The sequence below is a fragment of the Phocoena sinus genome, chromosome 16 (assembly GCF_008692025.1).
Source record: "Phocoena sinus isolate mPhoSin1 chromosome 16, mPhoSin1.pri, whole genome shotgun sequence".
Classification (NCBI taxonomy): domain Eukaryota; kingdom Metazoa; phylum Chordata; class Mammalia; order Artiodactyla; family Phocoenidae; genus Phocoena; species Phocoena sinus.
In genome coordinates this window covers 38687349-38829443 of record NC_045778.1, presented here as the reverse complement: position 1 = coordinate 38829443, position 142095 = coordinate 38687349, and the positions used below count along the sequence as shown (strand labels likewise).

The 142095-nt window shown below is 50.0% G+C and overlaps 4 protein-coding genes across 7 annotated transcripts; 1 reads left to right on the top strand and 3 right to left on the bottom strand.

The window, feature by feature from the left end:
• The first annotated feature begins 16589 nt into the window (after window positions 1-16589).
• Window positions 16590-43998, top strand: OGDHL (oxoglutarate dehydrogenase like). 4 transcript variants are annotated; one of them, XM_032608245.1, is made up of 24 exons: window positions 16590-16676; window positions 20208-20412; window positions 22195-22365; window positions 26200-26302; window positions 26731-26846; window positions 26991-27145; window positions 27867-28013; window positions 29716-29806; window positions 32241-32420; window positions 32551-32679; window positions 33543-33722; window positions 33997-34149; window positions 34705-34807; window positions 35346-35474; window positions 36537-36687; window positions 37733-37860; window positions 38805-38983; window positions 40340-40411; window positions 40530-40655; window positions 40761-40833; window positions 42195-42358; window positions 42541-42695; window positions 43157-43266; window positions 43470-43907. In XM_032608245.1, the coding sequence occupies exons 2-24, from the start codon at window positions 20209-20211 to the stop codon at window positions 43505-43507; spliced, it is 3057 nt and encodes a 1018-aa protein (XP_032464136.1). In that variant the 5' UTR covers window positions 16590-16676; window position 20208; the 3' UTR covers window positions 43508-43907. The 4 variants fall into 4 exon arrangements, 2 of the variants coding, with proteins under 2 accessions (XP_032464136.1, XP_032464137.1); XM_032608246.1 differs by having other exon boundaries at window positions 16636-16676; window positions 43157-43998; XR_004346195.1 differs by lacking the exons at window positions 40761-40833; window positions 43157-43266; window positions 43470-43907 and adding an exon at window positions 17581-17588 and having other exon boundaries at window positions 16630-16676; window positions 42541-42698.
• A 13401-nt stretch (window positions 43999-57399) lies between these two features.
• Window positions 57400-66645, bottom strand: C16H10orf53 (chromosome 16 C10orf53 homolog). Its single transcript, XM_032607327.1, is given in 3 exon segments — window positions 57400-57464; window positions 58118-58237; window positions 66549-66645. Coding segments are annotated over 3 exon segments (282 nt in total).
• Window positions 66646-75530: 8885 nt separating this feature from the next.
• CHAT (choline O-acetyltransferase) lies at window positions 75531-125835 on the bottom strand. The gene is given in 15 exon segments (XM_032608521.1): window positions 75531-75800; window positions 77533-77670; window positions 82511-82560; window positions 82713-82867; window positions 85816-85938; window positions 88533-88661; window positions 89571-89671; window positions 93958-94127; window positions 111048-111225; window positions 113117-113297; window positions 117034-117087; window positions 119658-119776; window positions 120439-120630; window positions 123569-123671; window positions 125686-125835. Coding segments are annotated over 14 exon segments (1926 nt in total). The 5' UTR covers window positions 123635-123671; window positions 125686-125835.
• Window positions 125836-127845: 2010 nt separating this feature from the next.
• On the bottom strand, window positions 127846-129432 carry SLC18A3 (solute carrier family 18 member A3). Its single transcript, XM_032609294.1, has one exon. It carries the CDS (start codon window positions 129430-129432, stop codon window positions 127846-127848), a length of 1587 nt encoding a protein of 528 aa, XP_032465185.1.
• Between the last annotated feature and the right edge of the window lie 12663 nt (window positions 129433-142095).

Genomic DNA, 142095 nt, shown 5'->3' with positions numbered 1-142095 from the left:
CACCGCAATGAAGAGTAGCTCCCGCTTGCCACAACTAGAGAAAGCCTGCGTGCAGCTTTTAATTTTTTAAAAAAGCCCAAATCAATAAAATTGGAGATGAAAAAGAAGTTACAATGGACACCACAGAAATACAAAGGACCATAAAAGACTACTACAACCAACTATATGCCAATAAAATGGACAATCTAGAAGAAATGGACAAATTCTTAGAAAGGTACAACCTCCCAAAACTGAACTAGGAGAAATAGAAAATATGAACTGATCAATTACAGGTACTGAAATTGAATCTGTCATTAAAAACTCCCAACAAACAAAAGTCCAGGACCAGATGCCTTCACAGGCAAATTCTATCAAACATTTAGAGAAGAGTCAACACCTATCCTTCTGAAACTCTTCCAAAACATTGCAGAGGAAGGAACACTTCCACTCTATGACGCCACCATCACCCTGATATAAAAACCAGACAAAGGTACCACAGAAAAAGAAAATTACAGGCCAATATCACTGATAAACACAGATGCAAAAATCTTCAACAAAATACTAGCAAACCAAATCCAACAATACATTAGAAGGACGATACACCGTGATCAAGTGGGATTTATCCCAGGGATACAAGGATTTTTCAATATCCACCAATCAATCAGCGTGATACACCACATTGACAAATTGAAGAATAAAAACCATATGCTCATCTCAATAGATGCAGAAAAAGCTTTTGAAAAATCCAACCTCCATTTATGATAAAAACTCTCCAGGGGGCTTCCCTGGTGGCGCAGTGGTTGGGAGTCTGCCTGCTAATGCAGGGGACGTGGGTTCGAGCCCTGGTCTGGGAGGATACCACATGCCGCGGAGCGGCTAGCCCCATGAGCCACAATTACTGAGCCTGCACGTCTGGAGCCTGTGCTCCACGTCTGGAGCCTGTGCTCCACAACGAAAGACCGCGACAGTGAGAGGTCGGTGCACCGCGATGAAGAGTGGCCCCTGCTCGCCGCAACTGGAGAAAGCCCTCGCACAGAAACGAAGACCCAACACAGCCATAAATTAATTAATTTTTTTTAAAAAGGCAAAATTCCTAAAAAAAAAAAAACAACTCCCCAGAAAGTCAGCACAGAGGGAACACACCTCAACATAATAAAGGCCACATATGACAAACCCACAGCTAACATCATTCTCAACTGTGAAAAGCTGAAAGCATTTCCTCTAAGATCAGGAACAAGACAAGGATGTCCACTCTCGCCACTTTTATTCAACATAGTTTTGGAAGTTCTAGCCATACCAATCAGAGAAGAAAAAGAAACAAGAGGAATCCAAATTGGAAAAGAAGAAGTAAAACTGTCACTGTTTGCAGATGACATGATACTATAGAAAATACATAGAAAATCCTAAAGACACTACCAGAAAACTACTAGGCCTCATCAATGAATTCAGTAAAGGTACAGGATACAAAGTAATACACAGAAATCTGTTGCATTTCTATACATTAACAACAAAAGATCAGAAACAGAAATTAAGGAAACAATCCCACCTACCTTCACTTCAAAAAGAATAAAATAGGGCTTCCCTGGTGGCGCAGTAGTTGAGGGTCCACCTGCCAATGCAGGGGACATGGGTTTGTGCCCCGGTCCGGGAAGACCCCACATGCCGCGGAGCGGCTGGGCCCGTGGGCCGTGGCCACTCAGCCTGTGCGTCCAGAGCCTGTGCTCCGCAACGGGAGAGGCCACAACAGTGAGAGGCCCACGTACCACAAAAAAAAATAAAATAACTAAGAATAAACCTACGTAAGGAGACAAAAGACCTGTACTATGAAAACTATGAGACACTGATGAAAAAAATTTTAAAATGACAGATGGAAAGATACACCATGTTCTTGGAGTAGAAGAATTAATTTTGTCAAAATTACTATACTACCCAAGGCAATCCACAGACTCAGTGCAATCCCTATCAAATTATCAATGGCATTTTTCACAGAACTAGAACACAAAATATTATAATTTATATGGAAACACAAAAGACCCTGAATAGCCAAAGCAATCTTGAGAAAGAGAAACGGAGCTGGAGGAATCAGGCTCCCTGACTTCAGACTATACTACAAACAACTACAGTCATAAAAACACCCTGGTACTGGCACAAAAACAGACATACAGATCAATGGAACAGGATAGAAAGTCCAGAAATAAACCCGTGCACCTATGGTCAATTAATCTGTGACAAAGGAAGCAAGAATATACAGTGGAGAAAAGACAGTGTCTTCAATAAGTGGTGCTGAGAAAACGGGACAGCTACACATAAAAGAATGAAATTAGAATATTCTCTAACACCATAAAAAAAATACATACCCAAAATGGATTAAAGACCTAAATGTAAGACCAAATACTATAAAACTCCTAGAGGAAAACATAGGCAGAATACGCTGACATAAATCACAGCAATATCTTTTTGGATCTGTCTCCTAGAGTAATGGAAATAAAAACAAAAATAAATGAGACCTAATTAAGCTTAAAAGCTTTTGCACAGCAAAGGAAACCATTAACAAAATGGAAAAAGACAACCTACAGAATGGGAGAAAATATTTGTGAATGATGAGACTGACAAGGGATTAATCTCCAAAATATACAAACAGCTCTTCCAGCTCAATATCAAAAAAAAAAAAACCACCTAATCAAAAAATGGACAGAAGATCTAAATAGACATTTCTCCAGAGAAGACATACAGATGGCCCAAATGCACATGAAAAGATGCTCCACATCACAAATTATTAGAGAAATACAAATCAAAATCACAATGAGGTATCACCTCACACTGGTCTGAAAGGCCATCATTAAAAAGTCTACAACTAATAAATGCTGGAGAGGGTGTACAGAAAAAGGAACCCTCCTACACTGTTGGTGGGAATGTAAATTGGTGCAGCCACTATGAAAAACAGTGGAGGTCCCTTACAAAACTAAAAATAGAGCTACCCTATGATCCTGCAATCCCACTCCTGGGCATATACCCAGAGAAAACCATAATTCGAAAAGATACTTGCACCCCAACGTTCACTGCAGCACTCTTTACAATAGCCAAGACATGGAAGCAACCTAAGTGTCATCAACAGATGAATGTATAAAGAATACCTCTTTATCCAATATTCCATCATATATATGAATGAAATAATGCCATCTGCAGCAACATGGATGGACCTAGAGATTATCATACTAAGTGAAGTGAGCTAGACAGGGAAAGACAAATATCATATGACATCGCTTATATGTGGAATCTAAAAATATATATACAGATGAACTTACAGACAAAACAGAAATAGACCCACAAAGAAAACACACTTATGGTTACCAAAGGAGAATGGGGGAAGGGGGCAGGGGAGGGATAAATTAGGAGTTTGGGATTAACAGATACACACTACTACATATAAAATAGATAACCAACAAGGACCTCCTGTATAGCACAGAGAAGTATACTCAACACTTGGTAATAATCTATAAGGGAAAAGAATTTGAAAAAAAAAGATATATGTATATACATATAACTCAATCACTTTGCTGTACACCCAAAACTAGCACAACACTGTATATCAACTATACTTCAGTTAAAAAGAAAAAGTTAAGCCACAAAGTTGGTCCCCTTTAAACATCCTTTTTATTGACAGCCTTACCCAGGGTCTAATTTTTCTGAAGGAAAAAAGCTGAAGGATTCTAGATGGTACAGAGAGCAGTGCTTCTCAAATTGAACGTGCATATCACCTGGGGATTCTTTAAATACAGATTCTGATTCAGTAGATCTGGGTAGGGGCTACTAATAAGCTCCCAGGTGATGCCAATAAGCTCCCAGGTGATGCCAATGGGTTTGCAGACCCCCCCCCCCCCCACCCCGCACCCTGAAGAGCAAGGACCCAGGCAATGATGGAGCCCAATTCCTGGAAGATGTTGAACACTTGTGCTCCTGGGTCTCTGAGCTCAAAACATAAGGCCTGTTCCTAAGGTTTCCTTAAAGGTCAGCAGAGCCCCTCTTTCTAGCTGTGATTCACAGTGTGAATAATGACAAATACCTCCTTCCCTCTCCTGGGTCAACCACTGAGACTATGCTGCAAACTCTTTTTTTTTGGTGCAGTTTAAATAATGAGACAATGTCTCTCTCCAACCATGTCTCAATAGCTCAGTTCTTCCTTATGAGATCAATGTGAACACAACCTAGAATGGCACTGATTATTCCCTAGGGTCACTCGCCATCTAAGCCACACACTTCATATAATACAAGACACTATCCCAATCTTATTAACTAACCTCAGCCCATACTTCATCCTTGCTTCCTCTGGAAGTTATTTATACTGCTGTAGTTTCTAAGTCACTGTGCTTAGAGTTGCCCAAATCTTTTCCAGGAAAAAAAAACAAGGATTAATGAGCACTTGGAAGCCAGGTTTCTTAAATTCTGTTATAATGCAAAACACAAGTAAACCAAGTGGCACTGCATTCATAATTTGTAGATTTACTGGAGTTTAGGCGTCAGGGATTAAGCTGAACCTGGCAGGCCAGGATTGGGGTGACCTGTTCAACCCTGCGATATTTAAGGTGACCTGGGAAAGTTTGTTATATAATGGGAAATGCCTTAGAGATATTCTTTTTGTTTTTTTTTTTTACCCGTCAAAGGAACAGATTTTTGAAAAGCAAAACAACAAAGTGTTATATACAGCAGAATAAACCACAAAGATATATAACGTTGTGGATGAGATTAAGTGAAAAAATAAGTCCCAAAAGGTCTCATTCTGCATGATAGCCTTTTCATAAAACTAAAATACCCTTCAAAAATTAAAATAAAAAATATAAGGAATACACATAAATGCAGGAAAAAACTATAAAAAGAAAAACAAGGGAATTATGAAACATGGTTGAGCATAACAATTTTGGGAGTTGCAGAAACAGGGAGATAGGGTGAAGGAGGCAGAGACTATATGGTTAGAAATAAATTTTGTCAAGGTCTTAGCTTTTAGTTTGCTTTTCACAATGTTAAAAATAACTAAATTGGGACTTCTGTTGTGGTCCAGTGGTTAAGACTGCGCTTCCACTACCGGGGGCACAGGTTCAATCCCTGGTTGGGGAACTAAGATCCTGCATGACGTGTGGTATGGCCAAAAAGTAAAATAAAAATAACTAAATTAAATATCCAAACAAAGTGTTTGCCAAAATGAGACTGTGTTATGAACCAAGGATTGCGATTAATCCAGTTCTGTACACCTGAGGTCCAAATAAAATAACCATTTATGATCCACATTAGGGAAACACACACTCACACACACACACACACACACACACACACACACACACTAAACCTAAGTTCTTTGGGAGCACATTGTTTCTTTTTGGTTTTTTTCTTTCCAAGAAGAAGCCTAAATACTTCAGCATTTGGGAAGAATCCCTTAGTTAAAGATCTCACACATTTCACCCAGAAATTAGCTAAGAGTGCTGTATCTCCTTTTGCTATTATAAGCAGCTTATGAATAGCAAATAATGTGTCCTTTTGAAGATGGATTTTCAGCTAAAAACAAGATTAAATGGCAAGGTAGCATTGGAAACAATTAGTTGATCATAATGTACATTGAAAATTCATTCAGATCAATTGCATGGAGTAGATCAGTGTCTATCTGACATCTGGAAGCAGAACTTGGGTGATGTCATGGCCAAATTGTCATCATTCTTTTTTTCTAATCATTTTTGCACTGTATAAGGAGAGTCTCTTCTGTGTGTTCAGTAGCACAATTCCTGTTGGTTACTAGAGGTTTAAGAAAGTGAGAACAGGGCTTCCCTGGTGGCGCAGTGGTTGGGGGTCCGCCTGCTGATGCAGGGGACCCGGGTTCGTGCCCCGGTGCGGGAGGATCCCACATGCCGCAGGAGCGGCTGGGCCCGTGAGCCATGGCCGCTGGCGTCCGGAGCCTGTGCTCCACAGTGGGAGGGACCACAGCAGTGAGAGCCCCACGTACCGCAAAAAAAAAAAAAAAAAAAAAAAAAAAGTGAGAACATTTTAATATTCAGATCCTACATAGAATGAGATGTTACCATTTAAAAGCCTTAAGAAATCTGTAGGTGGGGATTAAGGAAGCAACAAAACAAAGATCCCTTAGAGATATTCTTAAGTGAGAAGACACTCTGCAAGTTGTGAAGACAATCTAACCACAACTGTGTTAGAAGTTTGAAAACTATATAAGGAAGAAAGATAGAAAGGAAAACTGTAAATGATAAACTAAACTAAGTGGTTGAGTTTGAGTGAAAGGATATGAATATTCTTCCTCTTATAATTTTTTGTGCTTTCAAACTTTTCTATAATGAGTATTTATTGACATCACAATTAAAAAAAAATCTCGACTCTAAAATGCAACTCAGCTAAGAGTGCCTGCCTTCTAATTTGTTAACCACTTCAGTGTTATTTCTTTCTGTTTTATTCTTTTGGTTTCTCTGTTTTGCCTTCTCTGCATATTCAGGGCTGAGAGCTCTATGAACCTGCTGAGAGGGACCCATACATTCTGAAACCACCATGAAGGCAGGGACTGCTTGGGTCTCTCCCCCCACTGAGCTCATAGTAGTTCTCCAAGGGTAATGAGAAAACACAATTCTCTTGGCCTCAAAGAATATTATGGCCCAGAGGAGCATGAGGCAGGGCTTCCTAAAAGGTGGTAACCGTCTCTCAGAGGCATGAGGGGACTTGGGGACACCTCCAGGGGCCTGGGATGCACACCTGACTCTTCATCACTATCCACTGCCCGCAGCCCAGCTGATCCCACTCCCCGCAGCCCAGCTGATCCCACTCCCATAATACCCTGCCACGGGTTGCTCTTCCCGAGGCCCCACTGGTACAACTGCAGTTCACAGGCCTTACTGGTTCTCTCCTTGATTGGGGGGCTTTCTTCTTGCCTCTGCCTTGTTTCCTACCAGTCCTCCACCACCTTCCAGAACGATTTTTTTCTAGAAAAACTCTGACCACGTCCCCTACCTGAACCCTGAAGAGGCTCCACACAACTCTGAGGACTCAAATATCAGATAGAACCTTAGAAGCTGTTCCATCGGGCCCGTCTGAGGTCTCCGTTCTGACTCCTGCTCTGGAGCACTAGATGCCCCACCGCGGAGAACCACCCACCACCACTTCCCCAGACCACCTCCTCAGACCTGCCCGACTCTTACTCGCCCTCCAAGCCTTTGCCCACAACACTCCCCTTCAGTCCAACATTCTTTCCTTCTTGTCCAGGAAGCCCTCCCTGATACATCCGTCCTCCACCCGAGTCCCCAGGAGGGCGAGCTTGACGGTCGGGCTGTTTTTCTCTCTGCCTGGGAGGGACCCGCATACGCAAGTGCTCACCTGGTGTGTGGGATTTCAAGCTGCCTGTCTCCATTTTACAGGAAACTGTGGCCCCTCTTGAGAGAGTCGCGGCTTTCCCTCGGCGCTGGCCGTGTCTCCCCACATAAGGGGCCTGGACTGGATTTCCCCGGATACTCCTTGATGAAGCTCACCAGGAGTGGGCGCACGCCCGCCCCCCAGGCGCCCATTTCAGCAAAGGATTGGCGCCTTCCTGCCCCCACCTCCAAAGAGCTCGGCGCCCTACAGTTCAGAACAAGTGTGGCGCGGGGCCCGGCTCTGGCAGGAGAGACGTGAGGCTGCTTAGCCGAGCGTCTGCAGCAAAGCTATGCCCGGGCTCAGAGCCTCCTTAGACGGGAGTTCTCGGCCCGGCGCGCTTGGTGTGGGCGGAGTGAGGAGGGGGAAGAGGCGGACACGGAAATGCCGAAAGGGTCTTTTATAGCCCAGACGTTGGGTCCTCCCCGAGGCGCACCGCGGGATGTCCCCGCCAGGGGGAGCCCGAGGCAGGCCCCACGCAGCGCCCCAACGGTCGTGCGGGACTCTGGCCCAGGTCCCCGCTGCTGGGTCCTTGTGCAGCTGTGTCCTGGATCGCGTCCCTCCACACGCGTGGGGAAGGCATGTCTGGCCCCAACCTGCCTTTGCAGCCTCCCCTCCCTTCTCTACCTTCTCCAGAACCCCCGCTCCAGAAAGCGACCATGCATCCCTTAAACAACCAGGCAAGGTCGCCGCCCCGGCGCTTTCTCTTGTGGCTTCTTCTTGCTCACCAAGTCCAGGGTCTGTAAAACGGTTACTCATGGTTCAGGGCCCCAGCCCAAAGGCCCTCTTACCTCCCCACCCCATCCCACGAGGGACTCCCCAAGCTCCCGCTTCCACCGACTGATATCGGCTGGCCCACCGAAAGCCAGCACGCAAGCGGCGTCCCTGAGGTCATCCGGAAAGACAGTGGTTTGCCTGCCAGAGGCCTACCAGGCGGAGTCTACACCCAGTATGGCAGGTGTGGTGGTGATGATGAGTGGGTGGGCTGGGAGCCCAGCTGTCGGCACAGGCTCCCCACGCCCTCTGGACCCCGCCCCCCAGGAGGGGACTGTCGCAGGACCTTGCCGAAAAGGACCCTGAGGAGCAGAAGCTCATCAGACCCGGAGAGCTGGGACAGAGGGACCTGAAGTGCTGCCTGTGAGGTGACCGGACAGGTGTGCCTGAGCCAGGCCCAGCGGCAGGTGTCAGAGCCTGGAGGGATAGCAATGCCTGGAATGGATGTTTATGTCCTTCCAATAGCCAGGCTGTGATCTCCCGGGGGCTTGCTCTGGGAGGAGGGGGGCTTCCGATGCTGCTGGGAGGAGCCTGCATGGGTTTGGGGACTGAACTTGCATCTGCATCCAGCTGCTCCAAACAAAAGCCCAAATCACCCCAGTCTTTGTGCCCGCGCCACCTGGCCTGGGTCGGAGTGTAAAGGGCCAGCTGGAGGAGGAACTGGTGGTAATGCAGAGGCTTGGCAGCAGCAGGTCCATCTTCCCAGGATGAAAACTCTGGCCTGTCCTCTGGGAGTTGGCAGCCAAGTCCCAATGCTGGGAGCAAGTAAGGTCTGGGGGAGGCAGCTGTGACTTGGGGAGCTTGTCGAAGTGCTTCTGGTGGAGCTGACCCCTCCAGACCTATGATCAGGCTACTGACACGTCACCGGCTTATCAGAGGAGGCCTGTTCTCCACTTTAGGGAACCCACAGGCAATTTTTTAAAAGCCATAGGTCTTGGAACCATTTGTTTTTCTTAAGGTGGTAAAAGTTCCCCTTTTGGTTTCTTTTGGGGGTGATGAAATGTTCCAAAATTGATTGTGGTGATGGTTTGCACAACTCTGGGAATTTACTAAAAACCATTGAATGGTACATTTTAAATGGGTGAGTTGTATGGTATGGGAATTATATCTCAATAAAGCACAGCCCAGGGATAGAGCCATACAAACTTGCCTGACTGAGTTTGGACAAAGGTATAGAATCAATTCAATAGAGGGAGGATAGCCTTTTCAACAAATAGTGCAGGAGCAATTGGGCATCTGTAGGCAAAAAAAAAAAAATGAAGCTCAACCTAAGTTTCACCCCTTAAACAAAAATTAACTCAAAATGGATGATGGGTTTAAATGTAAAATGTAAAACCCAAAAACTCTGAAAAAAATATAGAGGAGAAAATCTTCAGGATCTAGGGCTAGGCAAAAAGTTCTTAGACTGAAAACCAAAGCACAAGCCATAAATGAAAAATTAATAAATTGGACTTCATCAGAATTGAAAACTTTAGTTCAATGTAAGATCCTGTTTTGAGGATGAAAAGAAACTACAGACTGGGAGAAAATATTTGCATACCACATATGCTCAAGGACTAGTATCTAGAATATATAAAGAAAACTCAACAGTTAAAAAAAAAAACAATTCAATTAGAAAGGGGCTTTAAGACATGAACATTTCACTGAAGAAGCTACACAGATGGAAACAAGCACATGAAAAGATAGATGTTCATTAGCTGTCAGAGAAATGCAAAATAAAACCATAATGAGATATCACTAGAAACCTATCAGAAAGACTAAAATTTCAAAAAAAAAAGTGACAACACCAAATGTGGCTGTAAAAGGGTAACATAAGGGATTCTCCTGGTGATAGAAATGATCTATATATTGGCTGTATTGATAGAAGATGTTGATACCCTGGTTATGATATTGATTTGCAAGATGTTACCACTGGGGGAAACTGGGTGGAGTACACAGTATCTCTCTGTGTTATTTCTTACAACTGCAAATGAATATAGAATTATCTCAAAATAAGAAGTTTAAAGTGTTCCTTTTCCATATCACTGATTTTAATAAGTTTGCTATAAAACAACCATGTACAAGAAAAAAAAAACATGAACGTAGATTGTTAAGGTTAATATGAATGTATCTTGAGAATGAATGATCCTACACTGATTCTGAGCTATTGGAACTTGAATTAATGAAGCTTTCATCTATAGTTCACCACCCAACAAGCGCCAAAAGGAGAGAGTTTGGAGAAGGTGGGAAGTTGAACTTCCCTGGGGTAGAGGCTTGTCTGGAGAAGTCCTTGGGAGCTGGGGCCTCCTGGGTTGTGCCCTCTCTAGGAGTGGGTGTGAAGCATGTGAGAGAGCAGCCTGGGGCATGGAAAGAGCCAGGGTGAAGAGACAGGAGACCAGGCTGTAGCCGGATAGGGTAGGGAGGTCCCTGGAGGAAGAGAACCAGGCATGGCTTTCTTGACATAAGAGTAGCTGTTTTAGGCCCAAGCCATTTTGTGATCTAAGCCTGGCCACAAGCTTGCCCTTGCAAAAGAATAGGCCTCGGTATTTAATGATTTTAAAGGAACAAAGAATGCAAGAATAAGCAGCTATTACCAGACCAGGGAAATAACTTAACCATATTGGAGACAATAAATCAGTTGTAAAGGCTCCCAGTTATGTTTCAAAGGTAAAGATTAGCCTGAAGCACATCCTTGAGCTATTTTGCAGGATCCAAGGATCCAAACCCCATCAAGCACTCAACCAGCAGAATAACTAGACCCTAAGGAATGACGATGCTGGCTTTTGCTGACCCTCCTGATGTCAATCAACCAGAGCCCAGACTCTGTTAAACTTTGCCTCAATTCTATGCTGAATTCTCCTCTGCTCAATCCCCTTCATGAATATGTATGCCCCCCTAGCTTAAATCTTCCCCAGTTTTGCTATTCTGGGAGACATAGCTTTGGCAAATATCCCTGGAGTTCTCCTTACTCATTACAAGTAATAAAATCCTTCCTTCCCCTGCTCTTTGGGTTGGCTGTGTCTTTTGGCTCCACATCCACCAAGAGGCAAACCCAGTTTTTGGGTAACAAGACTTCTTCATCTGGCTGTGTTCTGTGACCCTGTGCAAATATCAGCACCTCAATCAGTGTTCAGCTTTTAGTTCCACTGAACGAGTGTTGGGACTGGAGCTGGAAATCGCAGAGTTCTACACTGATATTTCTTTATTGATACACAGAGTGTTACTCTGCCTCCATCTACATCTATAAGTGACCACTGCAAGTGGCAGTTTCCTCATCTCTCAGTTGTTGTAAAGAATATATGGGATGGGGCTTCCCTGGTGGCACAGTGGTTAAGAATTCACCTGCCAATGCAGGGCACACGGGTTTGAGCCCTGGTCCAGGAAGATCCCACATGCCACGGAGCAACTAAGCCCGTGAGCCACAGCTACTGAGCCCACATGCCACAACTACTGAAGCCCACGCGCCGCCTAGAGCCCATGCTCTGCAACAAGAAAAGCCACTGCAACAAGAGAAGCCACTGCAACGAGAAGCCCACGCACCACAACGAAGAGTAGCCCTCGCTCGCCGCAACTAGAGAAAGCCCGTGCTCAGCAACAAAGACCCAACGCAGCCAAAAAACAATAAATAAATTTAAAAAAAAAAGAATATATGGGATGACACCTGTTAAGTGCTTAGCACATAACCTGGCACTGTGGTGGGAGCAATAATCATGGTGGGAACAAAGCGAGCAGTGTGAAGTCTGGTCAGAGGCCACAGACAGAGAATGGCTTGTGTTGGAAAAAAAATCGTGCTAGAGGAAACACTCAAGATATATCATTATATACTTGCAGTCATTAAAACCAGGTTTATAAATATTTTAAAACATGGGCAATGCTTAAGTTGTCCTGTTAAGTAAATAACATATTATCTCAACTGTGTTTGTAAAAGATGTATTTTTAAAAGTGAAGATAAAATCTACCCCAAAGCTAAGGGTATTTGCCTCTGAGTGATGATCTGTCCTTTCGGTAATCTCTCTTCAAAATAATAATATAATGAGATGGGAGAGGAAAGAACAAAAGAAATATACTTGTCAACTGTAAGCAGACTTTAGCGAGGAGCTGTATGAGAGGGTAAAATGGGGCCATCCCTACCCCACCTGGGGACAGAAGGAGCCCTGACCCAGGAGAAGCTGGAATTGAGGGAAAACCCTGGAGTCCTGAGTGGTTCTCAAATTAAGGAATGGAGCCTCCAACAAAAGCACCGTATTCATTTCTAAGGCCACCGTAACAAAGTACCACAGACAGGGGGGCTTAAACAACAGAAATTAATTTTCTCACAGTTCTGGAGGCCAGAAGTCTAAGATCGAGGTGTCATCAGGGTTGGTTTTTTCTGAGGCCTCTCTCCTTGGCTTGCAGATGGCCACGTTCTCCCTCAGTTTTCACATGGTCTTACCTCTGTGTGTAAAGATGTCTGTGTCCAAATTTCTTTTCTTATAAGTACTTATAATACCCACCCTAACTACCTCATTTTAACTTAATAGCCAAGATCTTTAAAGATCTTATCTCCAAATATGATTATTACGATTCTGAGTATTGGGCGTTAGAACTTCAGCATATGAATTTGGTGGTGGGAGACACAATTCAGCCCATGACAAGTGTTAATTACCATATGGCTAAAACATCTATAAACAAAGTTAAAAGACAAGTGACAGACTGGGGGGAAATAAATATTTTCAGTATTTATGACATACCAAAGTGTTCTTATCCAGAATATATACAGAGTTTAGATGAATCAATAAGAAAGATGAAAACAACCCAATAGAAAAATGCGCAAAGAAAATGATTAGGCAGTTCACAGAAGAGGAATACAAAATAAACATTAAAAGGTTCTCAACTGCACTTACCAGTTTTATACAAACTAAACAGTTGTTTTTCATCTATCATAGTGCCACAAATTAAAAAGACTGATAATAACAAGTCTTGGCAAGGATGTAAGAAAGTGGGAACTCTCAAATGTTAATGGGGACACATATTGGAATGGTCTTACTGAAGACAGTAGCTATTAAAAATTAAAACATCCATTTCCCTTAACCCAGTGTTACACTTCTTCTAGGAATCAGTATTGCCAAAATAGTTGCACACGTGCTAAAGGATATACGTGGAAGGACTTTTTTTTTTTGCTGTAAATGTCTGTTCAATGCAAAAGAAGTTAAATATAATAATTACACACCCCTACAATGAATGCAATATACCCATTAAGAAATAGGTGATCCTACATGTACTGAAATTAAAATAAAGATCTTTAAGACAATTGAAAAAAGGAAGCAAATTGCAGAACTACAGTCTAGTGGATGCATTTTATGTTTTTATAAATGTGTATTTGTACAAGTAGACTTAAATAAATACATAGACAGTTTTGTAAAGATGTTCACCCAGCTGTGGCCAGTAATTTCTGGAGGGGGAGAAAAGTGAAGCTGAGGCAGGTGGAAGGGAGATTTTCACATTTTGCTCTGTATCCTTCTGTATTATTTAAATTCTAAAGTCTATACAACCAGAATAAATACAAACTTGCATGCATGTTCTGTCAGAGAGAGAAGAAAAGGAAGGTTTCTGCTTCTGAAGATCTTTGCAGAGCCCATAGCCATGCCTCAAGGCTTCTCAGTCTTCTGAGAATGGCAGACATCCTCATGGGAGTCTTAATTGCCCCAAATGTTTGCTTTAATCAATGTAATTAGCAGAGCATCAATTAGGCTAAAAGGCTCCTACAGCAGCTGTTTCCGTTCACTGCCCCGCCCAGCCCCTTCAGCGACTCAGCTTCCCTCCATGGTGTGAGTCTCTCTCCATGGCTCTGTGTTTCCTCTCCTGACTCTGAAGACCACTGTGGGCAAATGGGAGGTTCTGAAGCCTATTGATTTGCTAGGGTTTTGTTCCTGCCTGCTGTTCCATGTCATACTCTTCATCTTTCTTAAGTGGCTCATTGGTGGCTCCAACTTGTATACTTTTTCTGTTGTTCTTCCCAACCTGCATCTCCTGTTTTGCAGCTCACTGAGAATTTCCACAGTCACTAAAGCCAGAAATCTGTGAGTTATCGTTGCACTCACCACTCATGCCTGGTCAACCATTACACCCAATGGAGCTGACTCCTAAATGTCTCTTAAATCTGTCCCTCACTCTCTACCTCTACTGCCAGCCAGTGCATTATTGCCTCTCACCTAGATATATTTTTGCTCTCACCTTTTACTACTCCATCTTCCCTCCAGGTGCCACAGAAATCTTTCTAAAAAGCAAATCTGACCATGTCCCTCACAGCTTAAAATCTTGCTGGTATCCAATACCCTACTAAATAGAGTCCAAACCCCTTGACATGGTAGACAAAGCCCAGTGTCACCTGGCCTAGGCCACCAGTTCCCTGTGTGCATCCAGGCAGTTACCATTCCTCTGGCCCTTCATCCAACTCTGCTTTTGCATATGGTGCTTTCCTGCTGGAGGTCTTCTGTGCACGTGTGCTGATTTGTTCTTTCCCAGCATCCACTCCTATTTCTTGTGCTACCTGCCTCCCATAAACCATCTGCCGTTCTTCTCAATCCATGTGTGTTTCATATGGGTGGCTCCAGGTCCCCTCTTCCCCCCTTCAGGCCAAGCCAGATCATTTAGCATCTCTCTTCTTGGAATTTGAATCTTGAACATCATAAGAGCCTTGAAGAGTCAGTCCATTTCTGGCTCAGCCCTGCTCCCTGAGACTAATTCTCCAGTTTTCCTGTGATTCTGAGTTGTCCTTTAGACAACCTTCCCATCAATTCCTTTTTCTTAAGCCAGCCAGATAATTTTCTGGTGCTTTTAATCAAAGAACTCCCAATGAACCCAGCCCTTCTGCATCAGAGAAACTCTTACTTATCCTTCAGGGTCCAAGTTAAGTGTCCACTTACTCCTTCATTCAACAAATATTTACTGAAAACATGCTATGAGTTGGGCACTATGCTAAGTGCTGGGGATACAATAGAAAACAGATATGGTCCTTGGCCATATGGACTTTAAAATATCTCTAAATAAACAATTCTTTTGGGGGGGGGCTTTAGGTGCAGGATAAAGTTAATTATATTAGTCCATTCTGGCACCCTATCAGTATTGGTATGGACAATCATTTAATTACCCCATATCTGCATCCCTCAATCCCCTCCCCTAGACAACCATATTAATGTGTTTGATATGTATTTGAATGTGTTCAATATGTATTTGAATGAGTTCTTGTGAAATGTATGTTGTAGTTGTATGGGCCAGTGCTTTTAATTAACGCCAAGAGTATTACGTTACATATTTCTTTTAGTTTTCTGATTTTCTTCATGAAGCGTGGTAGCATGCACGAAATATTTGAAATGAGATAATGAGCCTTAGAAGCAAATGTTAGGATTTTGCCTTTTACTTTGAGTGAAGTCATTTCAGGGTTTTGAGCAGAGGGGCAACATGATTTGAATTGGTGTTCCACAAGGAAAACTCTAGTGTGTTGAGATTAAAATTCAGGGGTGCAAATGTGGAAGCAAGAAGGCCGGTTAGGGGCTGTTGCAGTAATCCATGGGAAAGTAGATGGCGGTTTGAACCTCGGATGTATATGTTCCTCTTCCAGGAACTCTTGTATATAAACAAGAGAAAAATGCAAGACAAGTGCAGCAGGAAGCCCCCCAAACTAACAAACAACATGAGATACAAATCATTGATAAGCAGAGAAACGTGGACTAAAACAATGATATGACATTGCATCTGTTATTCTGGCAAAAATTACATGACCAGACACTGCCAAGAGTTGGCTGGGATATGAAGATTTAAAAATTCTCTTGCACTGTTTATGGGAATGGAGAATCAAGAAGCAATGTAACACTGCTGAGTCAAGTTAAGTATACACAGACCCATGACCCAGCAATTCAGCACCCTGTTATATATTCCAGAAAATTTTCCACATAGGTTCTTAAGGGAATGTATAGGAAGGTGTTCATTGCAGCAACAAGGAGGTAAAGGCAGGTCTCCATAATTTGGACAATGAATGGGTAAAATGTGTATCAGGTTTTGTGATAAGCACTTAATATGCATTATCTCATCTTTTCTTCAAGATAGCCCCAAGACTGGGATTTTTAATAGTATCTGTAAATACTGTTTACTGTCTGTAAAACAGAAACTATCCTTCCATACACACAAACGGCCGCTTTTTTTTTTTTTTCTGGTTCGCTCTCCTTAGTGTTTGGACGAGGACCCCGGGGTTCAGGGGCTCAGCAGCGTGCCAGGTTTCCCAGACAGACGGGGTCATCTCTCCTTGCGGTCTGCAGGATCTTCACTCTTCCAGGCCCGGGAACCCTCATCCCTGGGCCTTCAGCACCGAGGACAGCGCCGACGGGGCAGGGCTGGGCGGGGCGTCCTCAGAGACGTCACGGCGCGCGGAGTCTCCCCGGCGCTCGCTCGCTGGCTGCTGGCGCCGCCACGTCACGTGACCCAGATAATTGGTACAGCTAGTCGCGCACCAACTGCTCGCCTCCCCTGACCTGCAGCCTCTGGACCTCACTGCCGCGCCGACCGCCACTGGCCCGGTGAGCGCGGCGGCCCCTCCCTTCCGGGTCCCTGCGCCTCCTCCTCTCCAGCTGTGTCGCGGGAGGCCCTTCTGCTCCAGTCTCCTGGGTCCCGGGGCGCCGCAGCCCGCAGCCCTAAGCCTGGCCCGGGAGGTGGGAGGGGGAGTGAGCGTGACCTTGGCTTCGCCTTTGTTTGGCCGAGGCGTCCCCAAGGACCCTCAGCCCTTCGCGCGCATCCGACCCTGCGAGTGCAGTTCTTGTGAAGTGTTTTGCGTAAGGGAGCGAGGCTTTTAATGGTGGGGTTTCAGGCATCAGCGTGGGTTCTCCAGCCCAAAGACTACAGACTGTCCACGCCTTTCGTGGCCTGGGGAGGGGCCTGCTGCTCTTCGCCTTCTCAAGGAGCCCTGGCTGCGGAGGGCAGCGCTGGGGATGGGGATGGTCTACCGTTACGTGCTTGGCGGGACAGGCAGGCAGCTTCGAAGTCTCAGGACCTCGTAGTGGGGGCAGGGGGCAGGGCCTTTACAGACGGTTTTAACCGGGTTTCCGCTCACAGATGGAGAGACTGAGGCCCTGAGGGAGGCAAGACTGACCTGAGGTGGCAGCCAGCCTGGGAAGTGCTTCTCCTTCCCTCAGGGAAATGTGCGGGAATGGGGTGACCCTGAGGTCCCAGCAGGGTGCTATGATGCCCCTCCACCATGGGACCTAACCCATCCCTGCACCCACTGCCCATATATCCTGTAGCATATTGGAACAGGCCCCTTTTACCTTTGTGCTTTTCCCACCTCTGGCCTTTAGCTCAGACCCTCCATCTCTTCCAAGGAAATAAGCACACCCCCTCCCTACCCTGCTTCCTACCTCGGAGTCTGCTTCCGTGGCCGCCTCTTGGGTTCAGTAAACTAGAGGTGGGGTTTATTCCTGAGAAAAGCCCACCCAGTTCCCAGAATGTGGGGCCATCATAGGCCTGCAGGAGTGTGAGTCCAGGCTCTGCTGCTGCCTAGCTTCAAGGTCTTGGGATCTCTACAGTGGGCGTATTGCAGAGCAGCCCAGATAGGGCCTTGCGTGCGGGAGGCTTAGTGGCCAGGGATGTCTGTCGTCGTTATGCTTCTGAGGGTGGCGGTGGGGATGGTACTGACTTTATCCGTAGAGGGGAGGGCACCAAGAGCTGCCCAGAGCAACCTGCCTGTTAGTCCAGGGTGGGCTGGGCTGATCAGGGGGTATGCACAGTGCCTGACCCTAACTCTTCCCTTTCACCTGTGTGGGCAGGACCTGGCAGGGCAGGCTTGGGCTTTGGCTCCAGATACTGAGGTTGACTCTGACCCCAGCCCTCTAGGGCTCCTGAGTCCTCAGGCCCTGTTGGGATTGGGGCAGGGGTGGCTGGCTGGCTGTCCTTCTGTCAGGCCGGGTGAAGGCCACAGCAGTGTCCAGCGGCTGCCCAGATTATTCAGTGTTTGTGAAACACAGTGTTCCTGCACTGAGCCAGGCTGGACACAGCCAGGCTTGTCACTACCCCCCGAGCCATCCCATTCCCCTGTGGGGGTGGGTGCCAGCAGAGAGAGCAGCTCTGGCTGCAGCCGTTGGAAGGAGCATTAGCATTAAGAGAAATCTGTGTTTACATCATGACTCTGCAGTGAGGAGGGCACAGGCTGCGGAACCACAGAGCCCTACCACTCACCAGCTTAGCCTCTCTGTGCCTCAGTTTCCCTATTTGTAAAATGGGGCTAATCCAAGTGCCCACCTCTTGAGATCGTTGAAGGGGTTAGATGAGCACAGTGCCTGCCCCCGAATCAGTGCTGACTAATTGTGCTCCTATTTTTATTCCCTCAATGGATGATCTTGGTGTCTGCTTTTCTTTGCCTTAGGATGGGGATGTTAAGAGTTTCCCCATTGGGTTGTTTAGATTCTTCTCACATTCCAGGCCAGTAGCTCCCGGGTCCTATGGCCATCTGGGCCGGGGCAGCAAGCCTGTATTTGCCCAGGTCTCAGGGACCATCAGAGGGAGAGCAGGGGTTGGGACCCCGGCCCTCTGACCCCAGAACTCAGGCCTTGAGTCCCCACCCAGCACCTGGAGAGGTGCCACTCCAGGAAGAGCCAGCCCCTAGCAGCCCTCAGTAGGGCCTGGTGTCACTGGCTGGCAGGACATGCAGCTGAGCATGTGGATAGGAAGCTTGGGGCACTTGAGGCTCAGGTTCCAGCTGAACCCACCTCCTTCCTCCCTGCAGTGCAGTATATTTTTGCTTTTTAATTTTCCTCTGTTCAGACTTGCTGCTGGTTGCCCTAAGGAGCCCACTGTCCCTCGCTCAAGAAGACCGCCTCCCTGCCCTTTGCCTCATGTAAGTTTGGAGGGAAAGAGGGAACACGTGGGCTAGGAGGGCTGTGCCATGCCCTGCCTTGGGGCCTGACCCCTTGTAGAATAGAAGGTCCAGCCAGCTGGTTCTGGTGACTTGTTTGAGCTGGGGCGGGGTGTGTGCCCTGTGAGCTGGGCACATCTGGCCCCAGGAGCATTGACTCAGGGCCAGGCCCAGGCCCAGGCCCAGGCAGAAAGGCACACTTTCTGGGACTGAGTTATGTGGGGGGAAGCAGGCCCTCCTGCCTGCGTGGCCCCCGGTGGGGTGGCCCTAGTGCTGCACCCTACTCACAGGCTGGGATTCTCTGGGCAGAAGGGTGTTAGCAAGTATTCAGGGGGAGCTGTCTGTGCCCAGGCAATGCTGGGGAAGAGGAGGGGGCTCTGCTTACAGTTGTGTTGGGGGGTGATGTAGAGGAACAGAGGTTCTAAGAGGAGCCTCTTATCCGAGAACCTCTGTCTTCTGGGGGGAAGAGGAAGCCCCTCCCCCCCCACCTCCCCATATGTACACGCGGATTCCTGAAAGCCCGTTGTTGGAGCATTTTCCCTGGGAAAGAGCAGATGAGATTGCGGGGGTGAGATGAGCTCCAGGTTCTTTTTCCTCTCCATCCTGAGTGGGCTTCCAGCCTGAATGTACCCCCTGAGCTGTTAGCTGTCCTGAGTGTAAGCTCTGGGCAGGGTATGGGAGCCAAAGAGGGCAGCTGCAACTGGGAGCTTGGCTGGGCAAGGCGCCTGCCTCTGGTCTGCCCTCCACTGTCCCCCAGTGCCCTTCCCTTCTCTGAGCCTCAGTCGTCCTCGATGTGAAGTGGGGCCATTGAGGCCCGTGTCATTGGCTTTCTGGCCTGGGAGGACATGCTGGGCCTATACTGCAGTCAGGGGAAGTCACTGGTCCCTTTTGGTCACAACGACTAGAGACCCAGTAGTGCCATGGGCCTCGAGATAGTACAGCTCAGCCAGACACCTTGCTTCTGGCCTTTTCCTGACCGGGCATGGAGCACCCAGTCCCTGGAGGACTCCGCTGCCTGAGTTCCGGGGTGTTCAGGAGGCCTGGCTGACTGTCCCTCTCACCTCTGTCTCGTTACTGCCTAGCCCAGGGCCACCTGCCCAGTAGGCCCAGCAAATGCCATATGAGTGGATGAGTGGCTGCCAGAGCCTCCTTCCTTCCATCCCAGTCCTGTGGTTTATGTCTCTCCCTTGTTGCCTGTGTCCAGAATGAGTCAGCTGAGGCTGCTGCCATCCTGGCTTGGGGCACAGGCCTCGAGGCTCCTGGCCGCACATGGCGTCCAAAGGTTCAGCTGGTACAGCAGGTCGTCTGGGCCACCGGCCACCTTCCCAAGCAGCAAAGTTGGAGGCGGCTCCAGTTACATGGAGGAGATGTACTTCGCCTGGTTGGAAAACCCCCAGAGTGTCCACAAGGTTGGCACCCCAACCCTGCCCTCTGTGCAGGAGAGAAGGTCCTAGGGCTGGGCTGTGGAGAGGGGAGTGGGGAGAAGCAGCTTGCCTGCTGTGTGACCCCGGGCAGGTTTCTTTGTCTCTCAGGTCCTCCATCATCTTTGTGAAAGAGCTTGGTCCTCATATTGGGTGAGGAAAGTCCATTGCTGTCCTGTTGCTGGACCAGCCAGTGGGTGGCGGTCTGTCTTGAGAAGCCCTGATAATGCCCTGCTCAGTCACACCTGGTCTGAAGCCTGTCCCTGCCCGCTTTGTCATGCAGTGCCGTCTCCAGATGGCCTCTTGTTATATAGTTAGGAACATAAGTGTTTACATATATAGTAAGCTGATAAAATAAGTACCCACTGATGGTAAAAAAAAAAAAAAAATCAAAATCAGATGCCAGGACAAAAGTGAAAAGCATAGCTGCTCTCTCTCCGTCACTCACATGCCTCAGAGGAAAGTAATATGTTCACGTGATCCAAAAACAAAAAGTATTAAGTTCTACAGTGAAAAGCCTTCCTCTCATTCCATCCCGTATCTGCTCAGCTCCGACCTGTCTGTTCTCCAGTCTATTCTTAATTTCTTCTGTATCCATTCAGATAAACTTATTGCAAACATAACTCTGGATTCTCCCCCTTTACACAAAAAGTAACATGTAACATCCACTCTTTTGCCCCAGGCTTTTTTCACTCAGCATACATCTCCAAGATTTTCCATGTCAGTACCTCAAGAGCCTCATTTTTCTTTTTCACAGCTGTATAGTATTCCACTGTTTGGATGGATGTTCTACATCCATCCCCAGGGACAGGCATCTGGCTCGTTTCCAGTCTCTGGCTGTCATGACCGGTGCTGTACTACATCATCTTGTACCTTCATCATCCTGCACGTGTGCAGCTAACTGTGGCATAAATTCCGCAAAGTGGAATTGTTGGGTTAGAGGGCATCTGTGTACATAATTTTGATGGGTGTTGCCAAATTGCTTTCCACACGGCTTGTACCACCTTATTCTCCCACCAGTACTGTATGAGAGGGCGTAGAGGAAAACACTTTTGTATGTGTTCTGCTAGAACGTGGAGGTGCTGGTGCATGTGCCCATCTGCTTTTTGTTTCTGCACGAATAGTAGCAAAGCATACATCCTCTTCTGCTCTGTTCACTTTACAACATATCTTGGCAATATTCCACATCCATAATAATAAATGCGTCTTTTTTAAAAAAGACTACATAATTTTCCAGAATCTAAATTTACCATCATTTATTTAACCAGTTTCCTATTGATCACTGCTTAGATTGTTTTTACGTTGTCATTTTTATAAACTCTCCTGCAGGGAACATCCTTGTACATGTAGGCACACCTGTCCAAGTACATCTGTAGAATAAATTGCTGGCAGTGGAATTGCTGGTTCAAAAGATACATGCATTGGAAATGTTGAGGGCCTGCCTGCCCTTACCCTCCACAGAGCTGCCTCCAACCCACAGTGTGTGAGGGCATGTTTCGCCTATGGATAGAAGCCCGTTTCATACATAAAGCCCCTTGATCACAGCTTATAACCTCCCCCACCCACTACCAAGCTGGGTCCTGGAGAGATCCAGAATTTGGGTGGGAGCCCTGGGCTGATTGAGAAGGGTATTGTCTGTAGGGTCCTGGGAGGGCCCTGAGAGCTATGGTGGTGAAGGAAGACTGATGTCCCCTAGGGCCCCAGCCTGGGCCACCCCGCGCTACTCCCAGGCCCTAACCTGACTGTTTTCTTTCTTCTGCCCCTGCCCAGTCCTGGGACAGCTTCTTCCGGAAAGCCAGTGAGGAAGCCTCTTATGACCCGGCTCAGCCCCGGCCCCTTTCTGTTGTCCCTGAGAGCAGGCCGGCAGTGTTGAGCCGGACCAAGACCAGTAAGCTGGTGGAGGACCACCTGGCTGTGCAGTCTCTGATCCGGGCCTACCAGGTGAGCGGCTGGGAGGGTACAGGCTCCTGGGGTGTGGCCAGGTGCTGACGGCAAGAAGACTGGCTCAGCTCCAGCGTCACTTCAGGGAGCTTGGTGGCTCTGGCCCCTCCTCCTGCTCTTTGTCATGTTACCATTCACATCACTTACCACCCCCTGTATTTTCTGTGCAAAGTGGTTTGTTTGTGGTTTTTCTCATCTGTCGCCCACACCACTCTGCCCTAGAACCTGGAGAAGTACTTAGTGAGTGATCAGTTTCAGTGAGTGTTGAATGAAAGGTGAGTAGATTGCCCCTTGTTAATGTCTGTTTTCTGTTGACTGAGCATTCCAAGAGGACAGGGGCTGATGTCCAGCAGGTGCTTAATTAGTATTTGTGGAATGAATGAATAGTTCATTAAGCAGCTCTCCCCCATCAGCTGCTCTGTCCTGGAGACTTAGGCTCCCCTCTGCTGGGTTCCCAGGCTGGGCCCTCGCTATGTCAAAGAGTCCTGATGATGTTTCCTATTCTTGGTCTTGACCGAACAGGACTAACCGGAGGGCTGTACTGGGTGTTCACTCCACAAAAATGTAATCATTTGGGATCTGTCTGGGAATCAGTGGCAGGGGGTATCTCATAAGAGAAACTTGTCTTGAAGACATGCGGAAGGAAGGGTAGGGGCATCCTGCGGTTCTTGGTAGAGACTCCGTGGGAGGGTGCAGCAAGCCGCTGCAGGAACTCGGGGGAGAGGGAGGCCTTAGCAAATGGAAATGGCACCTTGCCTCTGAATGATGCACTCTGTATGGGATGGCAGCTGCCTGCCCAGGTGTGCTGGGGCGGAAGAGGAAAGGTGCACGGGACTGGGCTCCCTCACTGTCCTCAGGACCCATGGATCGTGGGCCACCTGTGAGGAAACAGCAGTGATTGTAATTATGTTATTCTTGGCTGGCTGAAAGAGGCAGAAAGTGATCTGACTGTTGACTTTGAAAAAGGACAAGGAACATAAAACTCTGTATGAAATACGGGGTAGCATTCAGAGTGTGGCCTGAAGGCCTTATCTTCTAAGTACAGTCCCAGCTCTGCAGCAGCTCTTTGTTCTTTCACTGGCCAAGACCAAAGCACTAGGGTCCTTCCAGCAGGATGGTCTCTGGATTCAGGAATGTTACTCCATACTTGCATGATAAAAATCTGCCTGGTAGTGAGCACCTACTGGGTGGGCTGTAGCCCCTCACAGGTCACTGAGCTCTGAGCTCTGGTTTGACTCATCTGCACATAGTACTGAAAAAAAAACCCAGGCTGCTTCTTAATGCATGTTTTCAAGCACATAATAGGTAGAAGAATTATGTAGTGAACCCCCATCAATACAGGGCCAGTCTTGATTCATCTTACCCACCTCCGGCTCCACCCATAGCCACTGATTATTTTGAAGCAAATCCCAGACTTCATATCATTTCATTCATTGAACATTTCAGCATGTATTTCCAGAGGTAAAGCCTCCTTTTAAAATATTCAAATATGGACTTCCCTGGTGGTGCAGTGGTTGAGAGTCCGCCTGCCGATGCAGAGGACACGGGTTCGTGCCCCGGTCCGGGAAGATCCCACGTGCCGTGGAGTGGCTGGGCCCATGAGCCGTGGCCGCTGAGCCTGCGCATCCGGAGCCTGTGCTCCACAACAGGAGAGGCCACAACAGTGAGAGGCCTGCGTACCGCAAAAAAAAAAAAAAAAAAAAAATTCAAATATACCGTGATAGTATTATCACACCTAAAAGTAGTAATAATCCTTAATGTCACCAAATACCCAGTTGGTATTCATTTTGCCTGTTTGTCCTAGGATTTCTTTTTACTGCTTGTTTGAATCAGGATCCAAATAAAGCCACAGGCTGTGATATGTTGACATGGCTTTTCAAGCCTCTTGTACTCTACTCTGTGGGTTCCTCTCCATTTCTTTTTGTGTTTCTTGCTCTGTGTGTGTGTGTGTGTGTGTGTGTGTGTATAAGAAACCAGGTTGCTTGTCCTATAGCGTTTTCTCGAGTGTGGATTTTGCTGATTGCATCCTCATGGTGTCACTTCATCTGTCCCTTTGTCCCATGTAATTTTTGTAAATTGGTAGTTAGATCTAGATGCTTGATCCAACATAGATTTGATTTTTTCTGTTGTTGCAAAATCAGCTTCCTGGTGGTGATGGGCACTTCATCAGTTAGCAGCTAAAGATAATTATTTCCTGGACACATTAAGTCATTGGGAGTGGTAAAAGTGGTGGTATTCTAATTCTTTCTTTCTTTGTTTATTACCTGAAATACTTCTCTCGTGAGAACCTTCCCTTTGTCAGCTCTGTTTATCCTGAGGTACAAATTGTATAGGGAGGGCAGGATCAGTGCTTGACTTTTCCTTTTGTTGATGGATTTTCAAAATTATGACATGGTTTCCTAGCATCCTCCAAAGATGGCCAATAAAGGTTTTTCTTCTTTTTCATAGTATGATATGAATGCATGAATTTAAACATATTTAATGAGTTTCAGTCTGCTATAGATATTATCCTTTTTGTTGCTCAAAATGTGTCCTTATTCCCAGCCCCAGTAGTGTTTGAGCACCCCTCTGCTATCTGGTAGGACAAGATGCTTTGAGCTCATCTCGCATATTTCTGTCCAGCCAGTTCTCCAGGGAGTGAGGGAGTATTTACTGCTATTGGTTTGGTCATGACTTCTGGGTTCTTTTGATGGTTAGAGCCAGGAAATATGTATTTTTTTAAAGATACCATACTTTATGGGTTTATACTGATGCTTCTATATACATCAAATGTAGGACTTAGTGTTTGTCCTTGACCTCATCAGTCTTATGTCACCATCTCCTTTTAAAGATACCAAAAATAGAGGTTCTCAAAGACAGCAATACAATGACTTACTTGATTTTCCCACAATCCACACGTGACAGTCTGAGAATACAGTTCTAGTACTACGACTGCTCATTGGTACTGTAAATGAATTTATGATCTTTTTATTCCTGCAGTTCTGTTTGTCTTTGGGGAATATTCTGTTAGTCAGTTGGAATAGTTCCTCTCTTTGTAGTTATGCCACCAAATGGATGCATTAATTCATTTGTTTTGTCTTACTTTCAATTTTTAAAACTTAATTTTGTTTTATAGTGATATAAAATATTTATAAGATTCCAAAGTCAAATCGTCAATGCAAGATATATTCTTAAAAGTCTAGCTTCTAGCCCTGCTGCTCTGCCCTATTTTGTCCTTTCCCTATAGGTAATAATTTTCCTTATTTTATAGTTTTCTTATTTTACTGTATATTCTTCTAATGCATATATTTATTTGTAGACATGCAAATATATACAAATATATGCAAATGCATGTGTTTACTTTTCTCTTCCCTTTCTTAGATACTGGGTAGTTTACCACACACACTTTTCTGTAATTCGCTTTTTTGCTTAATAATATTTTGTGGAGACAACCTCATAGTAGCAGTTAGGACTTTTCCTCATTCCTCTTAGCAGCTCTGTAGTATCCCCTGTGTGGATTTCCCATATCCATTTGCCAGTCTCCTGTTGATGGACATTTGGGAAGTTTTTAGAATTTTGCAATTGCTAATAGTACCGTAGTAACTACTTTTGTGTACGCATTCTTTCCTGTTTTTGAAAGCTTCATGTTGTACTTTGAAACAGAATTGAGCTCCTGCCACCTTAGTGGCTATGGTGGGGTCTCCTAGGCAACTATTCAGTGGCTGGGTGCTGGAGATATGTGGAAACTTGAAATTCTGAATGGGGACTTGAGGGGCCAGGGCCCAGAATCTCAGTCTTGGTGAGGGTCTGTCCAGCTGCGTTCCAGCTCCTCCCCGACCTTTTCCCCTTTTTCAGATCCGTGGCCACCATGTGGCCCAACTGGACCCCCTGGGCATTCTGGATGCAGACCTGGACTCCTTTGTGCCCTCAGACTTAATCACCACCATTGATAAATTGGGTGAGTCGGAACCCTTTCCTGTTGCCCTGGCGACACCAGAGCCAGCTGGTGCCTGTGCCCAGTGAGGGGCTCTGAGCCTACAGTGCTTCTGGTCTTGGGTTTCAGCAAGCAGCCTGGGAGGCTTTCTTCTGACCCTTGCGCAGCTATGCATGGTGTCCCTGCAAGGGAGGTCTCCCCGTCTTCCCTAGCTGGTGTGCCACGCTCAGCAAGCTTGAGACACCTGTCCAGGCCCACCCTTATGGCGGCAAGCTAGGCTCTGACTCATGCCCTGTGCCCTGCAGACAGAGGGCCTTTGAGCTTTAGGCTAGACATGGCGGGAGGGTCCTGGGGGCACTATTGGGAGGTCTGGGGATACAGCTGGGCCCCACCTGGGCCTGACCTCCCTCTCTCCTCTCTGCTGCCCGGGCTCTGCCATGTGTGCCTCCTAGCCTTCTATGACCTGAGGGAGGCTGACCTGGATAAGGAGTTCCAGCTGCCCACAACTACCTTTATTGGAGGCTCTGAAAACACCCTTTCTCTGCGGGAGATCATTCGGCGCCTGGAGGTGAGCACAGGCAGGTGTGTCGGGCATAGCTGATGCAGCTCTGGCGTGCGATAGAGGGAGGGAGGGCGCTGCCTTTTCTGTTCCAGATCCCAAGGCGGTCGGTCTTCTTCTTGGCTCCTCGTGGAGTGCTCCCCTTTCCCCCAGAACACATACTGCCAGCACATTGGTCTGGAGTTCATGTTCATCAATGACGTGGAGCAGTGTCAGTGGATCCGGCAGAAGTTCGAGACCCCTGGCGTGATGCAGTTCTCCAGTGAGGAGAAGCGGACCCTGCTGGCCCGGCTGGTGCGCTCTATGAGGTCAGGCTCCCAGCACCACCCCGGGCAGCCTGAGTGGCTGGGGGGCCTGCTCCAGGGCTGTATGAAATGTCCCAGGCCCTGGCTAAGCAACTAGGAGGGTGCCTGGTAAGGGAAGGCAGGGCTGGATGGTGCTCCAGGAGAACATGACACCGAATGAGGGTGGAAGTGGCAGAAAGATGTCCCTGTGTGGAGTGAGTGTAGCAGCACCTTCCTGCAGGCGGGGCACTGCCTGGCTCTGCCCCTGAATTCAGCTTCTCTGAAGCTGGGTTTGTCCAGGGCTGCGGGGGCCTGGAGGAGCCCCTGGCCCAGCTGCTAGGAGTAAAGTGGCTCCCTGAGCAGTGACGTGTGGGCTGGAATTTGAGTTGAGCCGTGAGGCATCTTTGGGGCATGATGAGAGAGCCCCAGGGCACGTGTGTGCTGGAGAGCAGTGGTCTGGGAGCAGGGGAATGGCTAGTTGGAGCAGTGTGACTGGAAGGGGAAGAGAGGGTGGTAACTGGGAATGGATGGAGCCAGAGGTCTGTTGAAGTTGGGAGGACCCTCAGCCTCCCCACCGACCTATGCTGCTTGCTGGTAGGAGCACCATGGTGTCTGTGCCAGGTCCTGGACTGCGCAGAGGGAGGTGGCTTTGCAGCTTCCTGTGTCCTGGCATCCTGCTCCAAGCCCTCATGGACAGCCCCCAGGAGCCCAGCCTGTCCACTCTTCCCCATCTCTCCCCAAGCAGGTTTGAAGATTTCCTGGCCCGGAAGTGGTCCTCGGAGAAGCGGTTTGGCCTGGAGGGCTGTGAGGTCATGATTCCTGCCCTCAAGACCATCATCGACAAATCCAGCGAGATGGGGATCGAGAATGTCATCCTGGGGATGCCACACAGGTGTGCCCTTCTCCTCCAGGCCCAGCAAGCTGAGGTGTATAGGAGGCTTTGAAAATCAGAGCAGGGGTGTTGGTGGGACCTGGGGATAGAGGCAAAGTGGTCTAGAAAGTTATCAGAGTCCCTGGGCCCTGGGCTGCTCATCACAGAAAGCACGTGGCCAAAGCCACATGGAACCAGGCTCTCTTAAACTGTTTCTCTCTCACCATGTTGCTGTTGCCCCCAGGAGTATTGAGGTTACAGAAGAGGGGTATATCATGCTACTTGAGGTTCCTGTGGACAAGGGGATGTGGAGGGGCACATCCCAGGGAAGTGAGGGCAGAGCCTGGGCAGGTGGCCTCAGGTTCGCATCCCCTGGTGGGAGGTCTCTGGAGGTGAGCCGAGGGTCTCTTTCCCCGGCTGCAAGCTGGCCACACATTTCCTGTGACTTTGATAAAGACTTGGAAGGCTGGTCTGGCCACTGGGCAGTTACCTCTGAGCTGGAGCCTGTGGGCTAACGAGGAATGTGGCCAAGGTGGCCAGGGGTCCTGCTAAATGGGCTGGAAGAAGACTGCTGAGCAGTCTGGGGGGCAAAGCCCCTGCATTTCCTGTGCCTGTTTCCAGCTGCTCACAGGTGGGCCAGCCCCGGACTGCATCAGCACCAGGGGCATCAGGATGCATTGTGAGGAGCGTCCCCACCCTGTGGGCTGGCCTCCCGGGAGCCCGAGCTTTGCCACACAGGCTCTGCGCTCTGGGGGTCCCAGAAATGCTTGGTGTCTGGTCAGAGGGTCGTGCAGAGCTGGCCCCGTGGTCTGAGGAGGCAGGGGCATACGTGGCTTCAGTAGAACTGTGGGAGAGGATGGTGCTGGGCCGTTAGGCAGCTCTGGGGCTGGGTGGTGGTGCTGGCCAGGCTCCTGGCCTGAGGAGGGCTCCAGAGTCAAGGGCTGCCCTCGGCCAGGCCTCCGTATTTGAGGAGGGGCCTTTGAGGCCAGAGGCCTTGCCCAGAGGGGCTGAGGGTTGTTCATACGGCTCCTGTGATCCCACAGCCCTGCCACCACCGCAGAGCAGGAGAGGGGCCCGCTGGAAGAGCGCTGCCCTTCTGTCACTGGGCCGTGCAGGGCTGGAGGTCAGGGTGTGAGCAGGCCTGGGGCCTGCGTCCGCTGGTAGTCTATGGGGAGCGGGTTCGGAGCCACGTCCTGTGCCCCCATCAGGCTGGGGCCCACCCCTGAATAGATTGCCCCCGATGGGAAGTTCAGGCTGGCCTGGAGAATCCCTGGGCCGGGCTGAGGGACCCCTCAGTCCTCCCTCAGCTCCTCTGGACAGGTCCTCTGGTGACTCCTGATCTTAGGGGCAGTCCAGTCCCCTCTTCCCTCTCCTTATCACTTCCATATCACTGGGCTGGGGTGGGGAGCCATGTGTGAGCAGCTGTGATTCGTTAGCAGCTTGGGGTCAAGGTGCTGGGTTGGGCTCAACTTTTGGTTGGGGAGAGGGGTGAGTAGACACCCTGCCATGAGCCTGGGTGGCTCCCTGCTCGCGAGGGCCTCCTGAATCTGAGTTGTAGGGGGGGATGCCTGCCTGCCCAGGGGGGCCGGCCAGCTGGACCCGCTCACACACCTTGTAGATTGAGGCGGGATGAGAGGGTGGGGCCTTCCAGCCCCCATGCTAATTCTGATAGGTCCCAGGTGGGCAGGGAGCATGGTAAGAGCCCTGCCCCCTCTGGCTCCAGGGGCAGACTGAACGTGCTGGCCAACGTCATCCGCAAGGACCTGGAGCAGATCTTCTGCCAGTTTGACCCCAAGCTGGAGGCGGCGGATGAGGTGGGTGCCAGGCCCAGGCCCCAGAGCCTCTGGAGAGCTGGGTATTTGGGACGTGGACTGGAGAGGGCCTGGGCCAGGAGCTTGCAGGCTCAGACAGACCCTGAGATGGATGGACATGCAGAAGAGTGGGAGAGAGGCTGGGGGTGTCTGTGTGAGGCTCCTAAGGTGTTCTGGAGCCAAGTACTATGATCTCCAACAGCTGGGAGAGCCCTCGGGTAATCTGGGCTAACCTCCCTCTTTCCAGCTAGGGGGACTGAGGCCCAGAGAGGTGTGCAGGGAAGTGCCTGTAGTTATTCAGTTCAGCTCATGTGGCCATACCTCTGTGTCCAGCGTCCTGTCTACCTTCCCTGAAGGGCTGCCTCACTCACTTGTTTGACCAGCACAGCACTGGGAGGTCAGGACGGTTTCCTGTGCCCACTGATGAGCAGAGAGAATATTTTTCTGCCCTCACCCCCGTCCTGGCACGTATACGTGTCATGCATGCCTCATACCCCACGCCTCTGCCCATGCTGAGCCCTCAGCCAGATGGCCTTCCTCTCTTCTGCTCTCTGCCTCTTTCCCAGCCCTGCCCGTCTCCCCTTCTAGTGACTTTCCTGGTCCTCCAGGCAGAATCCTGTCTCTCCCTCCTCTGTGCCTCCTTTCCCAGCAGATCCGTCTCTACGCTGGCCTTTTCCATCACGCGCACGCACGCGCGCGCTTGTGTGTGTGTATGTGTCTGTTTTCCCTTCCAGGCTGGTAGCAGGGTGATGGCAGGGACCTCATTCCCGAAGCCCCAGCACTCAGCACAGGTGCATGGTTTGTTAAAATGAACCACATTAAATGACTGCTCTCACGTTAGGCCAGAGTAGGAATAGAATGCACATCTGCTGGCTCCCAGTCCAGAATCTTCCCGCCATCATGTTCATTTTGCTCAAGCACCTTCATCTCTCTGAGCCTCAGTTTGCTCTTCTGTAAAATGGGGATAAAAGTTCCTGCCCCCAGAATGGTTGTGAGGAATCAGAGACGACATGTGAGTAAACTGTAAAACCTGGCCAAAGGACACTTTAAACAAATTTACTTTTTTTTAATAGAAAAAGTAATGTGAGCATCGTTTGAAGAAAAGATTACACAATGAGTGTGTTTCCCTTCTGAGACCCCTTTCCTGCTCCCCATGGGCTCTGCTGTGGTCAGTTTTTGTGTTAAAGTGTGTACTTCCAGAAATGTTCCACGCAGTGCGAACACATATGTGTCCAGTACAGCTTTATTTGTAAAAAGCCAGGGGAGCAGCTCGTGATGCCGCTGGCCACCTTGCTGTTTTCACTTAACGGGCTGTCACTGTTTCAGAGCTGCACACAGAGCTCCCCAAGCTTCGAGTGCCCCTCTGGTTTCTGCTATCTCCTGTTGATGAGCATTAGGTGGTGGAATGAGTGTCTTTGCGCACATGTGTGCACTTTTAGATGGTATCCGAGAAATGCGGTGGCTGGAGCTGAGGAGGTAGGAATGAATTGCCCTCCAAAGAGCTTGCAGACAGCAGCGAGCCCACACGCTGTGTGCGAAGGTCCCAGGCCCCCGGCTTCCCTTACTCTGTCCAACCTTTGCATCTTTGCCAATGTTCTAGGTCCAAAAGTCACTGCATTTGAACATATTTCTGTTTCGAATTTGAGCGTCTTTTCATGTGTTTAAGTCATGGGTGCCTTTTTCTGTAAATTCCTTTTCCTGGCTTTTGCTCATTTTTCTGTGGGTTTCTTGGGCTTTATCTCACCAATTTGTAAAAATGCCTTATGTATTGAAGGAGTTAGCTCTTTGCCTGTGTTTGTCTGATAAGTATTTTCCCAGCTTGATTTTTTTCCCCTAATACTGTGCATGGATCTTCTTCCCACATGGCAAATATATTAGATTTTAGCTGTCTTATCCTTTATGGCTTCTGAAGTTTGTACATTGTTTAGAAAGACTTTCCCTACTCCAAGATCATAAAGTATGTCATGTTTTCCCCTGATACTATGGCTTCGTCTGTACATTTTTGGTTACTTTGGTGTAAGGAGTCAGGTACGGGTCCTGCTCCAATGTGTGCCCAGAGGCCTAGCCCGTGGTCTCAATGCCAATTAAGAGCCGCCCTTCATTTCTGTGCCTTCACTGCTGCTGGCTGGCCGCTTCCTACGGGTGCCTTACCCCTTCCCCACTCTGCCATCGTTAATGCGGAGAGGATGGTTGTTGATAATGTGGAGGGGCTCCAATAAGGGAGCCAAGGCCCAGGGAACCTGCCTACCTTTCTTAGGCCAGCCTGGAGGGCAAGAAGGGCGTTGTGCTGGGTTTGGGGGAAGGATGCAGGTGTGAGTCAGGGACAAAACAGCCTTCCCAGGGAGCAGAATCCAGGGAACGTCCCAGCGCCACTGTAAGCTTGCATGTCTGGGATAGGGTTGGGGGGAGGTTCATCACAGGCCACCTCAACCTTCAGGGCTCCGGAGATGTCAAATATCACCTCGGCATGTACCATGAGAGGATCAACCGAGTCACAAACAGGAACATCACTCTGTCGCTCGTGGCCAACCCCTCCCACCTGGAAGCTGTGGACCCCGTGGTGCAGGGGAAGACGAAGGCAGAGCAGTTCTACCGCGGGGATGCTCAGGGCAAGAAGGTGAGCTTGCCTGGGCCCTGAGGTCCTGTGTTCTGAGGGGTAGGCTCTGAATCTCTGAAGTCCAGGAGCAGGGCTGGGCTTCACGGGCTGCGGCATGGGGGCCCCTCCTGGCTTATATCCTGCCCTGCAGGTCATGTCCATCCTGGTCCATGGGGATGCCGCCTTCGCTGGCCAGGGTGTGGTCTATGAGACCTTCCACCTGAGTGACCTGCCCTCTTACACCACCAACGGTACCGTGCACGTCGTCGTCAACAACCAGGTGAGGGCCTGGGCTGTGTGCTGGGCCCTGTCAGTGTCGTCCATCCCTGAATCCAGGCAGCACTTTGAGGGGACGAGTGAGGCGTTTCTGGGTTTAACCCCCCTGCTCTGCTACTTACCAGAGTGTGATTTCAGGCAAGATGCCTGATCTCTCAGCCTCGGTTTCCTGGTCTGTGGAACTGGGAGGTGTATACATCTGTCTGTCTCTGTCTCTGTGTCTGTCCTTCCCTCTGCAGCCCCCTCCCCCCGTATTATATATGTGAGAAAGCAGTAAGGCCAGAGGAAGATGGGTATAACCAGCACCTAGCAAGCACCGAGGCTGAGCGTGTAGCTAGATGCTGCCTTGAGCTGCATGTGACCCAGGCAGTCTTAGAGCACAACTCTCAGCCTTTGCTTTTAAAAAAGGTAGCTGTGGTTAATAACAGCTCTTCTTCTGAGCCTGTAAAGCCCTGGGTTAACTACCTTATTCGCACATTAAGTCATTTAACCTGAGGTAGGAATTTAATGAGCCCTTTTAATCGATGAGGAAACAGGCTTTGGGAATTAAGTACCTGGCCCAAGGTTGTACAGTTAGTAACTGGTGAGACTGGGTTTTACCCCAACTTGCGCTCCCCACTCCCACTGTATAAAAATGATTGCAGGAGAAAGAGCAGACATGATTCCCCTGGTGTTACCGCCGTCCCCGTGGGACCCGCGCCTACGTCTGATTTTGAGGTCATCCACTGTTAGCCCATCATGTCCCCTGCACCTCCTGAGCACACCCGATGGACCTCGAGGCAAAGGCGCCTCTCCCCTGGCCCCCTGGCCCTCTGGTCTCCCAGGCGGCTGCTGCTGTCCAGCTCTCAGTGCCTCCTGCTTCTGCAGATTGGCTTCACCACGGACCCCCGGATGGCCCGCTCCTCACCATACCCCACTGACGTGGCCCGTGTAGTCAACGCGCCCATCTTCCACGTGAATGCAGACGACCCAGAGGCCGTGATGTATGTGTGCAGTGTGGCGGCCGAGTGGAGGAACACCTTCAATAAAGACGTCGTGGTGGACCTGGTGGGTCTGGGGAACTGAGGTGGAGGTGCTCGGACTGTCCCTGCCGTGGCAAGTGCGCCGGGTCTGCAACATCTTTGCTAGTTGGGGCTGAGCGGCAGGTTTAGAACCGCTGAGCACCATCTCTGCGGAGGCCTGGGGGTGGGGCATTTGGTGATGGGTTGTAGTGGGGGCTGGTGAGGCCTCACGGGATGTGGCCTGCCAGGTGTGTCCCAGTTGTGCAGTGACTGCGCCAGCCACACCGCCTGGGCGCGGGACCCACCTTCTGTCCCTGCAGGTCTGTTACCGCCGGCGTGGCCACAACGAGATGGACGAGCCCATGTTCACGCAGCCGCTCATGTACAAGCAGATCCACAGGCAGGTGCCTGTGCTGAAGAAGTATGCAGACAAGCTCATCGCCGAGGGCACAGTGACCCTGCAGGAATTCGAGGTGGGCCCGATCAGTGCCTGGGATCGGCCTGAGGCGGTTGCTGATGTCATCAGCCCAGTGCTGGGCACTGGCGGTTTATAGAAGTAGCCAATATGGTCCTTGTCCCCAGTAGCCCCCAGTTATCAAGGGGGACAGAAGACCAAAGACGTTTACAGCCTGGTGGGGTACAGTGAACGCTGCGATGCGTGGAAGCCCATCCTCAGGCCAGAGTCCAAGAAGGCTTCCTGTAGGAGGTAGCCCTGAGCCGGGTTTGACCCCGTAGTTATATGTGGATGTGCTTGCCCTCCCGCCTGCAGGGAGCTCTCAGAGCAAGGACTGTGAGTCTTCCCTGCGTTCCCCCAAGTCCCTTGCTGAGTGGGATCACCTGAACTCTTTCCAGGATTCCCCCTGCACTCTGGGACTTTTATCTCTGGCCTTAAGGTCCCTGTGGGCCAGTGGGCAGACAGTTCCTCTAGAACGTGGTGAGAGGGACCAGGGTTTATGAGTCTGGGTTGACTCAGCCTCCGGCTGCCCAGGGCATCGCTGCCTCAATCCAGGCCTTCACCCTGATTTCAGGAAGAAATCGCCAAATATGACCGGATCTGTGAGGAGGCGTTTGGCAGGTCCAAGGATAAAAAGATCCTGCATATAAAGCACTGGCTGGACTCCCCCTGGCCTGGTGAGTGAGCATTGTATGGCTGAGAGTGATTTGCCTGGGCGCTGGCCGCTGGCACTGGGACCAGGACTGGAGTGATCCTGAATGAGGGCAGTCTCTGCCCAGCCCAGAGGCTGTGGGCTTCGTCCCTGAGACCCCTGAGGCTGTGTGGGACTGATTCCTGCAGGTGGGGTAGGCGGGAGTAGAGGGAGATAGTGTCGCCCTCGGGACATATGTGATGAGCTGCTTCCTGGAAAAGGCTGGGTCAGGGAGGGTGGACCGCAAAGTGGAGTGGGCCCTGGGGGAGGGGTGCTCAGCGGGCCTCTCTGGGGCGGAGCTAGATGGCTGTGACCCTGGGTCCAAGGGAGGGGCCTCGCAGGCGCCGGAGGGGAGGATGTTAGGTGGGTGCTGTCAGCTGTCCCAGGTCCCCAGGATGGGCTCAGGGTTTGAGTGCCATTGGGGTTAAGGGAGTGGTGGGCCCCTGAGTCCTGGGGAGACAGCCTGGCCAGGGGAGCTGAGGCCCCACTGCCACACACAAGTCACAGAGCCTCTGCCCTCTCAGGCTTCTTCACTGTGGACGGGGAGCCCAAGAGCATGACATGCCCAGCCACGGGTATTCCAGAGGACATGCTGACCCACATTGGTGAAGTGGCCAGCTCTGTGCCCCTGGAGGACTTTAAGATCCACACGGGTGAGGTTGCTGTGCAGGCTGCAGCATGGGCCACTGTCCCAGACATCGTGCCCCAAGGGAGATGGCATCAGGAGTCAGGGAGGCCCAGCCCTCATCTTGACTTGGTCTTAGGTAGATCAGCGGAGCTCTCAGTGCCTCCTTTGTGCCCCATGAGGTGCCTGTGTTAACAGCTCCTCTCAGGGTGAGCAGATGTGGATGCCACGCTCCCAGCTGGGTGCTGGTGACCAGGCTTCTGTGGGACACCTTGTATTTTCCCAATGCCTTTGCCGAGGGCATCCCTGCATCAGGCAGAAGGAGAGCAGGGAAAGAAGGGCTTCCCATGGAGGGGGCGGTTGGGCCTAGAATGTTGGGCGGCAAGAGTGCTGGGCTGGGTGGGTGACAGAGGGCGACCCTAGGCTAGTAGGTCGTCACTGGCTGCGCCTCTTGGCCACGATGGTGTCCATCGTGGCCTCTGCTCAGGCAGCCTGGAGGGCCCCCGCGATGGTAGTGGGGTCCCTGTGCACCCTCCGAGCAGCCTGTGGGCGTTCCAAGAGGATTCCTCCACATGCACGTGGAGGCCCAGGTGTCTTGGGGCACCAGCTCTGTGCAGCCACACAGGGTCTGTGTGGGTGTAGGGCTGATGGGAGCCCAGCCTGGGCCGGGTGCCTGGGCTCAGATCCGAGCACCTTCATAGCTATGTGATCGTGAGTAAATGAATTCCTTCTTCTGAGCGTGTCTTCTCACCTAGGGGTGGGGGGGTTTGGTACCTCTCCCGTGGGCTTATGAGAAACGTCCCTGAATCAACGAATGCGGCGTACGCATGTGGCGGATGATCGCCTAACGGTGCCTGCTCCTTCCTGCAGGGAGGGAGGCTGGTGGGGATGTGGGCTCAGGCTGGCCCTGTGTGTTGGCTGGAGTGGTGATGCTGGAGGAGGGGCCTCCTGCATCCTGCCGGGGCCCTGCTCGGTGGGAGGGGTGTACACTGAGTATATACACACCCGGCCCAGGTCCCAGGGACTATGGCTGTCCCAGATGGGGTGGCCAAGCCCCTGTGGCCTTCAGGCTGGCCCTCCCCTCCCGCAGGCCTCTCTCGTATACTGCGGGGCCGTGCGGACATGACCAGGAAGAGGACAGTGGACTGGGCGCTGGCAGAGTACATGGCCTTTGGCTCCCTGCTCAAGGAAGGCATCCATGTGCGGCTCAGTGGGCAGGACGTGGAGAGGGGCACATTCAGGTGAGGGTGGGGGGCTCTGGGCCCTAGGCCCTATGGGCATTAGCCTTGTGCCTGGGGGGAGCTGAGAGCTCAGCTGCACTGGGGATCTCTCACAGTCGGCCCAGGGCCTCTGGAGTGGAGTGGCCCTTCCTTCTGTTCCTAGACCTTGTCTGGGAAGCCAAGGAGGTGTTCCCAGGTAACTGTATCAACATGCTAGCCCCCACCCTTGGGCCAAGCTGTCTGAGGGCTGCTAGGCTGCCTGCCTCTCTGTCCCCACGGGGCCAGCGTGCAGAGCTGACTGCTTGGCCAGAGCTGTTGGTTGATGTCAACCCTTGTGGTTATCTATGGTCCTCAAGATCCTTTGTTTCTCTTCTGTGAACTACTGTCAAGCCAGCTCCCTGCCATCATCTTGCTTGTTCGCAGTTCGGTTTTGGGTCCAGATGAGGGACTTTACACTTGCCGGTTGTCCTCATTACATTTACTCTGTTTGGGACCCCGGATGTTTGGGATCTCAACTCCGTCTCTGCCATGTTAGTGAGTCCTGGAGGTGTGGCTTCCAGTATTCGACAGGCCATCTTTCCCACGTCCCACTCCCTCATCACTGCTGGTCTTGCTCCAACCAGGGTACAGAGGGCCACTCCACTGCACCCTGAGTTGCATGTCAGTCCTCATAAGGCTTGGGGTTTGGCCAGGGGGGCCCCCCTCATGCACAGGAATTCCTGCCTCCTGTAAACCTGGACAGAGCAGGTGAGGTGGTAAAGGGGCTAGCAGGATGGGCAGGGAGATGGTGCCCCTGGGGTCTCAGGCTCCACCCAGCATCTGGGAGGTCGGCAAGGCAGGTCTCATCGGATCCCTCCTTAGGTGAGAAGCTGAGCCTCTCACGCCTGTGCTCCAAGACCCCCAGGGCATGTGTGAGGGCACCAGTGGGAGGGGAGGCTGCCCAGAGGAAGGACCAGATCGCTCTGGTCTTCCACGGCCTTCTTGATGTCACCATCCTGTGGGACTTTGCCTGGTGTCCTGCTCAGTCCGCCCTCCTCCCCTCCCTTCCTGGTCTGTGTCTCTGCAGTCACCGGCACCACGTTCTCCATGACCAGGAAGTTGACCGGAGGACGTGTGTCCCCATGAACCACCTCTGGCCTCACCAGGCCCCCTACACTGTGTGCAACAGCTCCCTCTCGGAGTACGGAGTTCTGGGTGGGTCAGAACTCTGCCTGCAGGTCAGGCGGGCCCTGAGATGCTTGGGGACCAGAGAGGGTCTTGCACCTCAGGGTGTCTGTTTTTGTTGTTTTGACCGTGGTCTGGGGCTGGGTGGGGCCGAAGAGGCTCAGAGGCCCCTGGGTGGACCTGAGTCCTCGGACAGCCCTGAGGGACAGTGGTTGGGCTGCCTCCACCTGAGGCCACATCAGAGATGAGGTCCTGTCCCATCTGGCCCCTCAGAGAGCCCAGATGGGGGGTGGGGGTGCACTCTGGCCTGGGTAGGAGCTCTGGATACCAGAGCTTGTCCCTGGGCAACAGTGGGCCCAGACAGAAAGCCCCATCGAGTCCACTGACTGCTGCCTCCACTGACCGGCCCTGAGCCTGGCCTGGCCACCTCCACGTTCCTGACCTCTGTCTTGCCCTCTGTGCCACCACACCCAGCAGCCCCGTCTCGAGGCCCCCTCCCTAGACTCTGGGCTACCCAGACTGCCCCCCTGCACTCTCCCTTGGCTTGACCTTTAGCTGGCCTGCTTCCTCCCAGAAACGGGAACCCACCGAGACTGGCCACCGCTTCTGGGGAGCTGCCTCTGGGGCTGTTCCTGCCCGTTCCCCTCGGCAGCCCCGCCATATTTGGGGGACCCCTTGGCAAATGGGCCCTGCTGCCTCCCCAGGGTGTCTTTGGAGTTGACTCCTGGCCTACATAAGGCGGAAGCTGGCTGTACGTGAGGTCATGGCTGAGAGTGGCATCTCTGGGTTGTGTTGCCGGCGGCCAGGAAGGGAGATCCTGGTCTTTGGGCACCAAGGAGTCCCCGGGCGCTTCTGTCCTGCTGGGAGGGACGGGCGGGGCAGGCAGCGCGTGGGAGGAAGGGCTGGGTCTGGCCGGAGCCACCACCACTTGGGGACCGTGTGTGACAGGCTCTGCCTCGGCGTCTCCCGTTTAGGCTTCGAGCTGGGCTACGCCATGGCCAGCCCCAACGCCCTGGTCCTCTGGGAGGCGCAGTTTGGTGACTTCCACAACACGGCCCAGTGCATCATCGACCAGTTCATCAGCACGGGCCAGGCCAAGTGGGTTCGGCACAATGGCGTCGTTCTGCTGCTGCCCCACGGCATGGAGGGCATGGTGAGGGCCGTGGGGGCGGGCCCCGGCCGGCCTGGGAGAGGACGGCTAGACCTTGGCCACTTGCAGAGTTGAGGGGGGGTATGTGCCTCCCAGTCCCCCGGAAGCACACGGGTCTGCAGGGTGGGGCCTGCGTAGCTCTGCGTCACTGCTGCTGAAGTGGGTGATGCTGCTGTCCCAGCAGTAAACGGAACGGACATGCCTGAGCGCCTGCTTTGTGCCGGGACCTGTTCCCACTTTCCAGATGAGGAAACTGGGGCACAGAGAGGTGGAGTAGCTTGCCTAAGGTCACACAGCTAGTAGCTGGAATTTGAACCTGTGTTGTCGGGGGAACCGCATGTGGGGGAGAAGGAGGATGTGCAGGCCCTTGGGGAGGGGAGGAGCACAGCATCAGGAGATGCCAGCCTGGTGGGTGTGTGGCCTGACCAGGTGGAGCATGGGCAGGGCTGTGCTGGCTGCAGTGGATGGCCCTGAGGACCCACTGAGTTTGGACTGGTCACGTGGTCAGGGATTGATCAGTACTGCTCAGAGTCAGGTCTCCCTGTGCCGTGCACTTTACACGCCACGTATAATCCTATGGCATCCTCACAGCTGGACCAGGCAGTCAGTTCTGTTCCCGTTTCACGTGTGAGGAGAGAAGGCCTGTGACTGCCCACGGTCTCCCAGCTGTAAAGGTGGCTGGCATCTCACTGGGTGGAGCGTGAGTCAGGCTGGTTGCGGAGGGTTGGGCCGGCCTGGCTAGTCCCTGTGGCCATGGGTCCTTGGGGCGTCCCCACTAAGGGAGGAGCAGGTCACCCCTGTCCCACGGAGAGCCAGCTTGGAGGACAGTGTGGAGGGTCTTGCTGCTCTTATGGAGCAGAGCAGCCCCGTGGGCCAGGGTAGGAGTAGGAGTCAGAGCTGGGTTTGAATCTGTCCCTTTCTGGCTGAGTGACCTTGAGGTTTCTTAATCTCTTTGTCCTTCGCCTTCCTCATCTCCATCACAGGGCTGCTTTCACAAGACGAGAGAATAATCTGTGTGGGGTCCGTAGAGCTATGTCTGGCGCACCACAGGCACATAGTAAACAGTCACTGCTGTAGGTCAGAACGTTCTAGAGAAAGAGCATCTTGGCCTTTTTGCTTTTTCCTTCTGCCCCACATGTTCACACTTGGTGGCTGTGGCCGGACCCTCATCGGAGGCTACCTCCCTACTCTTGTCCCACATTCCTGGTGCTTTCCTGTGGTTGAGACTCCGGAGTGAGGGCATCTCCTCCATGAAGCCCTTTAGACTCTCCCCCAAGCCCAGGGTCCCCATCCTGTGTGACAGATCCCCAGTCCCCCCCGAACGCTGGCCAGCCTGGGCTATCTGGCATTTGCTTCCAGGGCCCGGAGCACTCCTCAGCCAGGCCCGAGAGGTTCCTGCAGATGAGCAATGATGACTCGGACGCCTACCCCGTGAGTGTTGCCCGCCCTCCCCCAGGACAGGAGTGCACACTGCTGCTGCCGTGCCCAGCAAGGCCAGGGTGTGGATGCCACAGGCAGGCCACCTCCCAGCCGCACCCTGCTCCTCCAGGCGTTCACCCAGGACTTCGAGGTGAGACAGCTCTATGACTGCAACTGGATAGTGGTCAACTGCTCCACGCCGGCCAGCTACTTCCACGTGCTGCGCCGCCAGATCCTGCTGCCCTTCCGCAAGCCGGTGAGCCACCCGCCCTGGTCATCACCGTGACCGTACCGGGGCCGAGTGCAGGGCACCCTGGCCAAGCAGGGGCGGCTGGCAGCCGGGCACGTGTTTCCCTTCCAGCTGATCATCTTCACACCCAAATCTCTGCTGAGGCACCCAGAAGCCAAGTCCAGCTTTGACCAAATGGTTTCTGGTATGTGCCTGGGCGTGTGGGGGAGGCGGCTGATGGGGGGCCTGGTGGCCCACATGTGGCCTCTGCTCCCGGGACTCTTCCGTTCTTGCCTCTGTCTGTGGCTCTGTTGGCCCTGAAGCAGCTTCTGGCATGATCCCCGCCAGCAGCTGGGTTGGGAGGTTGGTGCAGCGGCCGGGTGGCTGAACCCACTTGGGTCACTTATGCAGAGCGCCAGGGCCAGAGGAGTGCCCTGGGGCCCCGCAGTCTCCCAGCAGGGCCGGCCTGGCTGCGCCGGAAGAGCTTAGAGGCAGGAGGCCTGGTAGAGGTCTGCTGGTTCGTGGGACACTGAGTATCAGTTCACTCATCCGTTGTTTTCTCTCATGAGCCAGACAGACATTGCTGGCCCTGGGGAGCCAGCGGCCCCTCCAAGAGCTCTCAGCCTCATTTAGCTGGGATTCGGAGGTCAGATAAAGCACCCGAAGGACCAGGTTTTGGAAGTGAGACGTGACCCAGTGGAGGATCAGGGAGGAGCAGGTGTGGGGCCTTGAGGCTTGGCAGAGCAGAGCTGTCTGGGAAAGCGGTCCTGGGTTGTAGGCGGAGGGGCAGGGGCTGGCCAGGAGGACCTCAGTGGCGTGGACAGGTGCTTGTTCTTCGCGTGTGTGTGTGGGCATCCCCTCAGATGTGGCGGGTGGCTGAGCCAGCAGTGCAGAGCTCTGGCGTTGGGCTGGACCGCCTGGGCTGGGTGCCTAGTACTGGTGGGCCCTGGCAGCCAGTGGCCCTCTCTGCCGCAGTGTCCTCATCTGGGTTGCAGGGACCCTACAGTACCTTCCTCAGAGGTTTTTGTAGTATTTTTAGTCTGGTGCCTGGCACGTGGCGTGAGCTCAGGAAGGAAAAATGGATGGGACTTGGGGATGGAGGCTGGGCTCTGGGGCTGAGAGGGAGGACTGTGCAGGGTTCGCCTTCCAGCTTGGTGACAGGGTGGATTGAGTGTGCCTGGGAGGTAGGCGTGGCTGGATGGGGAGCAGGTTTGGGACAGTGGCGCTGTCAGATGGGGATGTGACATCACCTCTGTCCCCTTCAGGGGCTCTCCCCATCATCCCCAGCGCCCCCCCGCCCCATCACCTTATTGTTGATGCTCCCAAGGCTCTGCCCTTGGCTCCAGCCACTGTCTCCACCCTTGTCCCTGTGACGTCTCAGAGTGTCCTCTGTCCCCTGCTCCATTGTTTGGCTCAAGAGGTTCCTATTGCAGCCACAGGTCTAAATCTGGGGCTTGTCTTAGTGGCCAGGGAGAGCCTGGAGGTGCCAGGGATGTGGACCTGATTCCCAAGCTGCTCTGGCCCCTCTGGGAGCAGACGCCCCTGCCATGCCCTGTTGGTCCCCAGGGACCAGCTTCCAGCGGGTGGTTCCTGAGGATGGGGCTGCGGCGCAGGCTCCCGGGCAGGTGCGGCGGCTCATCTTCTGCACGGGAAAGGTGTACTATGACCTGGTGAAGGAGCGGAGCAGCCAGGGCCTGGACGAGCAAGTGGCCATCACACGCCTGGAGCAGGTGCGCCCGAGCCCCTCAACTGCTCAGAGTGACGAGCAAGGTCATATCGCCAGCCCCCTGGCCCTGGGCAGCGTGCCAGGGCCGGGGCCAGTGAGGGAAGCGGTGGCTGCTCTCCTGGGGGCCTGGCATGCGCATTTCCCCCTTCCCCTAGCTATTCCCTTCTTTCTCCCTGTCTGTCCCAGATCTCTCCATTCCCCTTCGACCTGATCAAGCGAGAGGCAGAGAAGTACCCAGGTGCAGAGCTGGTGTGGTGCCAGGAGGAGCATAAGAACATGGGCTACTACGACTACATCAGCCCGCGCTTCATGACCATCCTGGGCCGAGCGCGGCCCATATGGTACAAGGCTGGGTGCAAGGGGTTGCCCGCCATTTACCCCTCCCGTCTTCCAGGCCTGAGGCTCTGGGGGCTTGAGGCCCCATCCTGGCTCTGCCCACCCCATTTGCTGTGTGACCCAGCACTGGCCACTGCCCTTCTCTGGGCTGCATTGGAAACTGAGGAGTTGGGCCCCATAGTCCCTGCTGGCTCTGTGACTGTCAGTGACAGATCAGCTTCCCCATCAGGGATCCTCTTTAATACGGCCTTATGGAGGGGAAACCTTTGTCTTTGTTCTGCAGCCAGAACTGAACTAGAGAACCTCCTGCGTGTCTCAAATCTCCTACCTTTGATCTTAGGCCAGTGACTTGGCCCTTTGGAACCTCAGGCTCTTCGTTTCTGCAGCTGGATTAGACCCGGTGCTGTCCTGGGGTAGCAGCAGGGCTGGGCTCAGCCCTCCGCTTAGCTTGACTCTCCTCCCCCAGGTATGTTGGCCGAGACCCAGCAGCTGCACCAGCCACAGGAAACAGGAACACTCACCTGGTGTCTCTGAAGAAGTTTCTGGATACTGCCTTCAATCTCCAGGCCTTTGAGGGCAAGACATTTTAGAGCCTGCCTGGGTCTTGCTGTGGGGTTGTTGAGGCCACCGGGGACATTAGGGACTGGCTGGCTCTTCTGCCCAGGAGAGGGACTGTCAGGGTCCCCAAGATAAAACATACCCATGCAGTGATTGAGGCCAAAGAGTAGGTACCGCTGGCTTCGGTATTATGCCACCTTGGGCCTTTGTGTTTATTTCAGAATCTCTTAGGGCTGAGAAAGCCAGAGGGGTCTGTTAGATGGGCTGTAGTTGTAGAGTGTTTCCCCAGCTGCCCGGGTCTCTCTGGAGTGTTCGTGTGGCTTCTCCGTCTGTGTCGTTCCTGTCTCTGCAGACAGCCAGCCACCCAGGAACCCGTGTCTCTGGTCTCTGTCTCCCAGCCTGGTAGACTTGACTGCTGCTCACCCTGTCCTTGTTCGTCTGTGGATTCAAGAACTGTTCTCTTTTGTGCTCTTAGAAATAGAGATCTTAGCAATAACAACCAGGTGGAGCAAAACCATGCCAGGTGATTTATATGTGCTCTGTTTTATGGGGTGTGTCATAATAAAATATGTCAGCTTCTGTGTGAAATACAGCCAAGGCTCACATGTACCAAAGTAGAAAAGCAAATAACAGAGAAATTAGAAAATGCTTAAGGGAGACTTCCTGTTGTCACTTCATGTTGTAAAGTTGGGGGAAGAGGCAGATGGTTTAGAGACAGTGAGGGATGGGGAGAAAGAAAAACGAAACATGTAGGGGATAACTATCTACCTCCTGTGGCCAGATTTTCCTTTGAGCACCAGGCGATGTTTGCAGATCTGTCGGCATGGCCAGTCTTAAGCCTTTCGTTGGTTTGCTTCCCTGCAAAGATGCCGGGGAAGCAGCAGCACAAGAGGGATGGTTTGCTTTCTGCAAATCATTTATCCCCTGCTCCCCTTCTCAGAGCACTTCCTCTGTGCTAGGCGCTGGGACCCAGGGTGAAAGAAACGTGTGTCTTGGAGCCCAGCACGGGAGATGGGTAAACAGTTTTCAGTTGGCCCTCCGTATCCGTGGGGGTTCCACATCCACAGATGCAAAAATACTTGGGGAAGAATATTCCAGAAAGTTCCAAAAAGCAAACTCTGTTACGTGGCATTTACGTTGTATTTACAACTATTTCCTGGCATTTAGACTGTATTCGGTATCATAAGTAATCTAGAGATGAGTTAAAAGTACGTGGGAGGATGTGTGTAGGTTACGTGCAAACGCTATACCATTTTATACGAGGGACTTGAGCATCCGTGGAGTTTGGTATCTTCGGGGAGTTCCTGGAACCAATCCCCCATGGATACTGAGGGACTGCTGTCATTCACTGAATTGTGGGTTATGTTGGAGGTAAGTGCAGAGGGCTGTGGAAGTCAGGGAAGTCTCCCTGGAGATGATGGTGTTTGAAGAAAAGAGTCCTACAGGACAGCTGGGAGAGATGAGCCTCTTATAGAGCAGACGTGGAAATACTGATTGATCATGGGGTTAGAGTGGGGCACCCTAAAGAAAAACATCAACGTGAGGTTGGAGGATAGGGTGTGAAAATTCCATCTGCTCAAGTACAGCCTATTGGGGTGCATGCTGAATCACACTGCAGGAGCGTTCTCAGTGACATAAAGTAAAAGTAATTATAGCTGCCACTTATAGGATGTGTGTCCTGGGCCCTCTGCTGGGTGTTTTGCATATATTACTAAATATTCTTTAACCTTCACCATGGCTTTGCATGCTGGGAATATATACCCATTTTATAGATGAGGAAATCAAAGTTCACATGAATTTGCAAATAATTTCATGTGAACCTTGAAGTTGAGGGCCACTCGCCAAGTCGACCTGGCTTCTGTCTGTGAGGCTACACTGCTTCCCTTGGGAAATAACCTCTTCCCATAGCGTGTATTCCTGTGGAAATCTAGCGGTCTGGGGTCTCTCCCTGCAGCTGGGCTGTGGCAGTGAGTGGGGATGCATCCCGTGAGGTGCCTGGGCTCGTAAGGAGCCCTCATGCTCTGGAGTTGGATGGTTGGTGCATCCTGCCCTACGACACACTGCCCCTTCCTCACTCTCTGTGTAGGGAGGCTGCAGACAGGCTGGTGGGGACCAATTGCTGGGGTTGCCAAACTGAAGAAAACCAAACACATGAAACGAGGGCTCCAAACTCTACAAAGATGATAACTAACACTGGGAAGTAAAATGGAGCTCATGGAACAAAGGCTTTATATGAGCTGTAATAACTTCAGAGGGCAAGGGAGATCTTGCTTCTTTGAAACAGTAATAGACTATTTAAAAAATCAGATGTTTAGAAAATACCAAATACTGCCAAAACAAAGACATCAATAGATGGGCTGAATGAGTTCTTTCATTGTAAGCCACAGAAATGACCCCTGGAATTTGTACGTAGGAAGCCTGGGAGACAGCTCATGGGGTGGAGGGATGTGACCCGAATAGATCTGGGGATCTGGGCAATAGAAACTAATGGAGAGCCTGGTCCGTGCTGTTCTGAAGTTGAATTCTTAGATTTCTAATCGTGTTCAATCATTTTTGTCACTATCCTTAAGAGTTAAATTCTAGGAAAGAATGTCTGATTGGCATTTCTCGGGCCACCCATATCTTTCTTGGAGTATTTTGACTGACAGCCTATCCAAGACTCTGTGCAATGAATGGAAGAGGAACTTGAAAATAAACTTGGGGTGTGGTTTCCAGGAGGTGAGAATATGGATGTTGGGCAGAACAAACTATAGATGCCCGCTCTGCTTACTCGGCCACGAAGTAGGTGTGAGAACAATAACAGCTGATATTTATCAAGTGCTTACTATGTGCCAGTCGCTGTTCTTGGTCTCTTCCACCTAATTACACCTCTAAATTCTCACTGCGCCCCATGAGACATGTATTACTTTCGTGCTACCCGTTAAGATGTTGAGGCTCAGAGAGGTTGAGTAATTTTCCTAAGGTCACATAGGTGGGATTCACATCCAGTTGGTTGGGGTCTAGTGTCCTTATCCTGAGCCACTGAGCCGCAGTTACCTCTGGACTCGGGTGCTTCTTCATAAGGTCGATTGAGAGTTAAGTGAGGCAGTATGGACAGAGCACCAGACACAGTGGTCAGTCCATGATGGTGGTTCAGTGTCTAACCACGTTGGTCAGTGTGGGTCCAGCTGGGGTTCGTTGGGTTTTCTCCATATGTGGGGAGTGAGAGAAGGCGATGTGAGCTGTTTTTCCTTTGGATAACTAAGGAAACTTTCATAATAAGGCGGAATTCTCAAAAATTGGAGGCCAGAGTTGAATGGTGTTACAAATGATCTGTCTCCCATTCTGTTTGTCACCTCTCTTTCCAGCTGAAGTGCAAAGTGAAAATACTCTGCAGTCATTTCCTTCTCAGAATTGCTGGACCCAAAAGAAAGGTCAAAGAAAACAGATGCTGCTTTACTGCAGAGGATCGTAAAAACCAAACTTCATCTTTTTCCTCATGGGAAAAGTAATATATGTCCTTTGCATAATAAAGAAGCATTCCAGATAATAATAAAGCATAATAATCCCTGATGTATTGACGGCTTCACAGTGCGCCAGGATCTGGGCTCTGCTCTGTAGGTTCTTTCATTTTTATCCTCATAATAGTCACATGAGGAAAATGTTATTACCACCCCCATTTTATAGAGGAGAAAACTGAGAATTGTGAGGCTGAGTAATTTCTCAGCCACACAGATCCCAAGAGGGGGATTAGCATTTATACCCCGGTTCTGAATCTCCACCCTGAACTGTGCACATTGTGTTGGCGACAAAGAAAACAGCCATCTTTTTTTTCTTTTTTTTTTCCTGTGTCCCCATTCCATAAGTTGACACACATACTTCACTTTGGCCAACCTTCAAAGCATTTTCTCAAACATACGTGTGCCCAGGGTTGTCGTGTTCAGTAAAGGGATTGGGGGTGGGGGCATTTTTGGCTGGGACCTTACAGCCTGTAGAAATAAATATATGCTTGGACCACCAAGGGTGCCATCCAGGCTGCATCTCTGCACGCCAGGGCGGGCATCACTCATGCTGCGAGCAAATCAAGCTGCCTGGAAAACACAATCACCATGACAAACTGAACAAGTTGGGAGATGGAGTGATTTTCCCAAACATATCACTGTACGATGGTTTTTCTCAGGAAAGACTCCACAACGTATACTCCTGTTTCTTTGCCAGAAGCCCTAACATGTTCTGACACCTTCACATCTGATGAAGTGAGTCCCAGTGTTCCCGACCACCTGTGCTGCCTCTCTCCCTTCCCCACCAGCACACAGCTCGGCCACGCTGTTTTCTGAGCTTCATCTGGGTCACAAAGGCAGACTGGGCTTGAGTCCTGACTGCCCAGCAGCCTTGTGGCCAGGGGCAAGTTGCTTCACTCTCTGGAACCGTTTTTGAGGCTCCAGATAGCAGGCTTGGTAGCCGGCAGTCTGTTGAGAACTCATTAACATACATGAAGGGCGAGGCATAGTTTCCTAGCTCAGAACAGCTGACCCAGGGGCGCCCTGCAGCCCGCAGCCCATCTTTCGCCTGGAATTGAGACAAGGAAGAGAAGTTTGCTGCCTGAGGAGAAAACAGGAAAGTGTTTGCTTCTGCCAGGAGGGTGAGGTGTGCGGTGATGGCGAGGGCCGTGCAGACGAACATGAGGGAGACTGAAATCCCTTCCTGGGAGTATGTGATAGAAGCCCTCTCCCCTCTCCCAAGGGAAGCTTCCATAAGTCCAACTTTGTGCGTGGCTGCCTCTAGGCAGGTGGGTTTATTTGGGGGCGCCCTGAGAGGAAGATGAGGTGAGTGCCAGCAGTCAGCTCCTGCAGGGGTGAGGGTGGTGATTCAGGTCCCAGACTGGAGCGGGGGTCCCCGGAGCTGCAGAGTTGCCTCAGGTCCCAAAGGCCCTCCAGCTGCTCTGAGCTGTGGCTGGTTTAATCTTGGTGAGCACCCCTGTTGTGTTTGGTGGCTGATCTACTGAAAAACATTTTGGTTCCAGGTGACAGGAAACCTCACTCACACTGGCCTAAGAAAAGCCAATCACGCTCGCCTGGGTGGTGTGCTCTGATTAGCCGGACACGAGTTTTCAGCTGCAGCAGAGCAGAGTTTGGCTTCCCAGTGGAACCAAGAGTAGGGGAGAGGTGGAGCCCTAACGACAGGGCTGTTCCTGGAAGAAGGTGGAAGGGAAGCAGCAGAAGTGAACAGCCACCGCCCACCACAGTGGCCAAAGGAGAGAGCCAAGTCTTCTGTGCTCCACGGACCCAGAGGTTTTCCAGCTACCAAGAACCCAGGGAGACAGTTTTCTCTAGCAAGTCAACTGATCCCCAGAGGGAGATGCTAAGAAATTGTCAGCAACAGTTTGTACTAAGCACGTTTCTCCAAGGCATTTAAGCAATTTCCAACACGCTTTGTTAAGCGAGAATGCCACACTGCCCCTTCAGTAAGGGTTGATTGCTGGTATCTGAGCCTTCCGTTGTCGACCAACGTGTCGTTGAGAGCTCACTGGGTGACGCTTGCTGTGCGCCAGGCTCTGGGGTAAGAGGCACAGAGACATGAAAGATGACATGGCTGCTGCTTTGAGGAGCTCTATGACCCTCTCAGGAGACAGACACACGTGGATACAAGGTGCCAGGCATTTGTTCAGAGCCAGTGGAGGATGAGGGCTGCAGGAGACTAGAGAAGGGAGCCCACCAGGCTGTCGGGAGAGACAGGGATGAGGAAAGGTGAGGAGCCTTTTGAGTCAGGCAGCATTTACCAGGTGAAGTAGGGCATGACAGGAGTGCAAAGGCTTATAGACCGGGAGGACCTGGTCTGGTCACTTAGGGCTGTGGAGCGGACAGTGGGCAAGTGAAGAGGTGAGTGAGGCCTATATCATAAAGGACTCTGATGCCCGGCTGAAGAGTTTAGGTTTTATCCTGAAGCCATGTAGGGATGTTTCAGTCTGGGTTCAAGCTGTGAGCCACAGAGCTGACTCTGGCTGAGACAGATTCAAAAGAAAATGTGAGAGGGGAAGCCAGGGAGCTCAAAGGATTGCCAGGAAGTCTGGGAACTAAAAACAGGGACAAGGGGACTTCCCTGGTGGCGCAGTGGTTAAGAATCCACCTGCCAATGCAGGGGAGACGGGTTCAAGCCCTTGTCCGGGAAGATCCCACATGCCACGGAGCAACTAAGCCTGTGTGCCACAACTACTGAGCCTGCACTCTAGAGCCAGTGAGCCACAACTACTGAGCCTGCGTGCTGCAACTACTGAAGCCCGCACACCTAGAGCCTGTGCTCTGCAACGAGAGAAGCGACCGCAATGAGAAGCCCGCGCACCACAACGAAGAGTAGCCCCTGCTCACCGCAACTAGAGAAAGCCCGTGCACAGCAACGAAGACCCAACACAGCCAAAAATGAATTAAAAAATAAATTTATAAAGAAAAAAGAAAAAACAGGGACAAGGGGAGCCAGAGGAGCACCTCAAGTCACACAACGAAACAGGCCTGGGAGGACCCCGTGGCTGTGGCTGCTGAAATAGCAGCCTGTACCACATGCCTCATTGGATGCTGGATGCTGTGGTTGGCGTGACTGCCTGGATGACTCCAGAAACTGGGCTAGCTGCCGCAGCTGGAGCCACAGAACACCTTATCCGTTCTCTCTTCATCCTTGTGCCAAGAGCTCTAGAGTCAAGGTCTGGGGAGGGTGCATCCAACTGCCCAAGTGTGAATTCCTTGCCCATGTCAACACTCGGCTTCCACCAGGGCCCATATGCGGAGAGACCCCCAAGCACACCATGATGATGGACAGCCAAAAAAAATCCCACAAAATATGCACAGGGAAGAAACAGGGTCTGATTTATACTTTAGAAAGATTATTTCAGCAGCAATGTAGAGAGGTTTTCAGGAGGAGATAATGGAGACAGAATAACAAGATAAGAATCTAGTGAAATAGTCTAGGCGAGAGATGTTGAAATCCCAAACTAGGGCAGAAGCACTGGCATTGTTGAGGAAAGGACAGATTAGCGGTGTTTCAGGAGCAGAAACAAGCAAAGATGTTAAAAGGGTAACTGGCTGTCTCCAAGTTTCCAAATTAAGTAGGTTATTGATCATAACTTTAATTATTGAGAGGAATACAGTTGGAGAGATAGAGTTGGGGAGCAGATGTGTTAGGTTTACTGCAGGTTGTCTATGGACATCCTGTTGGAGATGTTCAGGAGATGTGGGACAACTATTTGTTTTTGTTTTTGTTTTAGCTACTCAGCTTCTATTTATTCTGGAAACAGATCCTCTATTTTCTTTTTGGGAAACTAACCTCTCTCCCACACAGTCCTTTTGGTTCCAATAGGATTGAGTCCCCCTCCTCTCAGTTCCAGAAGTGAGCATGACCAACCCAAGTCACAGTGATCGATTCAGAATTGGACACAGGACTCAACCTGAGCCAATGAGAGTCAAGCCCTGGGGCTTTTGCTGGCACATTTGGGAAGGTAAAGTTTTCTTCCTGCTAGGGCTGCTACGCTAGTGAAAGGTCAGCCTGAAGCAGCTTGGGTCCGCTTGCATGAGAATGAAGCCAATTCCAAGAGATGGAGACAGAGTCTGCTGTCACTGATTGAGCACTTGTATCCAACAAAGCTTGAAGCTGTACATGTAGTTTTCAGTTAGACGAACCAATGTACTTCCGATTTTCTTAAGCCAACTGTATTTGGCTTAAGACATTTGAAGGTAAAATTTCCTGACTAGACCACTGGGATTTGGCATCTGGCACTTAGCAAAGAAATCAGGACTGGGAAAGGTGTTGGGCAATTATAGCCGAAGCTGTGGATGTGACCTTAGAGAGTGAAGGGAGAAGAGGACCATGGACAGAATCATGGGGTGAGCCAATATGTGGGCGCTGGTACAGAAATACATTTAGAAACACTTGTAAATACCTTCGCAGTTATAAACCAACAAACAAGTAATACTAGGACCCTTGTTATAAAGTGCTAATGCTTGTAGCAAATTGAGAAAAGTTTTAAGACAGTTAAAAACACCACGCTAGTTTTGTTTTTTATTTCTACAAAAAACTACTGAGACATGATTAGATGTTTTGGAAGCATTTTTCAAAACCAGGGAAAATAGATGTTTCTCTAAGGACAGTTCCCAGGAAGGCATACACTAGTCAAATGCCACTGGGCTGCCTGGCATTAGTGCCAGCCCCCTCCTCACTTCAGAAAGTACAGTAATCAACAAGAAGTTTGGGATATTTTCCCCTTGTGAATTGTGGTCTTTAGTTCATTTAACCCATTTCCCCAGTGATGCTGAATTCCTAATGAATATTTAAACGACTGGAACATTTTAAAGACAGGAATCAGTCAAGCCTTGGAGCCAGATCACCGGCTGCTCTGAGCCTCCTTTGGTGTTATTTAGGCTCTTACTTAATTTTGGTGAACTTTGAAATTCGTGGCACAAGCCTGGTTTATTTTATATGACACTTTAACTAGATTATTGTTGTCATCCATGGTTGTTGAAGTAGACTCAAAGGAGGTCGGTGTGGGGAAAATTACAAAAATAGCTCGAGTCTCATTTCAGCAATGGGAGGGGGTGGAGCTGGAATGCTCAGGCTTAGGATGAGGGTTTAGCCCATAGAGGAGGGTTCAGCTTCCGGACTCAGCCACCTCTCAGCTGTGTGAGAGAGCCTGGTTGAGTCCCTCACCTCCTCTGAGACTCAGTCTTCCCCACCCAGTAAGAGAAAATACTGTGAAGGGCTGTATAAGAGTCTTTTGAGGATGAGATGAGATCCAGGTACATCAGGAGGTCAGAACAGTGTATGGCAGTTAGCAAGGGCTCAATAATTGATACATGTCAGTAAAGGAGCTCAGTTTTTGCCTTTTCTTATTTTTTATCGTATACTAATAAAACAGCAAGTACTCATTTTTAAAAAATCAAATAACATAGAAGTATATAAAGTAAAAAGGAAAGTTCCCCTCCTATCTATTTGCCTTGATCGCAGGTGACCCTGGGCAAGATTCCTGACATATTTTTACTTGTGCAAATGTGTACACACACTAGACACAGACCGCACAATTGTTCACATGCATATGATGTGGACATCTTTACAAAACCAGCACCTATAGATAGATATAGATAGTATCTCATTCTTTTTAAAGTTGTTCAAATAGTTCGGAGAGAGGAGGTAACTGACTTTTGTTGGTAACGGTTTTATATGTGTATAATTCACATGTCATACAATTCACTCATTTTAAAGTGTACAATTCAATTGTTTTTGGTATATTCACGGACTTGTATAGCCATCACCACAGTCAATTACAGGACATTTTCATCATGTCAAAAAGAAGCCCCATAGTCTATCAGCCCTTCAATTCTCCACCCACTTAGCCCCCCGAGTCCGATGCAACCATTAACCTGCTTTCTATCTCTATTTGCTTATTTGGACATTTCATACAAATTGAATCATATAATATGTGGTATTTTACAATTGGCTTACTTCACTTAGCATAAATGTTTTGAAGTTTCTTCCAAGTGGTAGCATGTACCAGTACTTCATTCCTTTTTATGACCAAACAATATTCCATTGTATGGATACATCACATTTTGTTTATCCACTTATCAGTTGATGGACATTTGGGTTGTTTCCAACTTTTGGCTGTTATGAGTAAATGTTATGAATATTCATGTGCAACTTTTTTGTCAACATATGTTTTCATTGCTCTTGGGAGAGGAATTGCTGGGTAACTCTGTGTTTTAATGTTTTAGGAACTGTTTTCCAGAGTAGCTGCACCACTTTACTTTCCCACCAACAGTGTATGAGTGTTCTGACTTCTCTATATCCTTACCAAAACTTGTTGACTTTTTGATAATAGCCACCCTAATGCGTGTGAATGATACTTCACTGTAGTTTTGATTTCCATTTCCCTGATGACTAATGGTGTTGAGTGTCTTTTCATATGCTTGTGTCAGCCATTTGTATATCTTTGAAGAGATGTCTATTCAGATCCTTTCTCCATTTTAAAATTGGGTTACTTGGTTTCTTTTATTATTGAATTGTAAGAATTCTGTATGTGTTCTAGATACGTGTTTTTGGTGTCATATCTAAGAAACCATTGCCTTATCCAGGGTCATGTGGATTTACCCTTGTGTTTTCTTCTAAGAGTTTTATAGTTTTGGCTCTTACATATGTGTCTTTCATCTATTTTGAGTTATTTTTGTATACAGTGTGAAGTCAGGATCAAACTTCATTCTTTTGCTTGTGCTGTCCTGTTGTCCCAGCACCATCTCTTGAGGTAACTAATTTTTGGATCTTCCTCCATTAGTTTTAGTTCAGAGAGTCTTTCAGTTGATTCTTATTTCTTGTGTTGTCAACAGCCCTCTGCTCTGCTGTGATCTGGTTTCTCTGTCAGTCTAAACCCGACTGCTTTATTTTTAAAATGTTATTTATGTGATTTTTATTCAATGTTATTATATAATAAAATATATACAAATTTAAATTTAAATACAAATTTAAAAGGTAAAAAGGGTGTCTAGTGAAGCAGTCTCCCTCTCACTGCTGTCCCTCTGCTACCCCAAGCGTGTTTCTTGGTATTTTATGCAGATTCAATGTATATACATATATTCTTTCTCTTTTTTTTCACAAATTGTAATGGTATGTACTTTTCTGAGCCATATTTTTCATGCTTCTTTGGACTTAAGTAACATATCTTGGTGACTGTTTCATAACAGTGCTCCAAAAATATCTCTCGGTCTTTTTACAGGATGCACAGGTTTCCACTGCTTGAATGAACTGTGTTTTATTTAACCGATCCCTTGTTAGTGGATATGAGGCAGCTTCCAATCTTTTCTTATTACGAGACATGCTGTAAAGAATTTTTGTACATGTAGAAATTTGTATTTGCAGATGTATATCTTCAGGATAAGAGGAATCTATTGAATCAAAAGATATATGGTTTGGGCTTCCCTGGTGGTGCAGTGGTTGAGAGTCCGCTTGCCGATGCAGAGGACACGGGTTCGCGCCCCGGTCCGGGAGGATCCCACATGCCACGGAGTGGCTGGGCCCGTGAGCCATGGCCGCTGAGCCTGCGCGTCCGGGGCCTGTGCTCTGCAACGGGAGAGGCCGCGACAGTGAGAGGCCCGTGTACCGCAAAAAAAAAAAAAAAAAAAGATATATGGTTTAAATTTTTGACAAATATTGCCAGATACCTCTGCAGACATTTTATCAATTTACACTGCTGCCAGCAACGCATGAGTGTCTATTTCCCACATCCTTGCCAACATGGAATGCTATCTCATTTTTTTGATTTAATATCTCATTTTTGATTTGCATTGATCTTATTATGAGTGAGGTTAAACATCTTTTCCTTGTTAAGGACCATTTATATTTCCTTTTTTTTTTTTTTTTTTTTTTGGGGTACGCGGGCCTCTCACTGTTGCGGCCTCTCCCGTTACGGAGCACAGGCTCCGGACGCGCAGGCTCAGCGGCCATGGCTCACGGGCCCAGCCGCTCCGCAGCATGTGGGATCTTCCCGGACCGGGGCGCGAACCCGTGTCCCCTGCATCGGCAGGAGGACTCTCAACCACTGCGCCACCAGGGAAGCCCCAGGGAGATATCTTTTTAAGAAGATGTAAGACAGAGGGAAGCAGAGGAGAAGGATGAGGGCATGTTTCTGTAGACCAAAAAATGATTACATTTCCAAAGACAAAGCTCTTCTTAATCAATGACAGAGAAGAGCTAGGTTATATAGACAGATGACCTCTATGCCGAATTCTTGATTTTATTTTAAATGTTTATTTGAAAAATACCCCCCTCCCGGACAAACACACACACACACACACACACACACTCTCTCTCTCTCTCTCTCTCTCTCTCTCTCTCTCTCTCTCTCTCTCTCTCTCTCTCTCTCGCTCTCTCTCTCTCTCTCTCTCACACTCATATGCAAAGTAAAAATCAATTCCACCAATGAGAACATTTACGAAAAGGAAGAAATGATAGTCCTGCAGGCCTCCTCCCTCCACTCACCCCACCCACCTCTCCAAACCTACAGCCCAGAGGTAACCCTGGGGCTTTTTCCAGGAGTGCTGATTCATATATCATTTCATTCTGATCTAACTTGGAACACAGCACCCTGGGCACAGGATCTCCCAGAAGCTTTCTGCACTTGGTTTTTTTCTTAGAACCGTGTGCAACCTCCCCTTACCAGCCCTCCTGCTCTGGCCGTGGGGGAAAGGAGAGCAGGTTGGGTGTATGGGGGCGCTGTTCTGAGACAAAATACAGGCCAGGGTGGAGGGCGTGTCAGAGGAGGGCAAGGTGGCTGCAGGGTGGACCCTTTGTACCGGTTAACATTGGGGTCCTGGAGCCTGAGGAGCTGAAGTTACCGCACCAAATGTAGATGGGAAAGCCTGCAATTTTATATCCCAGCAGAAAAGCTTTTGTCAATGAAAGTAGGAGGCACCATTCAAGCAGGAAGAAATTTCCCTGGTTCAAGATAGAATGCTTGGACAGTCAGCAAATGTTTTGGTCACATGGGAAGAGGTTCAACATAAAAGGTTACGTTTAAAAAAAGATACGTAATTGGATACATACGGCATGATCCCAAATTGGTGAAATCCATTTCTATGTATGTCTAGCTCTTAATGAACATTCAGATACAAATGAAAGAAACCCCAACTGAAATAAACCAAAATGTTATCAAATTTATACTTTATCTTTACCTGTACTTTTTCATTTTACTGTAATGAAAATGTACTTCTTTTGTAGTGAAATGTTTGTATGAAAGCAAATAATAACTTGAACTGATCTTTGAGAAAAAGGAACTAAATCCAGGGTTACTAAAAACGTGTGAAAACCAGCACCAGACACCGGGAAGAAGATTTGTTTTTAGCCTCAGGTTCTCAGCAAAGATGATTAAATATTTCCAGCATCCTAAGTGATTCATAATCTCTGAATGAAATCTGATAAAGTGGAACTTGGGCTGAAAATGAAAATTCTATCCCCTATTTCATCACGTGTGGGAAAGAACTTGGCCAAGTGGTTTCATGGAGCACCAGATGCCTTTGCAGTTCTGGGGTGCAGGGGGGTTTGAGGTTCCCTGGAGCAAAGGGAAGGATGGCTCCCCAGGTGCAGTGAGGCTGCAGGGAGCAGGGTGGCCCTGCATCCCTGCGGGCTGTGCACCCAGAGCCAGCCGCTGCCTGTCACAGGCCCTGCAAGCCCTTCTCTTTCAACACGGCGCCTGGAGTCTTCTGTAAAGGAATCCACCTTTCTTCTGTGATGCCTTCTTACCATGCTTACTCACGGTTAGCATCATTAGATCAATATCTGCATTTCTCCCCTCTCCTTTACTCTACAGCTAAGAATGCATGCTACAGTTTGGTGCAAAGATCCTGAAAAGAAAATGAACGTCATTTTGACGTGGCTGAGGTTGACACTGACCACAGCTAAAACTCTTTTTAAACTCCGCTGGCTGTGTTTTCCTCCAAGTGAGACAGGGAGCCACTTTCCCCTTCTGTCCCGGCCTCTTTCGGGCCCTCTTCAGACCAGCCTGTTGGATTGGCTAATGCAAAAGAAGGCAGATCATTTTCTTGTGATCTGGAAAATAAATAAAGATTTATTTGAAAGAAAATAAATGAAGATTTGTCGTTAGGTAATTATATATTACAATGTTAAATAAATATTATTCTATTGGGAGCAAGAAGTAAACCTGTAGGAATAGGCAGGTTTCCAAATACTGACATTAACTTCTGGTTCAGATTTTCAAAGCCCACTATTCTCCCTCCCACCATCCCCCTCCTGCCTTATCCTTAATTCTACCTCTTCCTAGCTCTTCACTGCTATACAGTGGAATCTCTGATGCTTCTGGCAACTTTGCGTTATTAGCAAGGGATGGCGCTGTGTTATTAGATTGCATTTTATTTCCTTCAAGCTCAATGTGTACCTGATATTGCAGGGCTCTCCCTATGGGTTGAGACTGAGAGATGCTGCAAATGGTGTGGTTTTATTACTTTTGCGGGCCCCGTTTCCTTGCAGCCAGGTGAGAAACCTGGCTGTGCCGGCTGAAGGACAGGGTGTGTTGCCTTGCCTGAGCCCAGCACCCACGGCCCGGAATGGCCGCTTTTGCTTGTACTGCAGAATGGCGGGAGGCACCTGCTCTTCTGCTGACTTCAGATGCCTGTTCCAATGAAGAGATCAGTAGGCATTTAGTACAGCTCTCCTGGCCTCTTTGCACCGTGGGTCTAGTTTACCATCGCCTCCTAGGGAAATAGGTATAATTTTCTTTTAGCCAGCTTTATATACAATGTCATGTCATATAAGACAAACATACGGCTTCCACTAGGAGAGCATTTCCAAAGGTCCCAGCCTTTGTAGAGTATTAGTGGATTGGGAAAGCTTTTACCTTGAGCATACACTGAGGCATGCATGATGCCAGCCTGCTGAGCCAGAAGCTCTCTGAGGCAAAGAAATCCATAGAACGTAGCTGATGATGCCGTACACTGCCGCATATCAACTCTGATTGTCTTAGCTAGCCTAGGTAGAATGATCAAACAGAACAAAAACCATTTTCAAGGTAAATAATAATAAAACACACATTATGAAAATGAAAAACTACTAAACAACCTATTCTCCCTAAATTTGCACAGTCCCATTTGACATCTAGAGCTAAAACTTCATTTTCTTTCCATCCCTCTTCTGTTTCCAGTGTTCTGGGAAGAAGCCCAGAGCATCAAGCACTTTACTGTGTATGGTTTAGGATGCGCTCATTCATGTGCCACAGAGCATGGGGCTTTGAGTAAGAATTTAAAACTCAGAAAGAAACCCAATTTGAATATGGGCAGGACACTTCGACCACTTCAACTAGAAATGGAAATGCCCCAGAGAAGGCAAAATGCTGGTGGGAAGGGCTTACCAAACTCCAAGTCTTTGATGTTGCAGTGGAAGACAACTTCTCCATTCACCACGAGTTCCACCACATTCCAGTCTTCTATCTTCTCTAGGATGGCCTGGTGTCCATCTTTAGCCAACACAGCTGGAAAAGATGGGGAAGGATGTGGGTGCCACGGGGACAGATGAACCTGATATGCAGGTGTCTTCATGGATGGCAGCGACTGGTCTGCTCTCCAGTTGTTCATGGCTGTAACTCAACATCCCTGGTGGGTGCCCACCTGGTACTGGCCCCGATGTGTCCTCCCCTTTGCTGGGAAGCACAGCCAGAGACCTGAAAAATTTTGGTTTTGGTTGTGATTTGCCCCAGAGCCATATGATCAGCGAAAATATGAGCTTCCTCTAGGAATAGTTTTGAGCCTTTCTTATAGAGGTGATGCTCAGTGTTGGAGGGGATATACAGAATTAGGTAAAGTCTTACCCTGATGATGGAAATACAAACTGGTCACCTTTCTGGAGGGCAGTTTGGAAGTCCATACCAAAAGCCTCAAATGCCTCACAAAAATTAGAATTAGAAAATGATTCTAATCTCTGGCCCAGGAAATTGCACTTATAAGAAAGCTCCCTAAGGAAAAAATCAGAAATACAGACTTTTGCAACAAGGCAGACTTTTGCGACAAGATATCCTTTCTGTACTATTATAATAGCAAAATACTGTGAATAACTTACATGCCCAATAATAAGAAGATGGTCAAGTAAATGGTGGCAAATGCATATGATGAGATTTTATTTGGACATTTCAAAAATGTTTATAAATTTTTAATAGCAAGAAAAATATTTGTAATATAAGCAAAAAATCAGGGTGCATGTATAATATATATTAAAATGTGTATTCAGGGACTTCCCTGGTGGCCCAGTGGTTAAGAATCCACCTGCCAATGCAGGGGACACGGGTTTGATCCCTGGTGTGGGAAGATCCCACGTGCTGCGGAGCAACTAAGCTCGTGTGATACAACTACCAAAGCCAGTGCGCTCTAGAGCCCACGTGCCACAACTACTGAGCTTGTGCTCCTAGAGCCCGTGCTCTGCCACAAGAGAAGTCACTTTAATGAGAAGCAGGTGCACCTCAATGAAGAGTAGCCCTTGCTCACTGCAGCTAGAGAAAGCCCGCGCACAGCCATGAAGACCCAGCGCAGCCTAAATCAGTCAATCAATAAAAATATGTATTCAGTGCAATTAATGTGTATATATTAGGAAAAAAGAAAATATCCAGTGATTATGTCTCTGTGGTGAGATTATGAGAAACTTAAAAAAATTCTTTTAGCATATTCTAGATTTTCTATAAAAATCAGGGAAAAAATTTTTTTTAAAGCTAACAGGCTAAATTTTTATTTTCTCCTTTGGAATCTGCATTTTGGTTATTACTTACATTCAACAGCTCCTTTCCTAGAGATCAGCTATGGGAAAATTGTTAGATTTATTCTCTATTGTGGAAATGCAAGGGTATATGGGTTTAGGAGAAATGATGTGCCTGGAACAGCCTGGAGCTCTGTTTTCTCCAACACATTTCTCCCCACGTTTCCTGATATGTTCACCCTATAACCTCAGTGTTAGGGTTGGTTCACTAAATCACCACCTTTGGCAGTCTTCATTCGTTGGTGAGAATTGTGGTTAGAATGGAAAGAGAAATTAGATGGTGGGCATGTTTTTTAAGTCTTAGCATTTCAATCAGTCCTATGTGGAGAAAAGCAAACAGCTATGCCAGTTAATTGCATTTAATTACAGAGACAATTGCTGTTTCAAAATGTTGCCATGTCTACTTCTTCTCTTTCAATCAGTTCAAGAACATCCAGCCCCAACTGTGAACATTTTAATTGCGTGATTTTAATTTCACTTCTGGAAAGGAACTTCAAAAAGCAGCTCAGCGAGGATCTCCATTAACAAGATAGTGCTCCTTGGGTACCCAGTGGTGGCCCTAATTGTCCCTGTGACTGACTGCTAACACCTCTCTCTACGGAACACCGGCATCTTTTTCTTTGGCATATTTATGTTATTGTATCCTATTTAAGTGTCTTGTGAGGAAGGCACTCAGTTTGGACCAGTGACTTGTTTAAATGAAGCAGTCCACCCGGTTTGGAATGGCCAGTGAATCGTCCAGGGAGGCATGAAGGCAGTTTGTGGGCAGAGATTTCTGGGGATCAGATACTTCCCCAGCAGCACCCCCTCTGGAGAGGGGAGTTATAGCCAGAGAGGGAAAAGCTGCAAGCTGGTAGGTAGGAGGCAATTTGGCCTCCATGACCTTGACTTTGCATTGTCTGAAGACGCTCCTGGGACATGTACTTCAATTTGATTGGGAGAAATCAGGAACAAAACAGCTTCTCCATGCCCATCTTACACCCCACCTCTGGGAGCAAGGTGCTACCTCTATTCTGATAACACATAATGCCAGCTTCTCTAAATCCTGGGGGTTCTGGAGAGAAGGGGTGCAGGTTCCACCTGGGGCCGGTCCCTGTGACCAGGAGTGTAAGGGAGGAGGGGCTCTGTAGAAGGAGACCCGGGAAGGTGTGTACCCCACAGCCTGCTATGGCCCTTTCCCTGCAGAGCACATCTCACCAAGCCTCATGTAACATCTGCATTTGGGGTTTGTTTTATGAGAACAGCACTCTTTCGTGGCAAGGTTTACCTAAGAAATAGGGTTTAATCCACCGAATAACCCACCCTATGGAGGTGGCGGCAGTGACAAAAATGGGAATATGCCTCAACATCTGAGCAAATGAAGTCCCACAGGAAGAAATCCTCCTCAACAGAGCATGTCAGTCCTCATTTTGCCTTACAAAGCCCCGTGTCTCCTTCACTGACCACAGTCCATCCTCCCCCTCCGCCCCCCACCCCCACCCCGGGCTTGGTGTTAATATAGCTTGTTGAATAAACAAGCTCCTAATGGCGCTGGGCACCTCCAACAACTCTTTTGGACCCTGAGTGACGTAAATCTGAGTCTTATTAAAGTGATAAGCCACCTCTGAGACTACTTCAGCTACTCATCCTCAGGATGCCTGTCCCCTTCTCACCACTCCAGGATGTGTTGAGTCCAGATGCAGGGCGGCCAGTGAAGGCTTAAGGGATCAAACCCGGAGAAGCACCAGAATTCCTGCAGCTCATCCAAATGCCACCTCTCTATGTGGAGGACACATTTTTTTCCTATGAGCTGCTATGGGTTGTCTATTCAAAGAAAGGTCAGATAAATATACTCCATGCAACAAAGTCTTTGCAAAGGCAGTGGCTAAACTCCAGCATAAATCAACCAGAATCTGTAAGGCCACCCGCAGAAAACCTGACTCTTTGAAGTGACATCTCATTCTTCAAGGGGGATCTGGGTGAACTGGAGGGTTATGGAAAAGCCTCCCTCTTCTCAGTACTGGTGGAATTGTGTGTCACCTGCAAATGATTTACATGTTCCTGGTTAGGAAGTCAAGGCAAACAGACAGGCATCTCCCCCTCCTCTGCTCGGCACAGATGCAAAGCCAATGACTATTAACGTGTGTAGCTAATGCATAGCTAGGGACAGGAGGATGGTACACAGAGCAACTCAGCTGAGTAAGGATGGATTCTATTCTTATGAGTCTTTTCCTTTTTAGCAGGTCATTTGGCAGACTTAAGTACAGCAGGCAAGGCACAACCATGGCGAGGGAAATTAACACTTCTTGTTAAGCGTTAGTTAGTTTAATTTCATCAGTATTGAGGCCATAGTCAGGACATTTTTGCTAAGCTATTATAATTCATGGGTAATAAAGAAAGAAATAAACTTTTCAGATTGCTTAAGGCATGGTAAATTCAGGAGAGATCAGGCATATTTCCAAAGCCAGCAGGGTTTCGGGAAATGATAAAAGGGCTATGATTTTTAAAGAAATGCACAGAACTCAGAGGCAGATTTTACAAATGAGAGCCTGCAAATGCACCACTCTGTGCTTGGTGTGATGTTAGTTGGGTCTAAAATGATGGGGGGAGTGTTGAACAGAGAAAGGGGAGCAGATGCTCCCTGCTTTGCTTCTGTTAACACCCCAGCATTTGTCACCAGCCCTCAGTAAATGTTGGCTGCCAGTATTATATGAACTACCATTCAGGGATATACAAAGCTAACTTTAAAAATCAACCACCTGCTGATACCTTGCAATACTCAAGTCTCCTTCAATCATAAAAATTCTCCCCTTGATCCTCTTAAAATACGCCTTCCCCTCCCCTACTGTGGGAAGAGCTGCCTGGGCTCTTTATTTCCTCATGTCTACCACTCCTTTACCTCCTGCAGTTGGAGCCTCTGCCCACCTTCTCCTGAACTTGCATCGTCAGAGGCGAAGACCCATTAGCACATTCAGTGGCTCACCCAGGTCTCCCCCACCCTTCCAGCAGATTCATGCGCTGACCTATCTCCTTTCTTGCTTCTTAAAACACTTGTGCTGGTAAAAACATATTTTAAACTCTAAAACTTTATCAGATTATAAATGTAATGCAGACTGATGAGTTCTTAAAAACCTTAAAAATTACAGAAAAGTAAAGGACACAGATTTAAAAATCGCCTATAATTCTTCCCCTCCCCCTCCTTTTGTCCTTTTCAGTGGAAGTGAGATCATAGTGTGCATAAAATTCCGGAATATGCTTTATTCCTTTAAAACAATGGCTGTGGCAATCCAGCCCCATCAGTACACACAGATCTGCCGTGTTGCGTTTCATGTGACAGATGTACTGCAATATATCCAGTCATTCCTTTCTCCGGTCGTTTCCAATTTTTCAAGATGACCAAGGAATGCAGAAAATCTTCATGGGCATGTTTCCATGTACATGTGCGAGTTTTTATATATTTATGAAACTGAGAAATGGAGTAGCTGGATTCTACAGTATACAGTTAAATTTTAAGACACTGCCAGGTTGTCCCCCAAAGTTACTGTGCCAACTTCCCCTCCCATCACAGGTCTTTGGGAGCACTCTATGTCCTTCATCAACCATGGATTTATCTTTTTCTAGCGATAACTCCTGCTAACAGTTTGGTGCCTATTAGCTATTTTCTTCTTGAAATCCTCATCTCACTTGTCTTCTGTACCTCCAGGTTCTCTCCTACCGTTGCAGCCCTCAGAGGGACCACTGCCCGTGTCCTGTGGTCTGCCTGGTTCTGACTTTCCTTGCTTCTTCCAGTCTCACCTTCTGTGGTTCCAGCGTTCGCTCCACGCAGGTTCATTTTAACTAGTATTTATCAGTCCTTCAGATATGCCAGGCACGGTTCCAGACTCTGGGACAGAGCAGAGAACAGAACAGACAAGAATCCCGGAGCCCCTGAAGCATTCATCCCGGTAGGAGAGAAGGATAACAAGAGAAATAGGTGAAATATATGTTATGTTGGGTACTAATGAGCGCTAGGAAGAAATAAAAGAGGAGGGAAGGGAGATAAGGAAGAGGGAGGCTGAGGGAAGTGTCGACATTGTCAATGGAGATGCTCAAGGAAGACCTGTCTGTGAAGGTGACTTTTGAGAAAGACCTGAAGGCTGAGAGAGTAAAGAGAAAAGACCAGGGACTTCCCTGGTGGCGCATTGGTTAAGAATCTGCCTGCCAATGCAGGGGACATGGGTTCGAGCCCTGGTCCGAGAGGTTAAGTAGCAACAGGGGGAGATGAGGTCAGGGAAGTCATCAGGAGCCTGGCAGGCCACTGTAGGAGCAACCAGAACGTTCTCGGAGGCAAGGGCCATGCTCTGACTCAGGTTTAATGGCATCACCCGGCTTTGAGAACATACTGCATGGGACAAGGTGGTCGCAGGGGGCTCACTGAGGAAGCCAGGGCGGTGATCCAGGCAAGAGATGACTGACGGTGGCTTGGGCAAAGAGGCCGAGGGTGGTGGCAGGGAGGTTAAGGCGTGGTTGAATTCTGTCGGGATACTTTGAAGATAGAGCCAACAGAATGTGCTGCTAGACTAGATGGGGAGTGTGAGGGAAAGAGAGTAGAGAAAGATGCCTGCAAGGTTTTTGGCTTGAGTAAGTGAAAGAATGGCACTGCTATGAACCGAGATGGAAAAAATGCAGGAGGGACTGGTGAGTATTAGGAGTCTGGTTTAGATATTTTGGACATATTGGTCTGAGCTGCCTATTAAGCTTCCCAATGACAGTGAGAGGTCCTGACTGCAGATATATGATTTGCAAATCTTTTCTCCCATTCTATAGATTGTCTTTTCACTTTTTTAGTAGTGTCCTTCGATGCACAAAAGTTTTTAACTGTAATGAATTTCAATTGTTCTGTTTTTTGTTTTGTTGCCTATGCTTTTGGTGTTCAAGACATACTGGCCAAATCTAAGGTCATTCAGAATTGCCCCTATGTTTCCTTCTAAGAGTTTTTTAGTTTCTAAATTTAGACCTCTGATCAATTTCGAGTTAATTTTTATATATGGTATAAGGGTCTAACTTCATTCAAAAGATATTCATGTACATATCCACTTTCCCCAGTACAAATTGTTAAAGAGAATGTTCTTTACGCATTGAGTAGTCCTGACTCTCACGACAAAAGTCAATTGACTGTAAAGGTGATGGTTTACTTCTAGACTCTCGATTCTATTCCATTGGTCTATATACTTATCCTTATGACAGTACCACACTATTTTGATTACTATAACTTTGAGTAAGTTATGAAATCAGCAAGTGTGATACCTCCAACTTTGTTCTTTCTTGAGATTGTTTGGGCTAGTCTCAGTCCCTTGAAATTACCTATGAATTTTAGGATGAGTTTTTCCATTTCTGCAAAAACACCACCATTGAGATTTTGATAGGAATTGCATTGAATCTGTATACTGCTTTGGGAAGTATTGTCATCTTAACAATATTAACTCTTTCAATCCATGCACATGGTATATTTTTCCATTTACTTAGGTTTTCTTTGATTTCTTTTAGCAATTTTTGTAGTTTTCAGTGTATAAGATTTGCACCTCCTTGGTTAGATCTGTTCATATGTGTTTTGTTCTTTTAGATGCTATTGTAAATGGAATTGTTAATTTCCTTTTGAGATGGTTCATTGTTAGTTACAGAATTACAATTGATTTTTGTGTGTTGATATTTTTAAATTAATTAGTTACTTTTTGGCCGCATTGGGTCTTGTTGCTGTGCGTGGGCTTTAGTTGTGGCGAGCGGGGGCTACTCTTTGTTGTGGAGCACGGGCTGTAGGCACGCAGGCTCAGTAGTTGTCGTGCACGGCTTAGTTGCTCCGCAGCATGTGGGATCTTCCCAGACCAGGGCTTGAACCCGTGTCCCCTGCATTGGCAGACGGATTCTTAACCACTGCGCCACCAGGGAAGTCCTGTGTGTTGATTTTGTATAGTTAAACTGTGCTGATTTTTTTTATTAGTTCAAACAGTGTTTTTGTAAACTCTAGGGTTTTCTAGCCAGACACTGACTGGATCTGGAGCACAGCCCCCTGAACCTCGCCTCCCATCTCCATCCTCTTAGGGAGTACTGTTACTTTTACTTTAATCCACCACCTCTCTAAGGCTGTCCTGGTCAAAGCTACTATCATCTCTCCCCTGGACCACCACAACCGTCCCTTGTCTCCCTGCTTCCATTCTTGGCCCCCTCTAATCTGTTCTACTCACAGCAGCCACAGTTTCTTTCCCCTGCCTAATACTACACAGCCCTGCAGGATCTGGCCCCTGTCCACCTCTCTTGCCTCATCTTCCCATCAGTTCAACAAATACACAGGTCATTTGTTCATGCTTCCAGCCTTTGCAGATATTAGTCCCCCTACCTGGAATGCTCTTTCTTCCTTTACCTGGTTAGCTTCTCCTCATTCTTTAAAGCTCAACTCAGATGTAATTCAGGCAAGTAAACCTTTCCAGATCTCTGTCCTCTCCCCTCAGTTATGGCCAGTGGCAGGTCCCACTATGATTACGCACCTGTGTCAGAGCCTTGGCACAGCTGTCAGTTAGCAGTTAACAATGACACAGTCACTTCAAGGACACGTATCATGTCCACCAGTGTGTCCCCTGTACCTGGAAGAGTGTCCAACACATATTACTTGCTCAGTGAAGGTTTGTTGCATGAATGGATGATCAAGGGACAGACTCTCTGCCATTTTTCAGCCACGTACCTTGGAAAAGTCACTTAATGTTCCTGCTTCTCAGTTTCCCAATGTGTAAAGCAGGGTATGTAATATTTTCTATCCAGGTAATTTGCATTTACTACCCAGCACCCAGTGGGCTCACAGTGTATGTTTCTTCCTGCTCTAATACTGAGGCAGCAGAAGCCAGAGGAAGATGCTAAAACATCCTGCAGCTGTGGGGCTTAGGGCCGACTTTCCAGAGGAAGTGGCACTCGGTCTAGGTCTGAGGAATGAAGGAAGTCTAGGCAGAGGGCACAGCCTGCACAGGTGCTCAGAGGCTGGGGTGTACCTGGGCGCACTCAGCTGGGTGGCCCTTTGGCGCTCAGCTGCCTACCTACCAGGCCCTCCAAGCGGTAGGTGCGGTGCTTCACTGACAGGCCGACTGAGCTGTACGGCCCCTAGGGCATGATGACCAACGCGTTCCTGGGCATGGCCGGGCCTCCTGCCGGGGTTACGGGGCAATACACGCTGCTAGGCAACTGCTTTTCAGGCCCTTGGGAATGGGCGTGGTCGTGCATGGATGGGCAGGGCCATGAAGGGTGGGCGTGGAGCTCGAAGATCCCCTGCACCCCAAGTCCTCTGCCAAGTGCCTGGTGTAGGGACTGGGGGTGAGGAGTCTCCCTTCTTGAATGCCTGCACCAACTACTGTGTGCCCTCTGCTGGGGTGCAAAAAGGCCACTTGCTCTCGTCACCGGCGCAGCCCGGTAAACACGGAATTTCAACTTGGCACGGCAAGTGTTAATGATAAACAACAACAATAGCCATCGTTTACAGCTAGTTACAGAAAGTATGTGTCAGGCGACAAGCTAAGCACCTTCCATGTTATCTCGTTTAATCATTTTACCGTTTCTATGAAATAGGCTGTAATTTGTATTTACAAAACTGAGCGTCAGAGGTGCCAAGTAACCTTCCCAGGCAAGTCAGGCGTGTAGCATGGATTGGAAACCTTTGTAAGGTTTGCATAGATGTCTTTTTATTGATCTTGCCTGGGGTTTGTTGGGGCTCTTAAAACTTTGAATTTAAATCCTTCACCTGTTTTCGGAAAATTCTGAGCCATTATCTCTTCACATATTGCTAATGTCCCATTTTCTCACTTTTCAGGGACTCCAGTTAAATGTATGTAAGACCTTCTCAATGTGTTCTCACTGTATTCCTGCTGTATTCTTCGCACAGTCTCTTTTCTCCTGTGTTTTTCTCTCTTTCTTTCCTCCGTGCTTCTTTTGGGATTGTGTGTATGTGTGTATTCATGGATTGATTGATTGATTGATTCATTCATTCATTCATTTTTACCTGTAATCCATTTTACTAATTTTTCTGCAGTTGTGTCTTAAATACTATCAAAACCATTAATCTGGTTATTTCAGTTATTTATTTTTCAATTCAAGAATTTTAGTTTGGTCCCTTTTCAAATTTGCTGTGCCACTTTTCGTAGAGTTCAGTTTCTTGCCAAGTTTTTCAGTTTGGTTTTATCTTCTTGATCATAGTAAAAATACTTGTTTTATAGTCTGTGTTTGGGGATTCCATTCTCTAGAGACCCCATGTGTCTGTTTCTGTTGTTATTTCTGCTAGTTTCTGTCATTTTGTCTTGTCTCCTAGAGTGCTTGGTTTCCTTTAATTGTGTACTGGACATTGTACTAGAAAAATTATTTGTAGAAATAAGTTGAGGCCAAGAAAGATGTTATTTCCCTCTATAGATGACTTTATTTTTCACTTCTTGCCAGGTCCTGGTGGCACCAGCAACCCAGGATCATCTTAATACAATTTCAGGACTTGAGATTTTCTGAGCCATCCAGATGGCCTGAAACGGGGCTGCAGTCCATGTGGAGGTTGGTTTATTTATATTTTTTCCTCATTTCTGTGGTGCAGTCTTTTTGGATCCTAGCCCAATGAGGATTGTAGATTACCAGGCTTCCCCCCCTTGGTGATGTTAGACTCCAATTTTTGTTAAGCCTAACTCTGCAAACTCCAAATTGCATCTCATCTTCTAGGTTGCCTATTCAATATCACTAGATAGTTCCAGAGAAAAAGTATCTCTAGTGCTATGCTTACTCTCATCCTCTTCCTGATCTTAATCCAGTTAGCTCTTTTCTTGATTTTCAAGAAGATTTAAAAAAACATATGTGACAGATTTTTAAAGATGTCTTACGTAGGAAGCATAGTCTGAATTAAACTACTCTACCGTTATCAGAAACAGAAGTTCACCCATTGAGAATTTCGCCGGAGTTGCATTCAATCTAGAAATCGATTTGGGGAAAACTGAATCTTTCTGACGCCTTCCTATTATATTGAAATACCTCTCCTTTATTTAGATCTTCTTCAATGTCTTTAAGTATAGTTTATTATTATCTGTGCATGGCTCTGCATGTCTTTTGTTAAATTTATTGCAAGTTTCTATTGTAAGTTGTGTATTTCACACTGTGATTTTATTGCTGTGTAAAATGAAGATGACTTTTATATATTGATTTTATATAAGCTACCTTGACCGTTTCTTATGATTTCTATTAATTGTAGATTCTTTTGAGTTTTCTATGTAGACAATCATATTGTCTACAATGATAATTTTATTTACTTGAGTAAGCCTTTCTTTTTTCCTTCTTATTGGACAGGCTAGAACCTCTAGTGGAATGAAGAATAGAAATGATAATACTGCCTATCATCTCCTTACCCTGATTTTATTTTAGTTTTATTTTTTAAATATTTATTTATTTATTTTTGGCTGCGTTGGGTCTTAGCTGCGGCACGCGGGCTTCTCTCTAGTTGTGGCGCGCGGGCTCTAGAGTGCATGGGCTTAGTTGCCCTACACATGTGGGATCTCAGTTCCCCGACCAGGGATTGAATCCGGGTCCCCTGCATTGGAAGGCAGATTCTTAACCACTGGACCGCCAGGGAAGTCCCCTTACCCTGATTTTAAAGGATAGAAAACATTTCCAACATTTACCTGTTTAGGATGATGTATATTGTATGTTTTTGTAGATTTTTGTCAAGCTAAGTTCTTTTCTAATTCCATTTTACTATGAGTTTTTTAAAATTATGAATGACTGTTGAATTTTTTGAATGTATTTTAGTGATTTTAATGATTAGAATGATCCTATTATTTTTATTCTTTAGGCTGTTGATGAGTAAATGACATTTAGATATCTTCTAATATTAAAATCCTTTGCATTCTTAGATAAACCTGAATTGATCATGGGTGTATTATTTCTTTTATATTCTGTTAGAATTTGTTTGCTAGTATTTCATTTAGGATTTTTGGATATATATGCATGAGTTAAATGGGCCTGTAGTTTTTTTTTTTTTTTTTTCGGTACATGGACCTCTCACTGCTGTGGCCTCTCCCGTTGCGGAGCACAGGCTCCGGACGCGCAGCCTCAGTGGCCATGGCTCACGGGCCCAGCCGCTCCGCGGCATGTGGGATCTTCCCGGACCGGGGCACGAACCCGTGTCCCCTGCATCGGCAGGCGGACTCTCAACCGCTGCGCCACCAGGGAAGCCCGGGCCTGTAGTTTTTCTTTGTACGTCCTAGTCTGGTTTGGATATTAAAGTCACACTGGCTTCAGAGAATAAATAAGGGAGTATAGAAGAAGAGGGAATATCCCTTTATTTATTTTGTATACAACTGAAATGAGTACTTCTTAGAATGTTTGGTAGAACATGTCTATAAAATTTAATGTTCTTGACACCCCCCTTTCTTCCCCCGAGTGGGAAGACTTTAAATTATCACTTTGGTTTAAGATTTATAAGACTATCCAGAAATTTTATTTCTTCTTACATCAGTTTTAGTCAATTATATTTTTCTAAGAATTTTTCTGTTTTTAACCTGTTTTTAAATTTATTGCCATAAAGTGGTTGATGTGTTTTTGTTATCCTTTTATCATCTACTTTATTGTAGTTATGTCAGCTTTTTATTCATATTATTATTTATTTCTGACCTTCTCTTTTTATTTTATTGGTTTTACCAGAGACTTGTCTATTTTGTTAGTCTTTTCAAAGAATCAACTTTTTCTTTATTTAGCTTCTCTATTGTTTTTTGCTTTCTCTTTCACTGAGAGTTGTTTTTATCTTTATTACTTTCTTTGAGTTTACTGTTCCTTCTGCTTTCTTTGAGTCTATTGTTTGGTCCTCTTTACTTACTTTTAAAGTTACACTTAGCTCATCAATCTTGAGTCTTTCCTCTTTTCTGATGTAAGTATAAATTTCCCTCAAAGCATCGCTTTTGCTGTATCCCAGAGGTTTTGATATGAAGTATCTTTATTATCATCCTGCTCTAAGTATTTTAAAATTTCCATTATTATCTCTTTTTTGACCATGAGTTTTAGAATGGTATGTTTTCTGGATTTTGTAATATTCTTAGCCATTTTCTCTTTGAATAGTACTTTCCCCCCACTGTATCTAATCTCTCCTTTGTGAACTTCTATATGTATCTCTCCTGTACTTTTATTTTTTTATAATGTTAAACACATCTATTTCATGGCTTCTCTTTGAGTCATCTCTTTTCTCCAGCCTTTGTGATATTATTCACCTGTTTCTTTTATCCGCTGCTTTCCGTCCTGTGAGCCATCTCTTGTGCTGTTTGTATTTTTTGACTGTGAGCTCATTTTTAATGGAGTGTTTTCCCCCTGGGGGTTTGGTGTGTCCAGGGTTGTGGAGAGTGGTTTTATACTTGATTCTGCTGAGGCCCTTCGGATCTTACTAACCCAGGCAATTTAAATAAATTATTGGCTTGGAATTCCTGCTTTACAGATAAGGTGTATACATTCAGATTCTACATCCACATGTGGCATAAGCTTATAATTAGATTTCTCATGGATGTCTTTTTTCCACCATCTGCAGCCCTGAGTGAATGGCCTGGTTCCTTAATGCTCCCCTGGGCTGATGGGGAGAGTGTTTCTAGTCCTTTTTAGAAAAGTGTTGGGACACCCCTCTGAGGTTCCTGTTTTGTGAGGGGTGTTTAGCTGTATCTCCCACCTTGGCTGGGCTGAGGTTACGTCCTGTCAACTTGCAGGGGTGGAAAAGCCCACTGTCAACCACTGGAGTCTGTGTCTGGTCCGACATACCTTTAGCTCCCACTCACTGCTCTGTTTTGAACAGCCTTTTTTTTCTGGAATGTGGGGATTTATTTTCTTTCTTTTGAACTTGACTCTATGTTTAAAATTTCCTTCCTCTTTGTGTGTATGTTTTTATAGGCAGAAGGGGCCCTTCTGTACCAGCTCCGCCTGCCATTTTGCAGGCTCCTTAAATATAAGAAATGGAGACCAAGGACAGAATCCTGGGGTCCAACGATATAAAAGGAACAGAAATAGAAAGTGAAATCCCACAAGGAGGTGGAAGAAGCAGTAAGAAAAGAACAAGGAGAGAGCTGGTCCTTAGGGAATGAGGGAGAACAGGGCTTTGAGAAAGGTGAGGCCAGCTTTTCCCCCAGATGCCATACTATTCATCCTGCAGACTCAAGAGGCCTCTTTGGGAAGAAAACTCAGAGAAACATAAAGCAGGGAGACTGCCTGAATTTATAAAGGGAAACCAAGGTACTGGTTCTCTCTCTACCCCCAAGAAGAACTGCTTAGGAGTAATTTGGAAACTCGTGGTTGCCCTTGTGAACCTAGGAAGGACCCCTCCTTACATTTTTACCTGAATGTACCAATGGCTACCTCTCAGGACCTTCAGAGACAACAAGGAGGGGGTGGCATTATTTTGCATTTTGGGGGTTGGCTTGCCTGTTGGTACTCTTCTCTGTCGCCTATATCTTGTTATTTTGGGGCCACGTGTGATATATGTGATCAATTAAGAGCAAACCCAGATTACTTTCCTCCTGTTCCTTCCTATCCCCCCCATTGCTCCCGGAATATTCTTAGCCATTGTCTTTTTGGATAATGCTTTTCTGCATCCCAGTCACACAAATTCATACACTTTAAGGTTCGATTTGGGCTTCTATCTGAAGGAAACTCAGGTCTGGTTCTGTGGATCCTTGGGGCTGTGGAGGGGATGTTGCAGCTGGGAATATACCTGTGCAGGGTGCAGGAACCTGTGTGCACATGTACCTGTGAGCCTGCAGTAAGGATGTTAAGTTTTTACATCACTTCTAAGTTTTTGAACAGTGACCATCTTCTGTCATCTTGCTACAACCCTGGAAATGGGTAGTGCTGATATCAACATCCCCATTTTACAGGTGAGGGAACTGAGGGCTAGAGAGGTGAAAGTGACATCCCCAAAGTCACTCTGTCTCTAACAGCAAGCTAGAGATAGACCTGGGGCTCCAGTTTAGGCATCCCGCCTCTGAGCCTGATGCTTTCCCCTCCACTTCATTCTGCTTATGCATGTTCGTGCAGGCTTGAGTGGAAACACTCAACTCTACACCCAGGTTTCTGCCAACCTGATCACAAACATCCCATGAAGCCTCTCTGACCCTCACCCCCACCCCGTGGTGGCATGCCACACACTAGGAGAGACTAAGTTCCTTCCCCCCTTTTCTCTCCCAACCCCTGTCTTTTAGACGTCTGCCACTGCTGCTGTCAGACCTCAGAGGCGAATGAATTGTTGACCCAGCTCACAGAATTTACTACAGAATTTTTATAGCATTTCTGGGTAGAAACAATAGCCAACACCATCTTTCTTGGCATTACATTTTATTGAATACAGACTTACAGTCTTTAAATAATTTGAATATAGTGCTTTAGTTCTTTAGTCATACATATATTTCTTTAGAGCACAAAACTGTAACCTAAAATTGAAAGGCTATAAATACACATGTACATATCGCCATAAATCTAGAACTATTTTATAAAAATAGAACTCAAATATCAACTTTATATATTTTGGAAACTTAGCAATATTGTAAGGTGGCCACATACATTTTTCTTATGCATCACTGTCCCCCAAATGTCTGTCTCCAAGTTTCATTTTCCATCCCTTTGGGGACGCTTGGAACAGTCTCCTTTACCAGGGTCCCCACAGAGATGCCCATGGCCATGGCTCAGCATTGCCTTGACATAAAGGCTCAGCGCCCCCACCAGTTCTTGGAGGGGGAAGACCAGCTTCCAGCCCCTTCCTCAGAGGGAGGAGGTGTTCCCTCCAGCCAAATGTCTGCCATCCACACATGGTTGATATCTGAATATACAGAGACAGGTTCCTTTCCCTATGCTCAGAGAATGTCAGATGTGAGTTTGTTTTCTGTCAAATCAGTGTAGAAAGGTTGAAACAAACATCACTTGAACAATGCCTGCTGGGGTAACATCATCCTGACAGCAGGCACCAGTGCCCACCTGCTTGTGGAAAGCCCTTTACGCACGTGATATACAATCCTGACAACCTCACAAGGCCGGGACACTCTTTTCCCCATTTGATGATGGAGGCAATTGAGTCTCTGGGCTTTTAAGTTTCTTGGCCAAGGTCAGTGGGGCTGCCTGATCCCCAAACCAGAGTTCTCTGCCTACCCAGAAATCCATGGAGAGAAACCAGAAGAGAACTCGGATCTTCACTGTGGTCATTTGATGAGAACAGATAAGTGGCTTTGGGTCAACCTACAGCAGGTGGACAGCAGTTCCCCAAACATTCCCAGAACTCTTGGGCTGCACCTTTCCAGGGGGAGCAGGAAGGTGGACGTGTGAGGGAAGGAGCATGGACCTATAGACCAATAATTTTGAAGGGCAGTGCCAGAATCTCCCAGATCATCCAATAGAAATCTGCAATCTAAAACCAGGGGTTTAAGGAATTCACTACATTGGGCTGTTTGTGTTACAAAGTTAAAATGCCCATCCCATCTCAGCCCTGCCAGCTTCTATACAGGCCAAAGTGCAGAGAGGTGGCGCAGTGGTCTGAAGAAGGGACACATGCAGGGTCCCTGGGCCAGTGTGGAGGGCTCAGAGTGATACAGAGCAGGATGGGCAGGGGCAGGGAGGCTTTTCCAGAAAACCCCGCAGGGAGCATGGCAGAACTCAGTGTGATGGGAGCCCAGTTCTGCACCTCCTCTGGACAGAGGCAGGCTGCCTCAGCTTTTTGCAGTTTTGATTTTTCTGGTTGCTTTCCCATAAAAATATGCCCCAGCAGAAAGTGCCTCTCACATCTCCTCCACGATCACAGCCTCCCCAGACAATCTCACCTCGGCTCTGTGGACTGTCTGCCCCTCTGTCAGGGCTGGCTCTTCATGCGGCCATTCCCTTCTCCCAACCCCGCTCTCTGCCAGCTGTGCCCTCAGCCCCCAGGCCAGTGGAGAGCCCTGCTCTGGGCTCCTCCACACGAGTTTTTAGGCAGAATCCCTAGATAACATCCTCCACATAAAGGAGCCCAGCTGTCCAAGGGTGCCCTGCTTAGGCTGCTGAGATCTGAAATTAACGTCACAGTGGTTTTCTTAAAAGCCTCTCAAGAATGAACAGAACAAAACAAATAAACAACAGCAGCAGAAAACCCCCTAAGCATCCCTCTCTCCTCTAAGAGACAGATCACCTATCAGGGCATGTTTCTTGTGAAGGCGGGTGGGAATGCAACCAGAAAAAATGCAAGTGGCAGGATCCCTGGGGAAGTGGTCCCTGCCACGTCCCCGGGGAAAGCAGGGAGCAGCAGCTACTCCAGGGCAATGGTGGACCATTTCTTTTCCCTTTTTGACTAGCCGGACCAGATTTTCTGAACTCACTGGAAGGCTGCTTCTGGGAGGCAAAAGGAGAAATGTGTCTGCAGGCCCAGATCATTATATTTTAAATTAACTTGTGCTCTGTGTATGTGTGTGTGTGTGTGTGTGTGTGTGTGTGTGTGTGTGTATGTCGGGGGGGTGGGTTAGTGCTTACAGGCCTGTGTGTCTCGGGGCAGGTCACTCTGAATGCCGTGATCAGACTGCTTTGAATCTGAAAACAAAGCCCCCTACTCCTCCCAAAAAGACACAAGGTCATGACCTGGAGTTAGCCTCTTCCTTTGTGGTTCATTTGGGTACATTGCACATAATAAGGTGACTCTTTCGTTGGGCAGAAACATCACCTGAACACGCTAGGTCCTGCTGGGAGGCAAACCAATATTAAGCTTCCACGGCCATGGAGGGAAGTCAGTGGTGCCTTCCCCATCTCGCCCAGGCCACCTCCGGGCCAGGCTGGCTTTATATCCCAGTGCGCAGGCCTGAGGGCACCTTGATCAATAATGACGATTCCCATGCATCCTGAGGGACGCTTTCCTCCTAACACTCCAGCTTTGTGTGATGCCTCAGTGTGGTCTGTGTGTTGGGTCCAGAGTTACAGGGGAGCTACAGAAAGCTGGGGTAAGGGTTGGGACAGGGGTTCGGCAGGGTGTGGCAGCTGCAGAATGCTGGGTTTGAGGAGGTGAAACCTAGTGGCAGCAGTTAAGGTTGGTGCCCCTGGCTGGGCCTTGTTACTTTTTCCTTTGTCACCAGTGGCTTGCCCGTGGCACAAGGTGGCTGACTGCAGAGGCCTCTCATTTCAATGAGGCTTTCTTCCACAGCTTTTGCAAACTTGGTTGAAGAGGTCTCTTTGCAGCCATGGAAGCTGGAGATGCAGAAAAGGATGCTCTCTGGCTGGGGGTTGTAGCAGGCGCCGTAGCCATTAGGTACCACAGGACCATAGCAGCAAAACATCTCCATGGTGGTGGGCACCTGGAGGAGAGGACAGGTCAGAAGCGGCTTGTTCTGAAAGTCTGTTAGAAAGCATGGCGTTCCAACAACCCAGGGGCCTCGATGGGATATTTGCTTCTCTTTGACTATTTTCCACCTGGGTGTTTGACTGAATTAACCCCATCAACTGATTGCTTCATCATGGATGGCCACAGCCAGAGTCGTCAAAACAAACCCATCTAACTGCATGAAATCAGAAGAAGAAGGGCCATAACGCCCTCCCTGGTGTGAAATCTGCTCTACTTGTGAAGTCAGAAGTTCCCAGAGTGACCTGGTGCTGGGTCTCAGCCGAGTCTCTCCTTCACCTGGGGGCTGTTTGAATCACCAAGGCAATCAGAGCAATTTACTAAATGGTACCCTGGTGGCACCCAACAGTTAGATGGCTTCCCAGAGGGAGTAATTTATGAACTGGAGGAAATCTGGCTCGTCTTCTCTGTCGATTTTTCCCACATCCTTAATTACTGTCAGTATTGCCTGGCTGGTCTGATTTTCTCCCCACAGCCTGGCCACGCACAATTACCCAGCACTGGGCGTTTCAAAGATGGCCATCAACTGGAGTTTTAGTTATGTACCTGATATGTTTTGAATTCAGAGGGCAGAGATTTTGTAATTTGGATCACAAACCAAGAAAGTGTTTCTGAAGGCGTTCAAGCCATAAATGTTCATTCCAGTTGGAAAAAAGAGTCACCACGCCCTAAATTAATTTTATTAGCTGGCTTTAGAGGGAAAATAGAGCACATTCTTGAGCAGGTGCAGGGTGGGGTTTGCTTTAAACCCACAGGCTCTGTGTGCTCCAGCCTTCAGAAATGACACTGGCCATTTGAATGGGGCAGAACAAACCATTAGTCTTGCTAATAGAGTCACCTCATTGTCAGATAAATTTGCCGTGTAACAGCCGAAGGCCATAAAGCCGTTCTGAAGCACTTTTTGCCCATGGATGGTTTGCTGAAGAATTTATGTTGCTGTGTTCTGCCCTCGTTTATTCACGTCTGCAAGCTCACTGCCATAATGCCAAAATGAAATTACTGAGTGTGCTTTTATCCTCAAACACAACGTTATCAGCCCTTTTTATTGCCCGCATCCAGCTTTTCGCAGATGAGGTGGAGTTTTAGTAAATTGACATTCGCGGGGGCGGGGGTGGGGGGAATAGGTAATTTCTTCCCTAAATGGCTGCCTTTCTCTAATGGATTGCATTCTGTTTTTGTGTCAGTGATCCTCCAACAGAACAAGCCTGTAGCACTGGTTAGGAGATGCTGGGCCAGCAGTGGCCCCTTAGAATAATGGCTGTGACCTGTTCGGAGGACCCTGTCTGTGCCAGCCGCTGGGCTGGGCTTTCCACTGATATTGTCACATCTGGTTGAGCCAGGACCTTGCTGTGGGCCTGTCGGGCTTCAGAGCCTGTAGTCACCATGGTGGAACACCACGTCTCAGGCAACGTTGGAAGGAGTAAGCCTAATGGTTAGGACACCAGAATGGGTGTTCTCCCATCCTGCCCACCTCTGCTAAGGTGGCATTCATGATTATGCCCAGAGTACAGGTGGGGAGACCTGTACTCTGAGCATTCAGGTCCTTCCGTTGAAGGCCACGCAGCTCACTGGGAGCAGAGCCAGGACTTGCCTGACTCTAAGCAGTGGGCTGTAGACACCGAGCTCTTTAGAGAGCCCACTGCTTCTACTAAGTGGCTTCTTGGGTGATGGCCGTGCTAGGGCTGTACCTGGCTGGTGGAGAGGACAAACCGGTTGCTCATCAGGTATGTTTCATCCGTGAACATCTCGGGCAGTTCCTTGCACACTTCCCGAGCCAGCTCCTGCAGCCCCAGCAGGTGGTTGTCAATGGCCATCCCTGTTATGGCCTGGGTAGTTGGGGACAAAGAACAGGACATGAGACACGGGCTCCCCCTCCTCCCCTCCCCTCTAGTCCGCAGTGCTAAAGGGGACCCTAACTGCTCTCGCCTACCCAGTGCTTGCTGCAGACCACGTGTGTGGGTGACCGCCCAGGACTGACCACTGTACTACATGGCCTCTGCTCCTTGGGCCCTTGTGCATTTCTACGTCCACAGGATGAGCCGGAACAGGTTGGGTTCTAACACGAGGATGCCTCAGTTAAAAGTCAGTGAGTCTGAGTCCTCCCAACAGCATGGTCCCTGCTGGCGTACACTGTGTATAACTACTCCATGCTCTAAGTGGAAAGAGTGGGGTCGGCTGGGCCATCCCCGGGCAGGAGCACGGGTGCTGGGCCCCATCCAAGCATGGGGAGGGGTGCCCCGGGCTATCACTGGACAGACTGTCACCACAACCAACACTTCATACTCCAGCAGGAGCCCAAGGAATGAGGGGTAGAGAGCACTGAGGTCTGTTCCTGAGTCTTGGCTGCTGTTTTGTGGGCCCAGAATCAATTCAACTAAACTGGATTCGTAATCTAAGAATAATTTTGAGACAGGAACTAGACAGCTTAGCAGAGGCTCAGCTCACATTTTCAAGGGTTTTTGGATGAAGAAAGGGTTTTCCTTTTTGTCACAGGTATTTGAACTCTTATCAAAGGATAAGAGAGGGACTTTCATGGCGGTCCAGTGGTTAAGACTTTGCCTTCCAATGCAGGGGGTGCGGGTTCAATCCCTGGTCGGGGAGCTAAGATCCCACATGCCTCGTGGCCAAAAAACCAAAACATAAAACAGAAGCAATATTGTAACTAATTCAATAAAGACTAAAAATAGTCCATATCAAAAAAATCTTTTAAAAAAAGGGCGGGTGAGAGAATAGCAGTGGAAGCAGTGGTAAGAGAATTTCTGTGTAGGAGGAGCCCAGGGGTGGTGGTGGTGTGGTTGGAAGTGTGGCAGTGAGGCCAGGGCACTCATTCTTCATATTCCCCACTGGAGGCTGCATGTGTAGCACGCACATGGGTTTTGCTTGGATTACATGCTTATTTGGGGGCAATTCGGGGGGCTGATGGAGACATAGGGGCCACATCTGGTCTCTCGTATTAACCTCTGGATCAACAACAGGGTAATTGTGAGTAACTCTTGGGGTTTCACGGTTACGTAGGATGGCCACTTGAGCTGTTAACACCCCACCTAGGAGGAAACCTCCCATCACAATGAACTTTGTTCAGGTTTACAAGTCACGTTTTGGAATTTGACAGCTGTTTTCTTTCAGTTGACAATGAATGCATAAAGATGACTCAGAGGCCCCAGTCTCTCCAAATGCCCCTAATTATGGGCTGAAAAAGACATGTTATACAACCACCGCTCATTTTAGATGTGCCCCTTAGGACAGAGGGGAAGAACTGTGAGACAGACCAGCTATGAAGTAGATGCACTTTTAATTTCTCTGGTTGCCTCTGTTTAATGACTGATTTGTGTAGATCTATCAAAGCAGCTATTCTGTGCAGCAGCCAATCCACCCATGTTTTCACCATCTCTGAAGTCACTGTAGCAATTGGGGTTGATTTAACAGGTTGTTTGGATCAGAGCCATGAGTAGTAATGAGTAAAATGACTCGGCATTCAGTCTTTCGTTTCATTCAAGGGATCTTAATTGAGTACCTACTATGTGCCCTGAGCAGCTGCTAGAGAACAAAGCAGTCACAGATTCAGCCTCACGGAGGCTGAGTGTGATGGGAGACAGATGTTAACCAACCATACAAACTAAGCTGTGATCATAAACCGAGTAAATGCTAGGAAGGAAAAGCATAAGTGCTGTGAGAGTATGTGATAGCGAGTCTGGATCACATTTGCTCCTTTCCCTGGAATTTCCTTTCTCCACTACCACTACCAAATATACTTGGCCAGATATCTGGAGGTCTCCTGGCTTCCCTCCTCTGTCCCTTACCTGCACGGCCAACCAGGTACAGATTTACCTACAAAGCATCTTTATAGCTCTCCTCTTCCCATCCCTTCTCTCTTTTACTTTGTCGTTTTCACCAACTTAAAATAGTTAAAACAACAGAAGCCTATGGCAATGCTTTGGAAGATATGTTTCTAAATTTTTCATAAAAATTTAAATTATTATCAAAGTTGTATATTTATAGTTAAAAAAAAAAAAAACCCCAAGTAGCCAAAGGCTTATGTCACTTTGCCAGCACTGAGTCTCACTCCACAGAAGCAATCACTTGGAACCCTTTTAGCGACTGACTTTCTTAGTTCTAAACAACACGCTTAGACTGCCGTTACTGCATTTTTCAGTTTTCTTATTATAGAAGATGAAACTTTGGTTCTTTTATATCCCCACTCCCCAAATACACTTCCACTCTCCTATGCTCCCAAATAGAGTTACATTTGAACTCCTTGTTGCTTGATCAATATTCAGTGTTTACGTGGTTATAATTATACAGGTACTCACAGCTGAGTCCTGTAGTGTATTAGAATCAGATTTCCTTTCTCATCCAGTTTTTTGTTTTCCCTAGAAATGACAATTTGTAAATAATCAAACTATGATTTTCCCACTTGCTTACCTTTCTATGTATCTGTAACTAATTGATTCCTAAACCCTTAGCTCGAAGTGTAAAACTTCCCTTAATACACTAAAATGTATCAGATAATTTATCAATTTAATTTCTCCTTTCACTTCTTGCTTCTCTGTGGACCCTCTGTTCTCTGGATCTGATGAACAGCTGTCAACATGGGATCTCCCTTTACTCTCATCCTCTTTCTCTACCTCTTTCTTGTGTTGAATCTTCTGATGTTTGAGCTTATGACTTTCCTTTTCGTGCTTTATTCTCTTACATTAGTGGTCTATATCCTCCAATAGTTTTACAAGAAAGAGGGCTTAATAAGTAAAAATTTTAAGACCTTATCTGTATAAAATGTCTTTATTCTAGCTTCAAATTTGATAGTTTAGCTGGGTATAGAATATGCATTAAAAATCATTTTCCCTCAGAATTTGAAGGTATTGTTTCAGTATCTTCCACCTTCCAGTGATGTTAAGCCCAATTATGTTTTTATTCCTGATCTTTGTATTTGATTTTTTTCCTCTCAGACTTTTTTTTTTCATACCAAGGAAATTGGACAACACTAAGGTCAAAGGAAGAATTGAGGGGCTAACTGCTTCTCATATAGATCATCAGCGAATCCTCTTCTTTTCAGTCCCACATGCACTCCTACTTTTGGTGGAGCCTCCAACACCTGAGCCGTTCTGAGGTTCTGCAGTGCACTTCACTGGGCTCCTGGGTCTCCCTCACTGTTTGCTTGGGTTTCAGCTTTCTCTGGTCTGCTAAGTCAGATGCCATCTGTTCTGCTTTCCAGCTCTGAAACTTTGTTGTCATCTCCTTTCCCATTCTCTTTGCTCTAGTGTATTTATGGCTTTAAAAAACCCCTTTGCTGATGTTTCTGAGGGTTTTAGAGGGAGTGACAGTAAACCCTTGTGTTCAGTTCACCATGTTTGATCAGAAGTTTGTGTCTTCCTCTTCAACACCCCCTGCCTCTGATCTACATCAGTCCTTTTACCAGCTCTCCCTAAACATTATATAGGTCCCTAATTCTGTCTCTTGGCAGACCACCCCACGCTCCAACCAGTCCTTCTACCTGGTCACCAGGGTAAGCTTTGTGACAGGGAAATCCAGCATCACGAGCTTTCCTGCTTTTCTGTCCTTTGCAAGCTGCACATATGGAACTACCTGCTTTCCCTCCCAATATGTCTTGTTCTCTCAAGACTCTTTGCCATTGCACATGCTGTTCCCTTCTGGGGCCATCCTTCCCTTCTATACCCACCTGACAAGCACTTCTTCATGCTTCAAGTCTCATATTAAGCACCACTTCCTCTGAAAAGTCTTCCCGGCTTTCCCAAGCAGAAGAAGGACCTTGCTACTCCATGTTCTCCGCTACTTCCTGAGCACGTGAGACCTCTTCTCCCAACTACACGGTACACTCCCCAAGCATAGGGCTTCATTTTTTATTTCCTAGTACCCAGGGCCTTGCCTGGCATAAAGTGGGAAAACAAAGGCTACCCACTTGAACACATGACAGCGAGCTTGATTTTCCCCAAACAGAACAAACACTTAACCATTCCGATGAATCAGGGACCTAGCAACTGAATTACAGAAAAGCCTACATTGGCTTGTTCTAAAACCCAGATATGTGTTGTGCTTGCTTTCAAGTATATAGAGTGAAATCAGTCAACCTTTCAGAGATTATATGATCAGAAGATTTGCAATTAATACATCGATCACCAGCCCAAGTAGTAGCTTATTCTCTGTTTGTATGCAAATGATGGCTTTGCAGGCTAGAAAATATATTATTTCCCTAAACTAGGGAAACATTTCCCTTACAATTTCGATTTCACCGTTAAATTTCAGCAAATATTTTTTTAATTCACAGGCAGTATAAATAAATACATGGAGAATAAGAAGACAAAACCAGTCCTGAGTGGGAATAAATACCGTCTCACCTGAGATTGTGCCAAGTGTGCAAACCACCACACGCCTGACTCTCTTGTATAATTTGTAAAGCGCTATACATGCTGGTGTTATTATTACTGTTGTTGTTTCAAAGACCATTCATTGTATTCTTGTAAAATCTGTGTAAAAACCAGGAGTGGTGTGTTACCCAGGTTCTGAAAATAAGGAAGAGGAGGCTCTGAGAGGTGAGGTGCCCTCACCAAGTCGCTGCACAGGTGGTGGCCCGGCTGTCACCCAGAGCCCATGCCGAGGCCCCAGCACTGGGCACAGCCCACAGTCCTGAGCTGAGGCGAGGTCACTCACCATGACTGTGTACTCGGTCTGGGCTCGGATGGCATCCTTCAGAGCAGTAGCTTCTCTGAATCCTGTAAATGGACCAGAGACACAGCGCATGGGGCTTTAAGAGGGTGCTCAGTGGCAGACAAGCTAAAGGAGCTGGTTGTCTCGGGGCTGAGAGGACAGGCGGTCCACAGCTGCCTCACTGGTCCCCCTGAGACTCCTCGGCCAGCAGGACTTACCGGCACGGTGGCCATGGGGTCAGTGACGGTTTTCACAAAACGCAGCACCTCCAGAGTGGCTGATCGAATGTTGTCCACCCGCCCCTCGCGGAACCGACGGATGGACGCGCTCTCGTAGGTGGGCACGAGTCTCCTGTGGAGCCTGCACGGATGAAGGAGGAATGGCAGATGGCGCCGCCTTCCTCGGGGAGGCATAAATGCTGAAATGGCCTTGGCTGCCCTTACTTTTACAATCCTGCCTTCGCTCTGCACAGTATTTCATTTTAACGCTAATAGGATTCTGGAGGAGATTCCCCAAAGATGAATGTCGGGGAGCCTCGGATACGAAGAGCTGAGCACACTTCCTGCGTGGGTGATATTGTGTGGATATAAAATAAGGAAGACGTGACTGGTAGTTTTTTTTAAAGTCCCAGTCTGGTGGGAAACCTAGGGTTTTCTGCGAGATCCAATTAGTGTTTGATTAATAGCACAGCATGGACTAATTCATCATTCGCACTCTTGAGGGAATCCTGTTTTATTTAGAAACAATTCAAGCATGATCTATGGATGGAGGCAGGAAAGGGGCCTTAGTGGCCGTGGGTGTCAGCTGCTGCAGAGGCTCACCGTCCAGGGGCAGCAGGGCTTTCCAAACAGACCCACGGGCACAAGGGCTGTGCCTCTCCTCCCTCACGTCTGTGACCAGAAAGCAGTGGCCGCTGTCCCCACCAGCCAGAGCAAGTCTCTTCCCTCGCACACCAGGCTGGCACACGCCCTTCTCACCAGTCAGGAAAGTTGTTGGTGTTGGGGTCAGGGAGGGGAAAGACACAGAACTCAGAGAGGGGCAGTGACACCCTGAAGTCACACAGCAAGCTGGGGCCCTGTATCTTGGCCTTCTCAGGGCATGTCTCTCCCACCCTGGGTGAGCTCCAGGAGGAGGGAAGGCAGAGTCTGGTTTGGCACAGTGCTTGGCACTGTATGGCTTGCCAAGCGAACGGCACTTTCTGTACACTTATGTCTCATTTCCCCAAGACTCTGGCAGGGAGCTCACTTCCTGTATCTCTCTAGCCCTGGGGGCAAATGCCATGCCGAGCACAAAAGTAGAACGCCATCACTGGCTGGTCGCTGATCAACCCCAATTTAGGTAGCTTCCAGGTTTCTGCTGAATGTAGGAGCAGATTAAAAACTATCTCTTTTGTTACAGCTGAAACTCTGAAGAACGCATTCCATGGGCAGCAGGTCGTATTTTGCCTATTCAACGAGCCCGGGAGCCTCTGGCCACATCTATTCCTGGCCATGTCCAGTGACAGCAAAGATCCCTGGAGTGGTGGAGTTGGGAGGCTCTATGCAGTGTCTACCAGCCCCTCTGGGCTTTGGATCTGAAGCTCTGAAGTGCTTGCCAGGGGGGTACCGGTGCAAGCAGTGTCCCCAGTTATGGCACCAGCAGAACACTGACCTCGTGGCCCATTTTAGCCACATACATCTGAGTATCTGAGTATCAGAACGGCATTGATTGCAGTTCCAGAGGCCAGGTCCTGCCGGTGAGGTCTCCATGTCCTGGTGACGAGCACAGTCCTTGTGTGGGGTGACGTCAGCCTGACAGATGACAGAGTGGCTGTACTCCCTTCCCATGAGTCACAGCCCCCTGCATGGGACACTGGGCTCTGGGATGCCGCCCTGCTCGTTAGTGACACCTCCTTGCCCCGGCTTTCTCCAAGGTCGCTTTATGCCTCCCCCGGCTGCAAACCGAAGGCAGGTTCTGGTGGGGGCATAGTGCTATTTACTGCCCGTGCCAGTTTATGAGCTATAGCTTCTGGAACGCTGAAACCAACAGGGGCCAGCCCTGTCTTGAGGAAGATCTATTTTGCATTTTACTTTTCCCCTCCTATAAAAGACCAGTTAGGCTCCTAACCCTGCCTTCAACTCTTACCATCGCTACGCGGCATCCCTTCCCCAACACACAGCTACCATTATAGAGATTTTTCTAAACCACACACCTCACTGTGCCACCCTGGGCTAAAACTCCTGCAGTGTCTTCTCATGTCTGTGACAGTCCCTGATGCCTACTCTGTCCCAGGTGTGCAAGATACCCAGAACATCATGCCTAGGGGAGACAGTCTAGAAAACAAAGTCAGCAAATTAATGAATAAGGGAGTCCACATGGATAACGACTGCCATGAAGGAAAAAGCGCAATGTGCCGTGACAGAGAGCTGGGTGGCAAGGAGCCCCGAGGTGGCCTCTGAGGGCTGACACCTGGGCTGAGACCTGAGCGGTGGGAAGGAGCTGGTACGTGAAGAGCAGTGGTGATGGGTGGGTGGGCAGAGGCAGAGCCAGAGCAAAGATCTGCAGGCGGAAGAGAGCTTGGGGGCAGGGCCCAGGGAAGGCTGGTTCACAGGGAGCTGGACTTTGTTCTAAGCGTGAAGGGAAACATGGTAGGTGATAAAGACTGACTTGCATATTTCAAAGTTCATGCTTCATGAAGACAGGATTAGAGGGGACAAGAGTGGAAGCAGAGACCCCCCAGGGCATGCTACAGTTGACCAAGCACTGGATGATGGGGGCTTGGGAGGGGCCGATGGCAGTGGAGGTGAAGGGAAGAGGATGGAGGGTAGACATTTGGAGGAGAATTGACATGGGAACGAGGGGAATGAGAGAGACAAATCAAGCCCCAAATCTTTGACTTGACCCCCTTGCCGTGGCGGGCAGGGTGGTGATGCTAGTTCCGTTTCCTTATCAAGGCCAGGAAAGGTGGAGAGGAACAGGTCACAATTGTACAGGGAGCCAGGTGGGCTGGGTGAGATCAGCAGGAGAAGCCGCCTCCCTACCTGACGTCCTCATCACCTCCCTGGCCCTTGTGAGTTCTGTGTTCCTTCCCTGTGAGCTCTGTGCCCCTGGGCCGTCGCTCGCCAGCTCCTTGACTGCAATATCCTTCTTTTCATTTCTGAGGTTGGACTCACACTTTGAAACCCAGTTAGGTGACACCTCCTTCCATGCAGCCTGCCCTGATCATAACCCCCATCCTCTAGGCCCACAGAAAGTCATCTCTCCCTCCAAGATGATTCTAGACTCTAGAGTAGCTTGTCAGTGAGCGCATCTTAGCAGGCTGTACTTACCTATAGAAGGCCAGCTGGAGGGCCACCTGAATAAAGGCATCGGGGCTGCATTTCTGCTGCTTAATGAATGTTTTCCCATAGTCATCAATTTATAAACGGTGAAGGTCGAGATTCTTTACTATTCTGTGGAAAGAAAAAGAAAAGATGCATCCATCACATGCACTCACCACAGGGTCTAACGAAGTTTCTTGATCCTGGTCTACATCCCAGCACGCTAGATATCCAGTGCACTGTCAGAGACAGGCCTTGACGTTTGGAAGTGGCAGAAGGCATGCCAAGCAGGGTGACTCTGAGCTAAAGGTGAGGCTTGGCTGGGTAGTGGCCCTGCTCTGGGGGTAGGGGAAGGTGGGCCTGGCTGCAGCGAAGGACACGGAAGCATGAGGGACATTTGCATGGGCAGGGAGAACACTGCCCACAAACAAAGTCCTAAAACTTCATTGCCCACAGAAGGCCTGAAAGAGGCCATGCATTCAATCTGTTTGGGAAGGTGTGTCCGGCATCCCTATGGACTCTAGGCATCCCGGCCATCCTGCCAGACCTGCAAATCCCCAATGTCCAGGGAAAGCCCGTTCCTCTGATGGCTGCAAGCAGCATCTCCCTCACTGAGACTCGTCCCTGTCGTGCTATGGAAGAAAGGCCTGGAGCCTGGCCGCTGGTCACGGTCACCACAGCAAGAGCTGCTCATCTGGCTTTGCTGGTGACTGAAAACCCATTTTACCCAGAAAAGGGCTGCTGAGCCTCCCCTGACATGCGTAGGTCCTTTGCTGCTCACGAATCATTGTCAGAGCAGCAGGAAGAGTCTCTGAGTCCACACTGAGACCTTTCAGCACCGGCCTCCCCCAACGCCCACCCTCACATATTGACCAGTCTCCTCCTTCATAATGAGTCTGGGGTCCGGGCTGACTGCTGCCTGAAGCGACGGTCCAGCAAGGTCCTCGCCGCCCATCCACCAGCCGCACGTGTGCGCGCAGCGCAGAGCCCTCGGTGGGCAGCCCTGATCCTCCCCCCCAACACTCCCTCAGGATTTTCTGTTCCCTGCCTGCTGTGCCTTGAATTATCCCCCCAGCCATGTGAGCTCAGCTCTCGGTGGGCCATGCCAGGCTCCGGGGACCCATCAGGACTCGGAGAGGGCCCAGTGCTCACGGGAACTCACTGCTCAGTCGGGCCTGTTGACCCACCATCCCCCAACAGGCTGAGCTTACCGTCACCACAGACACCTGGGAACCTCTTGTCCAAGCCCTGGCCATCAGACCCTACCTGCCTTCCATGGCAGCTCAAGACCCCCCTCAGCTCCTGCTGCTTCCCCACCCACAGGCCTCTCTTGGCTTTTCTGGTCCTCCAGAAAGGGAAGCTAGGGGTCTCGGGACCGCGTGACGCCTGCTTGAATCCCTGAAAGTAAAGGGGCTCCTTCCTCGGCCCAGGGTTCACCAGCCCACCAGTTCACTCTCCTAACAGCCTGTGTGTTCCAAGAACAGCCCCGTAGGGTTGAGATACGAGCACAGCTTTACAGATGAACACCTGAGGCCTCTCTTCCTCCCCGTGGAAAGCCATTCAACCTCCCCAGCAGCTCGCTGGGGGCTCATCCTCGCCATCCCTCGGCCTCTGAGCCCGGCCAGGTTTCTGTCCTGCTCACCTGTGCTATTCCCACGGTCCTCCTCACTGGCTCCCCGAAACCCCATGCACAAAATCCTCCAGGGGCTCCTCACTGCTACAGGACAGCTTCCAGTCCCCATAACATAAGGACATGAAGCTCTCCACAATGTGACCCTGACTTCCCTTATTGCCCCAACTCTGGCCATTCTCTCACTTGCTGGCCTCCAAACCAGCCTGGTCTCTTATGAACCTATCTCTCCCCCAGGCTGCTGGTACCACGAACTCCTAGTCAACCTTCAAGGCCCAACCCTGTAAAGCCCTCCTCAGCATCCTGGCAGAACCCAGCTCCCGTGTCCTCTGTGTGTTCAGGTTCGAACGCCTCTCTCTGGTTTTGGTGCTTATTGCATCTGATATTTTGTGTTGGGGGTCCACTTCCTCCACTAAAGTATGGAGGGCAGGCCCGTGGCACATTGATCTCTGTGTCCCCAGAGCCCTACCAGAGGCCTGGCACACACCAGAGCTCTACACGTGTTTGATGAATGAATGAATGAAAGAGTGAATCAATGTACCCATGCTCACTTATTGAATGAGGGAATGAACAACCAAAGTCCAGATCAGGTTGCCAGCCCGTGGCTCCCAGCACACCTTGCCACTGTCAGCGAGGGCTCACATCCATCCCTGGCCCGCCTGCCTAGGTCCCATTAGGGCCAGCATGGCCCTTGGGGAAAAAGGCCCCTTGTCAAGTTGCAGTGTAAATTCAAGCAAATTGAAAGAGCTTGGATTCAAATGACTTATTCAAACCAGTTGTTTATGACTCCCCAGAAAGCAGAGGATGATTTCCCCGCCTTGACTCTGCTCAGTCAGGTGAAACCTGCGGAAAAAAATAGCTCCACGTTTGCATTTTATGGAAATGATGGATACTTCAGCAAGGTTATTTCCCCAAGAGTTATAACTCCCCTTCTGTTTGACTACATTTCCATGGGGGGGTGGGCAGAGGCAGGTGAGAGGAGGAAGAGTGGCCGGGGTCTTTGGAAGCTTCCAGGGTGCCTTGGCAGCTGGTGGGGCGGGGGCGTTGTAGGGTGACCCCCGGAGCACCACCCCCAAAGACCTGAGATTCTCCTTACTGTTGAAGTTTTTCTGCCGAGGAGGCTAAGAGGCCTTGAATTTCCGGAGAGCATTTCCACCTCAGTCTCCTGGGTGCTGGGAGCTCGCTGACCGAGTCGGCTCGGACCATTTTCTTGCTGGTCTTCACCCTGCAGGACAAAGTGGTGACCTCCTGTGGCCTGCAAGCTGGGGGGCCGCGGGCAGCTTGTTTCTTTGTGCTGTAGTCATCTTAGCTGTTGGAGTTTGATTTGCCCCCCAAACCATGAAACAGATGAACATTCTGAAGCTCAGAGAGGCCACCTAAATGAGTGAGTGGCAGAGCTAGGATTCCATCCGGTTCCACCTGACTCCGAAGCCCAGTATTCCTTTTCATGTTTTCCATTTGACCACGCTACACCACTAACTCTTCAAAAACACTCTGGGACAAACGGAACAAGCAAATTGTGTTGTTCTGTTTACGAGGGCAGGTTTGGGTTTTCAGTGATCCTGAAGAGTTCCTGAATCATGGAAGAACTTATAGATTCAGGGAGAAGATCCTAGAAGGAGAGATGAGCAAAATTGTGAATGGAGGAAGGAACATGGTGTGGTTAAGGGACACAGAAGTACTCAGTCTGTGCAGGATGGGAGTTGGAGAGAGAGACCCAGCCCAAGGGAAAGGAAAGAGGCGCAGCTCAGAGACCTCTCCTCTGTGCTGGGTCAACAGCAGGCCCAGCCCTGACTCTGGACAAGCAAGACATGGACCTGGACTTCCCTGGACCAAAGCAGAGGTTCCTTTAAAGCTGAGAATTCTTGGCCAAGCCTTGCCCTAACTGCCCCTAACCCGTTGCTCAGTCTGCCCCTAACCTGTTGTTCAGTCTGCCCCTTCTGTCCATGACCGATAAAGCATATGATGCCTTGTTCAGGTTGGTTTTCAAATTCATCTTTTGCTAAGACACTTTCCAGACTAGTGTGGCCCCCCAGCGGCCGCCCACATTTTTCTTGGCCTAGCTTGGCGGCCGCTTGGCAGTCTGGCTTTGCCTCCTCTGGCTGCTCGGGAGGGGCCCTGCTCCCAGACTCACATGTGCTTGAGCAGATGCTCTGTGCATTGCACCAGGACGATGCCGTCAAAAGGGGAGTGTTCGCACACCACGCCACAGGTGCCGTCTCGTCCCACCACAAACTGCAATAGGAAAGAGAAGTGAGTGGACCTCTGGGGACAGTCAGTATTTCAAACTAGCACCTTGGCCCCAGGTCAGGAACCCCGCATTCTCCCTCTGCCCCCACCTCTCAGGGGGAAACTCTCCTCTAGGGACACCAAAGCACATCATTTCCTGAAAGGAACGCTGCATGCAATTGCCATGGCCTGAGAGTATGGGAGCCTCAAGACAGCTCTAAACTGTGTGACCTCCTTCCCAGAAATGCCCCAGGCAGTGAAGGTGGAGCCCAAAGCTCCCTGGCTCAAGTAGCCCAGCGATTCCTAAGAGCTCACGCCGAGGCTGTACACACTCTCCTCAGGTGCTGGGCAAGCTCCTTAGTCTCCTGTTCGCCCTGTTTCCCCTTCACGGTGCACGTAAGGGCCACCATCTGCTTTGTGTGATTACGTGTCTGATGGACCCTGTGTGTTTGGCCACCACTGATATTATTCTCAGGATCGCCCCATAGTAGGTGCTTCATAATTTTGTTAAATGAATAATGAAAGATAATGATCCATATTGGATGGTGTGCAGATTCCTAGGGAGAAATAAAATATCCCTTGATGGGAGTGAAAGAAAGGTGAACGGAGGATGCCCCATTAACTGCCACCTGGGCTTCAAGTCAGGAACCCTGATTCCAGTTCTGTGGTTGCCGCCTGCCAGCTGGGAGAGCTTTGACAAGACACTTCAACTCTCTGGCTTCAGTTTGCTCTCATTTAAAATGGATCCAATAAGGCCCAGTTCACCAGATCGATGTGAGGATTAGAGAGAAGGCATATGAAAGGCCCACGGGAACTGTGAAGGTTACTTATGATTTTTATGACTGTACAAAGGCTGGATTTAGTTGACTTGGAAAAGGGACATACTCAGTATGTACAAAAGGACTAGGAGAAAATAATGAGAAGAATGGGATCTGATTCTTAAAGCATAACGCGAATAAAGTGGGGCTGCCTTGAGGTCCACCTCAGCACAGCATGACACTCAAGAGGTACTAGCCTGTCATCCATAAGCAAAACAAACCAACAAGCTACTGAAAAGTTTATGAGACCTTCCAGGGAACTGAGGCACAGCACACCTCTGAGCTGTCTCCCTGTCTCCTCCAGTCTCATAGCTGCCCGAACCTTTTCTCCCATTCTTCAAGCAAACACACTTCCCACAGAGTTTCTCTCAAGATTCATCCCTTGTAGGCTCTTTGCTCTCTCCCTTTGTGTCCCCTGCCTTTCTGTCCTGAGACTCGCTCTTGAACTTTACAGTTCACGTTCATGGAGCCTGTTTGGCTTTTCCAGCTCCCCTGATAATCTGTCCTGCCTGCAAAAAGAGCCCAGAGGTGGGCATGGTCATCCACGTGAGGCAGGAGGGGAGGGCTGTGCCCACTCACACATTAGCGCTTTTCTGTCCCTGTCGCTAAAAGAAAGGGAGGAAAATGGTATCTTTTAAAAACCACTACCAAGGCTTACTATATTTCAGGTCCTGTACATCCATTATATCATTTCAATCCCACAGCTGCTCCATGAAAGATTACAAGCCATTAGCACCACTGGTGGAGGCTAAGTAGCCAGCGCAGCAGGGAGAGAATCAGCAGAAATAGCAGAATCAATATGCAAAGCAATAAAAAGGGTAAACCTGCAGAATGTAGGGTACAGAGAGGGAGAAAAACGAGAGGCAGCCTAGAAGTGCTTACCAGCGGTGAGTGATGCTAAATCAAAACATAAAGATGGTTGCGTGCTACTTAATATGGTCATTGTGAAACTGCAGGGGCCTTTACAAATAAGATTAGATACAGGATTGGCGTGCTGGGGTAAAAGAATGGGGGATGGGAAATGAATGGCCCAATCTTCATTCTCATCTGGGTGAGTATTTTTCTCCAGGCCAAAGTGAATGTCTTGTTTCTGGGCTGATGTCACGTGAATGAAAAAATATATGAACAGGGACTTCCATGGTGGCGCAGTGGTTAGCAATCTGCCTGCCGATGTAGGGAAAACGGGTTCGAGCCCTGGTCCGGGAAGATCCCACATGCCGCGAACAACTAAGCCCATGCGCCACCAACTACAGAGCCTCCCTCTAGAGCCCACGAGCCACAACTACTGAAGCCCATGCGCCTAGAGTCCGTGTTCCGCAACAAGTGAAGCCAACGCAATGAGAGCCCGCCACACCACAACGAAGAGTAGCCCTGCTCGCTACAACTAGAGAAGCCTGTGTGCAGCAACGAAGACCCAACGCAGCCAAAAATAAAAATAAAATTAAAAGTATATATATGAATGGTTTTGTTTCATTTTATGACTTTTCTTCTGTGGAGATGCTGGGCTACCCTACTCCTAAGGATGAAGGGAGGTATATCGAAATGGCCAGGCCAGGGTGACAGAAATTCAGAAAAGCTGACATCTTCAGGCATCAGACATGATTCTTTTTTTTTTAAATTGGAGTATAGTTGCTTTACAATATTGTGTTAGTTCCTGCTGTACAGAGAAGTGAATCAGCTACATGTATACCAATAGCCCCTATTTTTTTGGATTTCCTTCCCGTTTAGGTCACCACAGAGCACTGAGTAGAGTTTCCTGTGCTGTATGGTAGGTTCTCATTAGTTATCTGTTTTTTTTGGTGTGTGTGTGGTACGTGGTCCTCTCACTGTTGTGGTCTCTCCCGTTGCGGAGCACAGGCTCCGGAAGCGCAGGCTCAGTGGCCATGGCTCACGGGCCCAGCTGCTCCACGCCATGCGGGATCTTCCCAGTCTGGGGCACGAACCCATGTCCCCTGCATCGGCAGGCGGACTCCCAACCACTGCGCCACCAGGGAAGCCCTAGTTATCTGTTTTATACATAGTAGTGTATATATGTCAATCCCAATCTCCCAATTCATCCCACCCTCCCTTTTCCTCCCTTGGTGTCCATATGTTTGTTCTCTACGTCTGGGTCTCTATTTCTGCTTTGCAGATAGGTTCATCTGTACCATTTTTCTAGATTCCACATATATGCATTAATATACGATATTTGTTTTTTTCTTTCTGACCTACTTCACTTTGTATGACAGTCTCTAGGTCTATCCACGTCTCTACAAATGACCCAACTTTGTTTCTTTTTATGGCTGAGTAATATTTCATTGTATATATCAGCGGTCCCCAACCTTCTTGGGACTGGTTTCGTGGAAGACATTTTTTCCATGGACTGGGGGGAGAGGGGGATGGTTCAGGCGGTAATGGGAGCGAGGGGGAGCCGCAGATGAAGCTTTGCTCGCTCCCCTGCCGCTCGCCTCCTGCTGTGCAGCCCGATTCTTAACAGGCCGCAGCCCGACACGGGTCCATGGCCCAACACCCTAGATGATATATGTGCCACATCTTCTTTATCCATTCATCTGTCGATGGACAGTTAGGTTGCTTCCATGTCCTGGCTATTGTAAATAGTGCTGCAGTGGACATTGGGGTACATGTGTCTTTTTGAATTATGGTTTTCTCAGGGTATGTGCCCAGTAGTGGGATTGCTAGATCATAAGGTAGTTCTATTTTTAGTTTTATTTATTTATTTATTTTTTTGCGGTACGCGGGCCTCTCACTGTTGTGGCCTCTCCCGTTGCGGAGCACAGGCTCCGGACGCGCAGGCTCAGCGGCCATGGCTCACAGGCCCAGCCGCTCCGTGGCACGTGGGATCTTCCCGGACCGGGGCACGAACCCGTGTCCCCTGCATCGGCAGGTGGACCTTCAACCACTGCGCCACAAGGGAAGCCCTATTTTTAGTCTTTTAAGGAACCTCCATACTGTTCTCCATAGTGTCTGTATCAATTTACATTCCCACCAACAGTGCAAGAGGGTTCCCTTTTATCCACACCCTCTCCAGCATTTATTGTTTGTAGATGTTTTGATGACGGCCATTCTGACTGGTGTGAGGTGATACCTCGTTGTAGTATTGATTTGCATTTCTCTAATAATTGGTGATATTGAGCATCTTTTCATATGCCTTCTTGCTGAATGTGTTGAGGATTTGTTGGTTGGGAGCCCCCAACCAACCTTACAGTGTGTGATGGGAGATGGGGAATGAGTCCCAGGCCTGACCCAGAGGCCCCTTAGGCTGGGCTGCAGGAAGGTTAGGGGGGTTGGAGCTGGGTTTGGTCACTTGCTTCTGAGAAGAGTTCTGGCCAGTCCAGGACCTGACACCAATGGCACATATTCTCCACTCCCTCGGCCCCAGATGCAACCTCCTAGGCAGCAGAAGCCAGCAAGAGAGCCTGCTGGATGTAAGCACGAGGCAGCTCTGGCCACTGGCCCTGCCAGGGGGAGGCTTACCTGCAGGGACTTGTCGTACCAGCGGTTGGCCCCATTCTTGCTGCAGCCTCCGCCGTGGAGGAGCTGGAGCGCCCTGTTGGTGTCGCTGAGCTCCATGCCTCCCGGGGCATCCAGGCACACCAGACAGATGCAGCGCTCGATCATATCCAGAGAGTCCCTGTTGGTGGAGTCTGCAGGGAAGGCAAGCACGGCCTTACTTAGCACCTGCCCTGCCCCGGGCCCGGGGTCCCCTCTGCAGAGCCCCACATGCCACAGGCGGACACACGTATGGACACCCAGATCTTGAGCCAGTCCTGAGTCCCCCACCACCCCAGGAGTTGGGCCGGGAAGTCAGCCTGACTGTCCTGAGCTTCTATGCTAACCCCAGGGGCCAGCTCACCATCAGTGTCCCTGCAAAGGTCCTGCCCTTCAGCTGTAGCCAGTTCTGACCCCAGATGTGAGGTCACTGGTCCTGCCTGCCAGGATGAAAAGGGGTGGTGTGGGACCTTCCCCGTAAATGTTAGACCCTCGGGCCAGCCTGTGCCAGAGAAGGAGCTCCAATTCCCCCATCCAGCGGTACCCTCCACTCACACCTGAGGCCCATATCTGGCACATAGGCAAGTTCATTTGTCCTGAACTATAATTTTCAAACATTAGTTGCCAAAATATTTTAATTAGTCAATTTCACATGAAAATCAGAAGTAAGGGAGTGAAGGTGTTGTTCTCCCAGACCCCTCCCACCACCATCACCCCAGCTGTTGTTTCCACGCAGAGGGTAAGTGGAAGGGCCAGGTTGCCCCTTAACCTATATCCAGATGAGATCACTGGGGCAGTTTCAGACACGTAGAACTCATCTAAAAGCCACTGTGTTGTGCAGGAGACACGTCACCAAGGGAGCCTGACTCCTCCATGGGGGACACTGGGTATGGAGTTCCTCCAGTAATAGAGCTGGGCCGGCCAGATGGGCTGCCCCAGGCAGCTTCCTCCAATAAGCACAGGAAGATTCACAAAGCCTGCCCAGCGGGGCCTGACTGTGTGCTGCTGTGTATCCCTTCTCCCAGTCAGGAGTCTTTACTGTGGTGACAGTATTCTTTTTCCACCATCCCACACAGGGTGTGCGGGCATCAGGACCCGATGGCGAGGGATGAACATCACCCAGACCTCCTGACCTCTGGGCTGGATGAGGTGCAGGCTTACAGCCCTCCCCCAGCCCCAGTGTGTTCTATGCATGAGAAGATGGAGTGCCTGTTATTTGGAAGCAAAGGGGCATTACGTGGCGTATTCCAATATCCATACCCCCTTTAGTCATCGAACTCCTGGTTTTTAGCTTGGCACAGGGACGAGCAGCACTACAGCTACATTTCCTGGCTCCTCTTACAGCTGGGGGAAATCATGTGTTCAATTCTGCCAACAAAATCTAGAAACACTATATGACAGCTTCCAAGAAACCTCCTTAACTACAACTAGCACATGCTCTTTGCCCTTCTTTCCACCTTCCTCCATCCTGCTGCCTGGAACACAGGTGTGATGGCCAGAGCTCTAGCCTCCGTTTTGGGCCAGGAGGCTGTGGGCCACACCCTTGGGGTGAGATGGAAGAATCCTAGCCACCTATCAGCTCTGGAGGGCTCAGTTCTCATATATGTGAGAGAGAGAGGAAGAGAGAGAGAAATCTCTATTTTTTTTAAGCCACTATTATTTTGGGTTTTCAGTCACATGTGGCCAAATCTAATACTAACTTATACAGTCTGGTTACACTGGATTCACATCTTCACACTGCAGGAATTAGCTGGAGCTGAGAAGCTGCGCCCTTGGTTTGCCCCAGTCCTCTCTCATTTATTTAACCCTCTTGTCCCTGCAGTTATTTAAGTACAAGATCCCTGTCCAGAATGCTATTCTCTGTGTCAGGGAGAAACACTCTGGGGGCTGAAGATCCCTCCAAGAAGGCAGTCGAGCCCCCTCTCAGCTCCCTCCTGTCTCAGCATTAATGCAGACCCTTGGGCAGCCCTGGTCCTGGGTGCTGGCTCTGCTCTTTCCTGCAGTCAGCTCTGTGCCCCTCGATTCTGAGCCTGGACTCGCAGCCCTCTGCTTCTGCAGCCACAACTCCTCTCCCCTCCTGCCCCTCCCACTGGAACCCCAGGGACTGCTGAATCAGAACTTCTCTTTTCAGAGCTCTCACCCCCACCCCAGCCCCCAGCTCTGGAGCCTTCTTTCCTTCCAGAGCCTGAAGCCAAGAAATATACCCATCGTGTGTCATAGTCGTCTGGAATCTGCCTTCCTGAAGTCCAAGGAATGTGTGGGAGCAGGTACGGCTTCCACACCCTCAGGCTCAGGTCTCCCTGTGCTGTTCGCCAGCCAGGTCCTGCCCATGGGTTGAGCTAGGCCCAGCAGCACCTTCCCCAGTCAGCGGGAGGCTGAGTACACAGCTGATGCTGCCAGTGAGGACCACAGCTGGACTCTGCCCATCCTTTCCTCTGTCCAGTTAGGGGCCTGGAACGGCCATCGAGAAAGTCCTGTCTGCTCCTCCCTCCTCTTGGCCTCACCCCAGGCTCTCGGGGCTGCTTTCCTTCCTGGCATAGGCAGCCTCGAGTGAGGCAATCCCTGAGACCCTCCCTTGGGTCTCCTCAACACCTACTGGGCACACAGATGCTAAGGCCACCTGTGCAGTCCCCGCCATGCCAGGGTGATTTCTCCAGGATCGTGAGAGGGGTCCACAGACGCCCTCGAGTGAAAGGAGCCTGCAGTCCCCACTATCCCCTTCCTCCCTCCTCTTGCAAATCCTGGGGGAAGGAGATGTCTCTCAGAGGAGACCTTCTAGCCGGCGAACGAGGCTAACCAGCAAGCCAGCCCACCCTCGGCTCTCCCTTCCCCGCTTCCTGTCTAGAATATGGATTTGGGGAGCCCTGGGAGTTCAGGATCCCTCTTGACTCCTATGGGTCCAGGATGACTCATCACCTTCCACATGGCCTCTTGGACTTTCCTGCCTCATCTGATCCACATCAAGGTTTTGGGCCATGACCTGGGGACTGAACGGCAAACGAGACACCATTGTGCTGGGGGTGGGGTCGGGGGTGGAGAACTCCCCTCCGCCCTTCCTTAAGTGTGATACAGTCACCACATCACCCTCTTCGACCTGAAACAACTTCTACGGCCCACAAGGAAGGATCCAAACTTCTCAGCGTGGCTCCTGGGCTCCACTGCTCGCGTCCGCTGCCCCTCCGGGTCGCCTGCCCTGAATCCCTGCATGGACCTCAAAGGAGCCTCCTGTCACTCCCAGTCACCTGTGCACATTCATCCCCTCACCATCACGCAGGCTGCCCCCTGTGTGGGGGCCCTTCTCCTTCTCTGCCTATCAAAGCCCTACTGGTCAAATCCTCCCAAGTTCCCTAACCCTCTCATGGTACCGACCCTGCGCCCGGCGTGGGTGGGAGCAGCCCAGAGAGCTCCTGCCCTCCAGGACGCGTCACACCGGGAACAAGCCGGCTCGGCTGCGTGCTCAGGGCAGATGAGGACCCTCTGCTCGCTCCATGTCACCACCACCTCCTAGCGCTCTGTGCATGACCCTACAGTGCGTGACCCCGTCACGCCCCAAAACCCTGTCACCGACAGTCCAGCTCCAGGAGCCCTGATCTGGCCCCCTCTTCCCACGCCTTTGAGCTCACAGAGAGCAGGGCCTGGGTCCCCAGCCCAGGTGGGCACAGGAAAGTGTCCATGGCTGGCAATGGACTTGAGTGTGCATGGATAGGTGAGGCTGAGATCTGTGGGCACAGCTCAGAGAGGGAGCTCAGAGGAGCCCAGCCAGCCCCTTGAAAGTCAGGAAACCACTACCTTTGGGGCATGGAGCTTCATGGGATGGAAGGGATGGGGGAGAGATGGAGCCAGGAAAGGGATTCCTCACTCTCTGAAAAGCTTCCCACCCTGCCCCTCTCTGCTCCTATAGGAGTCCCTGCCAATGGCCATGGTGCCTGGCCCTGCACTGTGTGCTATTCTGGGGGTCCTTTGGGATCAGGGTGGCTGGGGGCTTCAAAGCACGGGAGGCCTTGGCTAGGCCTGGGTCTGATTCAAACAGGCGGAGAGGAAGGGAGATAACAGTGCTGGAAAAGGCTCTGAGGCTAGGCAGTAGACACCCAGGCTTGTGGGTGGAGCTTGTCAGTGATGCCTAGCCACTTGGGGAGGGCCTGGGCCTGGGGACCATGGGCAACCCCGATGTTACACACGTTGGTCCATGTCTCAGTGAGCTCTGAGAGCCCAGGCTTGGTATTTGCCTATGAAACAGCCCCAAGGCCAGTGTGGAGTGGGCAGGCTGCAGCTCCCCAGGAAGCCCACGGCAGGCCTGTCCATCTCAGAGGCTGGGGAGCAGGTCTGATGCCGCCTCTATGCAGAAGAGTGGGAGTTTGGCACTCTCTTTCCCAGCCGGGTGACCTGAGGCTGGCAGCAAAAAAGGCATCAGTGCCCCAGCCACCTCCAGGCAGGAGAGAGGGACCCCTGAGGAGGGGCTGAACTATCACCACTGCGTGCAGGTTGAGCAGGGCCCCGGAGCGCAGCACCAACCAGCGGGAACTGGGTCCCAGCTCATTAGACAGAGTGAAATGGGAGCAAGACAGCAGAGCTGGGATGCCAGGTCGCCTTGCAAATGAACTCCCTGCATACAAGCAGCTGATCGGTCAAATACTGACAAGTTTATCGTGTAAGGCAGAAAATGAACTACACCCAAACTCATCCACCATGACTCTGGCCCAAACGTAATGGAAACACGGGGCAGTGGGCTGGAGACACACGGCAGGAGCCATTTGTCTTGTGACATCCTCATCGAGCACATGGAGGCTCGTTTAATGTGGTAAATCAATCTTCCTCAAGGAGCCCCTGCTTAATAGGTAGAAGTCGGAGTTGAGTAATAGGAGGAGCTGCCACCCATGCCTGGGGGGTTGACAGCTTCCGCGATGCAGAAATTCCAGAGGCCATGCGGCCTTGGAGGGCCCTGGAGCTTCTGTTAGAGGTTGAAAGCATCCAGACTGTGACTAAGGTGAGCAAAGATAAAATGAACACAGCACCTCTGCCTTTAGAGGGCTGCAGACCCCTCAGGTGTTGCTCCCCAACACATCCACCTGTGCACACGCACACACACAGATAGACACACAGCCCTCTGGGATCTATTCCCTGGGAATAGATAGTCTGGGAGATGGAGGCACTGGGTTCCTTCTCAGACACTTAGAGCTTCTAAATATTTGTCAATCACATCTGAGCATCTTTCCTCCGCAGATAAAGGAATCACAGCTCCTTTTGGGAGGGAAGTCTGCCATCACACCTCTCAAATTCTTCTCTACTCAATGGCTTATGGGGTGATCTTTATACTCCCAGCCCCTAGAGGCTATGAGGAGGCCAACAAAAAGTATGTCCAAGCTATATTCTATCTACAAGAAACTCACATCAAATATGATGATATAGGTTGGGTGAAAGGAAATGGAAGAGGACATATCCAGCAAATATTAATGAAAAGAAAGCAGGAGTGGCTATATTAATATCAGATTAAGTAAACTTCGGAGCAAAGAAAATTACAAGAGATGTCGAGGGATATTACATTAAAAAAAAGGTCAATCTACCAAGAAGACATAGCAATCCTAAATGTGTATCTACCAAACATACCTCAAAATATGTGAAGCAAAAACTAACGGAACTGAAGGAAAAAAGGACAAATCCACAAGTGTATTGGAGACTTCAACACCTCTCTCTTGATACTTGACAGAACAGCTACAGAAAGTCAGCAAGGATATAAAAGAAATTAACAACACCATCGACCAACAGGATCTACTGATAGAACACTTCACCCAACAACAGCAGAATGCACATTCTCTTCAAGTGCCCTTGGAATATATATGCCACAGTAGACCATATCCTAGGCCATAAAACACCCTCAACTAATTGAAAAGAATTGAAATCATACAAAATGTGTTCTCTGACCACTGGAATCAAGATTTTTAAAAACAGCAGAAAAATAAATGTTCCAAACAGTTGGAAACTAAACAACACTCTTCCAAATAATCCATGGGTCAAAGAGGAAATCTTAAAGGAAATTTAAAAAAAAACATAGAAATAAATGAAAATAAAAATACACCATATCAAAATTTGTGAGACACAGCTAAAGCTTTGTTGAGAGGGAAATGTATAGCACAAATGCTGACATCAGAAAAGAGGAAAAGTCTCAAATGAAAAATATAAGCTCTCAACTCGAAAACTTAGGGAAAAAAAGCAAAATAAACCCAAAACAAGGAGGAGGAAAGAAATAACAAAGAGCATAAATCAATGATATTGAAAACAGGGGAAAAAAGAAAGAAAATCAATGAAAAGAAAGCTGTTTCTTTTCAAAAATCAATCAAATCTCTAGCAAGACTAACGAAGAAAAACAAAAGAGATAAAAGACGTACTATCAGGGATTAAACAGGCACATCACTATGGATCTTGCAGATATCAAAAAGATAACTTTTCAGAAATACTATGAACAACTCTACAGACATAAATTTGACAACTTAGATGAAATGGACCAATCCCTTAAAAAGTATAAACTACCACAATGCACCAAATCTGAAACAGATAATTTGGAGACCCTGTAATTATTAAGGAAATTGAATTTGTATGTTTAAACTTTCCCCTCCACACCAAAATCTCCAAGCCCAGATGGTTCTAGAGAAGTCTACCAAACAGTTAGGGAAGAATTAACTTCAATCTACACAATTTCTTCCAGATAATATAAAAGGCGGGAACACTTCCCAATGTTACCCTGACACCAAAACCAGATAAAACAGTACACCACTGCCACCACCCCCAAACACATGAAAAAAACAACCAACTACAAGACAAATAACCCTCATGAATATAGATACAAAGATAGTTAACGATATATCAGCAAATAGAATTAAGCAACATATAAAAAGAATTATACACTGTGACTAAGTGGGGCTTATTCCAGGGATGCAAACCTGGTTCAATATTTGAAAATCAATTGATGTAATCCACTGTATTAACAGACTACAGAAAAATCACATGATTATATCAATTGATGAAGTGTAAGTGACAAAATTCAACATCTTGTCATGATAAAATCTCAGAAAACTAGGAATAGAAGGTAATTTCCTCAACTTCATAAACAGCATCTACAAAAAAAGCCTATAGCTAACATCATACTTAAGGGTGAAAAGACTGCATGCTTTGCCCCTACGATGAGGAACAAGAAAGAATACCCATTCTTACCACTGCTATTCAACATAGTACTGGAAGTTCTGGCCAGCACAAAAAGGCAAGAAAAGGGAATAAAAAAGAAACATACAAGAAAGAAAAAACAACTGCCTATTTTCATACTACATGATTTGTCTATGTAGAAAATTATAAGGAATCTACCAAAAAAACCCCACGTAGAACTAATAAGTGAGTTAGAAGTTCACAAGGTACAAGATAAACATACAAAAATCAATTGTATTTCTGCATACCAGTGACAAGGCAGGAACACCAAAATTAAAAATACAATGTGATTTAAATCATGCAAAACAAATGAAGTACTCCAGTGTAAATCTAACAAAACCATACAGGACTTGTATACTGAAACTACAAAGCACGAATGCAAAACTTCAAAGATCTAAGTAAATGGAGAGACATACCGTATTCACACGTTGGAACACTCAACAGGGTGAAGATGCCAATTCTCCCAAATTGATATACAAGCTTAACACAGCTCCCATCAAAATCTCAGAAGAATTTTTGTAGATGTAGACAAGATTATTCTAAAATCTATGTGAAAAGGCAAAGGAACTAGAATAGCTAAAACAATTTTAAAAAACAATAAAGTTGGAGGAGTCAGTGTATCCAATTTAAAGACTTACCACATAGTTACACAGCCAAGAATGTGCAGTATTGGCAGAGAGATGAACACATAGATCAATGGAAGCAAACAGAAAACCCCAAAATAGACTAACACAAATATGTCCATTTGATTTTGACCAAGGTGCAAAAGTAATTCAGTGTAGGAAGAATGGCCTTTTCAACAAATATTATTGGAGTAATTGGACACTCATAGGCACCCCTCCTCAAAAAAGCTTGGATAAAAATCTCGTATATTAATGCATATGTGTGGAATCTAGAAAAATGGTACAGATGAACTGGTTTGCAAGGCAGACATAGAGACACAGATGTAGCGAACAAACGTGTGGACACCAAGGGGGGAAAGCAAGGCGGGGGGGATAAACTGGGAGATTGGGATTGACATATATACACTAATATGTATAAAATAGATAACTAATAAGAACCTGCTGTACAGCACAGGGAACTCCACTTCGCTGTATAGGAGAAACTAGCACAGCATTGTAAAATAACTATACCCAAATAAAAAAATATTTTTTAATCTCATATCTTATAAAAAATTAATACAAAATGGATAGTCAACTTAAATGTAATATTATAAAACTTTTAGAAAAAAATAGGAGAAATTCATCTTTGGGATCTCGGGCTAGGCAAAGAATTCTTAGAGTTGATGCCAAATGTATGATCCATAAAAGAAAAAATTGATAAATTGGATTTCATCAAAACTAAAAACATTTCCTTAGTGAAACACCCTGTTAAGAAGACGAAAAGATAAGCTACATATTGGGAGAAAATATAAAGCCACATATCCAATAAAAGGCTAGTAAAGAATATAGAAACAATTCTTAGAACTCACAGTAAAAAGAAAACCCCAAAACCCCAAACCTGAACCCCAAACAATCCAATTAGAAAATGAGCAGAAGACATGAAATGATATTTCCCAAAAGATGACCTCTAGAGGGAAATTAGCCATGAAAAGACATTCAACATCATTAGTCATAAGAGAAATGTAAATTACAACTATAGTAAGATCACTACATACCTATCAGAAGGGTAAAAAAAAAAAAATAGTGACAATCCCAAATGCTGGTAAGGATGCAGAGAAACTGGATCACTTATACGTTGCTGATGGGAATGTAAAATGGTACAGTCACTCTGAAGAACATTTTAGCAGTTTCTTGAAAAATTAAGCATGCAAATATCATATGACCTAGCAATTTCATTCCTGAACATTTTTTTCTGAAATGAAAACTTATGATCACACAAAAACTTATACATATATGTTCATAGTAGCTTTATTTGTAATAGCCAAAAAATAGAAACAACTCAGATATCCTTCAATGGTTATATCACTCATTGTGATATATCCATACTGTGGAATGCAGTATGAACTATTCACACATGCAATAACCTGGATGAATCTCCAGAGAATTATACTGAGTGAAAAAGCCAATCTCCGCAGGTTACATACTGCATGACTCCATTTATATGACATTCTTGAAACAACATCATAGGAATGAAGGATAGATTAGTGGTTGCTAGGGGTTAAGGAGGGATGGGGCTGGAAGGGAGGTGGGTGTGGCTATAAAGGGAACAGAGGGATCCTTGTGGGGATGGACATGTTCTGTATCTTGACTGTATCAATGTCGATGTCCTGGTTGTGATATTGTAAGATTTGCAAGATGTTACCATTCGGGGGGAAAATGGTACAGGTGAGTTTATTTCTTACAAGTACATGTGCAATTATCTCCAAATAAGTTTAATTTAATTTTTTTTTAAAAGTCAGGAGCTAAGAATTTCTTTCCTCTGGGTTCTAGCCACCTTTCCCACAAAGGCAGATTTAAAGAGCTATCATACTTCCAGAATATAGGGGAGAGGTGGTGAGTGGAGAAGGTCAGGAGATACAAAAAAACCCCAAAACCCCTTAGCTGCCTTGTAACCAAATATCATAGTGCTGGTCATAAAATGGACGGTGAGGGCCAGAGAGATGGCACCCAGCGAGAAATGAAAGAGGACAGGTGTCTGGAGTGTGTGCACACAGAGCATGTGGTATATGGAGAGCCTGGGGGAGGCAAAAGAGCACCCCAGAGTCAATAAGGGTTAGGGCTCCACACAAGGACTATAGGCCATTCAGTCTGAGGCCATGGGCCACTGTCACTGACTGCAAGGGCAGTGCCCATCAACAGGTGTCCATTTTCAGTTCACCGGAGTTTTCCAGAGAGGCTGTGGGCTTGGGCAAAACATCCCCAGAGTGTTTCCCCCAATCTAATAAGAGTTATCCCTTAGCGATCACCCTCTGTGTGCCAGGCACCAGGCCACCAGCTTTGCATCCCCTTGGTCCTATCCATGGGTGGGGCTGCTATTTCCACATCCTGGCCTAGGAAGCCAGGCTCCAGGGCACAGTAGTGAGGCACAGGTCAAGCTCAGGCCTCTTGCCTTGGACCACATGCCTCTCCCTGCCTGGATGCTCTCATCCATAAAAGCCTTCATGCTTCCACCGTGGGAGGGAGGGGTTGGTCCCAAGAAACAGCATTCAGCCTCAAGAGACCAGGAGGTATTTCTGGGCCAGTTAAATCAGACATGCTGTGATTGCTAACATGCAATTGTTTTTCAAATCAGCAGACTTGCCTATCTCTGGATGACAGTATTTAAAGAGCAAAATGCCCCATCCCGAGTGGTTCTTGTAAACCATGACCGAGGAGGCCTTCTGCAGACACAGCTACCTTCTGTCAGTTCCCTCCTTGCAAGCAGTGGCTCAGCTCTAATTGGCTGCTGGGGATAAATATTTACGGGACTGTGTAAATGACGGCATATGCCTCCGAAGTCTGCTTGCAGGTTCTCCACGGCAGCACCCATGCAAGCCAGCGGGCTGCGGTGGGTGAGTGGGGTGGAGGTGTCTCCAGCTGGCTATCCTTTTCCTACAAATTGACAAGCACTGTAGTCTTCCAGACTCAGGGCTGGATGTCAAATTAAATTTCCAGACCAGGATAACGGTGTTGGCTCCTCCTGGGTTCGGGAAGGCCATAGCTTCGCGTTGGGCAGGGAGGGAGGTTCTGAGTGGATGTGCACGGCCCTTCTGAGGCCTGAATCCCACCCCTGCCCACCGGGCCCTGCAGATCTCAGGCTGGGGAGACAGATGTTCCTTATTCAGTCCTGGCTCCACCGCCCACCACCTGTAAGGGTGGGGACTCCCTCAAACTGTGGGAGACACAGCCTCCTCTGCTCTGTGGGGATGAAACTCTCGCCTCATAGGCTATTATGAAGACTGATGGCAACAAGGGACAGAAAGCGCCCAGGACAGGGCTCAGCACCAAGGGGGACCTCCATGCACAGTAGCCACTGATATCCGAATAAGTGGGTCCCAATCTGCACTACACCTGAGGGTGCTTTAAGAATACAAATCCCTTGGCCTCACTCCAGTCCCACTGGAAAATCACCAGCACCCAGGAATCTGGGTTTTTGGGGTTCTTTTTAGGAGCTCTCTAGATGATCCTGATACTGTCAGCTAGCCCCAGTCCCACCCACTCAACCCACCTGGGCTTACCTCTAGTCCCACTTGACACAGGAAAGCCTCCTGGGCTATGACATGCAGAGGGGTGAGGCCTCCAAACACCCGCAGGACTCCTGATGGAGACCCTCATTTAGTTTTATCCTGTCCACTCTTGCCCTCACGATTCTGCTTATTCTGGTCTCCCCAGCAAGTTGGCAGCCCTCAGGGGCAGTAACGGTACCAGCAGGTCTTGTAGCCCTTGGCCTCCCCGGAGGGCACTCCATGTGGGCTGTGCCCCACTGGCAGTTACTGGACCTCCATGAGCTCCACCCTCTTGATGTCATGGCAGAGGGTCAGGGGCTGGGCAGCCTGGGGGTTCACAGAGGCAGCCATCCTGGTTGGGGGATCAAGGAACCATCTCTGGAAAGACAGTGGGTTGATGAAGTCAACTGCCCCTCTGGGTCTCAGCTGACCCTGTGAGAATACAGGGGTGGATTTTGTCTGAGTTCAGGCTCCTTGCTCCAGGCCTCCACCAGGACGAGAGGAGCTCAGCATGGCTAAAGCCTCCTGCTGGACAGTGCCAGCCTGGGCCCAGTGCCCACGGACTGGGTCTCTGCCTGGGTCCCAGGAAGGGAGGTGGAGCCCTTGGGACTTCAGCTGAGATACCCCGGAAAGTTCAACCCATTTCACAGAATTAACTGTGGTTTTACTGTGAGCCAGAAAGACCCCCAAGCCTCACAACCACAGCCAGCAACTGCTCCTGGAACCAGGAGAGAGGCTTCCCCGAGGTTAGGGCTTTGGGAGCAGCATTTGCAACAGTGACCACCATCCCTGGGTCTTTCCCTGGCACTCTCATCTCCTGCCGTTCCAGTGTCCCCTGTGTGGACACAGCCCTCCCCCCTCCCCCTCTCCTCCTTCCTGGACTCTTCACGGTGACTGATTGGCTATTCCCTGTGTTGTTAACCTCTTCTGAAAGTGTTCTATTCACCTTCTGCCTCAAGTGGAGGGTGGCCCCCCTGAGGGCCCACCTCCCTGAACCCCCTCCTAAGAGACTGTTGTGTCCCCTCATACTCACCAGGGGACCAGATTGGTAGGGGGCTTCCCCTTCTCTGTTCCTGCTGCTAAATGACTCCTCCTCCCTTTCCCTTTGGAGCTGTAGCTGTTGGGCTTTCATCCCTCCCATCACACCCTCCTCCTTGCTGCTGGGCTCTGCTGACTTCTTCACAGTGCCCGGCCATGATGACCTGGGCTCCTGGCTCAGCTTCTTCCTCCCCATCAGCACTCTGGCCGTCCTTCCAGTAGCTTGGACGTCCCCGTGTGTGTGACCTGGCTGGCATACTCCTCTCTCAGCCCCTTGACTTCTCACTTTTGACAGTCTAACCTCAGTACCCACTCCCACCATCACATCTGGGGATGTGCCTCTACCAGGAGCCAACCCCCTCTGAAGCCTATTTCAAGCATGCCGCACCCTGACCACACTCTTGACCCCTGCTTCACACTCTCTTACCTCCCACTGAAACATGTCTCACCTCTCTGACACCCCCAAAACCCTTGGGCCCCACTGCCTATTTCAACTCTCCACCACCCACCCCTGTCTTTCACTTCCCTCCTGTGATGGGCTGAACTATGTCCCCCCAAAATTCCCAAGTTGAAGTCCTAACCCCCTCTACCTCAGAATGGGACCGTATTTGGAGATGGGGATCTTTACAGAGGTAATTAAATTAAAATGAGGTCACTGGGGTGGGGCCCTAGTCCAACATGACTGGTGTCCTTATAAGAAGAGGAGATGAGAACACAGACATCCACACACACAGAGGGAAGACGATGTGAAGACACAGGGAGAAGATGGCCATCCATGAGCCAAGGAGAGAGGCCTCAGAAGAAACCAACTCTGTTGACATCTTGATCTTGGACTTCTAGCCTCCTGAAGTGGGGGAAGATAAATGGCTGTTGTCTAAGCCCCCCAGTGTGTTGTACGTTGTTATGGCAGCCTGAGCAGACTAACGAATCTCCTTACTCAGTTCAGATTCCAACATTATAGTCATTCCCCTGCCACACCTGCCCCCCACTCCCTCCGTTATGCTCACCAACCTTGGCTGAACCCAGCAACGCTCCTTCTCCTTGCCTGAATCTCAGGACCTGAACACTATGGCGGGGGGAATGCAAAACAATGCTACTTAATTTCTTCTAAAATGTATGACCCTAAGCCCTCAAATACAAGCTCGACATAGTCCATGAATCTTAGCAAGTTTCCTGAGTAGGCTGTCTTTTCCACTTTGCAAGAGGCTATTCCATGTATTCTCTTCTGCCTCCAGTGTCCCACCCTCACCTCTCTTGGTGCATAGCCGTGGCTCTGCGGATCTGAAGCCAGAAGCCTCTAGTCAGGAACCTGCTCTTATTCTTGTTACCACAGCCACATCCCCGTGGACCTCGGGCCCAGCTCCTGTTTCCCCTGTACCAGTCAAAGGCCTCTGATTCTCTGGGTTCCATTTCCTTTTGCCTTTGCAAGAATTCCACCCCTCTGTTTGTCTCTCTCTCCTCATTAACAATTTCACTTCCTGGATTACTTCCATGCACTTGCCTCTCCTACTAAAAACACTGCCCTTGAGCCCCATCGTCTTCCCACCACTTCCATTTTCCTGCCCCTTCCAGTACCAAAGTGTCTGAAAAGAACCACCCACCCTTCAAGATTCTACTCAGTGACCGTCTCATCAACAATTCCCTCCTGCTGTTGGATGGCTTCCATCAGCATACAACCATTCACCCTTCCTAGCACTCTAGTCTGACTTTGGTGAAGGTCACGGATGACTTAGGGTTGCTAAGCCCAGCGTTTCCTCTCTGTCTTGCTCTTCCGCGAGCTCTCAGCAGCATCCCACGTGGTCAGCGGCTCTCTCCTTCCCTCTTGGATTTTCGTGACTCATCTCCTGGTTTCCTCTTGACTTCACAGGCTGCTCTTTTGCAATCCCCTTTGCATCTTTCTCTACCTGACCTCCAAGGCCCCATTCTTCTGTTTCCAGATGATCTCACCCAAGTCCGTGACTTTAAATATCACTTCTGTGCTGATGGCTCTCAAATTTATATCTCTGTACCGACCTCTCCCTTGAGGACCAGACACATAGCTCTAACTTGACTCAAGGCGTCTCAGCCCTAACGTACTTGGAAAGGACTTCTCCATTCTGTTGCCACTTCCCTCACCTGGTTCTCATCTCAGTGAATGGTACCACCATCTACTCAGTTGCTCACATCAAAAACCTAGGACACTTGCTCCTTCCTCTTTTCCTTATTGTCACTTCTAGTTTGAAATGTATCTAGACCCCACCCGTGTCTTTCCATCTTCACTCTCCACTCTAGCCCAAGCTGCCTTAATCTTTCATTTTTACACCAAAATTGTATCCAAGTGGTTTCCCTGTTTTCCTCCCACGGGAAGGGGCACTCCAGAGAGGAGAGTCCTGTGAAAGATTGGCTTCCTGCTGTGCAGATGACACAGTCAGTGCTAACTGGATTAATTAGATTTCCAAAGGGAAGGCGTGTTTGCGCCCCCTCCTTTCTGCGGTGCTTCCTTTAGAAACAGCACTTCCATTCAGAAAGCCAGATCAAGTGCCATTAACAAATTAATTCCGATTAGCGCACCCAAGCACTCAAACCCCAAGGCAGTCCCGGTCAGTTCTGCAGAGAGATGGCTTGGGCCTGGCCTGCTAATAAAGTGGGAACCGTACTGGAAGCAGAGGCGATTCTTTTGATGCCTGTCTCTTTCCCTGGAGGGGAGAAGAGTGGGATTTGATTACACCATGGTCTGCTGAGGGAATCAACTCACTTTCAAATCATAAGTTATTAATTCCCCCACTTGGCAGTGAGTTCGGTGAGAACAGGGTCAACTCTTACACCTCCCTGCGACCCATGCAGCCTCCGATTTAAGACCAACCACTTTAAAGTGCCCAAGAATCGAATGAAAGAAAAATTCATTGGTAAGTGGGAAATAAGTCTGGGGCCCAGTATCCTTAGTAGTCCTTCACTCTTTTTTATTTTGTGGTACGCGGGCCTCTCACTGTTATGGCCTCTCCCGTTGCGGAGCACAGGCTCCGGACGCGCAGGCTCAGCAGCCATGGCTCACGGGCCCAGCTGCTCCACGGCATGTGGGACCTTCCCGGACCGGGGCACGAACCCGTGTCCCCTGCATCGGCAAGCGACTCTCAACCACTGCGCCACCAGGGAAGCCCAGTCCTTCATTCTTTTATTTAACAAATATAACTGGGGACTAGCTGTGTTTGCGACAGCAGATTCAGAAGTTAAACAGGCAAGGCCCCTGTTCTCCTGGACCTTGTAGACTTGGGGGGTGGGGCAGGACAGATAATCAGCATGAATCAAACAAATGAAAAGCTGACTTCAGAGGGTGAGAAATGCAATCAAGATGAGAAAACAGGACAAGGGGACAGAGTGAGCTGGGGAGAGCTGGGGGATGCTCCAGGAGGGGCTAGGGTGGGGCACCTGAGCTGAGTTTGGGATGTTGCGAGGAGCCAGCCAGCCCTGGGGGAAGAACCTTCTAGGGAGAGGGAAGTGCCTGTGGCCATACATCCAAGCCCCACCACTTTCTCATTCCCTCAGTACATTTAGCATGGCCACCTTTGCCAGCCAGACTGCTCTCCTCATGGTACTGGCAGGTCAGACGTGGCCCTGCTGGGCGGTCGACTTTGCCTGCAGTTGGTGTACTTGCCTGGACACTGTCCCTCCCTCCTGCCCCTCTCACTTATGTCACAGGGCTTTGCTCAATTCCCACCTCTTCCTACAAAGCCTTTCAAAAGCCTCCCAATTAGAAGGGCTCCCTCCCCTCTCTGAGGTCCTGGAGCATTTATTTGGCACCTGCTGGCCCGACTGCCTTACATGGGTAGACACTGCATTACTATGTACTTAAATCTGCTCCCTCATCTGTCGTCCCTTCCACGATTCCTATCGAAGGGGCTGCTCAGGGCCAGGGGCTCATCCTCTCTGTCCCTTACACTCCCTAGGCCTATCCCAGGTCCTCAGCTTACAGACACTCCGGGAGTCCGAACGGTCACCTGGCTGCATCAAAACCTGAGGGGCAGACAGAGGCTCACAGAAGTGTCATTCCTCATCTGGGAATCTCTAGCGTAGACAAGAAAGGAAGGCTCTCCATCCAGTTTCTGAGAATAGGGCTCGCTTTGGGTTTGAAAAGTCATTTCCAGAAGGATGATCTGAAAATTGTAAGGCTCTTCCTGGATTTCTTATGGGAACGCTCAGAAACTTTCATAAGAGCAGCAGCCTGCAGGATAAGGTCAGCTTGAAGGTGAAGAGTTCCGGGACCGTGAAATCACAGGAAGGAGGCAGCCAACCACCCTCCCAGAGGTGGGCTCCATCCCAGATCCCCACCTGACAGCTCTTCCAGTGACTCAGACTCTTGAAATGAGTACCATCCCTGCCCACCAGTAAAACACAACTGCTTCATTGCAGCTGGCCTTCATCCAGCTCGTAACCTTCCCTCCCTCAATATTCCTGGACATCCTCAGATTCCAGGGCTAGTCAGCCTCACCCAGAAAGCTAGCACATTGTCAGATGAATTACAAGGGCACAAAAGGTGCCTTCAGTTTCAAGGCACCTCAGCTGACAGTAGACATGCCATCGGTCCTGCGTTGGAGGGAGGCCTGAGCTCCCCGTGCTATGGCAAATGGGGATGAGGCATGGCGCCCGACCCTGGAGGGAGGGGAGCCGATGGGTGTGAGGATGAGATGAACGTGGAGATGCACTGGGCACTGCTGCTAACCTTTCACGAGGACCGTCCTGGCCTCAGCCCACTCGCTCCTCCCGTCTGACGTCAGCAGGCCGATTGGAGGTAAGCGTTCATCCTCGTTGGAAGCCATTCTGACTATCTTTCTCAACTGAGTGAACAGATCCCCCTCACTGAGACGGCGGAAATTAATCACAACATCCAAGACAAAGAACTGTGGGGGAAACAGGTCAAAGACGTCACTCAGGGCGGTCAGCCCAAGGCGTCAGGCCCTCCCTGAGCCTCCACACGGGGGCAGGGCGGGGATGCTCGGGCCCATGGTTCCCAAGGTATGTGATGGCTCTGAAGAGTCATAATGTGGGGACCAGCCCAACACTGCTGACTGTGCTGGACTCCAAACTGCCCCAAATCAAAGAAGGTCAGATTAAACTTACTAAAGAAAGCTTGTTTCTGTAGTTCCTAGATTACATAAAACCATTATGTTTGTGGGGAATTGAGTAGAAATGGATACAACTGCTGTTGGAGGGCTGTGTCAATCAAAACTGAAAATGTGCATGCCCTATGATCCAGCAGTTGTTCTTATAAATACGTACTCTAGCCTAAGGCTTAGAGAAACGTATACTCTTGTGCCCGGAAAGACATAAAGGAATGTGCATATCAGCCTGTTTGCAATAGCAAAGCGGTACAGAGAGCCCAAATGTTCTCCAGTAGGGGAATGGTTAAGTAAATTGTGTACTCATCCAGTGCATGTCTATCCAGCAGTTAAAGGGAATGAACTAGCTCTAGGTACATCTACGGGGATAGATCTCAAACACACTGGTGAGTGGAGAAAAAAAGCAAGTCAGCGAGTAATATGCAGAGGAAGATTAAAATGGAGAAACAACACACAAAATGCTCTACGCGTACGTGTACACACATACATGTGCACCTGCGTGTGCTCTGTGTGTAAGGCTTGTGAGCTGTCATTCAGCAGTTTTGAAGCTAGAGCCTCGGGCATTGTAAAGGGTTTTATTCCCAGCCCCAGGTCAAGAACACTTGTCAGCTGGTTGACGTGAGTGCCTGGTCCCACACGCTGGACAGCATACAGGTGGCCTGGCTCAGGGTGGGAGCCTGAGAGCGTTTCTGGAAGGGGTGGACGCTAGGGTGCGTGGGCGCTGGGAAATTCTGGGTTTGACTTTTGAACGAAGATGGAGAAAGGTTCTCGTTCTGTGGCCGGCCAGGCGTCAGGTGGGCTTCGAACCTGGGAGCGGCCATCCTCCGATGGCGGACTTAGGGCTCCCGGCTTAGACTGAAAATGTCAGATGAGCCCAAGAAGAAAACACTGTAGAACAAATACCAGGGGAGTCCCCAGGGTGGATGTCAAACTTGGGTTTTGACAGAAAACAAAACAGCTTTTAGTCAGATGGAATATTTATGTGGAGCCTCAATATATAGAATATACTGTCTGTTGTCAGAAGTCCTCATGCTCGCCCTGTCCCCTGGGCCCCCATGGACTCTTTTTTGTTCCCTGGAACCCAGTCTGAGGACCTTGTGGGATTGTGACACTGGCAGACCTAGGAGGACTTCTCACCCTTGGACAAGCCACTTAACCTAAGTCTCGTTTCCTCATCTGTCAAATGGAGATTCCAAGGCCCCCTCTGCAGGGCCATCGTAGGATCAGATGGGATGAACGGAAGTGCCAAGCCTATGGTCTGGACATGGAAGTCCTGACAGTCAGTCTGTAAGCTGTCCATCTGTCTGTATGTGGTCTCCAGGAAGACCACAGCCTGGATGACTGCATGTGGAAGGGCTAAGGACATGCTGGGTCTCATTAACGACTCTCAGTCCATCCAGGCGGTTCTTTGAACTTGACCTGGCTGGTCAGGACTGAAATGGGAACCCACTGAAGGCATTCTCAATTGATGACTCTCCTCGTTCTTAAAATCCAACCAGCGGAGAGAAATGGGACTGACCAGGAATCAAGACACCCCACTTTGGGGCCACCCTGCCCCAGCTCACCGTGTGACTCCGGGAGGGGGTTGAACACCCTTGGAGAAGCAGGAATGGATGAACACACGTGCGCCCTCCCCAAGCCTGAAAGGCTGCAGCAGCAAGGGGCCGCCTACCTGGTTGCAGCAGGCCACAATGACGTGCTCAGGCTCCAGCATGACACTGCTCTCCTGGGCCACCAGCGTGTCCTGGGTGTGGCCGGGGAGCCGGTAGGAGGAGAAGAGCCCGTAGTACTGCTTCATACAGAGCTGCTGCCCTGACAGCTGGCCCTTGGCACAGTCAGTGGGGATGGAGTGGCTGGAGGGGAGGGAGGGGAGGGAGGGGAGGGAGGCAGGGAATCAGAGTTGATTCTACTCTAACCTGATTAGGCAAAGTGGACCAGAAACACCAGAACTGCATGACGATGGCTGTCAAAGAGCTCGATTTGCCACTTTCCAAAGCAGTGGAGTGCCCCGTGGAGCCCCTCGGGGTGTTCTCCGGCCTCCATTAGTCTGCCTCGCCCCGGCCTCATGCACTACATGTGCACAGGTGCGGATCTGGCCATCTCAGCCCTCTGGGCCTTTGCTTCTGCTGCTCTGCTTGGCACACTTTCACCCTCACTCCTGCTCTCAACTAATGTATTTAGAAAACTCCCTCTACTCTTTTTTTTTTTTTTTTTTTTTGCAGTATGTGGGCCTCTCACTGCCGTGGCCTCTCCCGTTGCAGAGCACAGGCTCCGGACGCGCAGGCTCAGTGGCCATGGCTCATGGGCCCAGCTGCTCCGCGGCATGTGGGATCTTCCCGGACCGGGGCACGAACCCATGTCCCCTGCATTGGCAGGCGGACTCCCAACCGCTGCGCCGCCAGGAAAGCCCCCATCTACTCTTTTTAGAGCCTACTCCTTCATCACCTCTTCTAGAAACCTCCTCTGAGTTCAAGGTGGAAAGTTCTCTTTCTCCTGTGGTCTCAGCGTGTCTCGTGTACTTTCTTCCCTCCTTTTTTCTCCTTCTCTCTCACTCTCTCTCTTTCCCTGTCTTCCCTCCTTCTGTCTCCTCCTCCTCTCCCCCTTCTGCCTTCCCTTCCTTTTCCTCTTCCTCTTCCTCCTTCTTCTTCTCTCTCTTTCTGTCTCTTTCTCCCCTCCCTCCTTCCCTTCCTTCCTTCTTTCCTTTCTTCCTTCCCTCCTTCCTCCTTCCTTCTTTTCATCCTTTCAGCCAACAAACGTGACTGAGCACTCTCTGGGGCCAGGCACCAGGATCTGGGCATATAGCTGCAAACAAGACCTGAGTTTCCTGTTCTAATGGGGCGCAGGTCTGGGGTACGTAGTAGGGCAAAGACAGCAAGCAGGTAGTGAGACAGGGTGATGAGATAGTGACTGGTGGGGCAGAAGGAGTGACCAGGGACATCCTCACTGTGGACAAGACCTGTGAGCTGAGCCCTGAGGGTAAGAAGCAGGCAGGAGGTGTGCTGGGTGGGGTGTCCCACGGCCCTGCTGCTCCAACTGTGGGTGTCAGACGGAACTGTAATGACCAGCTCACGACAGGGTGAGTGTGGGACTCCAGAAGGAGCTTTCAGAAACTTGTAACAGGTTGACAGACGACGTTTGTGTGTGTTGAATCTAACGATAAAACAAATGGTGTCGTATTTTGTACCTTTGGGCCATTTTTCTGCTAATTCATTTCTGCGGTGTTTTACAAACACTTTACTAAATTGAAAGAATATATCGGTCCTTCACCATAGATCATTTAAGGAACACTCGTCCAAGGTGAAAGGAAGCCAGTGCGTTGAAACTGAGTAAAGAGATGGCCAGCGAGGTGGGGAGACTTGTGAGTCTCCTTGGCAGTGGAAAGGTGGTACCGTTTCATTCTTGGGGCAGTGAAAGCCCCAGAAAGTGAGAGCTTTCAGGGGCAGGATTTGATCTGTTTTGCTTTCGTAATGGCCCTGGTTCTGTGTGGAGAATGGGTGGAATTGGGTCAAGGGAAGAACCAGGAAGGAGGCTGTGGGCTGCTGGGAAGGTGATGGGCCTGGGGAGGGGGTGGGAGGAGGGGAAGGGAGGCACCTGCACTTGGACTAGATGAGCAGGCGAGGGAGAAAGACACCTCGGGTGATTTCTAGGGTCCCGGATTCACCACTAGGGGTGTGTGGTGCATTTACTGAGATGGCAGGACAAGGTAAGGGTCCAGCTGGGGTGTGGGGAGGGACCCCAAGGGCCCACTGGGGATGACTCAGCTTGCAATGACCGGGAGGTGCCCTGGTGGGGACGTCAGGGGGTCAGATAATGGAGTATGGGGCTCATGGGGACCGACACAGCTGTATTTTGTGCTGTTGAGGTGTCTGTCTTGCCAAACGGTCTGAGAACATTTCGAAGACAGGGATGGGGCCTTATTTCCCTTCACCTTCCCAACATCAATTTGCAAAGTGAGCAAATGAATAAATGAGTAAATGAAGCGTCTAAAACAGGCGCTTGGGCAATGGCATAGATTTCCAGCCTTATGACATTTACGGTGATCAGATGTGGGAACCTTCACTTGGATATGTATGGGTATGCATGTCTCTGTGAGTGTGCCCACATGCACGCGTACAAGCGCACGCACACACACGTGGGAGTCTGGGGTCTGGACTGTCAGCGATGGAAGGGTACAAGGTCGTGGGTGGTGCCCTTCCTTCTCTGCTGTCCAGCTGGACAAGGTAAGGGATGAAGCGCTCTGAAATCAGAGAGTTGGAGTGTCAGTAGCACTGAGTTCTGGGGGATGGCAGAGCTCTCCCAGCGAGGAAGAGAGACACCAAAAAAACACCACGAGTAACAGTAGCCGGAAGGTCTGGTGACCCAGCGAGGGAATGGTACGGTGAGGAGTGAGCAGACAGAAGTCTAGGAGCGTTTGGTTCAGAAATGCATGGAGAGCCTGCTGTGTGCATAACTTAGGGCTGAAAGCTTTGAAGGCATCATCTCATAGGACAGTTGCAGCAGCCCCAAGAGGCTGCTACTATTATTATTTCCATTTGACAGACAGGGGTATATAGCTAGGAGTGATTACTCACCCAAGATCGACACGTCCTGTGTTGTGGGTGTCAGAATTCAGACTCAGGTCTGCTGACCCCAGGGCCCAAGCCCTGAGCTACTCTGCACTTTGGGTCTGGGGGCCTGCCCCCTCCTCTCCAGAGGAAACAGCCCTACCCTGGAGGGGCTGCAGGTCTAAGCCTCCCCCACAAGTCTGGCTAAGACTCGGTTGGATCAAGTTAAAAAGAAAGTGAAGTTTGCCCCTGTGCCTTCCTCACTCTGCCACCTCCTGGCTGTGTGACCACGGACAAGACCCTTAACCTCTCTGAGCCTCAGCTTCCTCGTCTGTGCAATGGACATTGCTTTGGACCCTTCTTTCTTTCCAGCATCTGACGCCCTTATATTTCCTGCCTCTGGGGACTCTGAGACCCTCTCACGGGGTCCCCCACGTCCTCTCACTCCCTCTGCTGCTCCTGGGCACGTGGTGCTTGGCTGGAAAAGGGACTTTCCTCCTAAAATCAGTGATGATCTACTGTGCTTATGCAGCTCTCTCCATCTGTCAGGACACCTTTGGGTCCACTGAGTCAGCTCACCCATTTCTCAAGCTTGATGGGGTTGAGGAAACAGGCTCAGAGTGGGGAGCCCATTCCTTTCACGTAGTGAGTAACAAGGCTGAACTCACCATCACCGCGCTCCAACCACTTTTCCTTCTCCACCTTTTGACATGCTCTCTATATTCCTGACACGCTGAATCATGGCATGTGTATATATAAGACGTATGGAGGGAGGGGGGCATTTTAAAGAGATCAAGGAGGGATCGTGCTTACCCCGGGCAAAGTAACCATTAATGGCTAGGCCAGCTGGGGTAAAGGTCATTCTGATGCTCAGGAAGTTCAAGGGGGCTGTTTGCTCTGTGATGGGAGCCCAGAACACAGAGCTGGAAAAAGGCAAGTTCTCTGCCCTCTGGGAGCTCCTTGGCTAGTGTGGTAGGGAGACAGATGGGTCAACAGACTGTGCCAGAACAGGGTACTACCCTTCTCAGGCTGGGCTCTGTCCTACCTGTCCAGCAGGGCCTTGTAGCTGAGCACACCGGAGATGAGGTTGGCTGCAAACCTGCAGAGAGAGATGAGGCCTTAGTTTTTCCTCTCCAGGGCCCAGGCTCCCTCCCTCCCTCCATCCTTCAGCTCCCTCCCTCCCTTCTTCCTTCATTCCTTCTTACTTCTCTCTCCACCTCCCTCTGCCCCTCCCTCCCACCTCCACTCTGTCTCTCCCAAACTCATGGACCACCCACCAGATGTCTGGCCTTGATGGTACACTAATCAGGTGGGGTTCCTGCTGCCCCGCCCCTACCCCCATGCTGTCGGTCCTTCACAAACCTTGGATTAAAAATGGTCCTGAGCATATATACACTAACAAACGTAGTAAGGTAGATAGCTGGGGGGAAGCAGCCGCAAGGCACAGGGATATTAGCTCGGGACTTTGGGACAGCCTGGAGGGGTGGGATGGGGAGAGTGAGAGGGAGGGAGACGCAAGAGGGAAGACATATGGGAACATATGTATATGTATAGCTGATTCACTTTGTTATAAAGCAGAAACTAACACACCATTGTAAAGCAATTATACCCCAATAAAGATGTTTAAAAAAAAAAAAAAAGGTCCTGAGGAGAGAACTGGGGGGGAGGAGAGGAAACTGGAAGGTGACTGAAGAGGAGGAGGAGGAGGGAGAGGAAGCCAGGGGAGAGGCCACAGAGCAAGCAAGAGGGGGTTGGACAGTCAGGGATGGGGTTCTTCCAGGTGAAGGCCTGTGCTGGGGCTGGACTGGGCCAAAACCCCGGGGTTCTGGGAAATCCAATCTCCTGGGGAAAGTCAGTCATTTGGTCCCCTTAATGCTAATGAAAAGGAAAGCGGGTGCTGGCGTGGGGAAAAAAGGCACCAGACAACCTTACCACGGGACTCTGTCATCTTTTTTTTTGATCTTTATTAGAGTATAATTGCTTTACAATGGTGTGTTAGTTTCTGCTTTATAACAAAGTGAATCAGTTATACATATACATATGTTCCCATACCTCTTCCCTCTTGCATCTCCCTCCCTATCCTACCCCTCTAGGTGGACACAAAGCACCGACCTGATCTCCCTGTGCTATGCGGCTGCTTCCCACTAGCTATCTGTTTTACATTTGGTAGTGTATATATGTCCATGCCACTCTCTCACTTTGTCACAGCTCACCCTTCTCCCTCCCCATATCCTCAAGTCCATGCTCCAGTAGGTCTGTGTCTTTATTCCTGTCTTACCCCTAGGTTCTTCATGACATTCTTTTTTTCTTAAATTCCATATACATGTGTTAGCATACGGTATTTGTCCTTCTCTTTCTGACTTACTTCACTCTGTATGACAGACTCTAGGTCTATCCACCTCACTACAAATAGCTCAATTTTGTTTCTTTTTATGGCTGAGTAATATTCCATTGTATATATGTGCCACATCTTCTTTATCCATTCATCCGATGATGGGCACTTAGGTTGTTTCCATCTCCGGGCTATTGTAAATAGAGCTGCAATGAACATTTTGGTACATGACTCTTTTTGAATTACGGTTTTCTCAGGGTATATGCCCAGTAGTGGGATTGCTGGGTCATATGGTAGTTCTATTTGTAGTTTTTTAAGGGAACACTCTTGCACTGCTGGTGGGAATGTGAATTGGTACAGCCACTGTGGAGAACAGTATGGAGGTTCCTTAAAGGACTCTGTCATCTTAACAGCCCATGGATGATGAGCCTGGCTTAATTGCATCAGGAGGAAAACGCCCCCTTCAATGCTATTTTGAGAACTGTTTCCGGAGGTTGTTCATCCATCCACACACTTCCTTCTGCCCAGGGAAGGCCTGGCTGCAGGGGAAGGGGGAAGACTGCCCCCGGCCAGCATGTTGGCCGAGCTGGTCTTGGTGAAGCAGGAGGTGGGCAAGGGTCTTCCAGCATAGTTGAGCCCTGCTCAGAGGCCAAGGTGGGCCCTGCCTCTTTTTTTTTTTCCTCCCTCTGAACTGTCCCCATGCTGTGCCACTTTTGGGTCTTGAGGCCAGAGACCTGGGTTTGGCTCTGAGAGACTTCGGCAGGGAGACCCTTCCTCCCGACCCGACCCTTGCGTAAACGGCCCCTCCGTTGTCATCAGTGGGCTCAGAGGCTGTTCCAGGGGCTCAGTGAGCTCTGAAATTGCAGCAGATGGCAGAGACTCTGGTGGTGGCTGGCGGGAAGAAACCATTTCCACTCCCTCAGAGCCTCTGTCCAGAGCTGGGGGCTGCAGGGCAGCAGAGGCCCTCTGAGATAGCCTGGGGCCGTGGGTCCCAGTAAGAAACCCCAGCCTCAAGTGCTGGCAGGATCAGAGGCTTCAGGCTTCCTCCCAGGGCCTCAACCAGGCCCAGACTGCCATGGGGACACCTGGGGGCCCGCGACCTCCCCACCCCACCCCAAATAGATACATTCTGAGGAAGACCCTGTGTTTGTTACCCACGTGCCGCTTGCCTAAACTCCTTCTGACACCATGGCCTGGATGCCACTGTCTCAGGGCCATTCGGCCTCAGAAAGCTCAGCCAAGGCACGAGTTTCAACCTCTCCTTCCTGGTGCTGGTGCCAGGCCCCCTCGTCCAGGCAGATTCTCAAGCTGTGAGCCCAGGGGCATGGGGGTCTCACCTTAGCTGGTCACTGGTATCTTGGAAGTGCTGCCGGGCAAAGATCACAGCTGGGCTGGAGTTGACAGGCAGGGCCAGTCGGTTATTGAGATACATGTCATTCAGCCAGTACTCAGACACCTGCCAGGGAGGGTGGGGAAGGGTGCCATTACCCCCAACGGCCACACACATCTCGCCTGTGGAGCGCACCAGTCCCGTCCTGGCAGCCCCAGGGGAAAATGGGGACCCTTCAGTAGATCATGTACATTTTTCATTCATTCATTCATTCCACAAACATACGCTGAGCCCCATTTACGGGCTAGGGCCTGTGTGCTCCCCGTCTACCACGCCTGTCCTTCAGCTTTGTCCCATACTATCTCCTTTCTTCCATCCCAGTGTTCATCCTGGTTGTTTACTGCTTCATCCATGCCCCCTGCCCATTCTTATGAATGTCTCATTCCTGCCTTTCACCCCTCTCTGCTCCCCTGACCTCACGCTATCCTCTGCTGTTCCCATCCCTGTTATTCATCTCCCCCCCATTTCTGTCCCCCATCTGCCCCATCTCTGCCCCTGTCTGTCCCCCATCCTTATCCCCATCTGTCCTCTCTCTGTCCCCGTTCCCATCTTGTCTGTCCTTCATCCTTGCTCCTCACTATCGCTCTGTTGTCTCCCCGATGCCTGTTCCTCCATCTGCCCCATCTTTGTCACCTACCTGCCCCTCATCCAAATCCCTCTGTCTCCATGACTGCTTTCTGCCCCCTGACCCATGGGTTCCTTGTCTGCCCCCTCCCAGCAGCTCTTACCCAGTTGGCTGTCTTCTCCCGCCGTTCCAGGAGCTTCTGCTGCAGGGTCTCACCGAGGCCACCGGGAGCCCCAAACCGCTGCACGATGGCCTGGCTCCTGCTGAACTGCTCCTCAGGCACCAGGTGCTGCATGCACCGCAGGTAGGTGGCCAGGGTCTGCTGCAGCGGGGGCACGGGGAGTTTGGGCAGCCCCTGGAAGAGAAGGTTCACAGGCTTTGGTTCCTCTTCTCATGTGTGGCCCACGCCTGTCCCCAAATTGATGCCCTGTGTCTGTCTCGATCTGCCCCATCTTTGTTCCCTATCCTGGGACTCATCTGTTTCCAGGGCTCAGCTCAGCAGAACTGTGAACTTAGGAAGCTCCTGTTAGCTTTCTCCCACGCCCCATCCTGGTCTCTAGGAGGGGACAAAGTGCAGAGGAAAAGACCTTGAGGCTGACACCAGACAGACGTGGGTTCATGCCCCGACCCTGCTGCTGACCACCTGTGTGATCTTGAGCAAATCACCCCTACCTCTGTGCCTCAGTTTCCTACCCTGTAAAACAGAAGTAATAACCTCTATCTCTCATAAGATCAAAGAGATCACGAATAGGAAAGTGCCTACAAACCATAAAGAATGAGTATAAGATGAAACGGTCCTGTTATTGATATTGACTGCTGGCCACTCTTAATTTAGGACTTGTTCCCAGCTGGGGCTCCACAGTCCAGTTGATCTCCAGACCCAAAGGGTGTGACTTTAATGGAGAGATTTGGACAGTTGAAAGGTGGTGCGAGGTGTAGTTCACTGCTTGCCCTAATGACCAGAATTCTGCATGATATTTCCTGGGAAGGTGACTCATGCACTGGTCTCCTTATTAAATCCCTCCCAGTTATGAAACACAGGGAGGGGCATTTAGCTCCATGTGGGTAGGGGGGAAATGCATTGGAAGTTTTTCCATTCTTAATCTCTCCAAGCCTCAGCTTCCTCATTCATAGGACATAAATAACAATTCCTATGTGAGAGGGGCACAGAGAGAATTAAATAAGAGAAACAACTGGCCCCAATTAGGCACATCATAAAACGTTATGATATTACTATCCTTATCCCTCCAGATGGATTCCTAAGAGAAAACCCGTAATACCTGGGGGCCCCCAAAGTGTCTCAAGAATCTAAGTAGAACTCCCTACCCATGTCCTCCTGATCTGGGCTTCTCAGTTTACGAGCTCTCTCACCCTGGGATCTTGTGTGCGTTCAACAGTGTTATGGCTTAGCCTGGGAAGGAATTTTTGTCCCATTTTCAGATGAGGGAACTGAGGACCAGAGGGTGAAGAGCCTAGTCCAAACTCATCCTGCCATTCTATGGCAGAGCCAGGACCTGAAATCAGTCCCCGCCCCCCCCACCCCCCCACCCCCCCGACAGCCCTTCTGCTCCTTCCTCCTTGGGCGTTCTTTCCCTTGCTCCCTTTTCCATCCATCCTTTTCCCTCTTCCTCCCTTAGCTGGTCACAATCGGAAACCAGGACTCTTCATGCTGCTACTTAAACTTTACAAAGCTGGCACATGGTGGGCTGCCTTCTTTTCAGGGGTTTCTCCTCTGTGGGTTGGTGGGGTCAGTGAATTTCCACCCCGGCCAGGCTGTGGAGTGAAGGGGGTCCATTGAATGCTTACCTGTGCTCTGCTCCTGCTGCTGCAAGGACTGAAGAGGACCCCCACCCGCATTCCCGGGAGCTCTGGGCAGGTGGACCCCAAGTGTGAGGACCCCAAGTGTGAGTGAGCCGGAGCGCGTGTGCTGATGAGGGAAGGGGCTCTGCCTGTCTGAGCCTGTCTCTAGAGTTCACTGCCCTAGGGGGAGGGAGGAGGGTGTCAGTGCCAACTACAGGCTGCTCCTGCCCTGGGTAACCCTTGAGGATGGGTCCGGGCAGCATTCCCGGTTGCTCCGCGCACTCCCAGAGAGGCAGGTCCAGCCTCCCCACCAAGCTGCTCTAGTTCCCTCTTCCTTCTCTTGGGGTCTTGGGGGTCTGTGTGGTGGGTGAGTGGGGAAGCATCTACAGAAAGCGCAGTCCAGCTGGTGGTTTGGCCAAGAGTGCCAGCAGATCTGGCTAGAGCCCCTGCTAGAAACAGGCTACCCTTCTTCGGAGCTCTGACAGTGACTCAGCCTGGGTCATGGGGGATCAGTGATGGGTAAGAAGGAGTGAAGCAGCAGGAAATCTCTGCTCAGATGTCTCAGCCCCTTGGGGCTCTTCCCAGACTCTCGTGGGCTTCTGGCCTTGCCTGGGTACAGAGGCAGGGACTTGTACAAATGAGGGTCTTTGGGCCCTGGGGTCTTAGATCAATAAATATTTCTGGGCAATTTATGTGAGCCAGGGCTCACATTTCTGGGCTGGTCTCAGGGACAATGGAGATACAGAGCCTGCTCTCAAGGCAGCCACAGTCCAAAGGGAGGGACGTGCCACGGACCAGAGGCAAAAACAGAGGTGTTTGTCAGGCTGTTTGTCTGGACAATGTGGTGAGCAACTTCATGAGGAGAAGCCAGAAAGTTCTGATCAGGTTTTCAAATGAAGCCCTGGGGTTAGGGTTGGGGTAAAGGGGTGTCAAGAAGACAGGAACCGCCGTGTGCAACAGCCTGAAGATCAGATGTGTCGCTCTATCACTCTGGAAGGTGGGTTGAGTGTGGTGGGGAAGGAGGATGCCTGCCCAGGGAAGGGTGGCATTGTCTCAAGCCAGTGGGGAAGACGGCGCTTAAGGCTCCAGGGCTGACAGCAGCTGGCGCTGGGATGTGACAAGGCTTAGAGTAGGGAATTCAGCCTCACCCTAAGGCAGTTCCACTGGGCTCACAGCCATTGGAGGTGGAACTTGGAGAGAGGGGAGGCCCTGAGAGAAAAAAGAGTGCCCGGCTCAGGTCAAGGGCTCTCCCTGGCCTTGGAGGTTAGGAAGTGTGGCTGTCAGCATTCCCTCAGTATTCCCTGACGCCACTCCCAGCCCCTCCAGGCCTCCCCGGGCTCCTCAGCAAACTTGGGGCAGGGCTGCAGCCTGGGCCTCCTGCCCAGGAGAGCACAGGGCTAGGGGCCAGGCAAAAGTTGGGGGTCAGTCCCTCTCAGGACTGTTCTGGAAGCAAAAGTTTGTGAGTGGGGGAGAGGGATCCAAACGTCACTTACAGGTTCCTCCTCACTGCTGGGACTTTTTGCTGCCATCTTAGGGGGTGTTTTTTTGAGGATGGGCATCTTGGTGACTCCTGATTGGGGAAGCAGAGGTGTGGACCTGGGGACCAAGAAGCAGAGAGGCATCAATATAAGAGCCACCTAGACCGGACCCTTCACTTCCCATAGCCTGGTACCCTGCCTCTGCCCTGTGAGGAGGCCAGAGCTGGGCAGTAGTGTTCACAGCCCTCCTTGTGGGCCTGGTCCCAAACTCCTGACCTCCAGACCAGTCCACACACTGACCACAGTGTCCTCTCATTCCAGATCCATGAGGGGTCACTGGCAGAGCACTTGCGCTGTTCCTGCCTGGGACCCGATAGATATGTGCTTTGCAGATTAAAATCTCTTTCCCACTAGACTGTGAGCTTCTCCGGGGCAAGACTACACCTGCCGTGTTCAGTGCTTCACCTCGGAGCCGTAGCCCTGTGCCTGGCATGGAGTAAAATCAGTGTTGGGTGGCTGAGTACAAGGAATGCATGCGCACATGAATGAATACAAGGTCCTCTAAGGCTCTGGGCTCCAGGAGACACTCGAGGCTTATCGGAGACTGGCCCGTGGCCAAGGCAGGGAGGACCCTGCTGGATGGGCTGCGACTTAGGCAGTCTCTGGTCGGCTGGCTGCCAGTGTAGGTGGCATGAGGATGCTGAGGGAGACGGTACAGGGAAGTTAGGCAGCCCAGGCCCCTAGGGGTCCCCTGAATAGGCCTGTAAGGAGGTGGATTAATTCTGAAGGTACAGTAGAAGTGAGCCAGGCCAAGAGGGGCAAAAGCCAGTTTTTAAGGTTACCGGGGCCCAACCTCTAACCCTAAGCATAAGCCTGCATAAGCATAAGTGCCCACCCATGGTTTCCACTCATCCATCCCCTATTCTCTCCCAAGAGCCTAAAGCTAAGACGTAGCCCATTCTACCCCCAGGCAGACACAGTGGGAGAGGGGGGTTGGGTGCAAGGCACAGCTGACCCTAAGACACAGCATCCAGAAAGATAGATAATCCCGGTCCAGGGGTGGAGGAGCCTGGGGTTGCCTGGTAGCACTGGGCAGAGAATGTAGAGTCCTTGTGGGCACTGTGCCACAGCACTCGGGACTAGGTGGTCCCCAGACCAGCGAGCGCCCTATAGCATAGGGGCTGCCACTACCCACTGCAAAGCAGAAGCAACGGTATCCAGATGAGAGTCGACCCCAGCGCCACGGGAGTTTTGAGGGGGTGAGTAGGGCAAGGGCAAGGTGGTAAGAGCCCTATAGACAATGCAGCCAATACCTCCTCTTGCTCTGGCCCCCAGCCAGCCCATAGCGAGAAGATACTAGTCAAGCCTCAGAGACCCCATGTCTCGGAGGGGCACAAGAGACTGAAGTAGGATGGTTTCATGGGTGCCAAATGGGAGGGCTTTGTTCCTGTCGGCCAGCTGCTCTTCCTCACTGGCCCTTGGGCTGGCGCCTAAAGGGTGTATTTGTGTCGGTATCTTTCTATGTCAGTTTGGTGCCCTCCACTTCACACTCCCACCAGCCTGGCTTCTGAAGCCTGCCTGGAGGGGGCTCTGCTTTGCCCTGGAAGCCGAAGCCCAGCTCAGCCCGGGCACCACAGGCTGCCCGCGTGCTCCAGGGGCTACCTGTCACCCGGCTTATACTTGCCACTTGCGCCCACGCCTGCACCCCATCTCCCGCCTCCGCGAGAGAGTCGGAGAGAGGCAGGTGCATGCCAGCACTTCAGGGGGTTGGAGTGAGACCTGCAGACCCTCCAACTGGGCACGGAAAGTGCAGACCTTGGCACTTAGCAGATGGGGGTTCAGAAGTGTGGACACACACGTGAAGCCGCGAAGCTGACAGTCAAGCCTGTCCAAGCCCTTTCCCCCAACTTCGCACCATCCAGCTCCCCGTCCCCTGCCCCCACCCTCGGTGGAGAAACACCAGAGCCACAGAATCCCGCAGTCTCCTGGCCGTCCCCCGACGGCCACTGCCCTTCGGGACTCGGAGGACTCCGCGGGTTCTGGGGCCTCCCGGCCCCGGCGCGGTCCCTGGACGGAGCCTCCCTGCGCTCCCGGCTCCCCGCGCTGTGCTCCGCCAGTCCAGCCCTACTCACCTGCTCTCCTCGTCTCTGCTGCCTCGGCCGCCGCTGCACCGCACCCAGCAGAACTAGGGGCTAGAATGTGAGCCGGAAGGGATTCGGGGGCGCGTCAGCAGTGCGGAGGTGGGGGCCACCGCCTCAGTCGGTGGCAGAGCCTCCGACGTCGCCGGGTCCCCAGGCCTCGCGACTGGCTGCGAGCGAGCCGGCCGCGCCAGTCGCCTCCCCTCTTTCCTCCTGTTCCTCCTCCCTCCCCTTTCTCCCTTTTCCTCCCTCCCCCCAGCCCCACCCCTACCTCTCACCCTCTCCATCCTTTGTCCCCCCCTCTCCACCCCGCCTCACCACTCCGCCGCCTTCCGGGATCCCACCTCCCGGCCCCCATCCCGTGCTCTGACGGCTTCCCGGACGATCTCCAGCAAAGGCAGCGGAATCCAGGCCCGAGATGGGGGGGCTGCAGAACGTGGCCCCGCCCGTGCCCATCGCCCTCAGCTCAGCCTTCCCCAGTCCCTGCGCTCCCCTAACCCCTTTATCCTAGCCGTGGCTGCCTCTGCAGAACCCTGGGGAGGGTTGGGTCTGGATAAATCTGTGCCCTCCCCACTGTCTAGGGCAGGCTCAAACCTTATTACAACTCCTTTTACAATATAATAATAATAATAATAAATAAAACAACCTGTTTATCGATCACTGCAGGTCCTTTTCTATTCCCACTCATCCCAGCTGGCACTACGGGGAATATGCAGGATACAGACCTGGGGATGCTTAGAGACACGCAGCCAGAGGCAGACATTCCTCCCAGACAATGCATTCCCCCCCCCACCCCATATAGATCCTTACACACGAACACACACAGACAGACTCACAAAGAGAGACCCTGCTCAGACAGACACACACACAGCCGGACACACAGAGTCAGAACAGACGTGCACACACCAGCAGTACAGACCCCCACAGACGTTGTCTAATACAGAGGCGTACCCCAACACGGCGACCTCTCCATGCCGGAATCCGAGGACTCTGCAGCCTTCAGGAGGCCACAGGTTGCAGGACTGGGAGTGGTGCACACACGCTGGTCTGGGACTCTGGGGACCCCCACTCAAGGTGGGGAGACTTCTCTGGCAGCCCTGGGCGCTTGCTTGCACTCAGGACCGGGTAGGGTGGGGTTGCTATCAGCTCTCACACTATCATTCTCTCCAGCCCTGACTCAAGCCCGCATAGCTGGGACACAGCGGACACATCGACAACTGTTCCTCCACTCCTCGTAGGATAGAGTCCAGCGGTCTAACGAACACACAATCACACACACGCGTCTCGAGAAATCAAGCCCTTAAGGATGCAGCCGGTTTTTTTTCAGCTGCCCGTAACAATTCCACCCCTATTCCCTTTCGGAGACTGGACGGGACAGGTTGCCAGGCTCGAAGGGAAGGGAAGCTTGGGCGCCTAAGAGCTCTGCCTTAGACTCAGGGTGTGTCCTCAAGGGGCGGGACCAGCGCACCCAGAGGGAGAGGGTCCTCAGGCTCCCCCGGGCGGCGCCCTGGGGCGCTGCGCTAGGCCTGGGTGAGGGAGGGGCTGTCGCGGGCTGAGGCTGGCCTAGGCACCAGGGTGTTTGTGGGTGGGAGCCCTTGTTGAGTTTGCTTCTTTCGTATCTCCTTTTCCAGGTAGCAAAAGAGCAACAGGCTTCCTGCATGCCCGCTGGACTGAGACCCGGATTTGGGTTAGACCCAGCTCACCCTCCCATTCTGCCCTGGCCCCTTGCCCGGCCGCCCACCCCATCAGTAAAGAGACTCGGTCTCGTACAGATATAGTTTATTGATTCGGCCCGGAGGCACCGCAGCGCAGCGGGCCAAGTTGGCACTGGGAGGAACGGAAGGAAGGACAAACAGAAGCACGGCTCTACATCGGGGAGCCCCGAGGTGGCGACCCGCGCGCCTCTTCGTCTTTGCCAGGAGCACATAAGTTCACGTGCCTCGGTGCTCCACGCCCCATTGGAGGAAAGGGAGGAGGACACAGAAAGGGTCATAGGGAGGCGACTCGGGCAGGGGAAATCAAGACGGAGGAGGGGCTGGGGTACTCGCTGCAGGAGGCGGGACCTGAGCCTGAGCTGGCCAGTGTGCTCACAGAGCAGCCACCTTGACCCGGGGGTGGGGAGTGGGCGGGTGGCCTGGAGGAGAAGCGGGGCTGCTAGCTGCGGGTGTAGTAGTCGTAGTCGTCCTCGCATGCGTCAAAGGGGCCTGGCGGGCTGCGAGGCGCGCCTTCCCGGTCGGACAGAGGGCGCTCCCGCAGGCGCACAGCATCGTATAGACCCTGCGGTGGCTCATCCAGCAGCACATCGCGCTCGGAGCGGGAGCGCTTCAGGCGGCCCACGTTGCGCAGCAGCAGCAGGACGGGCGCATACAGCAGGTTGGCCAGGCCCATAACGAGGCTAAGCTGCTCGAAGCCAAGCGAGTGCACGATGTGGCCCGCCACTATGGGCCCGAGCGCATAGGCCACGCAATAGGATATATCGGCAATGGCGTAGACGCTGCCATAGACCGAGACGTGGCGCACGTCCACAAGAAAGGCGAGCGTGGGCAGCAGCGCCGTGTCCACCAGCGCAATGCCGAAGCAGAGGCCGCAGAGCGAGACCACTAGTGGTGCAAAGGAGCGGCAGGCGGGCACCAAGCACGAGCTGGCGCCTATCACTGCCAGCCCGAAGGCGCCATACAGCCACTGCAGGTGGGGGTAGCGCGCTGCCAGTCGCACTGTGAGGTACACACCTAGCACGTGCGGCACGAAGGCCGGCAGCCAGGCTATGCCTGCGTCCCACTCGGACGCCGCCATCGTGTGCTCCATCCACGTGGCGATGGTAGGCTCGAGAAAGGCGAGGGGGATGTTGCAGGTGGTGAGCGCGCCTGCCACCACGGCGATGTAGGGGTCCAGCATGAGGCGGTGGATAGGCGTGCCCACTGGCAGGTTGGCCCGCGCCCGCGCCGCGGCGGAGAAGGGCTTGGCCACGACCAGCAGCAACAGGGCGTCGAGCAGCGAAACCATGGCGAGCACCAGAAAGGGCGCCGTCTTGCCCACGAACTTGTGGAGGAACCCCCCGAAGGGCGGCGCCACTAGGCTTCCGAAGCTGATGAAGGCCAACGCCAAGCCCAGGGCACGACTGCGCTCCGGCTCCTCAGGATACTTGTCGGCGATCATGGCAATGCCAGACGTGTCCGCGAAGGCCGAGCCGAGACCCTGCAGGCTGCGCGCGGCGAAGAGCGTCGCGTAGTCCTCCGCAAAGGCAAACATCACTGTAGAGGCGAACAGTACGCCCAGGCCCATAAGCAGCGGCAAGTCATAGCTCATGCGGTCGATGAAGGTCCCGCTCAGGGGGTTCACCAGCAGCTGCAGGATGGCCTTGGAGGCAAACAGCACCCCGATCTTCACGTCCTCGTTGTCGGTGGGGTATTGGGGCTGCGCGGTAGACCTGGCCGGCATCGCGGCCGTCGAGGACTCCGAGGTGTTGACCGTGTCTGCACTGGCATTGGCCGGAGTGGGCGGCGGCAGGGTGGTCACACACACTTTGGAAGTCAGGGTGGGCTTCTCGCTGGCCGAGTGCACGTAGTAGGGTACGATGGGCACGATGACCATGTACAGCATATTGTCCAGGAACAGCGCCACGCACACGATGACCAGCACCAGGCGCCGCTGCCGCCGGGGATCTTGCAGCGCCGCGCCCACCGCCTCCGACAGCTTGCTGGCTGCCGCCGGGGCCTGACCCGCCGGCGCCTCGGGTTCCATCACCCGCACCCCGCCGCTCTTCCGAGGACGCTTCGGCCGGGGCCGGGCGCGCGCGCCCTGCAGTGCAGAGACCAGGGCGCGGAACTTCGGGGAACCCTGCTCGCCGGGAAAGGCAAGGACCCTGTCCGGCGAGGCGCCGCCGCTGTCCGGAACCGAGCTCGGGACCCGCCGCCGCTGGGCTCAGGGGCGGTCAGGAAAGGCGGCCGTGCCAAGGCGCCGGAGCCGGAGACTGAGCGCTCTGAGGCTCGGGCGCGCAGGGAGCCACCCCCGCAGCGCTGAGAGGCCGCCTGAGCAGGCCGAGGGGCATGCTGCTGCCGCCCGCCCGCCGGCTCGCTCGCCCCGCCGCTCTCCCCTCCCCTCGCGTCGGCTCTTGCCTCCTCCGCCGCCGCCTACTCTTTTTTTCTTTTACACTCGGGGCTGTGACGCGGCGAGTCTCGGCCCCCGAGTGGTGCCCGGGCCACTTGCGTCGCTCATGCTAATGCGACGTCGGCGGGGCGGGGGCTGGGGGCGGGGCGCTGCCGGGAGGGGGTCCTCTCCCCAGATGCGCCAAGGCTGGAAGCCCCAGAAAGGGGTCTCGGTGCGGAAAGAGTCCTGGCCAAGACCCTGAGGATGGGTGCGCCGCGCGACAAGCAGGTTCTCCGCCCCAGCAGTTCTAGGACTCGTGGGGTCCGCGCCCGCTCTTCTCCCCACGGAGAGGGGCACACAGCGGCCGCTTTCCCCCGGCCCCGCGGGAGAGGGGGGCGCTAGGGGCTCCAGATCTCCGCCTTAGCCTGGATCTCAGCGCGCAGCGGGTAAGGAGTCCCCGAGGTGAGCCGCGGCTACGTCCATCTGTTCTCGCAGCTGGAATGTGGGGCAGTGACTGGAGGGGCGCCGACTACAGATCCCTCAACCCTTTCTCTGGCCCCGCCCCCTGGCCCCTTCCACGCCGGGGAGGGGAGGCGCATACTGCTGGACTGGGTTCCGACCGACCGGCCCTTCGGGAGAATGTCACAGCAGAGAACTCCGGACTAAGAGCATCTGGGGATTGAGGGGTGAAGGCGCTTCGTCCCCACCCGGGGCCCCCAATATCAGCTCTGCCCCGCCCACCCTACCGCTTTCCCCACCTCCTTCTCCTAACCAGTGCGCCCCCTTTCCGTTTTAACTGTCCGGGTCCGGCAGCTCCGCCTCTTCTCCCTTCCCGCCTCCTCACGCCCTCCCCGTTCTAACTCCTCCCAGGCAGTCTTCGCACTACACCAAGCCCTCCCTCCGCTCCTGCGAGGTCCCGCCCCCTTCCCAACCCCACCCCCACCTCCAATCTCCAGAGCTGCCTCCAAGTCCCGGGTGGGCTCAGGGAGTGATGTGGCAGGGGTCTACGCCTGGAGCCGTAAGAGACCCCGCGTGGGCGCCGAAACCATTTCCTGGGCAGGATCCAGCAGCTTTGCTCTCAGCAGAGGCTCAAGGGGGGCTCACCTTAAGAGGGCCACACCCGCTGAGACGCCCCGTTCTCAGAAGACAAGGTGAGCCGCCCTGGCTTTGCGCTGGGCCTAATGCGTCCCCAGCGTTGACCATGGATGGCACATCGAGTCCATGTTCTGGTCTGCGGACTGGCCGGAGAGAGGCTCTGAGGCAGTGGAGGCTGGGAGATTTGTGCTGTTGAGATTACAGTTTGTCCCTTTCTTCCAGAGTCAGAGAGGATTCTTCCCATCCTTCTGGCCTCAAAAGCAAACTACCATTAGACACCGCTTCTTCCCTTACGGTGCTCCCCACCCCGAAGGAGGCATCCTGATACAGTGGAAAGAACTTGGGCTTTAGAGGCAGAGGACTGAGATGGCTCCTGGCTCTGCCACCTACTAGTTAGGGCGCCTGGGAGGAAGGGGGGGAATCACTTCGCCTCTCTATCCCTCAGTTTCTTTATCTGTAAAATGGATAATAGTACCCACTGCTTAGGGTGCCTGGCACACAGTAAGAGCAATGTAAGTGGCTGCTGTGGTTATTATTATCATCTGTAAGGTGTGTTGTTTTATCTTCATTTTACAGTTGTGGGTCTTGTAAAGAGCAGATAAAAGTTTCAGGGGTACGCTGGCTTCCTGGCTCGCCCCGCTGGTTAAGCAGGCATTATCATTCCAGGCTGTGTCTTGGCTGGTTAGACGCCCAGAAGGCATTGGAAAGTTGGCTTCTGTCCCTGAGATAGCTGTCGGATGAGGTGATGGAGACCAGCATGCCAGGGTGAGAGGCAGCAGCCTTGCCACCCATTGCCCAATCTCTCCACCCACCCAGACACCTCAGGGAAGGAGAAGAAACTTCCACTTAAGGAGTTGCCAACACCTGCTCTGAAGTGGCCAAACTGTCCTCTGTCTGAGGGAGGGAAAAAGTTCCAGTATGGGGACAGGCCTGGCTCTGGGTGACCTTGGGCAAGTCACAGCCTTGGTCTCTGTTAAGTAAGGGGTTAGGGGACACCTAACTCGCTGCAGCCCTCAGCAGGAAATGGGTGCTGTAGAAGGGCTCCGTTGGGCGAGATAATTATTTTAAATTTTATTTGAAGGCCGTTAGTCAGTACACACCCTCTCCAGCTCATTGCAGTCTTTCTCCAGCTGGCTGCACAAATTTACATCACCTGCCTCACTCTCTGGTCTTTTGAGTTGGAGACCTCTGGTCCCTTCTGACTCTCCCATTATGAGGCTTTTAAAGGGACAGTCTTCCAACCTACTGAGCAATTATTATGTAGGCATATGTTGTTTGCCTTATCTGATTTGAAAGAGGGGGGTTGGAATTTAAGGCAGAAGTTTTCTTTCTCGTGGCTAAAGAACAGTGGAATCTTAGAGAAGAGAAACTTTCCCAGGGCCTTCAAGATGCAGATCCCTTCTTCCAGCTCTCTGGCCCACAGAATTCATGGCTGTTCCTGAGCATGAAGGCAAGTTATCTCTGGGCTCATGCCTAATTCTCCAGTCCTCTGTTCCCCTATGGCAGGAAACAGGTTCATTTATTAAGCACGTCTCTGTGCCAGAGGTGTTGTGTGTGCTGCTTTATTTAATTCTCACTCAATCCTGGTTCAGCGTAGGTGCTATTTCCCCTGTCTTATTGATGAGGAAGTTGGGCATGGAGAAGCTGGGTCACTTGCCTGAGATTCCAGCAGTAGAGCCTAAATTTAAACCCAGGCCATGGGGACCAGTCTTGTCCTCATGCTGCTTCCCTATTCCTTGTGCCTCATCACGCCTCTGCTGCTCTTTGTGCAAGGTGACCACACCCTCCCTGTCAGTGCCAAGGAGAGGGGCAGATGAAGATCCATGGAAGGAAAAGAGGCCAGGATGGACTGATGCCTCCCTCCAAAGCAGCAGCCCTCCACACAAAACTCACCAGGACATCTCCCCCAAAACACACACACACACACACACACACACACACACACACACACCCCAGACTTCACCCAGGCAGGCAGGCAGGCAGGCAGGAAGGAAGGAAGGAAGAAAGATGGTCCAGGACCAGCTCCTTAAGGAAGCTCCAGGGACACTAAATTCTCTCACCCTCCCACTTCCAGCTTAGAAGGCAACCCCCCACTGTGCATCAGCAGCCCCAAGGACTAGGGTGGAGGAGTTGGCAGCAGGCCAGGACGCCTTGCCGCAGCAAAAAGCTGAGCCTTGGCAGGAGGGGAACAACCTCTATTCTGGCCCTGGCCTGCAGGGAGCTGTCCAGGGTGCTGGTACAGGCTTTGCAACTTGCCAACCAGCCTCCCTCAAGGGCCCTGACCCTCCATCTTCCTGCACCTGTGGCTTCCCCTTCACCAGAACTCTTGGTAAATTCCTTCCCAGAGAGTCCTCTATCTGAGCATAACTCGCAGGCAAAAGGGAACTTCCCATCCAATTCTGCTGGAGAAAATGAAAGCAATTTTTTCTCTCTTTTCTCCACCAGATGTAGTAACTATTACTAGAGAGTACATATCTAGTAAGTGGAATGAGTAAAGCAAGGAACTTATTTATAAGACACATAGATGTGTTTATAAAGTGCCAGGCACCGTTCTAAGCATTTTATAAACATTAATTCACTTAATCCTTTATCAACCTTCATACTACCTTTTTGCAGGTAAGGACGCCAAGGTATAGAAATTCATCCACAGTCAGAGAGCTCTCAAGTGGTGGAGACAGACTTCATGCAGGCTAGCCCCAGCATCCAGCTCTCAGCCACCGTGCTATCCTGCTCCAGGATGAATGAAGATTATGAGATGACTTACTTGAAAGTATCTAGCTCAATGCCTGACACTTAGTGGGAGCTTTTAATTATTATTGCTTTGTATGAATAGAGACATGTTGATGATTTCTGGCTAGCAATCTTCCTTCTCATTTTATCCATTGCCTACAGTTGTGACCTCAGTCTGCTAGGAAAAACAAAAAATTTTTCTACACCGGACTGGTGCCATAGTGGAGCTTGCTGGGGACTCGGGGAGTCCCGGTATGTGGCAGCTTAGGGAGGGAGGGGGTGGAAGGATAGCCATCTTGCACCTGTGCCTGGGTGAGGTCTGGTGTGTGTGTGTGTGTATTTGGGGGGGTCCTGGGGGAGTTGTGTATGGAGGGGGGCTGCTTTGGAGGGAGGCATCAGTCCATCATGGCCTCTTTTCTGAGAAGGTCATGGACTGGGTCAGTTCCAGGGCCTTGCCATTTGTTGCTTCACTGAGACATCTGGTCCCAGAGACGGGAAATGGCCATGTATCTGTGGAGAAGCAGGTTGGTGGTGGTAGTGGCAGTGTGTGGGCAGGGCACCTGCTCTTGATTTATTATTTCTTTGTCTCCCAGAAAGCACTTGAGTGCCGGCTTCATTCCAATGAGGCTCATGAGCCTCTCTGGATTCCAATACTGGGAGGGGGGGTGCAGTTTACCCTGCCCTCGCCAACCCCTCCCTTGTGTGCTTCCTCGGCGGGGGGGGCCTCAGGGCCTCAGCATCGCTTAATTAATTTAGGTTTCCCCAGCCACATATTTCCAGATTCAAAGCAACAGAGCGGCCCTGTCAGCCTTTCCCGGAAGCCTGTGAGTCTGGTGGCTGGAAGCCAGAAGGACTACGTGCCTGCCTGCCTGCCCTTGGCCAGCCTGTCCTTAGGGGCCAGACTTGCCTTATGCACAGCATAGCTGGGCTCCAATGGGAAAAGAAGGGGACTGCAGCTCCTGCACTGTGTGTGGGACTTACAGCTCCTCTGTATAGCTCCCAGAGAAGGGGCGGCCTCTACCCGCTTTCCTGTAAATCACTGAGTGGAAGCAGAGCCTCAAAATCCCCTTTGTCTCTGCTCCCTCCACTCACTTCCCACCCCAATCGAATGAGTTTCTCAGGTTCATCTCCCTCCTCCATCAAGACCACCCCTGCCCCTGGCACAGAGTGCACATCTTCCTTTGCACTGGGGCAGTGAATTACATTCCAACTTTTCCTTTGCCTCCTGACCTGGCCAACCCACTCTTGCACAGATGCCAAACTTCTTTTCTCTGTAAAGTTTCAGGCACGTTCTCAGGGACCAACATACCTTGCAGGGGCCCCTGATGCCTGGGACTAGGGTCCATCTTCTTCTCCCAGCCTCATGGCTTTCCACAACCTGCCCCCCACCTCCCATTCTCCCTGTCTTCCCTAATGGCCACAGGAGCTCCCACCTCTGCATTTTTTTAAAAATTAAATTTTATTTTTTTATACAGCAGGTTCTTATTAGTTATCTATTTTATACATATTCGTGTATATATGTCAATCCCAATCTCCCAATTCATCCCACCACCACCCCCAACCCCGCTTCCCCCCTTGGTGTCCATATGTTTGTACTCTACATCTGTGTCTTTATTTCTGCCTTGCAAACTGGTTCATCTGTACCATTTTTTCTAGATTCCACATATATGTGATAATATACAATATTTGTTTTTCTCTTTCTGCTTACTGCACCCTGTATGACAGTCTCTAGGTCCATCCACGTCTGTACAAATGACCCAATTTCATTCCTTTTTAAGGCTAATATTCCACTGTATATATGTACCACATCTTCTTTATCCGTGCGTCTGTTGATGAGCATTTAGGTTGCTTCCATGACCTGGCTATTGTAAATAGTGCTGCAATGAACATTAGGGTGCATGTGTCTTTTTGAATTGTGGTTTTCTCTGGGTATATGCCCAGTAGTGGGATTGCTGGGTCCTACTTTGAACGGGAAGTTCTCTTGGCCCATGCCCAGCTTTGCCTCTCCTTGGTTGCCATACCTTCCTGATCCCTGAAATAATGTGAATAACCTCCCTTTCCTCCCAGCATGAATCCCCTTGCGTTATCTACTCCCCATCAGGACTTAATCCCACGTGGTGGTGGACCTGTTCCCCCACACCAGCCTGAGAGCTCCTTGAAGGCAGGATCTGTGTCCGGGTGTCTAATAACAAGATTTTGCTTCTTATGCGTTCTGCCGAGCACTGGCCATAAAACTGCAGAGGAACTGATGTGTCAGTGGTTTTGAAATCCATCTCTACATTTATTAAAATGAAAATTAATCACATAAGTAGTACATAAATAGAGATTGCTCATAGAAATTAGGGCATTATAAATGTTTCTTTCTGGCCCCCAACCCTGGTCCCTTCTGTTACCTCTCAGACTACCACTGTTCCTGTTTTTAGCATGTATTTTCCAAGCCCTTGCTAAACCCTCTCCATACATATCTATGAACCCATATAAAATGTAACATAAGCAGCCTCTGTGTTTACATAAGTATCTTTTTACATAAATGTTGTTATATATGTATCATTCTGCAGTTCTCTCCTTTTCCACTCAACAATGTATCCACTTTAGTCTATACAGAAATGGCACGATTTTCTTAGCTGTTGCACATTATTTTTTGTTATGAGCAGACCCCAGTGTTTACAGCTATTTCCTTAGGTGGACATTTGGGTTATGTCTAATTTTTAGGTGTGACAATGTTGCAGTGAATCTCCTTGTGCTTGTATGGAGGTGCTTCCCCCAGAGATACACCAGAACTTGGTCGATCCCACCAATCTGTGTGCTTTTTAAATTTGAAAAGAAATTTCTAAATTGCCCTCCAAAGTGGCTGCATAAGTGTATACCCTCACAAAACAGAGGGCACAGTCCTAAATATCCTGGCTAACACTTGCTCTTTCTTTTTCCCTTTTGTCAATCTGATGGGAGAAAAATGGTATTCATTATTGTTTTAATTACATTATTGTTTTAATTGGCTGACTACCTTTTCATATGTGTATTAGCCGTCTGCATTTTCTTTTTTGTAAATTGCTGCTACTTTCTTTCCCCATTTTTCTATTAGATTCTTTGTCTTTTTTCTTCCTGAATTGTAGTAATTCTCATTAAATAGAATATCATCATTTAATAGGCTAACATCATTAAATAAAATATCTTTGCCCTGGACATGTCCATTGTGGCTAAAACTGGTGTTCCTTCTTCACTACTAGAATTTATCAGTTATACGTATTGGGCAGGATAAATTAGAGTGGATGTGGTGAAGTGGACACACCAATTAAAACCCTTCAGAGCCTCTTCATCATCAATGGGAAAGAGTCCAAATTCCTTAGCTTGACATGAGAGGTCCTCTATAACTCATCTACCTCTATGGTCTCAATATGAGGCCTGGGTTTGATTCCTATTCCATCACCTGTCTAACCTTAAGCAAATTTTCTTAAATTCTCTGGATCTAGTTTCCATCATTTAAAAAACTGTACAGAGTTGTCTCTCCTCTGCAAGTTTCTAACTCTCTGACCTTGTGAAAAATTACTTAACCTCTCCAAACCTTACTTACACATTAGTAAAATGGGTGCATTGACAATGCCTCACAGGGTTTGGTGTTGTTGGACTGAGATTCCTTGTGAAGTAAGTTGATGCTGTTGTTAATTATACCTCTCCCTAGCCACCTAGGTGACTTCTCATCTTTTACGATAAAATCAAGCCTCTTTGCCCCACCTTCCAAATAAAACTGATTTCTCCTTCCCTTGGATCAGTTCCATGTGTCTATCACTGTACTTGTCATACTGTACCATGAGGATGTGTTCATGTGTCTGTTTCCTCTACCAGGGTGTGTGTCCTTGCAGGAAGGATCTAAGGTGGCTGGGTTGCGCTCAGCACCTGGTACACAACCCACCCAACAGATGACCGTGCAATGGAAGAACAGAACTGTTTATCACTTTTGAAAAGGGTAGACTTTCTCATTGTGCCAAAATTCTGTTGAGCCTGGAATGGACAGAGGAACACTTAGAGAAAAGCTTACGTGTTCCTGAAAAATACCCCAGATACACCCTGGGGATAGCCAGGAAACATGTTTGCTTTAAGGCACATTGACAATGCAGCCTCGCTGAAAAGCTTCCCTGGTTGACCAGTTCAGTAGGGAAACTCTGTATTTTACATTCAGAGTTGGTTCTGTTGGGAAAACCGAGAAGATCTGTGAAGGCTGCCAGCCAGCTCTCCTGGTTTTGGAGGCTTGTCTTGATCCAAAAAGGGAGCACTGATCGGTCAGAGTCACTTCCATTGTCAGACCCGAAAAGTGTAGGTTTGAGGCAGGGAAATCTTGGGGGCCAGCAGGAGGGAGGGCAGACGATTACTCTGGAAGGATGTTCCTTGCAGATGCGTGCTGCACAGGGCTGCATCCCCAGCACCCAGCACACTCTCTGCACACAGAAGGGCTCAGTGAATAATCCAAGGGAGATGCTTGCTTTGGAGCGAATTGTTCTGAATGCGTATGTAGTGACCATCTTCACTGAGGACCAGGGAAACCCTCTGTACTTGGGTAATGTCACACGTTCAAGATCATCTGTCTTGAAGCCTTTGAAAACCTATTCCCTCTCGGGGGCCCTGGTGTGGGTGATGAAGATGCAAGGAGGAGCCCTCATCGGGTGAGAGGGCTGGCCCTGCAGGGCCTGCATACTACGTACCCCCACCCCCAGGCTCCAAGTCATTGGGGAGGGATGGGTCTTAGTTGTGAACATGGGTCTGGAGAGGGCAGCGGTGCTACGAACTCAGCCCCGTTTCCCTGACTTGTGTGTAAGTGGCTAGAAGTTGGTCCTTTCTCAGGCTGCCTGCCAGCACCTTCTCTAGGCATGTCTGTGATGTAAGAGAGGTCAGCAAGGAGTCCTAGTGTGACCCCTGGCCCTGTGCCAGACACAGTGGAAGGCTTTTACCATTATTAGCTTTCAATATCATAACACCCCTGTGAGCTAAGTGTTCTTCTGGGCTGGCCCCATTGTATAAATTGGCAATGCAGGGGCTTGAGTAATGTGCCATGGTCACAGGGCTGTCTGACTCATGCCCATGGGTTTATCCATTTGGCCATGTGACTTCTGTGCTTTTGGGGGCTGTGGAATTCCTCTGTGACCTCCAGAGCCCTGCTCTTTCCCCCTGACCTGTGTGCAGGGTCATAGTTGCCATCCTCCCCTGGATGCTGGGGACCACACAGCCCCAGATACAGAGGCTGTACCTGACGACTCCTTCTCCAGACGTTCTGACCTCTGTCCTTATTATCTCATGCTAGGACTCTTACAGTAGCTTCGTGGTAGATCCCCCGCCTTCAGTATTGCCACTAGCTCCTGACCCCCCAAACTGCTCTCACAGTCAACGTTTTACAACATAAATCTTCCCCATAGTAGGCACTCAATAGATATTTGTTAAATCAGTCATCCTGCTTTAAATTCCCATTGCCTAGGGTCGAACTCAAAAGGTAACCTTGGCTTTCAAGGCCCTCGGTGTGTGACTCCAGCCCCTTCCCGTGCTGCTTCTCTTGGCACGGCTGGCCACACATGCACAGCTGCCTGTCCAGGACACCAGGGTCCTGACATGCCGTGTCGCGCTGGCATCCACGTTTTCTTTCCCAGCAGAATAAGTTACTCACCACTGGGAGCATCCTGGCCCACGTGCACACACCTCAAACCTAGCACTTGCAGGGTGGCTTCCAGGCTTCGATTGCATGTCTTCCCCCCACCTTGACCTGTATTTAATCCATCTAACATCTCCAAAGCCCACAACGGTGCCTCACAGGCAGAAAAACATCTGCGGATGGTTTGTGCCACATGCACATACAGATGTATCGATACCTCTGAAGTGAGACATGCTCTTGTTTCCACTATATTTATGTTGAATGCTGGTCATAACCCACTAACCTGGATTTATAACCAGAAAATGGTTGGTGACTTGCAGCTTGTAAAGCGTGGCGCTGGCTCACTTCTTCCTGACAAGGGCTTTGTCATGTTGATACTATGATTCTCTCCCATGTATATCTGATGACTCTGAGATACAGAGAGATGAAATAACTCACTCGCGGTCACACAGCCAGGGAGAAACAGAGCCAGGGTTTGAATCTAGGTGGCCCCAAAGCCCATGCTCCCAACGCCCACAAATGTGGCTTTGATGATTGATCGGGGCTCGAGGTTCTAGTAGGACAAGAGGCCACAGTGGGCCCGGCTGCAGAGGTGGCTCTCAGCTCCCTACACACCCTTCAGATGTGGACAGAAGGAAAAAAAGAGCTGGAGTGATCTCCTCCCTCCGAGGTCGAGCTATGGCTGTACTTCCAGGGGTGAGGGGGCAGTTAGCTTGTGCTGAAGTGCGGGTATCGGGATCTGGGAGCAGGGAGAGCAGGGTGTGAGGGAGGGCTGGTGGACATGTGAACAGGGCTGCGAAGCACACAGCCGACTGCAGGACAGCGGTGCCCCCGGTCCTGCCCGTGATTGCGCACTGAGAACAGCCAATGCTTCTCATGCACGAGCCGTGACCCTCTCAGATCTGTCACCACTGTGTCCCCAGCACCTGGCACCGTGATTGTGGAGCAAACAAAAAAAAAGCGGCTTTTTTTTTTTTGGAAGCATTTGCAAGGAGGAAAGTGAGCGGAGCTCTGACCCTTTCTTGTTGAGGCACGACGATATTAAAGTACAACTGAAGAACTTTGGGGGCCTGCGCTGTGGACATGTGACAAGATGGGGCCCTGAGACGAAGAAAGTCTAGGTTACTAAGCTGGGGATTCCAACCCCCAAACTTCTGGTGATGTCGTGGGAGGTTCTGGAGAAAAAGCTTATATCCTGATGAAGAGAACTGGCCCCCTGGGGCACAGGACGGTGGCCCAGAACACCTCTGACTGACACTGACTCTGGACATCCCGACCACCTGAGTCAAGTTCCATAGTGAGTCCTGACTCAGAATTGTCAGGAATCCCCTGCATATCCCTGGAGCTCCAGATGGTGACACGGACAGAGACACAGAGACTTCATAGCCAGCGACATGAATGCAGGTGTGTGGAGACCTCTCCCCACGTGGGTGTGCAGACGGGGCCCCCGACTGTGGGGAAGATCACGTGACTCAGTTGAAAGCATGATCAGCTTTGTGTCAAGAAACCAACCAGAGCACTGTTTTCCCAGGTAATTAAGATGCTATTAATTAAACTCCATTTAAAGCTAGTTTCAAAATGAATTCTTGGTGACACGTGTGTGCTCCCCTCATAAGGAATGTGCCTGTCTCCCCTGGGCTGTGAGGCCTCAGCCAGGGGCTAGACCATTGGCAGGTTCCATGACTGTCCAGGTTGGTACAGGATGGACTGTCCGTGGGTTTGTAAATGAATAAGTGACAGGTGGATTGGCACCATGTCTTCCCGTGAACTTCTCAGATGCCATCTGGTAGCAGACAGCATGACCTGGAACGTTCGTCTCATCTGACCCCAGATATTGAGCAAATTCCAGCCTCCCTTGTGGAGTGTTTAGTCTGCACAGTTGATGGGCTCAGGAAGCCTCTGTCCTTCCTCTAGTGACGGGAAGGAGCGGGTGGGGTAGGCACACCCTGACCCACGCGGTGCCGGGGGAGGAGACCAATGTCACACTTTGAGGCAGGGGTTCCAGGTGGGAAGCCAGGTCAGGGGGCCGTGGGTAAGGGGTGGGGTGTGCTGGGGTGCAGAGCCCTGGGACTGGGGAGATGCAGTGTGCCAGGGCCCCAGGGAGCCAACTGGCTTTTCATGGCTAATTGAAGGGCACAATATAAAGATCCCCATGTTTGGGATTTTTCTCAAGGATACAGTCCCGGATGTGGAATGACTGGTCCAAACGGTAGGACCATTTTTATGTCTCAACTCATACAGCCAAATGGCTTTCTAAAAGCACGATGTGGCCTCCATTCGCACTATGAGGGTGCCTCTTTTCACCCTGACAACACCCAGGTTTATTACCTTAAAAGACTGACAAGCTAACCTGGGAACTATGTCATCTTGTTTAATTACCGTCCTTTGATGATTAGATGTCAGCCTCCTGCCCTCCTGGCGGCCTCCAGGCACTCTGGTCTAGACCCCACCCTCGCCAAAGCTGGCAGGTCCTCTGTGTGCCTGCTCTACCCACCTCAGGTCCTTTGCACCTGCTCTCCCCTCTGCCTGGAAAGTAATCCATCTGCATGTCTCATTCCCTCACCTTTCTCCCATCCGCACTTATTAATGAAGCCTTCCCAGACCACCTTGCTTAAAATCACACCCCAGTACTTCTTATCCCTCCCTAGCTGCTTTATTTTTTCCAGTGTACCTGTCCCCATATGCACAGTTTATAGATTATGTTTACTGTCTGTCTCCCTTCCCTGGAATGGATGCCCCAGGAGGGCACAAGGAAAGGAAACAAGGCCAGGATGCAGAGCTGAATGTTAGCTAGAAAGAGAGAAGCCAGCTACACTTTCCCCTACCAGCACCTAACCACCCCCCCTGCCCCCGCCTGG

Coding starts and splice junctions, on each gene's coding strand:
- OGDHL (XM_032608245.1), top strand. CDS start 20,209: ATGAGTCAGCTGAGGCTGCTGCCATCCTGGCTTGGGGCACAGGCCTCG. Junction 26,303..26,730: donor CACCACCATTGATAAATTGG/GTGAGTCGGAAC, acceptor TGTGCCTCCTAG/CCTTCTATGACCTGAGGGAG. Junction 32,680..33,542: donor ACGTCGTCGTCAACAACCAG/GTGAGGGCCTGG, acceptor CTGCTTCTGCAG/ATTGGCTTCACCACGGACCC.
- SLC18A3 (XM_032609294.1), bottom strand. CDS start 129,432: ATGGAACCCGAGGCGCCGGCGGGTCAGGCCCCGGCGGCAGCCAGCAAG.